This window comes from Diceros bicornis, chromosome 14 (genome assembly GCF_020826845.1).
Source record: "Diceros bicornis minor isolate mBicDic1 chromosome 14, mDicBic1.mat.cur, whole genome shotgun sequence".
NCBI classification, from domain to species: Eukaryota; Metazoa; Chordata; class Mammalia; order Perissodactyla; family Rhinocerotidae; genus Diceros; species Diceros bicornis.
The window spans coordinates 58,278,438-58,422,616 of record NC_080753.1 but is presented as its reverse complement, the minus strand read 5'-3'; the positions used below and the strand labels follow the sequence as shown (position 1 = coordinate 58,422,616).

General features: G+C 38.5%; 2 protein-coding genes across 6 annotated transcripts; both read right to left on the bottom strand.

The window, feature by feature from the left end:
• Window positions 1–24,279: 24,279 nt before the first annotated feature.
• BLOC1S5 (biogenesis of lysosomal organelles complex 1 subunit 5) lies at window positions 24,280–70,778 on the bottom strand. Of its 2 annotated transcripts, XM_058555298.1 has the most exons (5): window positions 70,645–70,778; window positions 63,078–63,160; window positions 49,067–49,196; window positions 41,382–41,440; window positions 24,280–26,941 (listed from the first exon to the last, which is right to left on the bottom strand). In XM_058555298.1, exons 1-5 carry the CDS (start codon window positions 70,757–70,759, stop codon window positions 26,762–26,764), a joined length of 567 nt encoding a protein of 188 aa, XP_058411281.1. In that variant the 5' UTR covers window positions 70,760–70,778; the 3' UTR covers window positions 24,280–26,761. The 2 variants fall into 2 exon arrangements, with proteins under 2 accessions (XP_058411281.1, XP_058411282.1); XM_058555299.1 differs by lacking the exon at window positions 49,067–49,196 and having other exon boundaries at window positions 26,843–26,941.
• Window positions 63,077–104,942, bottom strand: EEF1E1 (eukaryotic translation elongation factor 1 epsilon 1). 4 transcript variants are annotated; one of them, XR_009222137.1, is made up of 7 exons: window positions 104,834–104,942; window positions 100,677–100,877; window positions 93,773–93,868; window positions 83,008–83,095; window positions 79,208–79,240; window positions 72,207–72,328; window positions 63,077–63,160 (listed from the first exon to the last, which is right to left on the bottom strand). XR_009222137.1 is itself a non-coding variant. In XM_058555302.1 (5 exons), the coding sequence occupies exons 1-4, from the start codon at window positions 104,918–104,920 to the stop codon at window positions 83,015–83,017; spliced, it is 465 nt and encodes a 154-aa protein (XP_058411285.1). In that variant the 5' UTR covers window positions 104,921–104,942; the 3' UTR covers window positions 71,932–72,328; window positions 83,008–83,014. The 4 variants fall into 4 exon arrangements, 3 of the variants coding, with proteins under 3 accessions (XP_058411285.1, XP_058411284.1, XP_058411283.1); XM_058555302.1 differs by lacking the exons at window positions 63,077–63,160; window positions 79,208–79,240 and having other exon boundaries at window positions 71,932–72,328; XM_058555301.1 differs by lacking the exons at window positions 63,077–63,160; window positions 72,207–72,328; window positions 79,208–79,240 and adding an exon at window positions 80,053–82,784.
• Window positions 104,943–144,179: the final 39,237 nt, after the last annotated feature.

Below are 144,179 nucleotides of genomic sequence, written 5' to 3'. Positions count from 1 at the left end.
AAAATGGCTATGTCACTCTTGCATATTCGCTGGCATGGTAATGTCAAAATGGGCTGGGGATATAGGAATGTTAAAGATCAGATGGCATTGTTGTTTACAAGTTAATTAAAATCAAACCACATTAAAAATTCAGTTCCTCAGTCACACTAGCCACATCCTAAGGGCTCAATAGTCACATGTGGCTAATGGCTACCACACTGGACAGCACAGATAGAGAACACTTCCATCACCACAGAACGTTCTATTGGACAACACTGGAAATGTAATGGGTCTCCTAAAAAGTTGAAAGTGGGATTGCACATGGTGCCAATGGGTTTGGATAGCAAAAAAAGGAATTATAATTAAATCTAATGAGAGTTTTTTTAAAAAGTCCAGTTGGAACTTTTAGCATGTAATTAAGCTAAACAATAATGATGGAAACAAACTTTCTCCTGGCTTTGGGTGTTGGGATGACCGGTTGTTTTGAAACTCATCTGTAGGGACATGGAAGATGCCATGCCCCTGCGTCCAGCCACCAGATGGGCCTGGGATCACTAACTGTGTTGTCTCCATGTCGTCCAGCTGCTGGCTGACAGAGAAGGCCCTGCAAAGCAAAACACTGAAAAAGGGAAGCACATTCACCCTATACACTTAAATACCCCGTCTGCCTGCTACTGGATTCTATAAAATGGAGAAATCCCTTTTAACAATAGGATCCTCTTATTCATGTGATTGGGCACTTAGAGGTTCGCCCTTGCCTTGATCACGTGGGAGGGATAGAATGGAGTCATTCCGCAGTGGATTTTGTTAAGTGCAACCTATCTTGCTCACATTGACACAGTATGCTATTCTACACTCCATTTACTTGCTCAAATCCAAGTCAATTTGATACATTCTACTCTTGATCTTAAGACATAAGAACATAAGACAGAGGTACATGGGTGCAGTATTTCTTGAATCATGTGGATAAACAAAGCCAATAACAATGTCAAACCTGGTACTGGGCTAAATGAGATTGGGAAACGCTAGTTTATGTCTTCTGTCTACCCCCTGGTGGAAGGATTCATTACTAGCTGAAGCCAAAGAAGAAAAGAGAAAGAGAAGAAAGCACGAATTATTTCCTGAATATCTATTCAGTCCCTCCCTCAATAATCTCGGGCTTGTTGTTTATACAAGATTGCCAGCTCCACAGGAGAAGAACTGAAACCCATTATTCCCTTTGAACGTGTTCTTTCCTGAGAATGGCGGGAGCAGAGCAGCAGCGGGAGGGCTGCCCTGCCAAAATGCTTAACTCTGAACCGAAGGGGCCATCACTCTGGGGCAGAAAAAGACTTATGAGCTTCGCTGCCCGGCAGGTCTGGGCTCCTTCCCTTGGCAGTGGGTAATACCTAATGATTCAGAGGAAGTGCCGTCAACTCTTCAAAGCGGACCTAGCTAATTGTGTAATGTTATTCTGAGGCAGTGGAAGAAGCCAAAAAAGAAGCGGAGTTGGGGAGAAATGCCTTCCTTTGCAGTGATCAGCTTACATCCTGCACCATCAGATTTGATTACCCTTATCTTTTCTTGCATAACTACAAATGTTATGACTGCACATAAACGACCAGACGTCCCCCCCAAAAATCCAGCCACAATATTTGACTCTATGACTGCCTGTGGCGGTAAATTCCTTAGACTGGCCACATGCTGTGTGAAAAGCCCTTTCCTTTGATTTATTCATGTGCCAGTTCTTAACTCCATCAGGTGCCCCCTTGTTCTCACATTAGAGAATGAGGAAAAAGAAAAGTCTGTTCATTTTGCATCATCCCCTTTCATTTGTGCAGTTTAGTCTAAATACCCTCTAACCTCTTTTTCTCACATTGCATAGTAATTTCAAAAATTAATTCCTTTTTTTAAACTAGCTTTTTAAAAAATTGAATAAGTAACACAAGGACCTGATTACAATTATTTAGGCACTACAATAAATAGGAAAGGTAAGCCTCTCTCCCACTGCACACCCTTGTCTCCCTAGTCCCTATCTCCAAGGCAGTCATCATTACCAGCTGCTGGTGTATACTCCAGGACCATCCAAACCCACCTATGCATGAGTTTCCTCCTTTTAAAATGCATTTCCACCTAACAATATATCTTGGAGATCATTCTATTTTATCATGAATAGTGCTGCTTCATCCTTTTTTATGGTGGCATAGTATTCTAGTTTGAATATATCACAATTTATTTAACCAGTTCCATATTGATGGATATTTACATGTTTCCAGCACTTTGCTCGTATATGACAAGCTCCAACAAAGATCTTCGTATACATGTCTTAACATACAAGTATGTGCATTTAAAAGGTTGATAGATATTTTCAGATTGCCCTCCAAAGAGGTTACATCAATTTATACTCTTACCAACTATACGAGTCCTTGATCCCACTTCCTTGCCAACACAGTATATTCTAATAATATTTCACCATCTTCCATCAAACGACTGTTCTACTTGAAAAACCACGCAAGGTATAGCAACCTCCAAATAAACTTTGGGTCGTGACACTGAGCCTTCCACCAGCCTTTTGTAAAACCTACCTGACCCGTGTAAGCTCTTATACCTAACAGAACAAAACAAACAAGATGAAAAAACAAACAAAATGGGTTACATGGACAAACCAACTGGAGGCACCTAGGGGTTCCGGGGCTTCGGTACCACCAGTCGGACCTACTTAGTTTGTACCAGTAGCTGTTGGTGTGTGTGCTTTTCGGGGGTGGAGGTGGTGAGAGGAATCCATAGTTTTCATCAGATTCTAAAAATGGTCTGTGACTTCTGCCAAAAAAGCTAAGAATCAGTGACCTTGATAATAAAAAAGAGAGAGAGAAAATTAAAGTTGTATAAAAATCCAAGTGCCTGATTTTATGGCTTAATAACGCTGTAAACTTGAACCATTCATACATAAAATAATGAAATCACACTAGAGCAGTGATTCTCAAACTTTGGACTAGAAAACTTTCTAAAACAAAATTTGTGGCCCAATGAGGTTTTGCCAAGGCTCTATTACCTCAAGTAGAGATGTTAACAAAAAATAACTTACTACGTTCTGTCATCATTTTGGAAGAATAATTTAACACCAAAAAGTACAAAAGATATAACCTTAGAGTAAAAGGCAGTCCTTTAAGTTGAATAAATTTAACTCTATTTAAAACCCCCTACACTGACCCCCATTCTCTCATTTCACCATCTAGCCCGAGAATCTGAATGACAATGGAAAACTCTGTCATGTATTATCACTGTCTGGGACTGGCACTTGCAAACCACTGCCATCAGCGACTTGCTCTTAAACCCATGGAAGTCAGGGCTCCTTGCCACCGTCTTGTTTCTGATATTTGCCACTGAAAAATCTAGAGGAAAGAGCACCAGATTTTGAGTGCTGGATTTGCCACTAATCAACTTTAGTTAAGTTACTTCATGTCTCTGTGAACTTCAGTTCTTAACGTCAGATGAGAATAATAATACTGTCCCGGCCTACTTCACAGGACTGACAGATTCAACTAAAACAAATATGTGAGCAAATTTTTTTGTAAACTACTAATGTATGACACAACTTTAAGTACTCACTAACATTTCCTGAGCATTCTCAAAGTGCCAGATCCTGTTTTACATGAATAGGATCCCATTTAGCCCTCGTAGCAACCAAATGAGGAAGCTGAGGGTTGGAGAGGGTAGAGGAACCTGTTCGTTCAGCTGTGAGGAGCAAGGTCGGGATTCAGCCCCACAGCTGTCTGATTCCAATTCCACATTCTTAATCATCACGATTTACTCCTCCCTAACTTATGATGCAGTTATTACTATTACAATTCTTATATGTTTTAATTCCAGCTTCTGGTTGAACATACAATAATTATTAATAATTTGTCAGACTCAGGCTCCTTTGATATGTTAGCAATACCTTTAGATGGTAGCTTTTAGTTTAATAAACAAAGGATCTGCTCAGGAACCATTCAGCTAATACACGCCACTTGGTTTTTTCTGTCTTCAGATATTAACCTTTGTAGATAATTATAAGACCTATTAGGTATAACCACTGGTCTATATTACTAAGAAAGAAGATTGGGCATTATTGTATTCAAACTGGATATATGTTATCAGGAGACCTTAAAAATGGGGAAAAAGGGGGGATACAAAATTAGAAATGTCAAGTCTTTTGAGAAATGTAGTCAATTTACTAAATCCTTAGTAAATTATAGGTAGGCATTAAAACAGTATGTGAGTCTTGCTAAATTATATCTTAAGAGACTCTCTGGTATATTATATTTTTCTCATTCATTTTATTTTGTGATTTATCTAGAATAAAACATTATTGACTGTTTCTTTTAAACAAGACAATCATTTTTAGTTCAAGTTGACTGCAGCTTTGGTACTTGAAGGTCTACAGTGGAGACAGCAAGGCAGTGTGGCATCAGGAACGGGGCAGGGTCTACTAGCAGCGAGGGCAGTTGTGCTGTCAACTGTGCGAGGTGGTGCCACCAGGACCAGCATCCTCCCACGTGTCCCTTCTTTTGACTTTCTGTTCTTTCCCCCAGTGCAGAACCACATTACCTCACGGTTTACTTGGCAGCTTCCCAAGTAGACTTCCAGCACCCCCACCCTCACCCCATACACTGCTTAGAGCAACACTTCCCTCATTCCATTCCCCCGTCCACGGACTAGCTGGCTTTCCAGGTCCCTATGGCATGTGGTCTCAAGTTCTCTGCCTGGCTTCTAAGGCCTCATATAATTAGCTTCCATCTGATTTGTCCAATCACTTTTTCATTACTTCACCAACCCAGGCCTACTTCAGGCATGAAGAGGACTTCACTTTTCCTTAGCAGACAAAATGCTTGTTCTTATTCTCCTGTCTGGAATTTTCTACCTGCTCCTTCTGCAGGGTAATATGATACAAAGTGTATAGACTTTGGAGTCACATAAGATGTAGGTGTGAATCTCAATCAAATTCTCTCTATATAAATATTTTTTAAACATTTATTGAGTGGTTACACTACGTCAGAAACTATGCTAAGTTCTTATCTCATTACATAGGTTATTCATCACAATAAACCTACGAGGTAGCTGTTATCATCTCCCCCAGTTTACAGGTGAAAAAAAGGGAAGCATAAAGAAACTAAGCACAGCCAAGTCAGTAGAGGAGACGGGATTCAAATCCAAAACTGCCTGGAATTCAGAGTCAATAGTTTTAACTATTATTTATTAGCAACTCATTGGTTGTGTAAGCTTGAGTAAGCTACATAATCTCTCCAATCCTTCATAGTCTCGTGTATCAACAGGGATATAAGTGTCTACTCTGCAGGATTAATGAGATTTTGTATATGAAGCTACCATCAAAGAGTTTGGCTTTCAAAAAAGGCTCCATAAATGTTCCTCTTTTCTGTCCAATTACATTCCACTCATCTTTTACATCCTGCCTCTTCCATGAAGCCTCCATGGGAGATGGCATGAACTATTTCAGCCTACAGTGATTTCTTCCTCCTGTACAATCCAAGAGATCTAAAATTTAGTTTTAATTTTTTTTCCAACTATTTCATTTAAGTTAGCCTTTGCTTCCTCACCTAAAGTTTTTACAGGCAGTAGCCACATTGTTATACTTTGTTTACATTCCCTGTACTTTGCAAAGTACATCATGAGAACTAGATAAATGTTGACTGGATTAGCAATGCAGCCCCCTGGATACGGTCTAAGGTAGATCTTACTTTAGAAAAATTTCAGGGCCGGCCTCATGGCTTAGTGGTTAAGCGCACGCGCTCTGCTACTGGCGGCCTGGGTTCGGATCCCAGGAGCGCACCGACGCACCGCTTCTCCGGCCATGCTGAGGCCGCGTCCCACATACAGCAACTAGAAGGGTGTGCAACTATGACATACAACTATCTACTGGGGCTTTGGCGAGGGGGGGAAAGGAGGAGGATTGGCAATAGATGTTAGCTCAGAGCCGGTCTTCCTCAGCAAAAAGAGGAGGATTAGCATGGATGTTAGCTCAGGGCTGATCTTCCTCATAAAAAGAGAAAAAAAAAAAAGAAAAATTTCATTCTATATTTTAAAATGCTTATAAAAAGGTATTATGGTAAATACAGATTCATAATCTATCATTTTTCCAGCATGGGTAGCAATGAATTGAAAATGAGCAACAAACTCTAATTTAACTTTCCTACTTTACGTACCTGGTTTGTTCAGGTACCTAGTACCTGTGATGTACCCGGTTATTGAATAACAAACTCTTGGTATTTAAAAAGGTATAATATATCTAGCTGAACTGCTATATTACCAAGGAAATAATGCTGATACTAGAAAACATTAATAGATAACCCATCCTTAAATATATATGGCAGCCATTAAGATTTAAGTGCTTCATAGATGTGTTGATTATTCATAGATGGTGATTTCCCGCTGAGGTAGTTAGAAAGACTATTAAGGTAACTGGAATTTATAGAATTGGCTAACTATTGTGTTAAGCCAATCTTGGGAGTGAGCCAAGATAAGAAGCCAAAAATGATTCCACTGATACAAACTAGAGCCAAAACAACAAAGACAACTGATTTAAGGCTCCAGACACAGTTCATTCTCCCTAAATTCGTCAACTAGGCCTAAGAGCACTGAAACCTGGCTCCAGCACGCTCCACACAAGGAACAAAGTGCCAAGACCTTATGCCTGGTCCTCTTCCACCCAGAAAGACGACTCTAACCGCAACTCCCAGAACGGCACATGGTGTCCTTTCTCTCCATTACTGCCTAGTGGCTCAAGCCCTACTTTTGCCTTTTGCTTTTGTCATGGACCCTTCTCTAGACGTTCTTAATTTTACCTATTACTTTTTTAATGAAACAAATTGGCTCATTTCCATCTATAGTTTCTCAATTTGAATCTCTTGGCTTGAAAAGAGTCTGTGAGAGTCAAAGGAGACAATGTCGAGTGGCGAGGAATCCTCTAACATGGACATGTGGCCATTAGGAGCCAGAGGAAGGCTGCCAACCACACTGTTCAGCCATGGAAGGGCCCCGCTACATGGAAAGACATCTTAAAGGAGGAAAATCTCAATTTAGTAATTTCCATTATTTCCGAAGAACTGGTAAATTTCTGATACAATCAGAAACAAATAATTTTAAATAACAAATTTCACACTACACTTTTAAAAGTTATATATTTCATTAGAGAAAATGTCAGCAACTTGATTCTGATGTATCTGACTGAAAAGATACTACGCTTCCAGACAGAGAGGAGATTTATGAATACCCAAACAAGCCAGACTGAAAATAGTCTGCTTTTCTGTGAAAAACTTCCGGAGACAGCTTATACAAGCTCCCTAAGTAATGTTACAGTGTCTCAAGTTTCTCTTCATTCTGCTAAATGTCACTTCTTGTTTCACTTACACACAATATATTATACCTTTTATTTAGTAGGGAGAATATATCAATACAAAGTCAAATATTCAGAAAAAATTCGAAACAGGCAATCTTCTGGAAGCTTCCAAATAGCATTATAATTGGCATCAGATAGGCTCAACATCCAGATGACTGTGCCCAATTTTTTTCTCAGGACATGAAGAAGAAAACCTGCGTGTGCGTCTCTGATGAAATAATTTATTGTATAAGTGTCCCTTCAGATGAGAATTCCAGAAGACAATGTTTAAATATGAATCTTCTTAATTGTTAGTTTTTTCCATGAACATCATTAGGCCACCTTGATGAAGTCTAGATTGTTAAAGATCACAGAGAAGACAGCTCTTATCATGAATATCTACCAACTCACTCGCAAGATAAAGGAGCCACAGGGTTCAAAAAGATCTCACACTACTTTAAAACATGTTTTGAAGAAACAGATATTCATTCTTTCTAGAAAGTATACATTTCTTATCTGGAAAGTCTGAAACAGAAGTCCCAAATTCTCTTTAGAAGTAAAAGGAAAACAACTTTATAAACTAAGTATAGTTTCAGAAGCTGCAGGTAATCTCTGGGACGGTTCCCAAAAGTGGACCAAAAGGCATCCAGGCCATCAACTCACAAGAGGCTATAAGGCAGTACCATGTTCCCAAAGCAAAGACAACAACTCACCAAGCCAGAGCCCCTCTCAGTAACGCCGAGTGGGTAGTAATTCATTACTGCTGGTCATTGGATTCCAGCGAAGGAAACTGAAATGTCATACCTTCATTCACAACACCGTCTCATGGAATTATTTTTTCCGGATTCCTTGGGAAGTTAAAGTATTTGAGAAGAATCTCAGGAACTGTTGTTTCAGCCTGTTTTGTGAGTAGATAATTGCCTTCCAACTCCATTATTTCAGGAAATGATGTGTGTGGCATTGTTCCTAGATGGGGGTAGCTCTGTGTTTTAGCAAGACCCATACATGCTTATTAAACAAAACAAAACAAAAGCATGCAGTCTAAGTCACTTCGCTGAACTCAGACTTTTTGAATCTGGTCTCTAGATAAGAGACTGGCCCCAGACAACCTACCCACATACCAATAACATTCTTTTGAAAGGGCGTCAGTAAAACTTGTTTTGAGAAATGAGAAATTTCACCAAATTACTAAATGTGGTAATAAATAACTTCAGTAAATTAAGTGCTATCAAAACGGGTGCAGCCGAGACCTATTTGAAGGGCTAAATTTTTCTCTAATTTGGGTCTGAATCAAAGACCAGCCTGGGAACAAGAAGTAAAACACATTTTATCCTGAGAAGTACCTTTGATTCCATGGAATATATGAGCTGATCTTCCTGAAATGTGACGTCGTTTGTGGTACCAGCTGCATGGGTGTGCCATCTAAAGATTTACAAAACTAGTATTTCTTTGGGTTTAATATGTATTTTAAGATCATAGAAAGCAGTTTAATTTGGCTAAGTGCTCCAAGGAGAACTGCTATGGACCTCACTTTAAGAAGCTTAAACTACTTATGATCACGATCTATCAACCTTTTTATGGACAGATTACAAAGAGTAAATTCCCAAATGGACATAGAGAATCAATGATGATGATAATAATAAAGTTATTATAAAAGCAAACATTAAATATAGCACTTATACATCAGGCTGTTTTAAATATATGTTAACTCATTTAATCCTCAAAACAAAATTATGAGTTAAGTTTTGGTACTTTTTACTACCCCTATTTTACAGATGAGAAACTGAGGCACAGAGAAGTTAAGTAACTTGCCCAGGGTCACCTAGTTAATAAGTAGCAGAGATGGGATTTGAACTAATAGTGAACACTCTTATCCTCTCAGCTTTCCCTTCCCTCATGGTTCTCAGACACTTCTGTCTGATTCAGTTATGATGCAATGGCCGTGGCTCCTCTTAATAGAGGTTATTATTTGGATGGTTTGTTAATGAAGTGAGAAGTACTGAACATTTTCTAGTTAGAGTCTAAATATTTTTAATAGAAACACTATAGTTCTATTATGATTCAACATTAGCTTCCAATAGTTGCTGTAGAAATGTTTTATTTTTCCCTTAAACGGTTGCTGCATTGCTATTTAATATGACACTTCAATAAAGAGGAAACTATTTCTAGGGAATATCTATGCCTAGCATTGTCATCCAAAAGTTTAAGGATGTATTATCTTTAAATGCTTTTGAAAATCCATTACCAAATGCAGAATTAGGCTATTAAGAAACACCTCAGTTCTTTCATATTACACTTTTAAAAAAATCAAGTGTGAAGAAATCCAGGTGAAAAGAGTGCTAGACTACAGCATATCTACCCATCCATCCAATCAGTAAGTCCCATAAGCCCGGCACTGAGAATACAGAATGGTTAAGACAGACAAGCTTCCTGCCCTCATGGAACTTATGTGCTAGCCAGGGAGACATTAAACACAAATGTGAGGGCACTATTTTCCACTGTGGTCAGGGAAGCCTCTCTGAGGAGGGGACGTTTGAACAGAGAGCTAAAGAAAGTGAAGGAGGGAGTCTTGGTAGGATCTGGGGGAAGAGCACGTCAAGCAGAGGTTCCCGGGTGGAAATGAGCCAGGATATGTTTGAAGATCAGCAAAAAAAGCCAGGGCAGCTAGATGAAACTAAGCAGGGTGCACAGGGATAGGGGAAGAAATGTGACATAGACAGGACCTCCTCACAGGCCATGGCAAGGAGTTTGTATGTTATTGAATGAGAAAGGATGTCATTAGAGGGTTTTAAGTAGGTGAATAACATGATCTGGTTCATGCTTTCTAAATGATACGTGGCTGCTGTGTGGAAAATGGATTGGGGAGGAGCAAGAGTGAAAGCAAGGAGACTGGTTAAAAGGCAATAGTTGAGGTGAAAAACAATGCTGGCTTAGACTAGAATTGTAGCAGTGGAGTTGGTAAGAATTGGTGGTTAGATTTGGGATACATTATGAAGGCAGTGCCAACTCGGCTAACTGATGGATTGGACGTGGGGTGTGAGGGAAGAACCAAGCAGGATACCTAGATTTTGATCCAAGCAACTGAATAAATAATGGTGCTCTATACTGAGATGGGGAAGACTAGAGGAGCAGGTTTGGGAGGGAGGGGCATCAAGAGTTGTTTAGACATTAAAGTTTGAGATGCCTTTTAGATATCTAAGTGGAGATGCTAATCAGGCAGTTGAATATGTGAGGGGAAAAGTCAGGGCTGGAGATGGGCGAGTTGACAGTTAAAGTCATGGGACTGGCTGTAGGGAAGAGAACAGGTTGGAGGTCTAACTGTGAGGCATATCAATAACTAGAGGCTGGAAAGAAGAGGAATACCCAGAGAGGGAGAAGGCAAACCAGGAACATATGGCAATCAGAAGCCATGTGAAGAAAGTGTTTCTAGGGCCGCTCCGTGGCTTAGCAGGTAAGTGCGCGCGCTCCACTGCTGGCGGCCCAGGTTCGGATGCCGGACGTTCACCGACGCACCACTTGTCCGGCCATGCTGAGGCTGTGTCCCACATACAGCAACTAGAAGGATGTGCAACTACGACATACAACTATCTACTGGGGCTTTGGGGGAAAAAACGGAGGAGGATTGGCAACAGATGTGAGCTCAGAGCTGGTCTTCCTCAGCAAAAAGAGGAGGATTAGCATGGATGTTAGCTCAGGGCTGATCTTCCTCACAAAAAAAAGAAAAAAAAAAGAAAGTGTTTCTAGAAGGAAGGAGTTTTTCTCTTTTTTTGTGAGGAAGATCAGCCCTGAGCTGATATCCGTGCTAATCCTCCTCTTTTTGCTGAGGAAGACCAGCTCTGAGCTCACATCTGTTGCCAATCCTCCTCCTTTTTTTTTTTTTCCCCTTTTTCTCCCCAAAGCCCCAGTAGATAGTTGTATGTCATAGTTGCACATCCTTCTAGTTGCTGTATGTGGGACGTGGTCTCAGCATGGCCGGACAAGCGGTGCATCGGTGCGCGCCCGGGATCCGAACCCCAGCCACCGGTAGCGGAGCACGCCCACTTAAGCACTAAGCCACGGGGCCAGCCCAGAAGGAATCTTTCTAATTGTGTCAACTGCTGAGGTAGAATAATACGAACTCAGGGCCAATCACTGGATTCAACATGATGGAGGTGGCTGGTGACCTTGACAAGAGGGGTTTTGGTAGAGGAGTGGTATTGAAAGGTGGGCTGGAAAGGGCTCAAGGTAAGGTAAGTGGAGACAGCAGCAAACATCCACAACTCTTTCCAGGCATTTTGCTATAAAGCTGAGCAGATAATTGGAGCAGTAGCTATAGGGTAAAATGTGGAGCCTAGGGAGGGCGTTTAGGTGGCAGTTCTAAGACATTTGCAATATGTTAAATTAATGATTTTGCATAATCTCTAAATTTTTATCTTTTCATCTTCTGAAAAATGGAAATAAAATAAAATTAGTTTGATGATAACTAATGTTTGAAACATGCATTTTTCTTCTGAACACATTTAATCAAGGTTTTATTTTGTTTGATATGAGATGGCACACAAATGGGCATCTGGACTTGGTTCAGCTGTCAGTTGGCCACAGCAACTATGAATATTGCCTCTTACTTTTCAGTTGCTATAGCCTTGAGTTTTCCTTTCTCTAATGCTTAATGTGAACTTGCCCTTTTCTTTACTAAAATCAACTCTAGGTGTCCCTAGGTGGGCAATGGAGATGAAATCTCCACCTGGAGAGGGGTACCCAGACTTCACAGGTACAACACCCACATTCTCCTTGGAGATCTCTCCCTGCTATCACCACCAAACGTATTTGATGCTAAGGGACAGCTCCTTCCTTAAGTACCTCTACACAGCTGCGATCACGCAGGAACATTTAAATAAGGTTTCACTTAGGATTTGGGAGTTACAGAATGGAAAAAGCTAAAAATAAAATATAACTAGATAATATGGTTTATAAAGCATAACTCACTCATCTTTGGGTCAGGCATTCTTACAAAGATGACTCCCTGATTACCTCCACGTGGCAGAAGTTATCCGTAACCCCTACCCACTAGGAATGCTATCAAGTGTGCGTAAACTTCTGAAAGTCCAGTTGAGAAAGGGGAGGATGGGTGGGAAGAGGAGGGAGAGGGTCTCACATCCACCTGGTCCTAAGAATCACCACTTTCTCAGGTGATTAACAGTAGTGATGTTCACATGTTCCAGGGCTCGAGTATGGTCTTACTCTGTGTCCTTAATAAGACACCTACATGAGATTCTAAGACAATAAACCCAAGATCGATACAAGAGATACACATATATATATCAGATACAGAAGAAAGGAAGGTGTTTTGTTTTACTCTTTTGATTGTAGACACCACTGGGACCTGGGATGTCCAACACCACCCTAACTCACTTCATGGTAACCCAGGTCTGTGATTGCAGGACTAGTTTGGGCAAGAAAGAAGGAAAGAAATGAAAATAAATCCTTGGAGGCTGCTCTCCACCCCCACTTGTCATTACTCCAGCCCCAGTGTGAGCCCATAGGCAGCAACCTCACAGCTGACTTAGTCACCTCACAGAACATCCCACACTTAGAAAACCAAAGTCAAAGTGTTATGGAAGCTCATTGAATCTGCAAATGGAGAGACCTTTATCCAGTGGCGGGTTTAAAGAACTATCATTGTCACCTAAGTACATATAAAGATGTGTCGGTGTGCGCGCTGGTGGTGGTGGTGGTGGTGGGGTGCTTCTCTTGTCTTGTCTACTTCTTATTCTCAACAGGTCCTACTAAAAACTTCAAAAATCTCTTCAGCACCAGATAAGAGAGAAACTGTGAGGCTTCATCTGGAAATGAGATGGAGAACTTTCTGTTTTGAGACTGTAAGTGTAACAATAGAAAGGGAAGTAGACTGGTGTGAGACGGGAAGGATTTGGCCTAAACTGTAGAAGCCTCCCTTCAGGAACTAAGAGATTCTGCTTCCCCTGTTCCTACTTTCAGAGCTACAGCAAGAAGGGTACATTCCATGTCCCACAAGTTGAAACTCTGGATACATTTCTCAAAAAAAAAAAAATCCTCAAATACAGTGGCTGGTCACTAGCTTACAGCAGATGCTGCTGGCCCTGTAATATTCTGAGGGATGCTGGTCTCTGTGGGCCAGCTTAGAGCCAAATTCCTGCGTACACCATTGTTTCTATCTCAAGATTCATTCCAAGTTCTAAATAGACGACCTAAATTTTTAGAAAAAATATACATATTTGTTAATTGGGAGTAATTGTTCTTTTCAAAGACATAAGATTTCAAGTTTATATTTTCACAGTATATAGTTTACCTTAAAAGCTTTCTTGAGAGAAATGGCAAATATTTTAAATTAGGTAATGATAGACTAGAAGCCTGATGATGTAGACTAAAAATAATGGAACACATTCATCTGGTCTTTATCTTCATCTGCAATCACTGTAAAACACAAATGTAACGTAAATAGCAAGGATAATTCAAATCTTCCTTAATCAAACTCACAACTAGCCTTATAATGTGGTCAGAACTTTCCTTTTTTAATACATAATCAGCACATGTGCTAAGCATGGGATATAAAACACATTCTTTGTCCTTGAACAATTTAGTCTTCTAGGAAAGGAAATGGGAAATCCTTAAATAGGGGTAGCTGCTTAATAAAACCCCATGGTATTTTCTCAGTAATTATATAAAAGCAAAATATTTATCTGAAAGACAAAGATATCTTTTTGATATCTTAATATCTTTTTGATTTTCCTAATTTATAGTGATTGGTGTTCTCAAAAGCAAAAATTCAGTCACTTGGGCTAACAATTATGAATAGATACAAAAAGGCAATAGGGCCGATTATCTAAATCTGAAGCTGTGCTAGTAATTGTCATGAGTAATGTAAACAGTACATAGACTTATCTGTATATGGATGTTAAAACTTCCCACGATCGTAAATTCCAAACCAAGCTCTTCATCTCCATCCTGCCCTGTCTAGACTAGGAATTGCTATTTTCAGCTACATTCTCAAAAATCCACATGCAGGGTAGTAATTTCCTCTATCAGTCATATATCTGAGTCTATAGAGCAACCTTCCTGTAACACTTGCATGGTGCCACTTACCTGAATAATCTCTTTACCTGCAGGATAAGCACAAATTACTAAAGTTGGAAATGATGTGAAAATTGCCTAAGTGATGTATTTAAGTCCCTGTGTAAATTTAGTGACAGAAGCATGACTAAAACCTAGGTCTTCTGACTTTCAAACCAGTGCACTTTCCAATTTCCAGTCTTATCTACCACCATTTTCACATCACAGAAGTCTATTAATTATCATTTGAATTTGCCAGTATTTCCATCTGTGTTTTTGATAAACGAGGGCAGAAACCAAGCTTTATTCACTTTCTTATCCCTAGTATCTATCTAGGAATACAAAGTGGCTGGAATACAGGTGCTTCATATATGCCTACTGAACTGAAGTGAACCAGATATTTTGCCACCCTTTTCATTCTCTAAATCCTACTGAATTCAAGTTTTATCTTTATTACTAATGATTCTCATCACAATTCACAAACATAGCTCCTACTTGGAATTCACTTATTTTAATCATAAACTGCTTGCTTGGTATATCATAGCCTTTGATATGATACTATGTAATATTATGGTCTTGGTTTTCCTATTTTATTATTACATGTGCACAACTCAATTATAAATTCCATTAAGACGGAGTGCTATTATTGACAATATTTCTCTCAGAATAGAATCCAGACACAGCACAACACTCCAATGAATAAATATTTATTAGATTCTACTTTGGCTTCCATACTAGGTGGGAAAAAAACACCCTGACAAGTAGCTTTTTAATTCTTATTATTTTCCACCAATTACATATTTTTGTCTCTAAAAATTAATTTATAAATTGTTAACTCTACCTTAATTTGGAGGAAAGGACCAAGGGTTTTTCAAAATCCATTTAAAAACATTACTGGGAATGCTCTGTTTCTTGATTTGATTTGGTTATACAAGTTGCAACCTAATGAACTATATATTTTCTATACTTCAATATAAAGTCCAAAACATCACCAGGGGGTTTTTACTGTACTTTTGCTGTTAATAAAATTCTCACATCAATTACATAGTGAAAGAATCTGTATGTTTGAGACATGAAGAAAATTAGGAAAAAATACAATTCTCAAAAGTACTCCTAACTCTCCAGGGATACTGTACATGTTTTCCTACATTTTGGTACTTTTGTTCATTGATATAACTTAAATCCTTATCTCTTACACATCTTTGTTCATAGATGGTATGCACCCATCTACACAGAACTGCTTAGACAGAGGGGAAAAAAAAATCTGTTATCACAGTGACACCTGCTGGTTTTTAGCTATATATTTTAGATTTCAAATGAAGAACAGATTCTTTAGCATCAAAATTTCTTAGTAAAATTAAATATTGTTTTCCATTATAAGAAATTATTTATTTGATGTATAATTATTTTTAAAACAAATTTATTTAATATATAATTAACTACATAAGATTTTTCTTTTTTTGTGTGACAATGATCTCACTGTAATTTTATGAACTATTTTGTTTAAAAAGATATATTTACAACCCACGAGCTGGGAGAATATTTGCAAAACATATATCTGACAAGGGGTTAATCTCCATAATATATAAAGAACTCACACAACTGCACAACAAAAAAACAAACAACCCAATCAAAAAATGGGCAGAGGAAATGAACAGACACTTCTCCAAAGAAGATATACAGATGGCCAATAGGCACATGAAAAGATCACTAATCATCAAGGAAATGCAAATCAAAACAACACTAAGATATCACCTCACGCCTGTTAGAATGGCTATAATCACCAAGACAAAAAACAACAAATGTTGGAGAGGATGTGGAGAAACGGGAACCCTCATACACAGCTGGTGGGAATGCAAACTGGTACAGCCTCTATGGAAAATGGTATGGAGATTCCTCAAAGAATTAAAAATAGAAATACCCTACGATCCAGCTATCCCATTACTGGGAATCTATCCAACGAACCTGAAATCAACAATCCAAAGAGGCTTATGCACCCCTATGTTCACTGCAGCATTATTCACTATAGCCAAGAAGTGGAAGCAACCTAAATGTCCCTCGACTGATGACTGGATCAAGAAGATGTGGTATATATATACAATGGAATACTACTCAGCCATAAAAAAAGACAAAATCGTCCCATTTGCAACAACATGGATGGGCCTGGAGGGTATTATGTTAAGCAAAATAAGCCAGAAAGAGAAAGACAAACACTGTATGATCTCACTCATATGTGGAATATAAACCAACACACGGACAGAGAAAACTGTATTGTGGTTACCAGGGGCAATGGGGGTAGGGGTTGGGCACAAGGGGTGAAGGGAGACATATATATGGTGATGGACAAACAAAAATGTACAACCCAAAATTTCACAATGTTATAAACTATTAAAACATCAATAAAAAAAGATATATTTACAAAAAAGTTACTGAAGCATTTCTGAGTATATGAAGTTTTTAAAAAAATGATTTAACTTGTGGCTTTCTTTTCAAATTCTCTACAAATTTTATTTGTAGGGAACGCATTATATTCAAACTTAAAAACATTTACAGAATTATTTCTTTGCAGAACTGTAATTTTAGCAATACGGGCAATTTCATAAAAGTCAAGAATTAGATCTATGTAGTAACAGAGAAACTTTAAAACACAATCTAGCTGACTTTCTACACTTTTCCCCCAGTTTTATTGAGATAAAATTGACATATAACATTGTATTAGTTAAAGGTGTACAACATGGTGATTTGATATATGTATATACTGTGAAATGATTACCACAGTAAGTTCAGTTAATATCCAACACCTCACATAGTTACAAATTTTTTTCTTGTGATGAGAACTTTTAAGATGAATTGTCTTAGCAACTTTCAAATACACAATACAGTATTGTTAACTATAGTCACTATGCTGCACATTACCTTCCTGGAAGTCATTATATCTTTTAACTGGAGTTTGTACCTTTTGAACCACCTTCACTCATTTCATCCACCCTCCCCACCCCGCCACCTTTGGCAACCACCAATCTGTTCTCCGTTTCTATGAGTTTGGTTTTTTGTTGTTGTTGTTTCAGATTCTACATACAAGTGAGATCACACAGCATCCATCTTATTTCACTTAGTATAATGCCCTCAAGTTCCATCCATGTTGTCACGAATGGCAGGATTTCCTTCTTTTCTATGGCTGAATAATATTCCATTGCATATATATCTATACCACATTTTCTTTATCCATTCATCCATCCATAAGACACTTAGGTTGTTTCCATGTCTTGGCTATTGTAAATAATGCTGTAATAAACATGGGGGTGCAGATATCTCTTCCAGATAGTGATTTCGTTTCCTATGGATATATACTCAAAAGCGGAATTGCTGGATCATATGGTAGTCTCATTTTTAATTTTTTGAGGAATCTCCATACTGTTTTCCACAGTGGTTGCACAAATTTATATTCCCACCAACAGTGCACAAGGGTTCCCTTTTCTCGACATGCCGACACTTGTTATCTCTTGCCCTTTGATGACAGCCATTCTAACAGGTGTGAGGTGGTGTCTCACTGTGGTTTTGATTTGCAGTTCTCTGATGATTAGTGATGTTGAGCACCTTTTCATATACCCTTCAGCCATCTCTACGTCTTCTTTGGAAGAATGTCTATTCAGTTCCTTTGCCCATTTTTTAATCAGACTGGTTTTTTACGATTGAGTTATACAAGTTCTTTGAATGTTTTGAATATTAACACCTTATCAGATATATATGATTTGCAAACATTTTCTCCCATTCTGTAGGTTGGCTTTTCATTCTGTTGATGGTTTCCTTGGCTGTGCAGCAGCTTTTTAGTTGGATGTAGTCCCAACTTGTTTAGTTTTGCTTTGGTTGCTTTTACTTTTGGTGTCAGATCCAAAAAATCGTCGTCAAGGAGCTTACCCTCTATGTTTTCTTCTAGGAGTTTTATGGTTTCAGTGCTTACCTTCAAGTCTTTAATCCATTTTGAGTTGGTTTTTGTGCATGGTGTAAGATAGGGGTCCAGCATTCCCAACACCATTTATTGAAGAAACTGTCCTTTCCCCATTATATATTCTTGGCTCTTTTGTCATAAGTTAACAGACTATATATTTGTGGGTTTATTTCTTGGCTCTCTAACCTGTTCCATTGGTCTATGTGTCTGTTTTTATGCCAGTACCATACTGTTTTGATTTCTATAGCTATGTAATATAGTTTGAAATCAGGAAGTGTGATGCCTCCAGCTTTGTTCTTTCTCAAGATTGCTTTGGCTATTTGGGGTCTTTTGTGGTTCCATACAAATTTTAGAATTGTTTGTTCTATTTCTGTGAAAAATGCCATTGGGTATTATGGACATTTTAACATTAATTCTTCCAATCCATGGACACAGAATATCTTCCATTTATTTGTTTCGTCTTCAGTTTCTTTCAACAATGTCTTTGTAGTCTTCAGTGTATAAATCTTGCACCTCCTTGGTTAAATTTATTCCTGGCTATTTTATTCTTTTAGATGCAATTGAAATGAGATTGTGGGCCGGCCCCGTGGTTTAGCGGTTAAGTGCGCGCGCTCCGCTGCTGGCGGCCCGGGTTCGGATCCCTGGCGCGAACCGACACACCGCTTCTCCGGCCATGCTGAGGCCGTGTCCCACATACAGCAGCTAGAAGGATGTGCAACTATGACATACAACTATCTACTGGGACTTTGGGGGAAAAAATAAATAAATAAAACTTAAAAAAAAAAAATGAGATTGTTTTCTTAATTTCTTAATAGTTCACTGTTAGTGTACAGAAACCCAACAGATTCTTCTATGTTGATTTTGTATCCTGCAACTTTACTGAATTTATTACTTCTAACAGTTTTTTGGTGGAGTCTTTAGGGTTTTGTATATATATTAGAGAAGAAGTAAAACTGTCTCTATTTGAGGATGACAATTGACTTCTGTTACAGTCAAATTTTTCACTGATAAATGGTGATAATATTTCTATGGAGGCTAACTTTTCCATGCCCACCTGGTCTCAAACAAACTTGATTTTCCTTCTTAAGTTTAAGGGGGGGAAGACAATGACTCCAAAGGAATGGTGGAAACCATATATTCTGTATTCATTTCAATTTTTAAAAAGTATAGTACTGCCTGTGTTGGCTACGGAGTGGATCTACTGGCCATGGGGGCTGGACGCATTGCAAGGGGCTGGATCCTGTGCAATCTCTCTCTCCTCTTGCTTTAAGTAAACGCTGGACCACTTGAACCCAGTGCACGTTGACTGTTCTCAGCAATCTCGAACCATCCACTGGTCTCTTCCCTGGGTGGCACTCATGTTATATTTTATCCTGTGGCACAGCCTAACCACCCAATAAATCATGAAACAGTAGTATATACCTTTAATAATTCAGAACATTTTAGAAGACTGAAATTTCACACATTGACTTATTAATGTTTGTAGTACATGAAGCATTCTTTTTTAAAAAAAAACTATCTGATTGTCAAGAAAAACTTGGGGATACAACTGTACGATGGATTTTCATGATATCATTTGTGGAATTTTTTTTTTTAAACCATAAAAGTATTGGTTACTCTATCTGATGTGTTGGGGCTAGCTCAACATTAGGTGAGCAAAATGTGATATTCCCTGTATTTCTATTTACTCTTTCTCTAAAAGAACAGAGTGAGCACCTCTTGGTTACAAGGATGAAGTAAGATTAAATTACATTTAAGGCACTTAGAAGTACACTGTAAACTGTAAGCTGTGTTATACAAATATAAGTATTGTGTGAGTATTTACTTACCTTAAACGGATTTTGACTATTTCTTCAGAGATCATTTGAATCTTGAATTTTTGCGAGGATCAAATGTTAGTGTACTTATTAATGTATTGCTCTGTGGAGTGCATCACATTTGAAAATCTAAGTTTCTTATCTCTTGCTTATGAAACATAAATATGAAAACACTGCTTTGCTAACGTTGCCAAACACAAGTCACAAGAAAGCACTGTTTTTAGCAGTTAAAATTAAAAAATGGGAAGAACAAGGAAGAGCAGGCAGTAAGCAATACGACTGATTTCGATCCTCCATTCATTGTATGACCTTGAGTTGCACTAAGTCAATAAAATATTGATATTCACATTTTATTGGAGTTGAAAATTAACGAAGTAATTATAAAACCTTTCTGTAGGATTAAGAACAAACTACTAGAAAATATATTTCCTATAATGGTAGCTTCAAATATTTTGACTGAATAATGTTTAAAATATTTTTCTGGTATTTTCCATCCTGAGATATAGACTTATAGCCCCAAATGGCAAAAAAGAGCCCCTAGGGTAGAATTTCAGGAAAGGCAGTCATTATGCTAAATTCCAAAGCAATAAAACTCTCCATCTTTTAATTTGCAATGGCAACCAGAACCCAATATATTGAAACACATGTACATTAGGAAACAGTTCAGAAAGTAAATGGAAGTGTTCAGATAGACAGCCTATGTGTTACAGGAGCAAAGGAGAGAATTCACCATGTATCTTAGAGGCTTCTGTGACTCCTCCTGATTTTCATAGTATTTTGGGTTTAATACCACACATCTAGTACTTCTGTCTACATATCCATAATAGGGCCCTGGGACATCTTCACAAACCACAATAATGTTCTAAAAACAAAAAACAGGAATCTAAAATGAAGTCTTCAGATAAGAGTTACACAGGTTCAGAACAAGACTTCCGTACTTTTACCTGCTTTCATTAGCTCACAAATAGTAAAAAGAAAGAATCCAATAGAAGTAATAGAAACAAATTAGCTCACAGATAGTAATAAGAAACAATCGGATAGAAAATATTTGGCACAATAACTGAAAGAAAAGGCATCTTTTATACTAGAATATGGTCGTGTTCTTTTGGGGAGAAATTTTAATATAATAAAAACAGCATATCCTTGTCTAACATGCCATTTCTGTAGAGAGAAACCTCACTAGCTACTGAACACCAGAAATGCCATAAAAAAAATTTAACTACATTTTTCATTCATGGCTAAGTTCATGGCAAATTAACAAAAACAACTGAAGGTAGATCAGGAAAAAGTGCAATTCTATAGGGTAATTTAACTCTGGAACTGTTAATTGTGCTAAACGCATCTCCCCATCCCTACAGCCTAGAAGGACCCCAGTTTTAAGGGGCCATGCCTGCATGGGGGACAGGAATCATGGCCTGGGACTGGATTAGTGTGCTACGGCTGCCATTACAAAATACCACAGATGGGGTAGCTTAAACAACAAAAAAATTTATTTTCTCACAGTTCTGGAGGCAAGAAGTCTGAGGTCAACGTGCCAGAAAATTCCATCTCTGGTGAGGCCTCTCTCCCTGGTTTGCAGATGGCCATCTTTTTGCTGTGTCCTTGCATGACCTTTTCCCTGTGTGCGTGTGGGGAGAGTGTTCTGTCGTCTCTGCCTCTTCTTGTGAATAAGGACACCAGTGCTATCAGATTAGGGTCCCATCCTCATGACCTCATTTAACCTTAATTACCTTCGTAAAGGCCCTATCTCTAAATGCAGTCACATTGGGAGTCAGGGCTTCAACGTGTGAATGTGAGGGGGACACAATTCCGTTGATAACAAGGACTGATCTGGAGGAGCAGCAGGACTGGTGAACCCCCAAAGGGCACCACTCTTAGTGAGCAAACCAGGAAAACAGCTAAAATTTCTCTTCGTCTTTACTCGAGGTAGAGCTGTGAAGGAGGAAAAGGTCTCCTCTAGGAACGCTTTATCACAGCCCAACGTTCACATACGTTTGAGGATGAAATTCTCACCTACTTGTAAGTGTGTGTGAGCGTGCACACATGTGCACAGAAGAACAGGGGAGGGAGAGGCAGGAAACCCAAGATGAAAATTGACTTTGAAGTGGTCTAGGGTTAGTAGTGCCACAAGAAACAAACTGGTGGTGCTAGAAAAAAAAATTTTCTCTGTAGGTACATACTTTAAACAAAAAATTCCCCAAAATAAAGTTCAGAGGAATATGAACTCACAATCAAAAATCACTGACCATATTAGAAAACGAGTCACCATAAACTTGTTGTTTCAGACAAAACAAACTGTAGATTCAGATCCACAAAAAAGAGAAAAATATTGAAATTATCATATATAGAACATAAAATAAGTACATTTAATATGTTTAAAAAAAGAAAAAGAGGGGCTGGCCTGGTGGTGTAGTGGTTGGGTTCACGCACTCCGCTTTGGCGGCCGAGGGTACACCAGTTCAGATCCCAGGCATGGACCTATGCACTGCTCATCAAGCCATGCTGAGGCAGGCGTCCCACATATAAGGTGGAGGAAGATGGGCACAGATGTTAGCCCAGGGCCAATCTTCCTCAGCAAAAAGAGGAGGATCAGCAACAGATGTTAGATCAGGGCTAATCTTCCTCACCAAAAAAAAAAAAAAAAAGGAAAAGGAAAAGAAAAAGAGGGAATAATGGAACTATCCCAAATGACCAGGAAAGTTTGAGAAAGAACCAAACTATACTTCTGAAAATGAAGAAAATATAACCTTAATTAACAACTTGATAGCTTAAATAAGTTAGAGACAGTGAGAAGACAGAATTAGTGAACTGGACAAAAGACTTAAAGAACTTATCCAGAATTCAAGACAGAGATAGAAAATATGAAACAGAGATGAAGAGATATTAAGAACAGAGTACAATGTAAAACATAAGTCCTTTGGTTTCCTAAAGGAGAGAATAGAAAATGGGGGAGGTAAATATTCAAAAAAATAAAAGTTGAGAATTTTCCAGAATTTATGAAAGGCACTAATTCTCAGATTCAAGAAACTCAATGAATCTGAATAGGATAATGAAAAGAAATCCACAGCTAGACACACTGTATAACAATGACTGACTGTAGAACACCAAAGAGAGAGAGAAGACAGCAGCTACAAAGGAGTCCTGATCAGACTGACAACTGTCATTTCAGAAGCAACACTGGAAGCAAGAAAATAGTGGAATAATGTCATTAAATACTGAGAGAAAATAGCTGTCAATCTAGAGTTACATACCCAGCTAATTCTCAAAGATAATAAAATGGCAAACTTGTAGGTAAATCTAAACAAATATTGACTGCATAAAATAACTATTTTTGGAGTTAGACCAACATAAAACTAAAATTCTAGAAAGTTGAGGGGAGGAAATCAGACTTTGTTCAAAAATCTCTAATATTTAGGAAGAGAGTAAAGATATTAACTTTAGATTTTGTTAATTATGCAAATTAAATTTCTTGGTAAGCACTGAAAGATAAAAAATGAGTTTTTACCTTCTAAACCAGTAGAGGAAAAGTAAGTTAAAAAACACAACTAAATCAATCAATCTGAAAGAAGGCAAAAAAAACAAGGGCAGTGAGGAAACAGAAAAAAGTGGTACAAAAAGCACAATAAGATGGTATAAATAAATTCAATTATGTTTGTAATTTCAACAAATGTAAATGAATTAAACTCTCCAGTTAAAAGATAATCAGACAGAAAGGAAAAAAAATCTAGTTACAGTTTTTAAGAGGCATATCTAAAACACAACAGAAAGGTCCAACAGAAGGATAAAGAAATATATACCATACAAATACTAACCGGCTGGTACGGCCTATGTAAATATTTTTTTTAAAAACATAGATTTTAAAGCAACATAAAATGAAATAAACGCATTTTTAGAAATAGAAGCTATAACTATAAACATAAGATTCAATTCTAAACTTGCAAGATTAAACAATTCTAAATTTGTATGTACCTAATAACAAAGCTTCAAAATATATAAAACAAAAATTGTTAGAATTACAGAGAGAAATTAGAAAATCCACTAGAGCAGGAAATTTCAACACATCTCAGAATCTGAGAGATCAAGTAGAATAAAAAACAACAGTAAAACAGAGACAATTTGAACAAAATAATTAACAAGTTTGGTTTAATGGACACTCAACAACTGAAAATTATGCATACTTTCAAAGACTAATGAAACATTTACAAAAACTGACCATATTTTAGGTCATAAGACAAATCTCAACAAATTTCAGCAAATCAGTTTATATGGACTTATTCTCTGACCACAATCCAATTAAAGCAGAAATCAAAAATAAGAACAATAAGAATTTAAAAATCTACATGTAGGAAATGAAAAAAACCCCACATGTGAGTCAAAAAAGAAATCATAATGAAAAATAGAAAATACTTAGAACTTAAAAACAAATATTTATACAGCACTTTAAAATGACAAAATATTATTTTATTTCATCACAAATAATCCTCTGAGCTATAAAGAACCCATATTACGTCTGCTCAACAGCAGAGATACAACAGCAAAAATGGTGTAAATTATGTAATTACTATAGTTAATTTTTATATATAAGTAAAATACATATCAAAAGTGATTTGGAAACTGGGAAATATAAATGAAAGTGTTCACTACTAAAAATATTAAAAGGCAAACCAACTATCTCTTTTAGAAGTTATATTGAATAGCTAACAAAGTTACAAAGAAATAATTTATTATCTTAATGTTTAAAGCTCAAAAAGCCCATCAATTCATTTTGGTTTAAGAAGTCCCTTAGATCCTTATGCAATATATACAAGCTCATATGGTAAAGTATTTATTATTCATATGAGATGAACAAACATGATCAGAAATCTTGCTGCACAAGCTGAGTAACCATAGTTAAGAGACATTCCCGCTCACACACACAGTCCTGATTTCTTGGTTACAGCATCTGTTCAATGGTGCACTGGCAATTAACAGCATTCCAAAAACTGCCTCCAGTACAAAGGGAATTTTCATTTAAGGTTCCCCTCCCTTTTCATGTGTGGGATATTTTTGGAAGTATGTTTTTTTTTCCATCCACTAAAAGAGAATTAAGAAAATTCCAACATGCCTTAGTGTCAGCAAGTGCTCTTTTTAGTTCAGGTACCAGAGGATGATTGATGAACCTGTCAAGCCTACAGTAGCGGACAGAGAAAGTTGGCAGAAGTTCAGTGTTATTGAAAGAAATCTCAAATACTTATTTCATCTCCTCTATTAACTTTAATCACATTTTCAACATGCAGCCAAGAATGAAGCTTTGACAGTAAGCCATAAATTTATACAAGCAAGCATTGTCACTTTTCTGCACTGGCAACACTGAGATAACATGAGAGAGCTGGGTATTTTCTTTCTTGTGCCTTTCTTTACTGAAGAGCAGTAAAAAATACTTGAAAGATTTATCCATACCTCAAATTCAATTGCCATAAATCTCTTAAAATTATCGCATTTAATTTTCTTGGTTTACGGCAAATAAAAAATCAACTTAGTTCCTCAATTAGACTGTTAAACGCAGATTTTTAAAGATCACAGTGATGACAGAATTGGTACATGTTTCATCATAATACACCTGCTCATGAGAACAGACGTCAAACACTAAAAAGGATTTACATTTAACATGGATCATTTGCCATGTGGGCAAATACTTCTGGTTTATTCAGAGCCAGAATCTTTATATGGTTCCAGAGGGACTCCTTGGCAGATTTTGCTGATTACTCATTAAACACTTGAAACATATATAGACATTATTTATCTTACAAAGCTTACCCACAGCAAAACAGACACAAAAATGAGGTAAATACTATGGGCAAGATTATGGTTCTTGGAAAGGCTAAAAGTCAACTATATTTTTGGTAAGCTTTTCCTTCTAAGCATGTTTTAAAAGCTGAAAATATTAAGTGCTAGAAGGCCACAGAATTTACCAAGTGTGTCTTGTCATCCAGTGAAACACAGGGCATTATGGTGCACTGCAAAACCTGTAACCTTTCCCAATACACAGTTCAACGACCAACACGGCCATCTTTGCCATAGCAAAGACAAGGTTTTGACTCTCCCCTCTCTTAAACGTGATCTTTGTTCCCAGGACAGTTGTTTTTGTCTACATTACTCATGGAATAACACTTTATACATTCTTCCAATAGCTGAGGAGGCTATTACAGGCAGCTATTATATCTGCCTTCTAAGCCACAATAATAAACTAATATTAACCCTGTATAACATCAATTAAATTATTTTTCTCTTTAAGAAGTCTATACTTAACAGTTCTCTGAGATAATCAATGGAAAAGAAGACCAATTCTAATTAACACAGGAGTACATTTATCCCATTTTCCCTCCTACTCCTCCCCATTCAAAGAATCATATATAGGCACTTAAAACTGGAAAGATGTAGCACTCTTCTTTTATTAAACATTTAATTAAGACTCCAGTAGAAGTTTCTTTCTTCTAAGAGTGCCGTTGAATATATTGCTAAGCTTGAAGCAGAGGCTAAATGGTTTGATGGGGATAGTTTTTGGGGGATAGTAAATATTTTCTGATTAGTTTGTCATTGTTGGGGTTCAAGTTCTTAAAAGGTTGAAAATTTTGCTAGTTCCTTCTCCATCTCAGCATATTGTTCTTTAAGCCTCTCCATGGCTTTTCTGTGCTCTTCATCCACTTCAGACTGTCTGTTGTGTTGTTCTTTCATGAAATCCTCCCACTGGATTATATGCTGTTTTTCACTAGCTATTAAATGGTCATTATGAATCTGAGAAAAGAAAATTTGAAAGTCACATGACATTTTCCAGACAATTACTTTTCTGTGCAGAAGAGACACATAACTTTACCTCTTGATGTTTCGTTACTATAGCAATCAGCTTGCAAGTCATAATGAGAAAATTGCATTATAGTTTTAACGTCCAACAAGAACATGACATATTAGAAACGTCTAAGGTGAAGGCTTCTCTTACTATGATTGAACGTGAATATTCACATTTCTGAAATTTTAAAAATGTCTAGTATCTTTAAATGACAATATCAAATGCAAAGTAATTTTCATCTATTTCTCCTCAAATTCCATTTAACTACATATAATTCTTAAATCAAGTTTACAGAATATATGCCAAAAGAATCATCACTATAAGAAATTAAAACACATGCCTTACATAATTTTACATTATTAAATATTATGCCTTACATAATATTTTTTAGATGCATTAAAAAGAATCATAGATTATTAATCACTGGCAAAGAACTCAAGAAATCTCTTCTGGTTCAGTTCCATTCCTTAAAGCAAATAAACACCAAAAGCATCTATGTCAAATATCTGAGTTCTTCTTGACATGCTCCTTAATATTTCTATTTAAGGATGAAAAAATTTGAGTACAACAACAATAAAGATGAAACAATATATAAGCAAAAAGGCATAAATTTAGTATAATTTCAATTATCATTGAATATGTACAACAAAGAGCTAAATAGAAAAAGAGAGTATGAAAAATAACTATATCCCTGCCTCAAAGATTCTACATACATGTCTTTAGAAGTTAAGTTTTAATACAAACTAAGTCCTATTAAACAAACAAGCAAAAACCATCACGGATACAAACCATAAAAACCTGAAAAGCACCTAAAGTCATTACTAATTCCAGTGCTCTAATGTAAACAGGACACCTGGTGTACTCAGATACTGGTAACTCAGATGCTGGCCACCAGAAAGACAGCTAATAGGAAAAAGGTGGAAACCAGGCTTTTATGCCGCCCATAATGTCCTTGCTGCTCTATTTTCTCTCTCATCTGAGTCATGATGAGAAGCAGGATGAAGCGCTGGATAAGCCACCATGCTCTAAGTCTCTATGAAATGCATATTTCTGCTAGTTGTTTTGCATATCTCATCTACTTCTAAAAATCCTTCTTATAAGATTACATTCTTCTCATTTTACAGATGAAGAAATGAAGGCTTAAGGACAAAATTTACTTCTCCACGGTCACTCAGCTATTAAGTTGTAGATCCAAACAGGTCTTTCTGACACCCAAACCTATGCCTTTTCTATCACAAAGTACAAACCAGATCTTTCCAGAGGAAGTTTTACATAGGTAGCTAAAAGTCGCTTTCACAAGACAAAAAAAAGGCTATTCTAAGAGCTTTTTCTGCCAATCTGATCTGAAGTTTCTAAGAATGGAGGTTATTCAAGTGAAAAGAGATTGAAGTAAGTCTGAAGTTTGAGTTAAAGTCAAACATTCCCCTAAGATATGTCCCGCAGACCTCTGGGATCTGAACAGGCATTACAGTGGTGGGGAAAGAGGGTTGGGGGGGCCATGGTTTGCTGATTCAATAAATTTGTGAAGCAGGTTAAACAAAACTCAAAACAAATACTTTCTAACTTTGCAGCCTCACGGATTGTAATTCTCCAAAAGATGAACAGAACATGAAGAGTTTATGAAACTCTTTTTCATGGAACTTTTGCAAAAACTATTATATTCTAAAGGAAAAGCCATAGTCAGACTTAAAAAAAAGAAAAATGCAAATAAAGTTCCTCAAAATGGTATCTTGCTTTAGCTGTATATTAATTTCTAATAAATACAGAGAATACTAAAATGCATACTCAGATGTTATTTAATAGATTATTCTTTTCTTCTTAATTGAAACAGCATAATCGGCTCAGCTGACCCTGTGATTCGTACCACAAGGCAACAGCCTCATTCCATTTCCCACCAGGCAGCACTTTACCCAGTGCAGCTCAGTGCAGAAAAATGAAGATTTGGGAGGCATATAAACCTTGCTTCAAATTGTGGCTCACTTGTTACCAGTTGCACAACTCCGAGCAAGTTAAAGTTTCTTTGACTTTAAAATGAGGAAAATAATACTTTATATTCATAAATAATATTTAAGAAGACCAAAGGTAACACATGTCAAGTTCCTAGCTCAGTGCCTATGGTGCTTAATAACAGGTAAACAGTATTACACAAATCGTAAACAAAGCATCTAGAAGGCAGATCAAACCACTTTTTATCCTCCTCAATATGTTTTTTGTTCTTTAACTTTAATAATATCATTTTAGCAACAGAATCTTATAATAATTCAAACAATAAAGGCAACTCAAAAGTAGTAGCTTCCCTCTCCTAGTCCCCTATTCAATTCAGTCCTCCTTAATGATGCTACTATTTACCACCTGGCTATAAGAAAAGACTTGAATTAAGATGTTGCCAAATACCAGTATCTCTATTTTGTAGTTTTAGAATATTATGACTAAAGATATAAACATCCAAGTAGTTTTTCATATTAGGCATGTCACTTCCTGGCCTCACAGTCCAGGTGATAAGAAGTTGAATGCTGACTACTCCCTATCCCAACTGAAAACCTAGTCTTGCTTTCTTATCAAGAAGTTCTTGAAGTCACTTTATCTATCTTGTCTTAGGCTCCCACCTTTAATAACAATAACTGCGATGCAATCTTGCATTCTTGCCAACAATTAGTAAAGAAAAAAAGGAAGAGAAGCTTACACATTCATTTATTGACAATACTATAGTCTTCACATATAAATAAAACTCATCTACCTGGAAATAACATCCATCTGAAAGCTAGTTGAGAACTATATGGTCTTAACCTTTAAGTCATCAAAAAATTAATGCCACAAAGTCCATTTACAAATATTGAAGTATTCATGAAAAGCTCTTCTGATTCTGAATCTACTTTACATACAACTCTAACCAGGTTAGTTAACTGGTTTCCAAAACTAGACCACATTAAAAGTCACAAATTAGAAAAAGAAATGCTGATAAATGAGAGGGGAAGAAATGATAGGCATCAGCCTTAGAGTAAAGGAGAAGACAAATACGAAACCTTAAAACACACATTTGAAATAGAGAAACACTCTCTTTCTTTCTAATTCTCTGAGGATATCACTATATTCACTGTAATGTAAAATTGTATATTTTTCATAATTCCTAATTCATAAAGAAAATTAATCTGTAACATTCAATAATTTTTTTGTAAAAACCAGAATAGTAAGAAATACATTTTTAAAGATTTCCATCCAAAAGGGTTCAAGTTATAAAAGTACAGACGGTCCCCTACTTACGATGGTTGGACTTAGGATTTTTCCACTTTACGATGGTGCAAAAATGATACACATTCAGTAGAAACCATATTTCGAATTTTGAATTTTGCTCTTTTCCCAGAATAGAATATGCAGTACGAGCCTCTCTCGTGATGCTGGGCAGCACAGCGAGCCGCAGCCCCCAGTCAGCCCCGCGATCACTAGGGCAAACAACCGATACACTTACTACCATTCTGCACCCAGACAACCATTCCATTTTTCACTTTTAGTACAATATTCAATAAACTACATGAGATATTCAACACTTTATTATAAAATAGGGTTTGTGTTAGACGATTTTGCCCATCTGCAGGCTAATGTAGGTGTTCTGAGAACATTTAAGGTAGGTTAGGCTAAGCTATGATGTCCCATAGGTTAGGTGTATTAAATGCATTTTTGACTTAGGATATTTTTAATTTATGATGGATTTAATGGGACGTAACCCCCATCGTAACTCAAGGAAGATCTGTGTTGTGCTTAAAGAAGATAAAAATCTCAGCTTTGTGGTAAACCTGGCTATATAGAACAATTCATTTTCTAAGATTTCTAGACACATGAGGTTTGATTGTATAAAATAGCAGAAAAATCCCAAGTTAGCTATATTTTACATATCACCTAGGAGAAAGTTAAAAAGTATTCTAAGCCAACAGGAACGAAGGTTATCTTAGGGTGTATCTACCCAAAATGTGAGGAAATGTAGTCTGGCCAACCATAACTTTACTAGAATAGAATGACAAGCAGCTGGACTGTTGCTTACTCTGAAGCAGCAAAGGTCCCACCTCTTATAGGAGTGCCACAATACTTCCTCAATTCCACTGAAACAATACTAACATTAGATACATCCCAGTTCATACATGAGAAAGTTATAAAATCCAAAGACTTAGCCTAACACGCCAATGAATTTGTTTACAACTAAAAAGAACTCTCAGAAATAAGGAAAAATCTTTTATAAATACTGAGCTAACTGTAGATCATAATCACCTGCACACATCACCACTTGAAACACAGTAATTTCACTTTTATGTTCAATAAATGAGGTTCTTCATAAGGTTTAGTTTGAAATAAGGATTCCTCTAATGAAAACACATTTGAAAAACAATGATCATATCTCATCGTAGTTATATTCACACAGATTCATACAAGTCTAATAGAAAGAGATAGTTCCCCCCCACATACACACCAAATCCTTTCCCTAGTATCCTTTCTCCTGGTATCATTAATAGTTTGATGGGTACCCTAACAAATTTTTTTCCTATGTTTATATAAACATATTTCTTTAATTACAACAAAATGAAGTCATATTACATATGATGGTCTGCAGCTTTCTTTTATCAAAATGATAACAATACGTACCAGTGGCATAGCAACAGCAGGAGGGTGGGAGAGCTCTGCCCTGGGTGCAAGCAATAAGGACGTGCATTGTCTGTACAGAATTTAAATCAACGACACAAACAACTGAAAGCTGCTTTTTATTATCACCAGGCGCTGGCAATAGCGAACAATGTCAGTGATAAAACAGTGTGATTTTTATGAATCTCTTCCAGACTTACTCTTATGTTTAAAACTTTTCCAAACTACATATCTGTTGTTTCATGTAAAAGAAATTTTTCAAAATTATAATTAATAAAAATTATTTTTAATCAACTATGAGTCAAGATAAGTTGATAAATCTGTCTATACTATTTATTTAATTTGAATATGCAAAGATCAAATTTGATGAAGTCCTTAACAAATCTGCATAAGTTAAGAATTGAAAGCAAACTATATTACTATTCATTACTGTGACAGACCACTACGTAGATAAAAGTTTTTTCTTCCTTTTTTCAAAAAATATATTAATGTACTTAAAATTATTAATCTCTTACTTTGTTCCTTTGGTGCTATAATACTTTTTAATTTTTTAGTTTTTTTTACGGGTATGATTATGTGCATAAAATTTAAAAAACCACTATTTTTTTCTCACCATTATTCTTTAAAATTAGGATTACTACTAAAAATAATTTTGTCCTATGGGGGTTGTTAAGAAGGGATCTATTCCAGGGGCCGGCCCCGTGGCGTAGCAGTTAAGTGCACACACTCCGCTGCTGGCAGCCGGGGTTTGGATCCTGGGCGCGCACCAACACACCACTTGTCAAACCATGCTGTGGTGGCGTCCCATATAAAGTGGAGGAAGATGGGTACGAATGTTAGCCCATGGCCAGTCTTCCTCAGCAAAAAAAGGAGGATTGACATGGATGTTAGCTCAGGGCTGATCTTCCTCACACACATGCGCGCGCGCGCACACACACACACACACACACACACATACACACACACACAATAAATAAATAAATAAATATTAAAAAAAAAAGAAGTGATCTATTCTAAATGTCACATATGGTAGGTACACCATCCCTATGGACATCTTTCCAAGTCACGCAGTGAGAAAGGGGTTGAATCAAGAGTAAAAATCCAGTTGTCTAATCTTTTTGGCTATATAATGTTGTTTAAACTAAGTATATTAAATTATTAGTCTCTCAGGATTGGCAATGTTTTTAAAAATGACAAAAATTAACCAGTATTTCACATTCTAATTTCAAAAGTAATTAAGAGCTTAAAAAAAACCTGACTGAATTTGCTTGAATAGGCAGGAAGAAAATCTAGCATTAGAAGCACACATTGTGAACCACTTAGGGATTTATATGTGGGGCTCATGTTAATTTTAAAAACAAAAGTGTAACTGACTTTGAGCTAGTTTTTCTTTGTTTCTTCTGACAAGAGATCATATAAAAGCATGTGGTATTAAAAATCAAGTAACACCAGGACCAGATGCCTTTACTGGTGAATTCTACTAAACATTTAAAAAAGAATTAACACTAATCCTTCCCAAACTCTTCCAAAAACTGAAGAGATGGGAGACTTTCCAACTTATCCTATGAGACCAGCACCGTCCTGATACAAGAGCCAGACAGACACTATCAGAAAAGAGAACTGCAGACCAATATTCTTGATGAATACTGATACAAAAATCCTCAAAAAAATAAAAGAAAATTGAATTCAACAGGATATTAAAAGGATCATACACCATAATCAAGTGGAATTTATTCCTAGAGTGCAAGGATGGTTCAATCTATGAAAATCAATCAACGAAATATACCATATCAACAGAATGAAGGAAAAAAAACACATAATCATCTCAATTGATGCAGAAAACACATTTGACAAAATTCAACACCTGTACATGATTAAAACATTTCACAAACTAGTAATGGACGGAAACTATCTCAACATAACAAATGCCATGTGTGAAAAACTCATAGCTAACATCATATCTGGTGGTGAAAAACTGAAAGCTTTCTCTCTAATATCAGGAACAAGATAAAGATTCTGCTTTTGCCACTTCTGTTCCACATAATATTGGAAGTCCTAGCCAGGGCAATTAGGCAAGAAAATAAAAGGCATCCAAACTGCAAAGAAAGAAGTAAAATTATCTGTGTTCACAGACAACACGATCTTATATGTAGAAAACTGTAAGATTCCACAAGAAACCCTGCTAGAACTAATAAACAAATTCAGCAAATTTGTAGGATATAAAATCAAAACTCAAAAATCAGTTGCCTTTAGGGCCGGTCCTGTGGCCAGTTAAGTGCGCGCGCTCTGCTGCTGGCGGCCCGGGTTCGGATCCCGGGCGCACACCGACACACCGCTTCTCCGGCCGTGCTGAGGCCGCGTCCCACATACAGCAACTAGAAGGATGTGCAGCTATGACATACAACTATCTACTGGGCAAAAGATAGTTGGGGGAAAAAATAAATAAATAAAATTATAAAAAAAAAATCAGTTGCCTTTCTATACACTAACAATGAACAATCTGAAAAGGAAATTCAGAAAACAATTCCATTTACAATAGCATTGAAAAGAATAAAATACTTAGGAATAAATTTAACCAAGGAGGCAAAAGACTTATACACTAAAAACTATAAAACATTGCTGAAAGAAATTAGACACAAATCAATGAAAAGACATCATTGGAAGATTTAACACTGTTAAGATGTCAATCACCCAAAGTGATGCACAGATTCAATGGAATCTCTATTAAAATCTCAATGATGTTTTTTGCAGAAATAGAAGACTCCATCCTAAAATTCACATGAAACCTCAAACAATGCCAAATAGCCAAAACAACCTTGAAAAAGAACAAAGTTGGAGGTCTCACACTGTATTAACCATGTGCACCTAATGCTTTGACATCTGGGGTCTTGCTGATTTGAAGAGACTGTCCCTCCCAGAGCTAGCCTATTCCTAGAGATAGTAAGTGACTCCCCTGAGAATGTGCCTTTTATATGCAGGCCAAGCAATTCAGAACCCACACTCCAAACACCTTCTTTACTGGGCTCTCATACTGTGGGCCACCATCCATCTACCTTAATCACCAGGGCCAGGTACCAGACAACTAGGGACAGCCCTTATGTCCCCGAGCCTGCTGAAATTATTCAAACTAGACAATCCTAAGCCTGCTTATCCAGCCTCACGTGTCCTTCCTGAGGAAACAATAATAAAAGCTCTTGCCCATGTTTTCCCTTCTCTCACTCTATCTCCTGATCAACCTGGTGCTTCCCCATGTGGCCCTGTGTGGCATGGCAGGACCCATCCTTTTGGGAACTGTGACTAACAAACTGTCTTCCTGATCTGTTGGCCTCACCATATCTGAATAATAATAAAACCTACATTTACATTTCCTGATTTCAAAACTTACCATAAAGCTACTATAATCAAAATAGGGTGGTATTGGTATAAAGACAGACATATAGACCAATGGAATAGAACAGAGAGTTCAGAAATAGACCCTCACATATACGCTCAGATGATTTCGATAAGGGTGCAAGACCATTCAGCTGGGAAAGGACAATCTTTTCAACAAATGGTACTGGGTATCCACATGCAAAAAAATGAAATTGGACCCTTACCTTGCAACATATAGAAGAATTAACTCAAAATGGATAAAACATCTAAACGTAAGACCTAAAACTATAAAATCCTTAGAAGAAAACATAGACGGAAAGCTTCATGATATTGGATTTGGCAATGATTTCTTGGGTATGACACCAAAAACACAGACAACAAAAGTAAAAATAGATAACTTGGACTTCATCAAAATTAAAAACTTTTGTGCATCAAAGGATACTATCAACAGAGTGAAAAGCAATTCACAGAATGGAAGAAAATATTTCCAAATCATATATCTGATAAGGGGTTCATATCCAAAATATATAAAAACACTCCTACAACTCAACAACAACAAAAAAACCTGGTTAAAAAATGGGCACAGGCCGGCCCAGTGGCATAGTGGTTAAGTTCACGTGCTCTGCTTCAGCAGCCTGGGGTTTGCAGGTTCAGATCCCAGGTACAGACCTACACACTGCTCACCAAGCCGTGCTGTGGCAGTGTCCCACATACAAAATAGAGGAAGACTGGCATAGATGTTAGCTCAGGGTGAATCTTCCTCAAGCAAAAAGAGGAAGATTGGCAACAGATGTCAGCTCAGGGTCAATCTTCCTCACAAAAAAATCAATGGGCAAAAAGCCTGAATGGACATTTCTCCAAAGAAGATATACAGATGGCCAATAAGCACAGGAAAAGATGCTCAACATCACTAATCATTAAGGAAATGCAAATCAAAACCACAATGAGATACCATCTCACATCCATTAGGATGGCTACTATTAAAGAAAAAGAAAAGAACAAGTGTGGGCCGGCCCCGTGGCTTAGCGGTTAAGTGCGTGCGCTCCGCTGCTGGCGGCCCGGGTTCGGATCCCGGGCGCGCACCGACGCACTGCTTCTCTGGCTGTGCTGAGGCCACGTCCCACATACAGCAACTAGAAGGATGTGCAACTACGACATACAACTATCTACTGGGGCTTTGGGGGAAAAACGAATAAATAAATAAATAAATAAAAAAGAAAATAACAAGTGTTAGTGAGAATGTGGAAAAAATGGAACCCTTGTGCACTGCTGGTAAGAATACAAAATGGTGCAACTGTGGTGAAAAACAGTATGGTAGTTCTTCAAAAAATTAAAAACAGAATTACTATATGATCCAGGAATACCACTTTGGGGTATATAACCAAAAGAACTGAAAGCAAGAATCTGAACAAATATTTGTACGCCCAAGTTAATAGCAGCGTATTCACAATAGCCTAAAGGTGGAAGCAACCCAAGTATCCATCAACAGATAAATGGATACACAAAATGTAGAATATACATACAATGGAATATTATTCAACCTTAAAAAAGAATAAAACTCCGACACACGCTACAATGTTGATGAATCTTAAAGACACTGTATTAAAGAAATAAGCCAGTCACAGAAAGATAAATATTATATGATTTCACTTGGAAGAGGTACCTAGAGTAGTCTAATTATAAAAACAGAAAGTTTAATGGTGGTTGCCAGGAGTGAGGGGAGGAGGGTATGGGGAGTTAGCGTTTAATGGGTACAGAGTCTCAACTGGGAAAAAAGTTCTAGGGATGGATGGTGGGGATGGCTGCAGAACAATGTGAATGTACTTAATGCCACAGACCTAGACACTTGAATATGAAGAACATGAAGAGAAAGTTCATTAATAAGCTGTAACTGTGGGCCAAAAGTAATTAGTTGTAATGGTTTTGTCTCTTTCTACAACAGAGAGAAAAATAGTAACAATACACTGACTTATATATATCCCATTAGAGATAAATTTAAAGAGAAGCCAGTCCTGAAGTCAAACCATGTCTAGGACCACGTCTATAAATGAACTCTGGGATACACAATAAAAAACATTTTCACATGTATTAGTTTAAGTCAGTGATTCTCAACAAGGGGGTGATTTGGACGCTCCTGTCCCCCAGATTTTTGTTTATCACAACACAGGTTAGGGGAAGGTGCTACTAGCATCTGGGTAAGAGGCCAAGGATGCTGCTCAACATCCTACAAAGTACAGCACAGCCTCCCCAACAAAGAATTATCTGATCCAAAACATCAACAGTGCAGAGGTTGAGAAACCCTGGTCCAAGGGAAAACACTGAATAAGCCAACTAAGGTCTTAAAGGCCCTTTGGAACATCTGTCAGTAATACACATGCCATTAATTTTACATATGCCTAACACAGACAAATGAAAAAGTATTTACTTTGGTAAGAAGTGTCAGAATAACAACCATCAATAATGATTTTACATAGAAGAGTATGTACTGATCTATTACTCTGCATTTTCAAACTCTATGAAGAACAATGTATAAGCCAGGCTATCTCACTGCTCTCAAGAAAAACATATCACACAAATCTAATAAATATTTACAGACAAGATGAATCAAAGGATTCATGTTTACTTTATTATTATCTTTAGACTGGTTGAATGGGGCTTCACAAGTTGACCTTGTGCATAAACCTAAGTTTAAACTACTGACAGATATTAACCAGCTCATCTTCCTTGATGGCATATTTTTAAGAACCAGTGAATTTTATAAGCTAGTTGTGTTTTCATTTCACTACTCTTATTGCTAGTGCCCAAAATGCAACTTTGTATTAACAGGTAGTTTTCAAGACATATATCAAATAACTGGGGAATGTGCATTTATTGTTCTTCTGAATGTACTTGTAGATATCAACTGTGGGAAATGTGATTTGAATGAATGATGTTTATCATAATTTACTTCCCACAGAATTCCACAAATTGTTTTGACATAAAAGAATTAATGATTAATAGCAATAGTCTATTTTATTCTATTACTACTCCCATCTTTCTTTGTTCTGAGAGTGATTCAAATACATAAAATGTAGCCAACAGTATAACCAGGGGCAACGATTAACATTAGATTGTAAAATGCAGCTAGAGGTCAATTTTGCTTTGTATATATTTGCTAGATGAGAAATTAAACTTTATCTCTATGTCTTTTATGTATATGTAGTCTGAAAACTCATCAACGTTTCGGAAAAAAGCCAGATAGGGCAATAAAAAAAAAAAAGTCCTTAAAGATACATATTTCAAATGTTCTGCTACCTAGAGAAGCACTAAAAAAGAAATAAAGATTAAAGGTTATTGTCCTGGAAGAATATAAAGAATTTTTACTTTTCTCTGAGCTCTGTCTGGAAAACACATCTTTGTATAACTTTCACTTGGTTCATTTTATTAAATTATCTTGAGAAAAGAAAATAACCAGGGTGCTGCTTATGCATGTAGGTTTCACAGACTCCATACAACATTTCAGTATATTCTAAAATACTAATTTTTAATGTGTATTTCATAAAAAAATACTTTAGTAATGTTTTCTGACATAATACCTATAAGAAAAATATTTAAGGGACCGGCCCCGTGGCGCAAGTGGTTAAGTGCGCGTGCTCCGCTGTGGCTGCCTGGGGTTCGCTGGTTTGGATCCTGGGCGCGCACTGACGCAACGCTTGGCAAGCCATGCTGTGGCGGCATCCCATATAAAAAGTGGAGGAAGATGGGCACGGATGTTAGCCCAGGGCCAGTCTTCCTCAGCAAAAAAAGAGGAGATGGCAGATGTTAGCACAGGGCTTATCTTCCTCACAAAAAAAAAAAAAGAAAAATATTTAAGATTAAAATATTCTAAGGGCTTTATTATTTCTTGAGGCCATTTTCTTTTAAAACCATGGAACAGTATCATTTAATTTAAAAAACCATGAATGGGCAGGATTCTCAGGTGCTTCCCCAACTCTAATAGACCACAGCAGGGCTCTTAGCCACAGGGTGATTACCTGTGTCTTAAACAAAAGTCCAAGCTGGCAGGGAAAAATGCTGCCTTATATTTGGAGAGCGCTATACAATTACAAAGCCATTTCACATACATTAGATAATACTATTTATCAGACAAGCAGAACATCAATCTATCAGGTAAGCAGAACAGGTACTGATTTTGCAGATGAGGAGCTAGAAGCTCAAGGACTTGTCCAAGGGCACACAGCCAGCTAATAAAGGGACCCACCAGCAATAGAAAACACTAGGTATTTTTTGACCTAATCTGGTCCTTTTCCTACTTAGATACGGTTAACACACCAAATGTGAAAAAAGTTCCAAGTGACAAGAGGAAGTATTCCAACTATAACTTAACTTTAGGTTAGTTCTGCTCAAGAATGACAAGAATTGCCATTTATCAGAATCATAACTGCTCTGACAATGTCCTTAGAAAGACCAACCAATAATGTGAGTGTATATTGACGTGAATCAGCTTAAATCACACAGCAATGTGTTAGAGAGGCAACATGCTGCATGGAACATCTCTTTTTAATTTTAATTTTGAAAGCCAAGAGAATTGCGTATGTTACACCCAGTGTTCTATGAAATAGTCTTTCCGCTGCTCAAAAACAGAAACACTCCTGGTGCCCTCAACAACAAATTGTTTCGGGCCAGCCCCGTGGCTTAGCGGTTAAGTGCACACGCTCCGCTGCTGGCGGCCCAGGTTCGGATCCCGGGCGCGCACCGACACACCACTTCTCCGGCCATGCTGAGGCCGCGTCCCACATAACAGCAACCAGAAGGATGTGCAGCTATGATGTACAACTATTTACTGGGGCTTTGGGGGGGGAAATAAATAAATAAAATTATAAAAAAAAAACAACAACAAATTGTTTCATGCAGCATTCAAGATTCTTCAGGATCCTCTCGACTTACCCATTCAGACATGCTACACAGCAGCTCCATCAGACTATTCTCACATCTTTTGCCCTTGCTTACACTGTATCCTTCACCCTACAATATCTTTCTTCCCATTTTCTATTAATTGAATTTCTGCTCACAGATCAAGGTTGGGCTTGAATGCCACCATCTCCCTAATACGTGACTCCTTTTGCCACACTCCTACAAAGTTCTTTGTATCTTGACCACAGCTCTTACTTTACCTACGTTATGTTAGTGCTAGTGGCTTGGGACTCCTCTTCTAGACTTTTAGTTTCTGAGTGTACAAATTGCCTTAAACTTAACAAACTAAAATCTTTCATCCCAGTGGCACCTAGCAAAGTAGAGAACTAAAACAGTACCTGCTGTGCAGCCTGGTATGGCTCACTTAAGCCCCCGCGCCTGCCTTCACAGTGCTCTCTGGACACTGTGCAAGCACTACACCCTGACACAGATTCTCCTGCCCCTGGCTGTGCCTTGCCATTTTATCAATGTGCTCAGCAATGGCCCTGCTTCCTGATCCGGCCTGCTGGGATCCTGCTCCTCTTGGGCAGCCTTCTCATCTGGCTTAAATGTCAAGTCCTTTCAGCAGGCTTGATTCACCAAACTGCTGAATTTTTAAACTTTATATCAACATTTAGAGTTGAGCAGAGGGTACAGAAACTTTAACTCTAGCAAGGTTGATTCCATTATATTTTTATACAGTGCAGATCTGAATTATTATTGTGGATTAACCACAACACATTCCAGAGAAATGGAGATAGTAATATTTGTTGATATACACACATGCAAAAAGGCATTATTTTAAGAGTGACTTAGTATTTTCAATATTTCTAAATAAGTGTATCTTTATTAATTTAGAGCAATGAATAAGCTATAAAAATACTTCACGAAAATTTTAAGTGAATACACCAAATTATCACTGGAACGTAAATTCTTGCGCTGTTTTTCCACATCTGAATTTAGTTAAGATATAATTCAAATAAGCAAAGCACTACCCAGCAAGTGATTCACATACTCTTATGATTATTCATTAAATAATCCATCCACAGGCATGAATGCTTCCTTTTCTAGAAGAAATATACATAATATACTCAACGCTTCAGGTTCAAAGGAAAGGTTTATATCTCCAATCTGGTGGGTATTTTTTGTTCCATGTAAAAGTCCTATTCTCTCTCCTCCATGAGACAAACACCACTTTCAGGGAAAAGATGGAAATGTTGAAAAAGAAAAAAAGAGGCCTGCAATTTGAATTATAAAAATATGGATGGTGTAATCATGTGCTCATACCTCCTCAACACATCTTCAATGAATTAGCCATTTTTAAATCTTTTTAAATCACTGTTACCATAGAAAACAAATTCAGAGAATTTTTTGATCACAAGCAACTGCTAATAACATGATGACAATAAAAGCCCTGGAGTTATAGGCCCCATTATCCAAATGATCCACTTTTACCTTTTTTCGTTCCTGCTCCCTCTGTTGGAGTCTACAGACTGAGTCAGTAGCTGCTTGCACTGAAATAAAACAGACAATGGGTTTCAATCAGCAGCCCTTGTTCAAGGAGAGACTTACCTGGGGAAAAAAAAATACTTGAATTGTTTGAGATTTCAAAAAACTATACAAAAAAACCTGATATTATTTTGGTCATGGTGGTTGGCTAGAAGGGAAAAAAAGAAGTTTTGCCAATATATTCAGGATGTCACAGTTAGAACCATTAGAATTCTTGAGCTTTGAGCTGCAAGCCAAGGGCATTTAAGTACTAATTCCAATAAGTTGTCAAAAATGACCTCAGAATTCTCTAAAAAGATATAAAACACCCGATAAATTTATCACTACATTCTGACTGGCCATGCCCTTACAGTGTCTCTCTGACTCACTAGCCCCTACCCCTTTTTTCCTCATTCCTACTACGACTCTCTTGCAGGCAGAACTTGATATCTAGATGCTTCAACAACTTTCCACTCTTCTCACCTCTGCTCTCTCGTCTTCCAATTCCTCCTGGCTGCCTACAGATTCAAATTTCTCTGGACTGTTTTCACTGAGCCATTTCCCTTCCTAATGAATCAAAACTGCTAGTAATAATTACTATAGTTATTTATTGAGTATTCTATGTGCCAGGACCTGTGCTAAGTACTTTCCACGTCTTACTCCTCTTACTCCCACTCTCCTACTTAGGAGAGGATCACTATCCCACTTAGATTTTTGGCATCTGTAAAAAACTGAGGCATAAAGAGGCGACGTGTTACTCAAGGAGGTAATATGACTAATAAGTACAGAAAGCAGGATTTAAAATCAGATCTCTGACTCTAAAGACTTGTCTCTTACCCTCAACACACTACTCTCTTATGATTTCATCAATGAAACTGGTTTTAATCCATCAGTTATTCAAACTTCTTCCTTTACTGGATCCATTTTATTTCTGTACACAAACGTTTTCACTTACTTCACTGTCTAGCATGCAGAGTCAGCCCTAGTCAGTCCCATCTAGAGCTGAGCATTGAGGAGTTGCGTAAGTGATCCTGGGCGTGTTTGCTTGCTCACTCACTCACTCATTCATTCGTCATATATTTACTGAGCATTTGCTACGTGCCAGGGGCTGTTACTGTTGCTGCTCTGAATCTCTCAGCACCTTAGTGTAAGAAGACTTCAGAATTGACACAGAATTAGATGAGATGACACAATAGATACTATGCTTAAAAATAATCTAAATATTAATAATAAAAGCCACTTAGAGCAGTTCTTCACACATAGTAAGCAGTCAAGAAATGTTACTGTTACTATTATTCTGTTTACTGCACTATCCCTACTGAAAGTGCTTTTCTTATCCCTTTCCTCTAAAGAAGATGTTTTACTGGTTTTAAAAGCCAAGTTCAAAGTTTACTGCCTTCATAAAGCCTCCCCAGACGAATCCTTTCCCTGTAAGGATCCTCGTTTCCCAAGCCCTTCATCAGGAATGTGCATATCCCACTACACACTCCTGTACCTGCTGGAGCAGAGGTCCCCCAGCTGTTGTACAGTGATGCCCCCTCTCCTGCCCAACCCGGCCCCAGCTAGGCCAGAAGTTCCACAACAGGGCAGGGACTGTGATTCACTTTCAGAAAAATGTTAGGCCCCTCCCTGTGAGAATATGGTAAAGGGGAGGTTTCTGCTTGTAAAAAGTCATGTTTTTATCAGTACCATTCATTTTAGTTATATCAAAGATAATATTTTAGTACTAAAAAATAGGTTCCCAATCATTGTTTGTTCTAACATAAAAGATGAAAACAAAACAAAATAGGATTTGATTAGATCTGCCTTCTTTATGTGGCACATTAATATTACATCATCTTTCCTGAGCATTGGTTCTATCATTTCCTGTTTTTTTTTTTTATTTTCTGGCTCTGAACATAACTTAAAAAAAAAAACCCATTTTGTGGTCTTTGGGTGCTTCATCATTTTCAGATCCTTCTGGGATCATTTCAGATCCTAATCTAAAAGAAGAGTTATAGGACTATGACATTTATTTTGTCATTTGTTATATCCTTTAAAAATTTAATTAGAACACATCTGACAAAGGCACACTTTTGTTCCTTATCAGGATTGTCTCTGTGCTTTGACAGAATATCCGTTTTTAGAAATTTCAGTCCCTTTGAAGTAATTTACTTTTTAATTCTTTAGCCACACAATAAAAAAGGTTTACTTTCCAAATTTAATGAAATCTGCTTTTCTAAAGCCTAAGAAAATCACTTGACTATACCAAACATTCCTTTTCTTCACAATGAGAGCCTTCAAGAGGAAAGGACCCATTTATCCCGACCATCCTCTCACTTTCACATCACTCACTGGTTACACCTAATTCAGTAGGAAGCAGTTTTCCCTGTTGTCTCAGTGTTTTAGGAGACCATGCTGACTTTAAACAGCTAAAAATTTATCAAATTATTTTCTCTCAACCAAAAGATTATTTGAGGAGATTAGTACCACATACAGTAATTGTGTCACATACAACAGTTAACAATGTCCCCACTGTCCTCACATAAAAGAGAAACAAATCCATTCTGTCATGGTATGTAAATATAAATTTCACATACATAAGAAAATAATTTTGGTTTGGTATTAGAAGCAAATGTTGGCTGAATTCTCATTCATTCATTTCAATGAATAAATAATTACTTAGTGGTTACGATGTGCCAGGCACTGTTGTAGGTGTCGAGGTACTGCAGAGAACAACCAGAGTCCCTGAGCTCAAGGAACTTATATTTTAGTTGGGGAGACAAACAACACAGAGATAAATATTTAGCATGTCTAGGTGGTGATGGATGCTATGGAGAAAAACAAAGCAAGGCAGGGAGACCAGAGAATGCCAAAATGAGGCAAGAAGAATGTTACAGTGTGGCCAAGGAAGGTCTCACTGTTGACATTTGAGCAGAGACCTACAGGAAAGGAGAATGTGCAGAAATCTGAGAAAAGAGTATTCCAGAGGGAGCAGCAAGTGCAAAGGCCCTGAGGTGGGAATGTACTTAGCACACAGGAGGAAGAATAAGGAAGCCAGTGTAGCTGGAACTAAGTGAAGGAAAAGGAAAATTGTAGGAAATAAAAATCAGAGTGGGGGCCATCACGTAGAAACGTCCAGGCCACTCTAAGGATTTTGGCTTCTACTCTAAGCAATATGAGGAGATTCTGATATAGTAATGACAAAGGCCAAGGTACATCTTACGAGGATCATTCAGGTTCCAACGTGAAGAACACACTACAGGAAGGAAAGAGAGAAGTTTAAAGATACATTATGGTGCTACAGAACAATCCAGGTGAGAGATGACAGTGGCTCAGACCAGGGTGGGAGCAGTTAGTGAAGTGTGAAAAGTGATCAGATTCTGGTTACATTCTCAAAGTTGAGTCCAAAGGATTTCCTAATACAATACATGTGAGTGGAGGAAGAGGGAGAGAATGAGAAAGGGAAGGGAAGGAAGGGAAGAGAGGGGGAGAGAGAGGGAAGCGTAAAAGAGGGAAGGAAGGAGGTGGAGGAGATGGAGAGAGAGCATTCCAGAGAAAGACAGATGTTGGGGGAGAGAGAGATAGGAAATCAGATTTTTCAGCCTGAGCAGCTAGGTGAATGGTGATGCCATTACTGAAATGGGACAGAACGAGATAAAAGCAGAACTGAAGGAAGAATTCAAGCTTGGTTCTGGACATGTTACACTGAGATGCTTATTAGACATCTAAGTGGACTAGGCAGTTGGATGTAAAAGTCTGGAATTCCCGGGAGAGGTCCAGGGTGAAAATATAAATGTGGAACTAATGACTGGCATACAGATGATGTTTAAAGCTGTGATTCTCTACGAGATCACCAAGAAGTGAGCATCGACAGAAAAGATATCCCAGAACCAAGCCTTAGGGCACCCCAATGTTAAAAGCCAAGGAGAGAAGTGGAAACTAACAAAGTAGACTGAGAAGGAGGAGCCGACGTTGTGGGAGAAAATCCAAGAGAAACTGACATCCCAGAAGAAAAGGTGACCTTTTCAAAGATGCACAGAAACAACATCCTGAAGCTGAAAGAACTTGAGCTTTGGAGTCTGAAAACTGGGTTTGCATGATAGTTCCTGCAATTATTATTGGAGAACCATGGATGCCAAACCACTATAAATTTCAGTTTCCTCAACTATAAAACAGGGAGGATAGTAAATATTTATTTTGTAATTATGACAGTCAATGAAGAAAATACAGGTAAAAATTCTAACTACTGAAGTGCTATAAAACATTAGTATTTTAAATCATAAAGAGTTCTTAAAGATCTCTAGGTAAAGAGATAGAATGAAGCAAAATCAGACAAACTTAATCCCCTAAATGTCTCACAAAATATATAAAAAGGTAAAACAATTCCATCATTTACTGAACAAGTAAGAATTATAATTGTAAACTATAAACTTTGAAAAGTTCCTAAGAATAGGAACACAGATTCTAGTAAAGAACTGAGACTCCTAACCCCACCATAACTACTCCATCTCCAAAAGTCAGAAAAAGAAAATGAGCTGACAAAATTCTTAGAACTCTAATATGCTTTAATTTGTAGAGAAACAGATTTGGTGGGGTGGGGAGAAAGGAACATAATATGTGAGAGACAGGTAAGACAGACAAAGCATCCATAATAAAATTCTCCATAGATATTTTATAATACAAAATAACAATGTGAATTTATGAAAAGAGATCAAACAAACAGCATACAATGAAAAATGAGATTGCAGAACTAAGGAAACAAACTGAGAACTATAACATCATTACAGATCCAATAAATAAATCAGAAACAGAAAGGAATTGAATAGCCTCAGACTAAATTAACAACTGGCAGCATTATATCTGAAGAACAGATATAAACCCTGACAAAGTGAAAATTCAAAAGTGAGGGGTTGGGGAAGAGATGCAAGAAGGAAGGTATAACAGGTCCATCTCTCATGGCATTAATCAATGCAGAAACAACAACAACGTGACTCTGACTTCAGGGTGTTTTTTTAATAATTATTTTTCTTTGAATGATGTTTTAGTAACTACTATCTTTTATATAAGAAACACAAGGTATTTCTTTCAGCTTTACTTAAGTCTTGTTTTGTTAAATTCAAATAAAATTTAAAATTAATGTCTCAACTTAAAAATTGTATGATCTTCTTGTCAAATGTTCTTTCTCTCCCTCCCACCTTCCCATCTACCATTCAGCTATCATCCCTCCATCCATCCTTCTGTTCGGATATACACAAGATCTCTGAAATGATGTTCACCAAAGTGAAAAAGCAATGGTTCTCTTTAGGTGGTTACTAAAGTGATTTACCCCTTTCTTTTTCTTTCTTTCTTATTTCCTTCATTTCTTTTTTCTTATTATTTAAACGTACGTCCTTTGTTTAAATAACAAAAAAATAAAGTCACTGCTCTTAAAAAGAGAGGGAGGCAGGAAGGAAGAGAAAATTCTTTATTGTGGCCGTTCTGAAGGAGAAATAACTTAGAGGCTTTCTGTCCTTACTCTCTAAAATCACCAATTGGGTCCTCGATACTAAGGCAAGATCTCCAGACAACAAACTTGATGAAATCTACAAGTCTATTAAATAGTTAATAAGTAGAACATAGACACTACTAGTATCTTCAGGATGAGAAAAAAGTAAAGGCTCTGTCTTGATGGGTTCCTTTTAGGTGCCTTCCTAAAGCTCTCATTTACTTTTTATGGTTTTTAAGGAATCGCAGGTAAGTTTTAGTTCTAAAGCCTCTGCTCCCCCAATCCAAAGACACTTTCAAGGTGGGTGGCTACACAGCCAAAAGCAGAAACAGTTTGGAGCTGAGGATTCTGTAACAAGTCCCCATTTGAATAACTCGAGATGTCCCCACCTCCTGTTCCACAGTTACTTAGTTTTGTGCTCCATGTTAGACCAATAGCTTAAGATCCACACCTGCAGAGCTCTGAAGGTGCACAGCTGACTGCGCCACCAGCACAGCTCTCAAACACGCACACAAGAGAGAACTGCGGCAGTTCTATAACAGGCACAAAACAAAACTCACCTAGTCACTAGTCTTGTAAAGTATTACTTAGATCAGAATATATTCTACATATAAACTTGCTTGCATGCTTTTGCACAACTCCCTGATCAACTAGTAGTGGAAATAAACAAGCCAGCACTATGACTTAAAATGTCAAGTTTTTAAACATGAAATTCCCCAGGAACAACAGCCAGGCCCAGGCGAATTCTGAAAACTACACGGGCTTTACAAAAGCAGATAATTATCTCCATTATACCTGTGACACTCCTGATAAGAATTAAAAAACAATACTTATGTTGGAGCCTACTGAGGAAGTCTTTCTTGCTTCAAGCAGGAAAACACCTCGAAAAGCCATTGCTTGGTTTGTAAAGCTAACAATAAGACTCAGAGTAGCCCACAGGTGGTAAAACCTTAATCAACTTCAAATTTTATGTGTTTTAATTCTTTCTTTCAGGAGAATACATTTACAGTCTGGATTCCATATTACCAGGAATACTTTTCTATTTCATTGTGAAGTCTCTACGTTTAAGAGGCTAGTCCTCGCATCAGAAATAACATTAGCTCAAGAACGAAATAAGTCAAAATAACCATTCATAGATTTTTACCAAGTTTTACCCAATTTATTTTTATATACTCCAAGTGTAGAAAAGGAAATTTATAGGCATATCTCAAATGCATACATAAGTATTCTTATTAATAATAATTTGATTTTACTTTTAGCATAATATCTAGAATGTTTGTCAAGGGTAAGGAATTGGCAGCATGAACAGGGCAGGTTTGTAGTAAAATGCAAAAGCCTCAAGTCAATTTTAGACTTTTTGCTATGCCACCCAAAGAAACCAAATGTGATCCTGGGGGATTTATCCTCTCCAACTGCCTTTTAGCATTAGCCTACAAAACACTAACTTGGACTTATACACAAAGACTTATTTAACTCAATCATTCATCAAAGTCTCTCTGCTGCTTTCCTTCACAGGCCATATATTACTTGCCAGTTTTGTTTTATTTTTTTTCCCCCAGAAAGAAATTTTTTTATTCTGCACTTCAGTAATCCATCATTATTTACCAGCATTATCCTTGGACAAGCTGAATAGTGTCAATATAGATCCAAGGAGAAGCCATGAATTTCTGATATACTTCTAGTTTTAAAATCAGTTACTAATAAAACTTTTATTTTATGTTGTGATTTGATATCTTTCATAACTATTCTTTTCGACCAACTATCTCTTCACATTAAAATATTTTGCTTCATGAAAAAAATGATAAGATACAAACATTTATAACAGGATTATTTCTTGAAAAAAGTTAAAAAACTAGTATCCTGTTTGAAACAGAAGGTCATCAAACTTTTCTTTATAGATAATTTTTTTTTTTAAAGGCAAAAACTGTTTCGATTTTCTCACATTCTAAAAGGATTACCTCGCACACCCCAGAAGCACACATCTCACTTTGGAAATTAATGCTCTTAACATCAATGGCAACACTCATTAACCACTACATAACCACCTTCTCTGTGACAGGGCTTCCCTCTTACATGTTCTGGTTAAGAATTCCCTTCTCCACATCCCACCAAAACACTTAAGGAAACACATTTTGGCACAGCATTCATTTGAAATAAAGCAGTATAAAAATAATCAATGGCTTACATCTCTTGAGAACTTGGTTTAAGTTTTCTTGCATTGTTTCTCTACATTTGGGAAGTGTATGTTCATTTGTTTCATGGATCATATTCTTCAAATTTTCAAGAACTCGCATTTCTCGAAGACCACGTTTTTCCTATTAAAAGAAAATAAGTGACTAGTACATATTGTGTCTTAAATCTTAGTAATTACTTTCTGGGATTTCCACCCAGGTTTGGTTGTTATGTTATTACTTATTACTGAAATATACACAGCCTTCTTCTAATTATTTGGCAATAAATGAGGTCACAACCCGGAGGCATTTTTTTTATTATGAAATGCTTCAAAAGTTGCAATGAGTAATATTTTTATAGCAATGTTTAAAAATGGGCATGAGAAACACTAAAAGAACAATAAAAGAGGCCTAGATTGCTAAATATTTTATTCAGTAAGGGCAAAGAAAGGAATCAGATACCCTTGATTTGATTTTAAATTTCATTATTTTCATTCTTACCATACAGCCTCTATTATTATGCTCTATATTTTTAATCTGATTCCATTTTTCTCAAATAAAAATGTGAGCTAAAGGTAATAATATGTAGACACCTCCCTGTGCAGAAAAGAGTCAACATCAAAGGCCTGAGACTACTATCCTTAGGAAAGCCTGCTTGCAAGGCTGGCCTTTGCCTGTGGGCTGGGAACTTGACAGCAAACGGTTCCTCACCCTGGTATAGTCATGCATCGCTTAACAACGGGGACACATTCTGAGAAATGCATCCTTAGGCGATTTGGTCACTGTGTGAACATCACAGAGTACATACACAAACCTAGATGGTACAGCCTACTACACACCTAGACTATATGGGACTAATCTTATGGGACCACTATCAAATATGCGGTCCATTGTCGACCAAAATGTGGTTATGCAGTGCATGACTGTACAAAACTTCCTGTAAATGATCAGACACCTCTTTCCTTCTGGGACTCTGGAATTTTGATACATGCTAAGCAGAGACGGCCTACTTGACCAATCCCCAATAAAAAGCCTGCTCCCAAGCTCAGGCGAACTTCCCTAGTAGACGACATTTCACACGTTGTCACAACTCACTGCTGGGGAATGAAGTGCATCCTGTGAGACTCCACTGGAAGAGGACTCTTGGAAGCTTCTGCCTGGTTTCCTCCAGACTTCTCCCCATGCACCTGTTCCCTTTGATGATTCTGTTTTGTATCCTTTTGCCATAATAAAATTTAGCCACCAGTACAACCATATGCTGAGTCCTTGAGTTTTTCTAGTGAATCACTGAACTTGAAGGTAGTCTTAACACTTCACCCCCCCACCCCCCGAGGGTGAGCTAAACTTAGTGACTTGCTTCCAAAGAACAGAGGAGGGAAAGGGAAAAATATTAACCTCACAGTGGAGACAATGAAGGTTGACATATCAGTGATGTCATGGTGATAGCACCCCCTGATGTAATGTGACAACAGTAGCTCTGTGGTACTCTTCCCAAAAACTCATAACCCCAGTCTAATCTTAAGAAAAACATCAGACAAATTCAGATTGGGGGACATTCTACAGGATACTGGCCAGTACTCAAGACTGTCAAGATCACGAAAAATAAGGAAAGACTGAGAAACTGTCACAGACCAAAGAGAGACATAACAATTAGCTGCAATGTGGTACCCTGGATTAGATCCCAGAACAGAAAGAGGACTGTAATGGAAAAACTGGTGAAATCCAAATAAAGTCTGGTGTTTCATTAATAATAATGTACCAATGTGGGTTGCTTAGTTTTTACCAATGTAGTATGGTAATATAAGACATTAATAATGGGAGAAATTGGGTGAGGGGTATACGAGAACTCTCTGTACTATCCTAACAACTGCACTGTAAATCTAAAATTAATACACAACAAAAAGTTTATATAAAAAACATGGGTGGTAAACTTGATTGTAAGAAAATAATATTAGTTGTTACCGGGGTTTTTGTTTTGTTTTGAGACATTCTAACGGAGCAGCTGTGGCTGGATTTTTATTCTTTCTAATTTTTCCATAATAAAATATTAAAAACTCATACAAATAAGTTGAGAGAGAATACAATAATGAACCCCCATGTATTCATCACCAAGCTTCAACAATTCTCAACTCATGGCTGGTTTTGTTACCTCTAGAACACTCCATACATCCCCCTGCCCATAATCCTAGATTCTTTTGAAGCAAATCCCAGGCAGTGTATCATTTCTACTATAAATATGTCAACGTCTATCTTTAAAAGACAAAGACTCCTTTCAAAAAAGAAAGATACAATACGACCACCTCTCTTCTCTCTTCTCTCTCTCACACACAGACTCAACAATAATTCTTTAATATCATTAAATATCAAGGTAGTATTTGCATTCCCTCAAATGTTCCATAAATGTTTTTTATCCCCCAGTTTAAAACAAAATCTAAATAAGATTCATACATTGCAATTGGTTAATAAGTTTCTTAAATCTTTTTTAATCTATAGATTTCCCCTCCATCACTTTTTTTCCCCTTGCTTAACATATTCCTTTGTCTCCTCTTTCCTATAAATTAGTAGTTAGAATTGGAGGCGTGATCAGATTCAAGGTTTGTTTGGTTTTTTTGTTTGTAAGAATATTTCAGAGGTGGGTTGTATACTTTCAAAAGGATGTTGGATTAGCAGGAATCCCTACTTTTATGAAGAGAAATTTCCCCTCATCAACTATTTGGTTACTCTGAGGAATGCTCATATATGAAAGTCACAATAAAATGATTATTTACCAGTTTTAAAAACAATGATTTGATTCCCCAGTATTCTCTAAAGGTTTTTGTTTATTTTTACATATTCCTATGACTCATAGATTCAAAAATATTTGAAGTTTTTCAATCCATTACAGTATTTCTCCTTACTGGTGCTTAAATTGTCCTATCTTTGTCCAGTGGGAGCCTATTCAGGTTGGCTCTGGAATGCTTTAGACAAAACTCTAGCGTTCCTTAGGAGCTTCTTTACTTTCTGATATGGCCTGATGCTCAAGGCTAATCTCATACATTTCCTGACCCAGACTTGGAATCGGCAGGTCCCTAAATACCAGTGGTTATCTAGAAATGGTACTTAGAGACTGAGCACTAGGGGTGCTCACTGCTACTGGGCTGGTCATTAATTCTAGGCCTTTCAGTGGACAAGGATAGGAAAGAGGTATTTTTTTTTAAAAGAAAACATACATTTTAAGTTCATACTCATAGTCAAACAAATTCAGTACTATAGGGTTTTTTTTTTTTAATTTTATTAATTCATTTATTTTTTCCCCCAAAGTCCCAGTAGATAGTTGTATGTCATAGCTGCACATCCTTCTAGTTGCTGTATGTGGGACGCGGCCTCAGCATGGCTGGAGAAGCGGTGCGTCGGTGCACGCCTGGGGTTCTGAACTCGGGCCGCCAGCAGCGGAGCGTGCGCACTTAACCGCTAAGCCACCGGGCCGGCCCTACTATAGGGTTTTTAATTACCCTCCTCTGTCTTACCTGTTTCTTTCCAGTTCTCAAAGCACCAACATAATCATTCAGTTGCTTTATCACTAATTCAGTCAAGTAACAATACTAATACTAGCATCAACAAAATGATTACTGAAAACACTGGAAGGTTTTCTGTTTTTTTTAAACTCTTTGTTCTGAAGGGATATTCCACTAGCAATGTACAAATTACTGTGTTTTAAAGTTACCTGGAACAATTTCTCTCTGCATTGGCAATGGCACCATCTGGAAAGATACATTTGCTTTTTTATATTTTACTTGATTTTTAGGGATTGTTTCTTAAAATTTAATTTTTTTTTTAAATTATGTAAAATATTTACATGGCTCCAAAACTACATCTCTAAAAAATATATATATTCTAAAAAGACTAGCTTCTATCCCCATCCTTTGTATCCTATTCCCTCTATCACTTCCTCTTTAGGTAATTATTTAAAAATTTTTATCCTGCCATTATTTTAAGTATGAGGATATACATCCACATACCTCCATATATATTCATCTATGTATACACACATGCATATATAACATGTATATATACATATGTATGTCTAAATGTGTATATATATATATTCCTTCTTAAACAGAAACACAATATATGGACTTTTCAAATTTCTCTAAGTCAAATTCATAAGCACACACACACTACGTATGTAATCCTTCTCTCTGTGGTCATGTGGTGTATTTGTTCTCTTTTTGGTGTGTCTCTCAGAATTTAGAAAAGTGGGTGTTTTTGCTCTCATGGTTATGTTTATACTAATACTTTACATAATATCCTTGTTCTCCACTTTTTGGCTATTGCCTATTTGTTCCCTATAATAAGTAATATTAATATTAGCTTAATTAATTAATAAAGCTTTCTCTAGCTTTTCCCTCTCCCTCAGGTAGCAATCTGAATTTACTCCCAGTTAATATTTAGAAGGCAACAAGTGAGCATATTCTACTTTTCATATACCCTCCCCTCTCCTTCCATTTTCTGATAGACTGGATTTACACTGTCAGAACACAGAGCCACAGCATGTTATACTGTCTCCCTTATAACCACCGTTTAGTCTTACTTCTGTAAGTAAATGTATATTTAATGCTTACCAACTGTCGTTAGGTATAAGTCTCGCCCATCATTTTGGCTGTCTGAAACTCATTCTGTTGATTATATAATAGATTCCTCAGGAAAGGCTCATGTGAACAATATTCCCCAAGTCTGTGCATGACCCTAACAGTGTATCTGTGGCCCCTACACCTGGGAGTCAGTTTGGCTAGATATAAAATCCCTGACTGTTACTCCATTGTCTTCTGGCATAAGACAGATAAATCTATTAACAATCAGATTTTCTTCCCTTAATAAAGGACTTAGCCATTTTGTTGGGATGCCCAAAGAATTTTTTTTTTCTATAAAGTCCAACAGATTTATTAAAAAATGTCTCAGTGTTGGCCGTTCTGGGTTAATTTTCCCTGAATGCAGTGTGACCTTCAATAAAATTTCAGTAGTATTTTTATTTCAGGAAAGTGTTCTTGAATTCTAGTTTTTACATTTGTTCTATTACATTGCTTTGACTTTCTTCTCCAGAAGCTCATTATCATGCATATATTGGATCTTCTGTATTTATCTTCAATAACTACTCCTTTCTTTTGAATTCTTTTTATTTCTTTAGCCATGCCTTTTAAATTTTAAACTTTTCTATTTTCAGTTTCACTGGACTATCCATTGTGTTTATTCACTTTTGTGTTCCTTTTAGCTTAGTTTTCATTTCTGAAATAATTTTTAAAATTTCTTTTTCCTGAATTTTTTCACCTTACCTTTTATTTTTTCTATTTCTATTTTATTCAGTCATTTCTGAGTTTTTCTAATTCTGACTTAGACCATTCTTTCCTCACTTGTATAATTTTCTTAGGCTCCCTAAGCTCATTTAAAAATATTAGGCTATAGTTTTTATCTTTTTTGTGGTCATATCTTTCTTACTTTCATTGCCTTAAAGAAACTTATTCTGCACTTCATCCGCTAATAAATTTGTCCGGGATTTGACTCCTGCTTAGTTTTAACTGAAATTACTTTTCCTCTATTTTTAGAAAGGAGTGGCGGTCAGGATAGCCTTTCTAACTTCAAAGTTCTAGTACTCCCTTGTTTGCTGTTTCACAAAGTATTCAATTTCCTATAGTTTCTCCACAGTGCAGGGCCTTGTTCTGGAAGGGCGTTTTGGTCTGTGAGTTTCACAAACTGCTCCAGCTCCATTAGTCTTTCCAATTCATAAATTGGGGCCTGTGAAGTCGCCTCCCAATTTCTGCTGCTGCTCTCAGAACGGCCCATCAAGCTTTCCAAGACACTGATGGTAATTTTGAGGTTTTTCTAGCACTCGAGGCTTCACAGCACCCTCTGCCTTCCCTCCTCTTCATCCTGCAGTTTCTGACACCACAAAGCCTTTTACCTGTTGGTGATTTGGTCATTTGGTACTTTGGGGATATCTTGTCCCCCAATTTTATTAAATGGATGTTGCTTGGTTTTACTATCCTAGTTGCTCTGTTTTTATAGACAGATTCAAAGAGAAAAAAAAACCTATGCCACAGATGCTGCCATCTTCTCCAGATGGCATTGGAATTTGGAAGAATCAAGAATGGGGAGATTATTTCATTCCTTCTGGTAATTTCTTTATTAGGATGCAAAGAATGGTCTCTCAATTCAAATACAAAGACAACAAAGAAGAGAGAGGGGAGTTCTGCAGCTCCATTCAGAGTACAGGTCTTACTCTGAGGTCCATGGATGGGCTCTGGAGTTCCAGAATCCTCTTGAAATTGTACTCAAAATGAATATATATGTCCTCTATGCATTTTTCTTGGGGGAAAAAATTCTCCAAGGAGTCCATGACCTACTAAAGTTAAAAACCACTTATTTAAAGTTTGTAGCAGGCAAACTGGTAGTCACACATTGTAGTAAGTGAATTTGTAGCCTCACCCCTCTAACAGCCCATTAATGACAATAATGGCCGATAATAACAAATAGGCCCAATGACAGTGTTACACAAGAGAGGATGTTAGAAACAGTCACTGCCCTTAAACTTACCATCTGGTATGTGCTTGTTTTTATGTTGATATTTTTGACTCAGGTGTACTGTTACCCCCATTACAAAAGGAACACAATAAACTAACATCTGTTTATTTGTGTACGCATATTATTTCTGAGGTGAAAATTCTCAGAACAAAGCTCAGCGCTAATGAAAAATTATTTAAAATTTTCTTTCACACACAACTGGTCAGTCCCACAGGATTTAAAACCATACTGCATATACATACATTTATTACATTATATGGAACAGACTTTACCCTAATATTTAATAATCTGACAGTTCCTCTAATAATCTAACTAAAAATGAGAGATCAGGATGTCAAGTGAAATTCTAGTTTGTCCTGCCTTTTAAAGGATTTTTCTATTGATCAATTCAACTCACATTCAAACTCATCAACACAATCCCTCTCAACTCCTCTAATTACTGTACTTATTTGAACAGGTTTTTTTTTGCCTCTAATTTTAATAATCATTTCCTCCATTTTTTTCCTACCTTGCTAACATCTATTTTTCTTTCTCAGCTCAAACATCATTCCCTTTATGAAAATGTCCCTCCCAGCTCTGGTGGGAGTTGCTTCCTCCTCTGAGATCTCAAGTACTTTGTGCTTATTTTATCATAATAATTCCACCATTAAAATTCTTTGTTTATATGTCTTTCTTCTCCCTAGACTGTAAGCTTCCTGAAGATAGAGACTGTTTCTTATTTATTTTTACATATCTAGTATGACAGATAGTTCTGGACCCATTCTCCTTGTCTTTCTTCCTATCAACACCCAAATATTATTTGGAGTGGTCAATGTGCCTGTAACGGAGACTGCTAGCTGTTTCCCACTTGCCTTCCATTGTGCTACATGAAATGCAGATGTCACGGTTGGAGCTCCCAAAGCCACCTTGTGACAAGGATGAGAGCAACACCCCAGGGTGGGAGAAGGAAGAGTTGGAAGAAAAAGCTGACATCACAGAGCTACCATACTATCCTAGGCTCTGGGTATTGTGAGAGAAACATACACTTGTTAAAGCCGCTATTTTTCAGGTATCTGTTACTAGTAACTAACCACATTCTGTACTGATATACCTAGGTACTCAATAACTATTCAATAAAGCATTCAAAGAGTGAATGAAATAAGGAACTTGCTAAAAATGAAATAAGGAACTTGTATGGACTGTACATCCCACAAGCACTTCATAAATGCTGACTAGTGTGGGTCTCTCCTCTGTTGCACACGAGAGAGGCCATGGCATCTCCTCTAAGGAGAGAAAGACAACGGCGCAGAAGACAAGGCCTCTACCTGCTGACACTACCAGATTGACGCTCACTGAAAGGGCCCACTGGATCTCTGTTCATAATGTTCACTGAAATCAAGGGAATAAAAGATTTGTATAAAGTCGGGAGAAAGACAGTCACCGTCTAGAAATACTAAGAAACACAAAAAGAGAGCTTAAAATATTATAACAAAACTTCGATAATTTAAGTAATGCTGCCACCATGTGGCACTTATTCACTTCTTTTAGAAATAAAATTTTATAAAGAAAAAGATTATTGCTGCCATGTGCATTAACTTTTTAAAATATATAAACAACTTTAGTTTTAAATACTAGCCAGTTTTTCTTAAAGTGAACTATATTTAAATGGTATAGAGGAGATAAAACTTGTAGGAAATACTGATTGCGTTGCCTCACCATTCTTTTCTGTCCAACCATGCAATTTAGGAATGAAGACCACTTTTATTAATTGGAGAATGTTATTATTTGGACCAAGATAGAAAAGAATTGTAAATAATGCAGATATCTACCTATTTAGATTCAAATCTAAAGTCTCTAATACGCTTTCAGCTTTTCTCTTCTAATTTGAGGGGAAATGTTAGACGATAATACACAGAAAAGGAAGTTGAGCCTGATGTACAGGAACGTTTCCATGCTACACTAAACCCTCAGGAACACCAACTGGGGAGGCCATTGTGTCAAAAGACAGGATCAAGTACTTTTCAAGAAAAGGAGTTATATAACATTTAGTTGAAGATAATTCAAACTTAGCTGACAAAATATTTTCGAGCCCTTCAGAGACTGTTCTTCAACCACAATATGAGAATGCCTTGCTTCACGAAGGGCAGGTCTGTGTCTGTCTTAGTCACCAATATAGCATTGGTTCCTGACATTATATAATAAGCTCGAGCTCTTGTCCTGCTCAAGACATTTATATAAGCTTGTATCTATCATACTCGGTGTGAAAATTTTATTCTTTAAATTAAGAATACCATCCCATTTACAATTGCAACAAAAAGAATAAAATATCTAGGAATAAACTTAACCAAAGAGGTGAAAGATCTGTACACCGAAAACTATAAAACATTTCTGAAAGAAATTGAAGAAGACACAAAGAAATGGAAAGATATTCCGTGCTCTTGGACTGGAAGAATTAACATAGTTAAGATGTCCATACTTCCTAAAGCCATCTATAGATTCAATGCAATCCCTATCAAAGTTCCAACAACATTTTTCACAGAAATAGAACAAAGAATCCTAAAATTTATATGGAACAACAAAAGACCCCGAATAGCTAAAGGAATCCTGAGAAAAAAGAACAAAGCTGGAGGTATCACACTCCCTGATTTCAAAATATACTACAAAGCTATAGTAACCAAAACAGCATGGTACTGGCAAAAAACAGACACACAGATCAATGGAATAGAATCGAAAGCCCAGAAATAAACCCACACATCTATGGACAGCTAATCTTTGACAAAGGAGCCAAGAACATACAATGGGGAAAAGAAAGTCTCTTCAACAAATGGTGTTGGGAAAACTGGATAGCCACATGCAAAAAAATGAAAGTAGACCCTTACCTTACACCATACACAAAAATTAGCTGCAAATGGATTAAAGACTTGAATGTAAGAACTGAAACTGTGAAACTTCTAGAAGAAAACATAGGCAGTACACTCTTCGACACTGGTCTTAGCAACATCTTTTCAAACACCATGTCTGACCGGGCAAGAGAAACAATAGAAAAAATAAACAAATGGGACTAATCAAACTAAAAAGTTTCTGCACAGCAAAGGAAACCATCAACAAAACGAAAAGACAACCTAACAACTGGGAGAGGATATTTGCAAACCATACATCTGATAAGGGCTTAATCTCCAAAATATATAAAGAACTCATGCATCTCAACAACAACAAAACTAACAACCCAATTAAAAAATGGGCAAAAGACCTGAACAGACATTTCTCCAAAGAAGATATACAGATGGCCAACAGACACATGAAAAGATGTTCAAAATCATTAACTATCAGGGAAATGCAAATCAAAACTACAATGAGATATCACCTCACGCCCGTCAGAATGGCTATAATTAACAAGACAGGAAACAGCATGTGTTGGAGAGGATGTGGAGAGAAGGGAACTCTCATACACTGCTGGTGGGAGTGCAAACTGGTGTAGCCACTATGGAAAACAGTATGGAGATTCCTCAAAAAATCAAGGATAGAACTACCATATGATCCAGTTATTCCACTGTTGGGTATTTATCCAAAGAACTTGAAAACACCAATTTGTAAAGGTACATGCATGCCTGTGTTCATTGCAGCGTTATTCACAATAGCCAAGACTTGGAAGCAACCTAAGTGCCCATCAAGGGACGAATGGATAAAGAAGATGTGGTATATATACACAATGGAATACTACTCAGCCATAAGAAACGATGAAATCCAGCCATTTGTGACAACATGGATGGACATTGAGGGTATAATGCAAAGTGAACTAAGTCAGAGGGAGAAGGTCAAATATCGTATGATTTCCTTCATTAAGCAGTAGATAATAACAACAATAAACAAACACATAGGGACAGAGATTGGATTGGTGGTTACCAGAGGGGAAGGGGGAGGGAGGAGGGTGAAAGGGATAATTCGGTACATGTGTGTGGTGATGGGTTGTAATTAGTATTTTGGTGGTGAACATGATGTAATCTATGCAGAAATAGAAGTATAATGATGTACACCTGAAATTTTTCCAATGTTATAAACCAATGTTACTGCAATAAACAAAAAATTAAAAAAAAAAATTTTATTCTTTAGTAAACATTTTCCTAAGATAATGCCATTTGCTTAGAAAATCCTTATCTTCCCTAAAAATATTAAAAATTGAACCCAGATTCAAATTATTGCAAATTCTCAATTAATACATTTTATTTGATTGTACTTGCTACCATCTCTCTCTTAATAATAAGTTACCGACACTTGTCTAACACCTATACACCAAGGATTTTTTAAAATGATATATCATTTAATACTCACAAAAACTCTACAGCATATATTATTGTTCCCATTTTTAAAATGAGGAAACTAAGCCTTAGTAAAGCAAGTAATCATAGCTAGTAAGAGGGGTGCCAGGATTTGAACCCAGATATGTCAAGATCCAAGGCCCACGTTCTATCTACTCTCCAATACAGCCTCCTCTCCACAAAGATCTTGGAGGGTTTAACAATGCGGACTGCAGGTAATTCCTCTCCTCTCAGACAAATGCCCACCTTCTCTTGGCAACTATCTTCTATCCCAGTTAAAAGAGGTGTAGGCTTCAAGAGAAAGAGAGCCAACATTTATGTAACACTTCTTTCATCTTCCATTCAAGACTCAGTTTCACTTGTATAGTCCTTTCACAGAAACCATTCACGTTATTTAAAGATATACCGATATACATAAAAGGACACTTGTATTCCAGGGATAACTCAGCCACTAATTAGCTGTATGATTTTTCACACATTGCGTTCCATCTCTGGGCTCAGTTTCTATGAAGTGAGGGGGTTGGATTAGAGAATCCATCTTAATTCTAAAATTCTATGCTTCTTTTAATATAAAGTAGATCTTTAAAAGTATATTTACAATTTTTTTTAATAAAAACTATTCAGTATTTCAAATTAACCAGACCAGCAAAAAAAGGACGACTTAGGAAAAAGATGACTTATGACATCACTGGAGGTCACAAAACCTAAGTTTTAGTTGAAGCTCTGCTACTCGTTCTTTTGAATCATATTAAGCACCTACAATGCATCAGACATTGGTTTAGGCATTTTGAAGACAACAGAGAATAAGAAAGATAAGTCCCTACTCTCACGGTGCCTATATTCTAACAAAGGAATTCAGGTCATAAACAAATGATAAGAAAAATATCAGGTAGTTACAAGAGTTTATGTTAGGTAGAATTCTAATGTGGCCTCCGAGATCTCCACCCCTAGTGTACACACACCTTTCCTCAGTTATTCAATCAAACTCTAATTTAGGTGCTGCTGTTTAGATATTCTGCAGATACATTAAGGTCCCAAATCAACTGACTTTAAGAAAGGGAGATTATCCTTAGTGGGCCTGACTTAATCAAGTGAGTCCTTAACAGGACTGGGCTCTTCTTGGCAAGCATGAGAGGAATTCTACATGAAGGAGACTCGGTTTATGATTTTGAAGATGGAAGGGGCCAGGTGGCAAGGAATGCGAGTAGCCTCTAGGAGTTGAGAGGGGCCCTGGCTGATAGCAAACAAAGAAATGGGAACGTCGTTCTACTGCGGCAAGGAACTGAGTCCTGCCACCATCATGTGAATGAGGAAGAGGACTCCAAGCCCCAAGTAAGAACAAAGTCTGGCCAACACCTTGAGGTGTTAGGCTTGAGAGACGGAGCAGAGAACACAGTCATGCCACGTCCAGACTTCATTCTCACTAAGGGATTGGTAATAATCTTTATATAGCATGATAAAGGAATGGTCTCTGGATGATTTTCTGTGTGTTCCACTACTCTTATCCCACAACAACAGTAATCATGATGAAGACAGCTAACAGTTAGTTATTCCTAGGAATGAGCTCCTACTCTAAGATACACACAGAGAGACACACGTGCGGGTGTACATGCACACACACACCTTTATTTTTTTATTTTTGGTGAGGAAGATTGGCCCTGAGCTAACATCTGTTGCCAATCTTCCTCTTTTTGATTGAGCAAGATTGTCACTGAGCTAACATCTGTGCCAGTCTTCCTCTATTTTGTATGTGGGACGCCACCACAGCATGGCTTGATGAGCAGTGTGTAGGTCTGCGCCCAGGATCCGAACCCCAGACTGCCGAAGCGGAGTGTGTGAACTTAACCACTACACCACCCAGCCAGCTCCCCCAACACCTTTAATCTTCACAACAACACTATGAGGTAGGTATTATGCAGATTTTGAGTAACAGCATCTGTTGAACCCAGAAATAGTATCTAATGTTGCAGCTCTGTCCCTCTATCTTGAGCACTCTGTATGTACCAGGCTTTCTGTAGTTTTAAAGTGTTTATGAAAACAATTTGACACATTTAGACTTTCTGCTTGGTTGGAGTCTCATTTGAAAATAGAACCCCAGGGCCGGCCCGGTGGCGCAAGCAGTTAAGTGCACGCACTCCGCTGCGGCGGCCCGGGGTTCGCCGGTTCGGATCCTGGGTGCGTACAGACGCACTGCTTGGCAAGCCATGCTGTGGCGGCGTCCCATATAAAGTGGAGGAAGATGGGCATGGATGTTAGCCCAGGGCCAGTCTTCCTCAGCAAAAAAAAAAAAAAAAAAAAAAGAGGAGGATTGGCAGATGTTAGCACAGGGCTGATTTCCTCACACACACAAAAAAGAAAATAGAACCCCAACTTCCACAGAATCACAAAATTGTTTGTGTAACACCATTTACCATTTATCCCACAGTAGCTTGGGATGTTACTGTTTAATGCACAATGAGCCAATACATGTGCAAAACAACAGTAATATGAAACAGGATGGCAGGCTGGTGCATCAGAACTGCTGGAACATAGCATGCAAGGTGGGGTGGCAGATGGTAAAGCCAGAAAGCTAGGGGCCAGGTCACAGACAGATGCTTGGACTTGATCCTGTAGATAGCAAATATTATCAAAGGGTTTCAAAAAATGTAATAATGTCAGAGCATTCTGGCAGCAGGGTAAAGACTAGATTTGACTGAGTTGATAAAGCAGGCACACAAGTCAGAAGGGATAGAGATTTATGAGGTAACATCTAGAAGAATCGGTCACTGAATGTGGGCCCTAATTGCCAAAGATGATTCTCATGTTTTAACTTGAGTGCTGTAGGTGAGTGCTGATGCTCCCACTGAGAAAAAAACATAGAAAATGGATCTGGAAAATCTAGACCCACTAATCTTTAAAAGCTTTTTCACTATATCTGATTTTATAAATAAAAAAACTGAAGTCGACAGACACTAAATACACCCGAGTAGGCACCAGAACTTGAGCCCAAGTCTCTTGCTGCCTAGTCTTATGCTCCTTCCATTAATGGTAATGCCTTTTAATAAGTTTTACTTTGTATATTTTATGAACACATGAATGGACATCAGAGATTTTAAAACTAGAGAATTTCTCTTCCACATATTAACATGCTAACAATTAGGGCAGTATTTTTACAAAACAAGTTTTAAATACTCACTTCAAATTCTTTCACAAAATAACGAGTTTCACCTTGAATAACTGGTCTGTGATCTAAAAGCCTTGAATGAATTTCTCCAAGATCTGTAAAGACAAAATGAAATTCAACATTAATCCAGGCTAAATGACACAATCTCTAGCTTGTTTTATTCTTCCCATTTCCCATGAATATTTGAAGGTTAAAATCTAGTTTATGGGCCGGCTCGGTGGCGTAGTGGTTAAGTTTGCTTGCTCTGCTTCAGCAGCCCAGAGTTCACACGTTCAGATGTCTGGCACGGACCTACTCACCGTTTACAAGCCATGCTGTGGCAGGCGTCCCACATATAAAGTAGAGGAAGATGGGCACGGATGTTAGCCCAGGGCCAATTTTCCTCAGCAAAAAGAGGAGGATTGGCAACAGATGTTAGCTCAGAGCTAATCTTCCTCACACACACACAAAAAACCTAGTTTAGACTATGGATAAAGACAAAAATCTCACCCATCAGCAGTAAATTAATCCAAGTACTTTTGAGAGCAATTGGGCAATATCTAATAAAGTTAAAGACATATATACCTAGCAATTTCAAACCTAGGTAGGTACCCTAGAAAAACTCTCATGCAAATGAAAGAGACATTTATAATTGTTTACTACAGCATGAGAGTAATGTCAACAAGAAACAACATAGGGCCGGCCCCGTGGCTTAGCGGTTAAGTGTGCACGCTCCGCTGCTGGTGGCCCGGGGTTCGGATCCCAGGCGCGCACCGATGCACCACTTCTCCAGCCATGCTGAGGCCGTGTCCCACATACAGCAACTACAAGGATGTGCAGCTATGACCTACAACTATCTACTGGGGCTTTGGGGGAAAAATAAATAAACAAATAAAAAAATTAAAAAAAAAAAAAAAAAAAGAAACAACCTAAACAAACTCATACGATGGAATACCATAAATCAGAAAGTAAAAATGAACACACTAGAGTTAGATTTATTAACATGGATAAATTCCATAAATATAATGTTGAACAAAAAAGCAAGTTTCAGAAGGATAAAGCCATTTATATAAACTTTAAAAATATGCAAAATGGGGCTGGCATAGTGGTTAAGTTCAGCGTGCTCCGCTTCAGCAGCCCAGGTTCGCAGGTTCAGATCCTAGGCACAGACCTACACCACTCATTAAGCCATGCTGTGGTGGCGACCCACATACAAAATAGAGGAAGACTGGCACAAATGTTAGCTCAGGGCCAATCTTCTCCAAGCAAAAGGAGGAAGATTGGCAACAGATGTTAGCTCAGGGCGAATCTTACTCAGCAAAAAAGTACAAAATGACACTTCCTTTGAGGCACATACAGAAGCAAGAAAACTATAAAGAAATGCATGAGAACAATAAACACCAAATTCAAGACAGTAGTTACCTGTAGAGAGGAGGGAGAGCAATGCAATTAGAGCAAAGTACACAGTGGGCTTTTAATGTTCATTCTAAGTTTCTATGCTTTTTTTTTTTTTTTTTTGTGAGGAAGATCAGCCCTGAGCTAACATCCATGCCAATCCTCCTCTTCTTGCTGAGGAAGATCGGCCCTGGGCTAACATCTGTGCCCATCTTCCTCCACTTTATATGGGATGCGATCATAACATGGCCTGACAAGTGGTACATTGGTGCGCACCTGGGATCCGAACCTGGGCTGCCAGCAGCAGAGCGCGTGCACTTAACCGCTATGCCACGGGGCCGGCCCCTATGCTTTTTGATAAGTCTGAAAAAGTCATAATTAAGGGAAAAAAGTTCTGAATTTTAACTGTTTTTTGTGAGTCACTCTCTTCATTCTACTTAGTAATAACTATATAGTTGAAGAAGTTAATCTCAAAATTCCTGGAGAAATTAAATCTCCAAATAAGAACATGTACCATTCATGTTCATTCATTGGTATAATCTGTTCCTCAAATTTTTTATTTTTGCAGACATGCAATGGGGCACATTTCAATTCTCTATTTTCATGAGTTTTATTAGGCTACACCTTGGGAAGTATGCCAAGTAAAAAAAATAGAAGTATTACTTTTGCTTAAATCCTTCAATGGTTCATTACCCAGAACATTTCTATAAGAAGATAATAGGAGTTTATTTAAAAAGAAAAAAAACAGCTATGCTTAGCTAAGTTTGGCAAATGGATAAAATCTGGTTAGACAGACAGGTTCCTTTACCTCAGATCTTCTGGGAGCCTATAGTATATTAACACAAACTATGAATGCCCAAGTGAGGGCTACAATATGCAGAAATTTATAGACCTTATTTGACAAGAGAACTTACTTTGCAAAGAATATCTATTCACATCTCAAGGAATACCAGTGTCTTTGAAATGTAACTGGCTAACAGGCTAAAGTCTGAGCCTTCTAGAAGCCACATAAGGTCCTCCATAGTCTGGCTTCAGCCTCATCTCCCCACATGGCAGCAATTCTGAACTACTTGCAGTTTTCCAAACACACCAGGCTGCCTCATGCATCCTGACCGCAGTTCCTGCTATGGTCACCAGCTGGAACCCTTCCCCAACTACCTACCCTGCTCTTCCTTCAAAACTGCTCAGACACCAAACTTCCCCGAAATTTTCATTTATTTTATCTAGCTTCCTCCTAGGTCTTAAGAAGTGCCCCTACTTTATGCTCCCAAAGCACCTCAGGCATATACTTCTGTCAAACCACTGTCCTGAAATTATATCTCTCCTCCAATGAGTATCCCAGAGACCAAATTATTTATATTATCCACAGAGGATATACGAGTTAAGATGTATTTTTCTATATGACTGAGAAGCCATTAAGCTTTGTTGATTTGGGGAGATCTGCTTCTGTGGCATGATATAATGGAAATTTACTTAGCCTTTGGAGAGATAATTCAATTCTGTTTAGAAGCAGATAACGATCACTTCTAAACCCCCGACTGTGCTCCAAAATTTAAGTGTAAAGATTTAAGGAAAAAAAGATTCTGAAATAGATATTACCATAGAAATTAAGCCACTAACTAGTTTTTTATAACATCACAACAAAACAAGCACATTAAAATAATTCAGAGTTTGTAGGAGTCCCAAGGATTACAAATAAATTTCTAAGTTTATTTTTTGATTTGATTTTATTTTTTTTGTGTGAGGAAGATCAGCCCTGAGCTAACATCCATGCCAATCCTCCTCTTTTTGCTGAGGAAGACCAGCCCTGAGCTAACATCTATTGCCAATCCTCCTCCTTTTTTTTTTTTTTTTCCCCTTTTTCTCCCCAAAGCCCCGGTAGATAGTTGTACGTCATAGCTGCACATCCTGCTAGTTGCTGTATGTGGGATGCCGCCTCAGCATGGCCGGACAAGCAGTGCGTCGGGGTGTGCCCGGGATCCGAACCCAGCCGCCAGTAGCGGAGCGTGCACACTTAACTGCTAAGCCATGGGGCAGGCCCCTCTAAGTTTAATAATGTAAACGTAAGCTACAGATTTTCACATAAGTCCCACTCTAGCTCTGCTACATGCAAAGCCTTCTTTTGTTGTCTGATATACGAGATAAAAGATGCCAAATTTTGTTCTCCAAAAATTCATTCTCTAATGTGGGAGTTGGACAAATGTCCCCTCACACAAAAAATAGAGATAAGCACTTTAATAGAAGGTCAATATGCTATGGGACTATGGAACAAGGAGAAACACAGTAAATTGCAGATCTCTCAAGCTCTAAGAAAAGGAAAATTTTTTTCCCTGGCCTTGAATTTGGAGGATGTAACATGTGATCTTTGCATATCATAGGGAACAACTTACTGAATCAGCAATTTTTCCTGGTAACACCCATAGCATCACCATATAGATGTTATTTTTCCTCACTACTTCTCAGATCCATCCCCTTTTCCATCCTGGCTTGTCTCATGTGAACTATTCCAACAGAGCTAGTCACACCTCTCTATAACCCACTCCATATGGAGTCAGTTCTCGTTATTTGCAGTAGTTATGTTTATAAAGTTGCCTCCAACATTGAACTGGCAAATACTGAACTGTTGCTCCTAGAGGAAATAGAGGGTTAGGTTCCTGCAAGCCTCTGGTCACATTTTTGTTAATCAAAACACCCTTTGTGTCACAAAGGTTTCTTTACCAACATCCTGGTAAAAAAATGCCAGTCTAAGTGTTGGAAATCTGCTCTTCCAATAACACTGTTTCCTGTAGAACACTTAGTAGGTATTTTTAAAGCTCTTCCACAGCCTCCTGATCTGCAGAACCTGCTTTACATGCAAGTTTAACATTTTTCACACTGTACTACCTTCGAAAGTGCCAGCCAGCACTAGCCCAGAGGGTTTAACATTTTCCTGACCCTTGGTAACTGATCATAAACTTCTTTGGCTTTCAGCTTCACAACAATGCTGTCCACTATACTTTCTTTACTGGTCATCATCTCATGAATCCACAAATTTAACTGCTTTTCCATTGCTTCATCACACACTATAAATGTCACTTTGATACTTTCCGGAGTGGCCTCACATACAGATCAATTAATTTCCTTCCTTTTTCTGGATTGTTGATTAACATTGAACATGAACTATGAAGCAGACAGCACTGTAACTCATGCCTGAAAGAAACTTCTAATACAGGTATTTTCTCCGTAAGGCATAACACAGCCTTCCTGCGCTTAGGAACACTTCAGCACTACACTTGGGGATCATTTTAAACAGTGAAATCACCAATAAAAAGCACAAAAATGCAAAATATGTGGCACCAAATAGAAAGCAAAAACGACACTTGTTTCCAGTATGAGAGCTAAAACAAAAAGCAGAATATTGCCTTGTTCAATCTCAGCTAGGAATGTGTGCACAGGGAGACTCAAATCTCTGTGCATGTCAGAATGACCTTGAAATCACCACCAATGTTGATTGTGGAATTACAAATTCATTTGAGCAAGTAGGCAAATTCACAAATACACAATCCACAAGATGAGGATCGACTATTAACTGCCTGAATGCTCCATTTAAAATACAAATCTAACCACATGACTCTCGTACTTATAATTGTTGGATATTTTCCTGCCATTCAAGAGAAAGTCCAATCTCCTTAAAAAGGCAAGAAGCCTTCTATGGTCTGATTTCCACCAAACTCTACCTCTCTCAGAGTCACACTGTGGCAATACGTGTAGTTTCCCAAAAATACCATGCTGTTTCAGGTCTCCACGCCTAGGCTCATGCTGGTCCAAACTAAGTCCAAAGTACTCTTGCCCTCTTTTCTTAACTGCTAACACTTGATTCTTCAAGACCCAGATCAGACACTCCATCCTCCAGGAAGTACCTCCTGTCTCCCAGTCCCTACCTCCTAACACCCACCCATGGGTCAGAAACCCTCAAAGACCCAGGGCATAAGTATTGAAATCATTTACTTGTATGTTTCCCTTTCACTAGACTCTGGCAATAAAATTCAACAAATATCTGTTTACAACTGATGGTCTTCAAAGAAGACGAACTAAAAATGGATTTTCAGAATGATGAGTTAATGGTTCCATAAAAAAAGCCAAGGAAGTTCTAGACATATTTTCAATTACAACTCAATTTTGGATTAACTTGAAAAACTTCCCATGAATTATCTTTTTTAAAGAAAGTACTACATCAAAATCAAAAACTTCTGTGCATCAAAGGAAAAAATCAACAGAGTGAAAAGGCAACCTACGGAATGGGTGAAAACATAAGCAAATCATGCATGTGAAAAGGGGTTAATATCAAGAACATATAAAGAACTCCTACAACTCAACAACATCAAAAAACAAACTACCTGATTAAAAAATTGGCAAAGGACTTGAATATACATTTCTCCAAAGATGATATACAAATGGCCAATAAGTACATAAAAAGATGCTCCACATCACTCATCACTAGAGAAATGAAAATCAAAACTACAAAATACTACCTTATACCCATTAGGAGGGCCACTACCAAAGAAACAGAAAATAGCAAGTGTTGGTGAGGATGTGGAGAAATTGGAACCCTTGTGCACTGTTAGTGAGAATGTAAAATAGCACAGCCACTATGGAAAACAGTATGGCGATTGCTCAAAAAATTAAAAATAGAACTACCATTTGATCCAGCAATTCTAGTTCTGGGTATATACTCAAAAGAATTGAAAGCAGGAACTCAAAGCAGATATTTGCATATCCACGCTCATAGCAGCATTATCCACAATAACCAAAAGGTGGAAGCAACTCAAGTGTTCATCCACAGATGAATGGATACACAAAATGTGGTATATACACACAACAGAACATCATTTAGCTTTAAAAAGGAAATTCTGACACATGCTACAACATGGATGCACCTTGAGGACATTATGCTAAGTGAAATAAGCCAATCATAAAAGGACAAATACTGTGTAATTTTATTTATATGAAGTACCTAGAGTAGCCACATTCAGAGAGAAGTAGAAAGGTGGTTGCTAGAGGCTGGAGGAGAAGGAGAGGATGGGGAGTTAGTATTTAATTGGTAAAAGTTTCAGTTTGGGAAGATGAGAAAATTATGGAGATGGATGGTGCTAATGGTTGCACAACAATGTGAATGTACTAATACCAATGAACTGTACATTTAAAAATGGTTAAGATAAATTTTGTTACATGTATTTTACCACAATTAAAAAAAAATTTTGGTAGTTAGTTCACTAAGATTGCACACATAAACAACTATAATTTAGCCCTAGCACCCATGCACCACTCCCAAACTCCTAATTAGATTCAAGAGTCAACCTGAAGTCTAGAAATAGCCACAGCCAGCTGTGCTGGTGCTGCCTACAATCCTGACCGGAAAGGTTAAAATGCAACAGGCAGCAACTGAAAGATGCCATTCCCTGGGTGGTGCTGAAGGACTCTGGAATCCTAAAAGGGCTCCAATAATGCACGATGGCGGTACTGACAGGATAAGCATGGGGTTCAGAGATGATGATGAGACAGTGCAGTATCTAACGCAAAGATCTTGCTGCAGGAAACAGGGCTGTTGTGAGTTTTGGGAATGAAATCTCACTCAGGTTCTGCGAGAATCCAGGTTTTAACTAGGTTGTAAACTTCTCCCAGCTCAAAGCAGACAGGACAAATGGACATCTGTACATGTATATGGCGCTTTAGTATTTTCAAGACGCTTTCATCTGTTATCCCATTTACAACCCTTGAACGACCCAGGAGCAGACAGGGTCAGAGAGCGGGTAAAGCGAGCGACTCAAAGCCACACAACTCCTACGCGACCTGCCTGGGGGCGCAGGCCCTCCCCGACTCCCACTCTCGGTGCTCTTTGCGTTACAGGTCGGTCGTGAGGCCGCGTCCAGAGCTGCTCTGCGCCCTGGGGTCCCGGGCTAGGGGAGGGAGAGAGGAGGCGGCCCGACGGCTCCCGTCCGCGGCTCTTTTGAGGAAGTAAGAGGGACTGAGTTGATCTGTTGTTACTGGGAGGCATCTGGCTTGGGGAACTAGGTGGGCACCAGCCACGACTCCCCCACCCGCCACAAACGCGAGGCCGCCCGGGAGCTGGGGGGCGACCTGGGGCGCGGCCCCCGGTCAGAGGGCGCCGCCTGGGAGGCGGGGCTGCGCTGGGATCCACCAGGGCGATAGCCCTATCACTCCGTACCCTTGATAATGAGGTGCGCTGGCGAGCCTGCAGTCCCTAAGGAGTCCCTCTTCTTGTCGCCGCCACCTGGGGAGGCTTCACAACCCAGAGGGGTCTCCGTCCCTCCGCCACTCATTCCGACCAGCTCCGCCCACCCGCGGGCGTATTGCGCCTGCGCAAACCTGCGCCGCCCGTTCTCCAGGCGAGGACTTTTGACGTCGTCAAAGGGCGCCGGGGCAGCTGAGACTACCCCGCGGGTGGTGCGGTAAGGCTTTTGTAGTGTAGCCGGGGATGTGAACTCGAAGAGGCCGATACCGCCATGCTGGATTAGGGTAGATGCTGCCGGAACGGGAAGGTGCCGGAAAGTTAGAGCCGAACTCTGTTATTCCTCCCTAAACCTGCTGGACTTGTGTTTTAGAGAGGTTGCGGGGGAAGGGATACTGTCGCGGAATAATATTAATAATAGTATAAATATATTATCTATATTATTACCTGCCACCAATATTTTATAATGCATTTTGACGTGCCTTGCCACATTTCATCATCATAGCAACTCGGGGGAATAGTTTTATCATTTCTTTTCAACAAGTGAAGAAAAAGGGTTAGAAATTAAGTAATTTGCTCAAATTGCTTATCAGACTCAATCGTGCCCATGTGGAGAAAAAAACAATTGGTTCTTGGCATTTGTATATACAAAATTTCAACCAGTTGTTATATGGGCTAAGATTAAAATATATGCAATTATGCTGGGGACCGGTTTGCTAGGCTGCTTTGAATTGTAGTCATGAAGAGACAACTACGAGGCTGCCATATATCTAACTGCTGATTTGTGGTAGTCTCCATCAAGTTCATCTTGTTTTCTCAAGGAGTCTTCATGCCTGTTCAGACAATGTGCAACTTTGCAGTGGCCCCTTCACCTCCTATGTTTATCCAGTGGTTCTTTCTAAGAATCATCTCTTAGTCTCTCCTTTTTCCCTCCTCTCTTCCTGCACAGTCCTTACCCTCAAGGGTCTCACAGTCTAGTGCTGAAGAAGGAACATAAACCAACATTTACAATATAGGGCCTATAAATGATAGGATGGATTGGAAGGTGCAGCACATGTGTGGGACCCCTGGGTGTGGGAGGTGACCAGGACAGATTTCTCGGAAGAGGCACATATTTGTCCTCAGACCTGAAATGAAGAGACGTTGGGGGTTGGGGGTGGGGGGAGTGAAGATGGAACTTGGGGTTTTTTAGCAGAGGAAATAAGTGTAATTGAATCCAATGGGTTTGTCTCTTGGTGAGTGCAGAGCGGAAAAGCACAACCAAGGCTGAAGTAGATGAAGAAAAGGTTTATTGCTTGCACAAGCAATGGAGAACCCTTGGGATATTTTCTTAAAGCAGTCTCTCCCCAAGCTCAGTGCGGTGGAGACTTTATACACAAGAGTGCAGAGGATAACAGTGTTATTTGTTACAACTGTGTGTAATCAGGGGGCATACGTAGCAGGTAAGCAGACCATTACATAATGAGTTCAAGGTAACATGCCATTACATAATGAGTTCCAGGTAACATGCCATCACATGATTAGTTCAAGGAACATACCATTACATAACGAGTTCAAGGTATCTTTTGGAGCTTGGGGCTGGAGCCTTTTGCAGGGGTTTTGCTGCAAGTGCAAGTTTCTCTGCAAGATGGCAACATCTGCAAAACTGGGACATCAGCTTCTGAAAAACAGAACTTTTAGTTTCTCCTTGTCTGGAAAACATTTGACAGACCATGTTAGTTATTGATCAGATTCTCAGTAACCCTTTCCTTGCCTGGTTCCCTGGTCACACATGCCCAAAGGCAATGAGGCATAAAATAGATGAATTAATAAATAACATATAAACTTGGTTAATTGCAAGTTGTTGGGTCTGGCTTCTAACCTTTCTAGTCTTACTTTCATTTCCCTAGCTTAGCATCAAGCTCTAGAAAACATAATTATTTTTAAATATTATTTTAATTTTTCATTATTCTCCCCACTTATAGGCACTTTTCGTATTCAAGTTTTCTTCTGCATCTGCAAGACTAAATTTCCTCTAAGCTTGTCTTCTGAGTGTCTTTAAACTACTGAAATGAAAAACCTGAGAAGGCTCACTATAGTACAATGAAGTTGAATGCTTCTCCCACATTAATGTGGCTGTTAAAAATGCAGATTCTGGGTTCTGCCTCCCAAAATGCTGTTTCAGGAGTTCTAGGCTAGCTGCTATCTCTCCTTACCCAATTGCCAATTGATTATGATTTAAGTGATAAAAAGAACTCTGTGTGCAGTAGTTAAGACTTTGGAACCAGTCAAAATTGGGTTCAAATTCTGGCTGTACCACATGCTTGCAGTTTTTTTTTTCTGTAAAATGGCACGAAAATATCGATTTTCTAAGGTTGTTGTGATGATTAAAGAAGATAATACCTGTAATTAGTACAGTGCCTGGCACATAGCAAATGCTCAATAACTGTTAATATTATGACAATAACATCATAAATCTTTTAAAGCCTTGTATAATCTGCTCATTCTCCAATCTTTATCTCCAGACTTTATCACCCACCACTATGATATCTTGTACTTGTTTTGCACTTTACAATTTATAAAATGCTTTCACACGTCACATACCATATGTCTTAATCCTCTCATTAATCTAGTTGAGGTAGATATTAAAATACCCATTTTCAGATAAGTAAATGAAGAGTCAGAGAATGTGGTAGAGTTTCCAAAGATGGCTGCAATGATTCCTCCTTTCCTTGTATGCACAGGCAACATGCTGCCTCTCCCATCAAGGGATGGAGTTTGTTTCCCCTCCCTTTGAATCTGGACTAGCCTTGTGACTTGCTTCGATTAATAGAACATGGTGGAAAAAATGCTGTGCCAGTTCTGGGCCTTAAGACACCTGGCACTTTCTGCTTTCGCTCTCTTGTCAAGAAGTCTAGGCTATCCTGCTGGAGAAAGGCCAGCGTGTGGAGAAGCACGGGAAGATGAGATGTCACATGTAGAGAGAGGCTGTGTGGGTGAAAACTGAGGCACCCTGGCAGCCAGCACCAAGGCCCCAGACGTGTGATGGGGGCTTTCTTGGATCTTTCAACCCAGCCATCAGCCAGCTGAATGCAGTCACAGGAACTGCAGTGGAGCTGATAGCACCACATGGAGCCAGAAAACTGTTACTGACCAGGCTCACAGTATGCCACAGTAGGCCCACCACACAGTATGCCAATCACTCAGACGAGTTTTGCAGCAGAGAAAGGGTTTATTCATAAGGCAGCCAAGTGAGGAGACAGAAGAACAAATCTCAAATCTGCCTCCCCAAAAATGGGGATTAGGGATATTTATGGGATAGAGGGGCAGGGTGGTCTGAAGTATGGGGAGAGATGATTAGAGGGAAGGAAAAGTGAGGTAATTGATGATTTGCACAAGCGTAGTCAAGCTTCATGGCTCTTCACAAAATGGCAGCATTATCATGATCTGAGGGTGGAGTTTTCAGCCTCCCTGACGTCAAAGGGTCACCTATCGGACATTCTCGCAGGCCCAGTTGATGGGTCAGTGGTTTCAACCAGCCTGAACTGGACAAGGAATGGACTCTCAGTTTCTGAAAAACAACTTAAGCACCTGTTACCAGGGTGACCCAAGCATCAGAGATGTTATCTGTAAGGTACCTAGTGGGAGTCTCATAATATATTGCTTATCTACATGACTTTTAAGAATAATCATTAATGGCTATCTGGCCACCAGTTTCCAGACTGCCTAATCAAGTATTGTGAGAAATAATAAATTTTTGTTGTTTTAATCCACTAAGTTGTGTGTGCGTGTGTTTAAATTATACCCATCTCTCATAGAAAGGATTTAAGATGACTTGCAATGATCTATGTAGTCCCACAAGACAGCACTGTAGTTATCAAATAGCAGAACGATGGTCAGAGCACTGGTCTGTGGACTTCAAGGCTGGTGCATTCCCATATAGCAAAGCCCAGTCAGCTAGGGAGGTCTTTCTACTGTGCCAGACGTTATTTCTGCCTCTTTCTTTTTTGACATCCCCTTCCTGGAATGCTTTCCTTGCCCCCTCTGTCTATTCAACTGAGTAAACTTTATTTATATTGAATAATAAAGAACTTGGCTGATCTTTGTCCCTGGTTCCTGGGAGATAACCTCTAAATCCTTGGAATTTCCCCACTGATAGGAGTGTCTTTGTTATTCATGGTGGGCCTGAGTTTATGCTAACTAGGTCACTCATGTAGGCCCCTAGATGGTTTCAGGGTTGGGGCTGGCCAGGCCTGAAAGACCAATGCGTGATTAAAGGGTTGGGGCTTTGAGCCACATAGTATCAGCCTTACCTCTGGAGAGGACAGAGGGGCTGGAGATTGAGTTCAGTCACATGGCCTGTGGTTCAATCAATCATGTAATTGCATGTAATGAAACCCCAATAAAAACCTTCTGGACACTGAAACTCAGGTGAGCTTCCTGGTTGGTAGTCATATATTGATGTGCCAAGAGGGTGTAGAAGCATACTGAGGACACAGAAGCTTTGAGTTTGGGACCCTCCCAGACCTCACCCTATGCATCTATTCATTTGGCTGGTCTTGATTTGTATCCTTTACAATGAAACTGTAATCGTAAGTACAGCACTTTCCTGAGTTGTATAAGTTGTTCTAGTGAATTATTGGACCTGAGAGGGTAAAGTGGGAACTTCCGAAATCTGTAGACAGCTGGACAGAAGCACGGGTGGCTTGGGAACCCCTGAGCTTGTGGCTGGTGTCTGAAGTGAGGACAATCTTGTGGAGGATGGTGCCCTTCACCTGTGACATCTGGGCTAACTCCAGTAGTGAGTCAGGATTGTGTTTTAATTGAACAAACACATGGTACTTACAACATGCCAGATAACGTTGTAAACGCTCTACATATATTAACACATTTAATCCTCATGGCAGTCCTTTGAAGCAAGTATTATTATTATCCTCATTTTACAGATGAGGAGGCTGAGGCATAGAGAGGTTAAATGACTCCCCAACTTGCATGGTTGCATGGGGCAGAAACAACCTTGGTTCCTATGTATGTATTTAAGTTGGTGGTGGGTGAAGAGAGAGAGGGGAAGGGAGATTTGAAGGGAAGCCATACTGACTCTAATAGGCCATAAGGGCTTTTCATTTTCTCACTCAAACACATTTAACAAAGAAATATTGAGCACTTTCTACAGGCCAAGTGCAGTGCTAGGAGCTGGGATACAGTGGTGAGCAAGACTGACCCCACCTTTTCCTTCCCTCATGAGGGTACAGTCTACCAGAGGGGACAATATTAAATCACTATACAATTACTTTTCTTTACCGCCTGTAGATACATGTTCTACCTGTTTGATTATATTGCACTGCACACTATTGAGTTGTGTTGTTCTCTGGGATGCTCAGGTCCAGTGTATGCCTCTGTTTCTTTCTCCTCTTTTGCAGAAATCTTGAAACTGCAGCTCAGACAGTGAGGAGAGAGTAAGAGAAGAGCCATACTGGCAGTGCTGTTCTGCCCTACACCTTCGGCTGGGGCTGGGGCTGCTATGTGTGTGTCTTTGGTCTTTGACCCATAGAATCTCAGAGTTTGAGGCTAAAAATGACTCATATCATTTCCTTGAAGGCCTTGTGATATCTCTCGTTGTATCTGGATTGATGAGATTTTTGTGTATTTTTTTAATTTATTGAGATAATTGTAGATTCTCACCCAGTTGTAAAACGTAATACAGAGAGATTCCTTCTACACTTTGCCTAGTTTCCCTCCAATGGTGACATTTTGCAAATGTTAATATCACAACTGGGATATTGACGTTGATACCACCCACCAATTCTACTCAGATTTCCCCAGTTTTACTTGCACTCATTGTGTGTGTGTGTGTATTTAATTCAATATAATTTTATCACATGTGTAGGTTTACGTATCCATCATTGCAGTCACGATATTGAACGGTTCCAAAGCCATAAGGATCCCCCACAGTGCCTTTCTGTAACCATACCTACCTTTCTTGCTGTCCATGTCCCAACCCCTGGCAACCTATAATGTATCCTCCATTTCTAAAACTTTGTCATTTCAAAAATATTACACCCATGGAATCATACATTAAATATTTCTCCTGTGATTTTAATAATAGCTGTTCTCACCTTCATAGCACTCTATACAAGATCATTTTTCAGAGACTGAATGTCAAACACTTTTAAACCTGTGACTGGTATTTTTGCTGTAAACATCTTTGCCATAGACATATTTTGCTGCAAACATTTTCGCTGCATAACTTATTGGCGGTAAGGCAATTTTGCCACAAAAGATAAAATAACTGGTTGACAGGTTTGTTTGTTTGTCATTTCGCTTCTCCATTGATGAAGTTCTCACAGTTATCCCAATTTTATATGATAAATCTTAGCTAACCCTCATAATGGTCTGTACAATGATGAGTAGACACGGTGCTGGTGGTCTTAAAATAGTTAGCATTTCTTCCAGCTAACAATGTTTTATTGATGGCTTTATCAGGCTGACAGATGATGACGATGATCTGCCCCAAGAGTTGGTTTCTTATTTTGAAACACACTACATTGGAGGAGAAAGAGGGCTGAGGGCTTCTTCTTTGAGGGTGCAGAGTTGAACCCACATTTCCCATAGAACAAACACAAGTGCTTAGTTAGGTACACTCCACAAAAAAGAAAATAAAATCAGTTCTTTGTGTAGTATGCCATGAATCTACAAACACACATTTTACATATATTCAAATATTTTGTATTTTGCAATAAGGTCTTTTTAACTTTGTTATTCCTTTTTTCATGGTTCATTATGTCCTTTTAAATTAATGTCCCTCTTTTATTCTTTGTGATTTTATCTTTAACAGCAAAATTGCCTTAAGGCCAATTAGTTATGTGGTGAAAATGCTTTATGCAAAGATGTCTACAGCAAAGATGCTTATGGTGAAGTACCTAGAACCTTTTAAACCATTGAATTGTAAAGGCATTTTTCCAATATTGTACTTTGTGAGAATTAAGATATATAAATCATGGAAATAATGTTCATTTAATGGAAGTAAAGTTCTAACTTCAGGGTAAATTATTTGCTAACTTCATATTGAATCTAATGAAAATTAGAAAATAAAAATAAAATGGGCACTTAATTATGTGCATATTGAGAACAAAACTGAAATTCATTCGTTAGTATAAGCCCAAGGATAAGCATAATTGGAGGAATTATGAATTTATACTCCTGAATCTATTTTGCTTTCTATCAAATCCACTTCATGAGATTTCCTCTGGCACATTTTCTGTTGGCATTATTGTTTATCCACTTTTGTCTAACCTATTTTTGAAGCAGGTTAAAAAAATAAAAACTGGAAGAAACTGATAAAAACAAAAGAGGGGAAAAAATTAGAGGGTCTTTTAGGGTAAGATACTAAATCTTACTGTGTATTAATTTCATTAAGTTTTGGAAATGCATCTGGCCCACTGGGCCTGAGAGGCCGTCAGGTGTAAAGTAGCACACTGTGTACTGGCACGAGCGGGCTTCTAGGAGGCAGCGACTTTATGTCCTGTACTGAAGCTTCCTGTACTGAATCCTACTTGTTCCCCCTAGAGATGCTTCAGGTGTAACTATATCACCTGGAGAACATGTGATGCTTTACTCTAAGAGCTACTATGGAGAGAAACCGTGATCATGTGACAGGGCCAACCAATCGGAACACAGGGTGCTCCATCACCACACTGGTCACACATTCAGAAAATTTGACTCAGCTTTGCACAAAGACAAAAGCATGAGTTTTTGGATGAATGCAGCTGCTTTGTGTCTGACTGTCACCTAAGCTTCAGACAGGTTGTAGTGTAGTGGTTCTCACGGTGTGGCCACTGCACCAGACCTCTTTGAGTCAGAAACTCAAATTAGGGCCCAGCAGTCTGGGTTTTGAGAAGCCTCAGGTGATTAGCATGCGCACTAAAGTCTGAGAACCACTGTTTTAGTGCAATGTCTATTACCCATGCCTCAACCTTCTGACAACAGTAGTCAACTCTCGAGTTCTTTTATCCAAGTGACAGAGCTTAAGTCAATGCTGAAAACAGTCAGGAAGCTTACAACTGGTGAGGCCAACCAGAGGGTTAAAAATCTCTAAGGGCCTTTAAGACAAGGGGGGCAGGTGGTGTATGCATACACACACTGCAGAAGGTCAGGAAAAGTGGGGCAGTGGAAGAAGGATAACCTACCTTGCGTGAACAGACTAGTTCATGGACTGCACCAAACAAACTTTGGAATTTGTAATCAGATGGCTGGAAGTTTGTGGTCTTGGTCAAAGTAAGCCTGTGGCATTATTGTTTAGAGCTATGCCTTGTCAAATTAGTTGTGTGGCTACCGTACTTCAAGCTTAACTTGGACAGACAGGCCTGCCAGGCACAAATTTCTCAAGCAGATGATGTTAGGAAGGACAAAAATTATCCACTGCAAGACTTCGAGGACAGATGACACTCAGCAGGAATGGCAAGCCAAATCTGCAGGATCCATAATACAATTGGCCAGCCCTAGGGACCCAGCCTCTTTGAAGTGGAAGAGACAGCACGAATGAGCCATCAAATTAACTCACCAGGCTGGAAAAGATGCAAAGCTTTCATTCTCCCTACAAAGAAACGGAAGTTTAAAAGGTGAAAATATTCCTAAAGGAATCACGATAATAGAAGCAGAAATCCATGAGACGTAATAGCAAAAATGGCCAACATCTCAAATTCTCCTGACTTCCTGTCTACCTTCTTTTGGCCTCTCTTGTAAGTGAAAGATGAGTTTTGTTAGATTAGGTAGCAGTTGGAATTAGTTTTATTCACCAGCAGTATGGGGAATAAAGGCAGAGCCTGCAGGAATGTGGGCTCCAGCAACAAGTAATCATTATTGCAAAATCAAATTCCCCATCTCATCTCTGATATGCCCATATGTAACCCTGGAGCTGGGCTTCACACTGTTATAAATCCAACATACAAGTCACGGAGCAGTGGGATATAGAGCCCCTTGTGTATCTAAAAGCTCTGCCCAGAAAGAGAGAGAGATATGATGGTAACTTTCTCCCCATTGCTTTTGCAATAAAATTTACCCAGAGCTCCAGGAAGAGTTGGGAATGTAATTCAGCTTCAATAAATCAAGACTAAAAATTAAGATGGCCAGATATGTAGCAGCCTGCTCAGGTGTATGGAGAATTTGAAATTTAGTGCCCTGGTAATGGGTAGGAGCAGATTATCTAATTATGGAGAGAAAGAAGAAATATTGCTCTCTGGGGTAAAAAGCTAAATGCTGTAATCCATTAAACCACCACATCTCTGCCAAATCTAGATTAATATTAAAGTTTGTGTAACATCTGAATTTTTTTTAAAGGAATGAAGTCAAATGTTAGAAAAAATATATAAATGAAAAAGCTATGCTTCACAATAATTCTAATTTGACTACATGTCAAATAGTTGTGTATTTAATCTTTTGATGTGATGTACATGTATCTGATTATAATAGAGTTCTATTCTTTCCTAACAATATATCTGCTTAAATTTTTATCAACACATCTTAAAGCTATTCTGGAAGGATTTTCAGCAGGGCTCTAAAGCCAGTGGGTGAGTTTTGCTACCTAATCTAGCAAAACTCAGCACTGCCAGTGGGTGATGTTCCCATTCATTCCACTCATCCTTCCTGCCTTCATCCCTGCAGGAAACCTAATGTGCCTATTACTGACTGTGGTTAACTATGGCTTCAGGTTTAATTGGGTGGAGCCAGTGGAGGACCTACCTTTAACAGGGAGTAAAAATGAGAATGCCCACGTATCTGTTATAAACCTCAGTGCAATAATCTATTGCTGAATCTGGATGGGGATGGGGTACAATTTAACTGGGAAGTCAGGTCACAGATGGATAATTTTGTGTTTCTTGAAGTTATGTCACTTTTTCTACCATATTGTGACAGTAACTACTTGAAGGAGATTTACTACCACAGAACTTCACCAAAATACTTCATGACGTCTTGGATGCTTTGGGTATAACTGTGTAGAAAGACAAATGGCCTTTTGATATTGCCTCCGGTTCTATTATTTCTATTTGTTTTAAAATCAGTATTTATTTTAATTAATTAAAAATTCATAGATCCTTGACTGAAGAATGATCCTTCCCTATTTGGAATTTTTTATCTGTTCTTGAAAAGTTGCACGTGGATAGAGACTGTGCCATGGATCTAGTCAGGGCAGCCAAATCAACCCCAGTGCCTAGTATGGTGACAGATTACATCCTCTAACTCTGAAATTGTACAATTCTCACGGACTCCAGCTATGGTCTAATTGAGATGTTGGTCAGCGTGTGGGTTAGTCTCTGCCTCCACTTTAGCTCCTAGGTTAAAATGAGATGATGAGAATGTTATCAAGTGCCTGGTACAGAGCCCAGAACATAGTAGACACTCAGTAAGTGGTATCTGATTATTTTTATTTACTTTCAAAGAATGCTGAGTGGCTGGTGGTTTTCCAAAGAATTTTGCGGTTTCAGGGATTTGTTCACAGACCATTGGATTGCAAACTGTATGAGGGCAATGATGTAATTGTGCTATCCCCAGAGCCCAGCAGAGTGCCTGATACATAGTCAGTGCTAAGTAAATATTTGAGGGATTATTGAATGATCAGTGCTGCAGGCTTCTGGGAATTACAGAAAAACAATGGTTGGAAAGGGGCATTCACTTTTCAGAAGGAATAGCATGCACAAAGATGGCCCCACTTTCTTTTAGAGGAGTTTCATTGTCTTTAGAGAAAAAAAATAGTATGGTCCCTTTTTCCAACAGCTTGAGAGATGTGAGGACCAGAGATTTTTAAACTGGAAAGTCATACAATGAATTCGTGTTTTACCAAAATCACCAGATGCTCTGCCAACTTATCTCAGATGGGCTCATGTTGAACAGATGCCTCAGGGACAGAAGGGGGGGAAAGACGTGAGAATTTGACTTTATAAAACTCTAGGTTTTGATTTTACAGTCTTCCATGGCAGTTTGTCCTTTTCTGATCACTTTCTGTGTGCTAGGCACTGTTGCTAGGTAATTTTTATACAGTCTCACTGCAAGTTCAACAGTGAGATCAGTGATCTTACCTCTACTTCATAAGGAGAATTTCATGTGCAGTGACTTATCCAAGGTCTAACAATTAATCTATGGTGAGGCTGATGTATTTGATTTCACTCCTTTTTTTAAAAAACTGCTTTAGTGGGCTATAATTCACATATCACAAAATCACCCATTTAAAGTGTACAAGTCAGGGGGTTTTAGTTATACTCAGAATTGTGTAACCATCTCATTTATTCTTGAAGTTATGTACACATTTGCTTTATCCAATGCCCAGGACAGCTTTTTCTAAGGTTGGTAATAACTAATTTCACAAGTTGATTAAGTAGAACTTTACTGGCACACCAGTAAAATGGCTTAGAGGTTAAGTTTGAGCCAGATGGTAGTCTGAATCCCAGCCCCCTGGTACTGGTTGTGTGACCCTGGGCAAGTTCCTTAATCAATCTGTGCCTCAGTTTCACGATCTGCAAAAAGGGGATAATAAGGAGTGAATTCACTTAAAGCTCTTGGAATGGTGCCTGATACGTAACTGCTCAATAAATGTTAGCTATTATTGTTGTTGTTAGTAAAAGTGCATTAACAGATCCACATAACTCTAAATACTGCAGGATCTTGAAATAGCTTCTGAATCATGAAAATTGTGGCCAGTGAAAAGTATTTATTTTATTGTATTCTAATTCTTTCCAAATTGATGACCCATGGAATGTCAACAATTTACTAATGAAAATTCTTTTACAACTTGATTATTTGGCATTCAGAAGGTATTTTCCCATTTAAATACTACCTATTTTGACAGAGGCTGCTAGCTGCCTACCTAGTATCCCTTTTTTCCTTCTTTCTCATTGACAGAGCACAGGTTTTATTCAGGATGGCATGTGTGGTCTAAAGGAACTATATTTCTGCCCTCACTCCCAGTTGGGATGGCCAAAGATATGTAAATAGATACTGCTGAACAGGGCTTCCAGGAAAGGTCCTTCAAGTGGACTGGCTTTGGTGGGGGAGGAGTCTTTCTGCCTTCCTCTTCTCTTTCTTGGGGTCTTGATCATGGACTTGATGTCTGGAGCTCCAATAGCTGTCTTGGACCATAAGTTGAACTGGAGAAAGGAAACTACTTATTCAGTATGGAGAAGTAGAAAGATAGGAGCTGGATGCCTAATACCAACCATAGACTATCTAGCTCCTTTTACATGAGAGAAAAACAACCCACTTTAATGTTATTTGGCTTTTCTGCTATTTACAGCAATTCACACTTACACTTTTCTTAGTCAGCTCAAAATGGACTTTAAAGAATACTATATTCTTTCAACAAACACTTACTGAGCATCTACTGTTGTGTGCCAGTCATCGTTTTGAGGGCTGGATATGCAAGGGAAAAGATAGTCTCTGCTCTCAAGGAATTAACAATCTGGTGGAAGAGACAGAAAATCAAAAATAGTACAATAACATTAGTGCCAGAATTGGGCATGGGCGGGGGTGGGTTGGTCAGGATAGACTTGACTTTCAAGAGGACATGACAAAGTTGAATATTGAAGAGGTTATTAAGGGAGAAGGAAAGGGCATTTCAAGCAGAAAAGTACCTGACAGAAACAACCCGTGATGCACAGTGGCATTTCTATGAGGAGATGAATTGTTTCAATTGAGATACTGAGAACATTATCTAACCTTTGCCTACAGGAACCATCTCCTCATCCTCTAAGATCTAAGTTAGTGGTGGGAAGTCCTGGCACACAGTAGTTCCAGGTAACGTCTGTTGTTCCAGGTAATGTCTGTTGAAGCAATGTTGTGCACTTCAATAAAGAATTGACTAGTAAGGATTCAGAGGGTTAAGACTCACATGGTAGAAGTGTGAAGAGGGGACATTCAGCAAAGAGGTAGAGAGGTGTCCTCCTACCCTTTCCTCACAGCTGACCTAAACTGAAGGAAAAGAATCAAATGGTTGGGATGGAAAGGCTGTAGCCCATCTCTTGTCTGTCCTGCTTAACTCCTCCTGGAGTCCAGGGGGAGAAGAGAGAAGTGGTTAGGGGAAGGAGTAATTTGCAACAGTGAAAGAAAATGTGGAATGCTTATAGCAGACCCAGCTGGGGCAGTGATTTGCATGAAAAGCCAGAGACTGGGCCTACCTCTGTGGCACACATACTAACTCCCAAGATTAACTTGAGTCTTCTAGTCTCTGAATATGCAAATACAAGTTTACAGTTTCTAATTTAAAGGCCATTTTATAAAATTAAAAATGCTCCCAAGGGCAATGAACTGTGAAATCCAATCCTGTAAAAACTGTTTTGCTCTATTACAATATACTCACACACTTGGCCTATGAAATCTCTTGACTCAGTAACGTGAAGGACAAAAATGGGGGGCTCTTACAAAAAGAAGGAAAAACCTGTACTGAGAGCCACAGGCTAGATGTTATCCTTTAATCCTCATAACTGAGAGTTATCTTTAATTTTACATTTTATTTTTATTTTTACAGATTAGGAAAATATGGTTAACTGATTTTTTAGGGTCAGACAGCTAGTAAGTGATAAAAGCAGGACTCAACCAAAGGGCTGTATATTTCCCAAGTTTCTGCTCTTTCCACTTGAACTTTGAATTGTATACCTACTTAGATCCAGCATCAGCACCAACATATTAAATAGCATTAAACAGTACAGTGCTCAGACTATTTTTCTTATTATTTGTAAGTATAAGCTTATAAATAATAAAGTATCTCTTTGTCTTTACACAGTACTCCAACAGCAGCCTTTCTATGAGAGTTGGCTTTTGGTTTAGAAAAATCTAGTAGTTATCAAGTGCAAAATTAGTGGGATAGTGGGAATTTCCCATCTCTTTTTAGCTACTAAACCCAACAACAAAAAAACCATTAACACAAGGGACTGTATCTTATTCCAGTTCCCTCTAGGGCAGTTCAGCAGTTAGTTTCACCTCAATGAATACTGACTACAGGAAAGAAAGAAGCAAACAAAAAAGGCTTTTTCAACCACATTTACTGGCTCACATAAATATTTAAAACAAATCCATCTGTTTTCCCTTCCTGTATCCTTGGCACAGTTTATTAAAGTTCTTAATAAACAAACTACTGTAAATATCCATAAGGGGAAAATGAATTTTAAAATATGAAAAGAGAGGTCAATAAATAGCCAAATATGTCAACCATTGAAAGGACTATTTTTTTTAAGATTAAGCACTGATTTGCAACTTTTACTAAAATAAATTTCATCTATAAAAACAAGGTAATTTATTACTTGATCTCAACTCAAGTTTGACAGCAGTTGAATTTTTACAGAAAAAATTGCAAAATTTCAACTAAACAAATGAAACATTTGGACACAAGTTTATACTTTAAAAATTCTATCAACCTCAACAAATAAAGAATGACTGCACATCAATTTACGTTACTCCTCTGGTCCCGAATACATTTTCCATTTAAATATTTTAATCACTCTTCTGTACAGCATGGAGAGCCTCTAGTGGGAATTAGTATATAGTCTGTTCTTGATGAAGACAACACTAGACAGATGTTGCCTGATGCCTGGATAATGCTGAATGTGACAAAACCAGCGAGACACATTAAGATATTTCTCCTTTTCTTGAACTGTCAGGTCAACCTAAGTAGAGATTAAAAACACACACGACACAGACATTACATAAGCACAACTATTAATATCATTTGAGTAGGAGATAGAAATTGGAAAAAAAAAAAAAAAACAGTTCTCGAAGCCAACATAATTCAGATAGGAGTAAAAATTTCTGCCACTTGGAAGAGCTATCCATTTGTTTAATGCTTTTACGTTCAGTTCAAAACCAGATGTGCTTTCCAGGGAAATCTCAAGTTTTCAACAAATGAAAAATTTACATTAAACCAGGATTTGGAAGCCCAAAGAGTTTTTTACTTTACTGAAAAGGAAAACAGGAGAAAAGAAGAAAATAGCTTCCAAAAGACTAAGATATGGTCCTTTCTCCAATATTTTTAGCAAACCCCAAAAAAGAAAAGTTTATTGGCATCTAAGATACTTAACAAAAGAATACTATGTAAACACAAATATTATATATTTATAGATGGCTGATATATATATATATATGTAGACCACTGTTTCCTTTCTACTAAACTCTGGGGAACAACTTTACTCAAGAAGACAATGACCCACTTAATTTTAAGTGATTATTGCTTAATACAAGAAGGAAGGGCTATTTCCAGTGGTATATGCCTCAGATGAACATGAGGCCCTCATAACTGTTTGCAACAAAGCTGAACTCTATCTTTAGTGGATGTAGCAGTTCACAGAATTTACCATCAAGCTTCAAGAATGCCAGGGATTTGCTTAGAGAAAGATGCAATAAAAACACTTGGTGCCTATCATTTCACTGGGCTCGGACTCCAAAGTAGGTGACTCAGATTTTTCTCTAAGACAAATCTTGGATTGGAACCACAAAGAGTTGTCAGGTAAAGAGAAATCCAGTAGGGCAGTAATTCAGCCATGACCGTGTAAGAGTAGTATAGATCCTTATCCTGTTGTTAATTCAACATTTATTTAACAGATATTGCAAGTTTCCATAAAACTGACAGGAATGTTCACACAGAAAAAAACCTCAGTCACCCTCATGTGGTTCAAACCCATGAACAGTGTGCTTGTTGGAAGGCACTTAGTGAGACAGATGTCCTGTGGCTGTTCAGAATTTAGCATATACTTGTGCCTACAGGCAAATATTCTGCTAAATTACCGGGTCAACAAAACTAAGGACAAATCACTCTAGTATGCAATAATTATTACAGAATATAAAATAGTATTAACGATACAATTAAAAGGTAGACACACAGTACTTTCTCAATAAATGTTTAATTTAACTCATATTTCCATTTTATACTTACTATAAGGAAATTTAAAAAGAAAAATTGACATAAGTCATCCTGCCTTCCTTTTTGCCTTTATGACATTAGGATACTATTGTATTGATATCTGACCTTTTGGTGGTCTCAGTGTTAATCTCTGTTGGCCTAATTTACCTAAATTATTAGCAGTCAGAGTCTCACTGCATCTGTTACATACAAATTTAAGTTTCAGGTTTAAGTCCTACGTACAAGCTGCTACAGCAAATTATAAAAATATACTCATCTTGTTTAAGGGGGTGTAAGGTTGCAGCTAGTTATCAGAAATATGGTACTATAACTGTTTCACCTACAATATAATTCGTCCATGGCATGGAGATAAATAATTAACACATTTGTCAAGAAAATTGGTCAGGAATGTCTTCTTTTATGCACAAATTACTTTTTATTAAAAGAGAATTCTTGGTTTCATAGATACTTAGGTTACCCCTAACTGTCTGGTGCGCTGTATATAGAAGGCACTGACACACCATTGTGGAATAAACTGAATATCACTTTATATTTCAAAAGGTAAAACACATTTTGTAAAAGAGCTACCTTTGTTCTTTTTCTAAATCTTTACTGCATGTGAACTTCGTCACTGATTTCAAAAGAAAAGATAAGATTTTTAAAAAGCTCAACCACTAGTACACATAGCTGCAACCCTAACAGGCAATGGGGGTGAGTCTTCACAAATAAACAAACAAACAAATAAATAAACAAAATTCAAAATCAACTTCAGCGAACCTCTTTACTGATAGTTAAAGCAAACAGAAGTAACAAGCTTTACTCCAACTTGATTTCATGTCAGCTGCTGAAATATATGATGATTCAAATCTGACTTTTTTTTTTTTTTTTTTACAATTTAGTTGTTTCAGAACTCTTTCATTTTAAAAAGTCTCCACTTAGCCCTTCTGTGAGATGCTGTTTTTCAGAATGAATTAAAATACACTGAGAGGAAAGCATCTGCAAACAATAAAGTGCTAATGCCTGTTTGATCTATACTCAAGCTGTTCACGCAGGGTAAAGGCGGCATGTTTACTCTTCACATTTCCGGACAGCATTTGCTATCACACAGGACTAGCAGATGCTGCTACCAGGCCTGTTACTTCAACAACAACAACCAAATACACCACAGCAAAAATCAATATTCTCCAACTTAAAAATTTCACATTTAGAGTCTTTAGTGTAAGGATTATGAACAGACCCATAGTACAAATTAATTTTTATTCCAAGAGCTTCTAAAGATTCTTCTAACATTTCCTAATTTATTCCAATATTTTTTAACTAGATGATCTATTTTAGAGAATGTTCCTTTCCCCTCAGAAAATTTAGTCAAAATATACAGAGCTTTTCCAAAAGGATCAGGTTACTACTTAACTTTCTGTTAGTTTAAACTTTGAAGCTTGTCCTTTGAGTCTGAGAAAATGATGACTGACTTCGATTTGTTAGCTTGGTTACTTTTTTGGTAGACATTCTAGTTCTGAACTTACCGTAAACAAACAAACAAAAACCAGATTCCCTACCACCACCAAACTTAGAATTTTTTTTAGAACTTTGTGGATGAGATCCCATCGACTATTTCACTTATAAAAATGGTTTTCTATCATCCCTTTCTAGTCGACTAGGTTTTTTTTCCCTTTTTCACCACAGGAAACACAACACAACTGTTCTAGTTACCATTTCCTGCTGCTTATTGGTCTACACGCCAGTGTGTCTCCAGTGATGCGTGGCTCTCTCTACTTCACCATTTCACTTATTTATACTGGCACTCGATAACTAGTTTGAACTTTAAAGCCAAACAGATAATATTCTTAGTCACTCATTTTCCATGAAGACATGCGAGAAGCACTTCAAGGGACCCATTCCAGATCAGGGTGAAATGCTGGGTTGCTACCTTTCCAGCTGGCACCACGCTGCCTTGGGACATTCTTTATGGTCAGGGTTCCTGGACTGCTCTGCAGCCATTTCTTTTACTTTTCCTTTCTTTCTAAGAGAACGGCATACCTCCAACGGCTCCAAGCTTCAAAACAAATGTCTTTCAGTTGATAACAATCTTATAGTCAAGCAGCACATAACGTCACAAAGGATTTCAATAATCTTGAGTAACAGTCTGTTCATAGGGACTGCTATCTCCTAGTGAAATCACTTTAAGAAAGCAGTGAGTCACTGGTGTGATAATAAACAGCCACACTAACAGGCAGTTTTACAAAGGAAGAACAACGTAATAGTCCTCAAAGGGAATTAAGATAGACTAGATCTTATAAATAGAGTAACAGCCACAACTAACACTGGGCTCACACTGAAACAAAATACAGTGGGGTTAGTAGATGACTTGAGGGTTCCCTGACTGCTGTTTTGTACACTGCGCTGATTACAGATTAAGTACTTAATAACATGAACAAATAAACGAAGGAATGCATGAGGGCAAAAATAAACATACTGCTAAAGCAAACAAAGCACGAGAAACTGTCTGATGACTATGAGCACGTAGCCAATCCGACTTCACATCTACTCTGCCTGAATTTGATACCTAGTAATCATTTTTTTCTCACCTGGGTATATTTACACCTAACTCAACAGGGATGTTATTTAACACCACAGTGCAGTTCTGTCCCAGTACAGGTTTTAGTCTGTGAGACCTGTTCATTGAGAAGGTGTTACTTCTCCGATGTACTGTCTGCACTTGGATGGCAGGGAGAGATGCTTTGGTTATGGACTAATTTTATGAACACAAAGGGATGGTTAACAGAGTGATTTACATATTATTCCACTCAATTTTTTTTTTTGAAAAATATAAGCATAATATTCTTAATCATAATATCTTGGTCACTACATATAAAAAGGATATACATTCCAAAATAGGAAATCTAAATTGGTGCAGGTCATTAAATATTGTTAATGTAACCCTAGTTTTAACGTGCAGCATTGAACGAAACACTTCTAACCTGCTTGAAAACCAAACGCCCTCAAGGGCACCTAGACTCATAATTAAATAACTTTGCAGCTGGTGCCATGAATATTTTGCATTATGAAATTATGACCATTTTCACTCTCCTGGCAAAAAAAACCTCCATATAAGCTCCCTCCTTCTCAGAGTATTCCTTTCCCTACTGCAGGACCTGCATAAGCCAGAAGAGAGAAAAATGTAAATAGATACTTGCTTTGTAAGAGTTACACTTCATTATTGTCTTTTTTTTCTTTTAATTAGATGGGAGAAATGCTCTCCTTCTTAATGACAGCTTGATGCTACATGAAGCCAGACCTTGTACTGGTCCTGACAGGCCTTCACTAGTCTGCCAAGAGACATCACACAAAGGATTAGAGATGACATTTCTCTTCATGTGACGTTTTAAAATTAAGTAAGGCCATATTTAAATACGTTTTAAAAATGTCAACAAGTGTGTTGTTGTTTTTAGACATAAATTGTTCTTGTTCCCCTCTAAAAGGTAGCTATGCTCTTAGCAGCACAGTCTCACTCAAATCAAGTTATGGGCTCCTCCAGGTTGTAAGACTGTCTGTATGTGGGTTTACCACCAAGAGAAGGATCCTCGGCTACCTTAACAACAAACCCTCTGTACTGTGGAGGCTTTCTGCATTTTGAAATAAGGTAAGTTGTGCCACGTCACCATTTGACATTCAAAAAGCTACTAAAATATATTGAATCTAAAATGGAATAAAAAGAAGCTGGTATGAGCAAAGTATTGCAGCTCTACTTAAACTGTCTTCACATTTAAATAAGATTAGTTTAGATTTAATTATGTTGAAGTATAAAACTAAAGATTACACTTTCACTATAAAGATATGCAACTTAAAATAGGAAATATAAAGAGGTAGAGATCGCTAAATATTGCTAATCTCAACAAGCATTTAGTTGCACAAGGCATTGTACCAAGACCTGGGAGGGGTACAAAGAGAAGTATGACATGATCCTCCTCACTCTCGTTATTTTGCTTAAAATTGAGTCATATTCCTTCTAAGTATGGGGAACATTCACTCCACTTTATTTCTGTTGTGAAAGAAAGCCCTTCTTTCACTGTCAAAGTGTTGTTTTGGATGAGAAATCATATGGTCATCCTACTTATGAGCAATATTTATAGTCAAACTATCATAAGCTTTCTACAACAATGACAATTCCCATGGACAGCCAAAGCCAACCAAATTCTGCAGATATTTTTCTGACAATTCATGATTCTACATCCTACTTTTCTCTATCTGCCTCTTTAACTGATCACATAATATTCTTGTTTTTTTATAATTTTATTTATTTATTTTTCCCCCAAAGCCCCAGTAGATAGTTGTATTCATAGCTGCACATCCTTCTAGTTGCTGTATGTGGCACGTGGCCTCAGCATGGTCGGAGAAGCGGTACGTCGGTGCGCGCCCGGGATCTGAACCCGGGCCACCAGAAGCGGAGCGTGCGCACTTAACCGCTAAGCCACGGGGCCAGCCCAGATCACATAATATTCTGATCAGAAATCAGCACTGGATTCCATTTTCTCTTACTCACCAATTGTTCCCATATAAAACAGTCTTATCTCTTCAATGAGATCAATAGTTGCTTGAAAATAGAGTTTTATACTTCTTTTATGCCCCTCAAGTATAGTATAACAGGCACATATGATAAGCTCTCAATAAGTAAACTTGTAATAATAGAGAATATTATGCCAAATTAAGCATCATACTAGGCCATTACTATAATAACGTTTTAGAACTTAACACAATCACTTAGGGATCTTAGAGAAATAATGCTTAATAAGTCAAATAAATCCAAATTGAGGAATTATAGCTTGAGTGGGGGACGAAGAATAACTATCATATGTTATTACGGTATTTTCGTTCTCGAAGAGCTTCCTCACACATCATGACACTTGAGCCAAAAGACCTAGTTTGTCTTGGCCCTTCCAAAACCTGAGCTCTGTGTCTTTGCATGAAGCCCTCGATGTTCCTAAGCATTAGTTTCCTTCTCTGTAGCAAGAGGACACCACTAGTCCTATCTTTTTCATAGTTATGAGGTACAATGAGAAAATATATATTAAACTCTTGAAAGATATAAAGAAATATGTTAAATATGTTCTTCAATGTTTATGGAGGGGAGGGCAGACTACACCCATGTGCCAGGAATTATGTCCAACAGCGGTGTTACAAAAATGAATTGCTACAATCTCTGACTCAAGCAGTTTATCATTTAAAAGAGAGAGAAATTTCCCAAGAAGAATTGCAGTACAAAGCAAATTGAGCCAGAGCTGAGGTAGTCTGTGAGGTACAAAAAGAAAGAGAGGAAAGAGCACTTCAATATGCTTTAGGAGCCTGAAGAGGCCTTCCTTCACCAGGGAATCAGTGCTGGAACTGAGTGACACCTGAAGAAATACAAATGAATTGGGGAGGAAGACAAGGGCTGGGACCAAGGAACAAAAGAGAAGAGCAGTGCAAGGACACTGAGCAGAGAGCACAGGCTGAGGAGACTCCAGGGAGTAGGTCGTGGCTGCGAGAGAGGTGTGTGGGGAGACTGATGGTGATGAGGGAGGCAGGGTCACGTGAAAAAGGGTCTCCTATCCTAGGGAGTGAGGAGCTACTTAATTATTTTGAGAAAGAAAAGGACACATTCATGAGAAGAATCACTCCAGTGGGAATAAAGACGGACTGTAAGAGATGAGACTGGTGCCAGAAGGCCATTTCAACAGCCCAGACAAGATAATGAATTTCGGAACTAGGGCAATGTCATGCAGTATCACAGGAACAGACACATGTGAGAGGCATCCAGGAGGTGGAAACAACACGACCTGATTGACTGGATGCATGAGGTGCAGCATACAGAAAAATGTATGGGCTCTTTTTCCACAGGGAGAATATGGAGGTTGGGTGATGAGGGGCTGAGGGAAGGTTTTAGATGAACAGATAGATGTTAAGAAAACACAGACTCTGGAGCCAAACTGCCTGGTTTCCAGACCTGGTTTTGCCACTTACTTGGGTGACCTCAAAGAAGGCATCTGACCTCTCTAGGCCTCAGTTACTTCATCTGTAAAAAGGGGATGATAATAATAGCACCCACCTCATAGGGCTGTTATCAAGATTAAATAAGTATCATTTATAAAGCATCAAGAACAGTGCCTAGAACACAGTGAGTGCTATATAATTGTTTGCAAATAAATTTAAGATGGGAAACAATTGAAAATAAAGAGATTGAGCAGACAGAGGGAAAAATTGAAGATACAAGAAAGAAAAAATATTAAATTTGGGAGAAGATCCAGAAAGGGGGCAGGAGGAGGAGGGGGAGTTGAGGTTAAGAGGCTAGATGACTAGATGACTGGATTAGTCTAGGAAAAAAGCAAGAGCCTTTCTGAGGCCAGAAAAAGGGGACAAGATGTATGAGGAAGTACACGTAGGTGGGCTGGAAGATGAGGGGATTCAAACCATAGCCTCCATTTTCTAGCTGAATGAGGGAGGAAGGCTCTGTAAAAACGATTAAGATAAAGGGGAAGGATGAGGGGTGGGACTCGAGGAAAGTGGTAAAAGTCTGGAAGTACGCCTGAGAGGAAGGAAAGAGCTGATCAGTAAGAGAGCCCAGCTGAAAATGGATAGTATAAATTTATAGTGGCACCGATCGGTAGCTTTGTGATTTCTCCAACAGAGCTCAGCCTGGATACGGGATTGAAGGCATTTATTTGGACTGAACAAGAGTTGGAGATTTACAGGGAAATGGTGGTAAATATACAGCACAGCAGAGAAACTAAAGATGCTAACAAGGGAATGTAGTTGAAGTTACACAAGAGATCTAAGTTGGATGGGGAAGAAAGTGTCTAGATTTGGAAAAAGGGAAGGAATCGAGTTACTTCAGATAATGATGGGATTAGGGAGCTGGCGATTAAAAGACAGAATAAGAAGTTGCACAGAAGATGGGGTACTGGAATTAAGATGTAGAGGTGGGGCAGAGTGACAACAATGGGGTCCAGGTAATGATGACAATCGAGTCCAAAGGGTGCCAAGAGAAGTTGTCTTGAAGAAGAGCAGAGGAACAGGAACCAAGCATCAAGAACAGGAAGCTACCATGTTCGATGCACACATGGAAGGAATATTTACATAAGGTACCTTGTATAAAAATAATTGCTTTCATTTTCATTGGATAAGTTGAAAATGCAAATTTGATTTAAATTCAAGACAAATAAAAATCATTCTGAACATTACAGAAAAAAAGCCAATAACTATTCAAATACTCACTATAAAGCGATGAAGTCCATAGTATAATAGGATATCTGCTAAGGTAAAGTTATATCCTGTAAGGTAGACTTTATCTTCAAGATATGAATTAAGATCCTAGAAAAAACAAATAATAAAATATTAATATAAAAAAGATAATAATGAAGTTAACTATCACATCATTTGACAAAACTTTAGAAGGCTGTTAGAAAACAAAATACACTTAATTTAACAAATTTAATCTTTGACATTAAGATTCAGATTCATTCAAAATCACAAATCATATACCAAATCACTTCATTTTTAAAAAATAGAGTAAACATTATTAGTCTTATTTTATTTTAAAGAAATAAGAAAATATTAGAAAATGATATTCAAAATGTCATCTATGATTATCTTGAAGACTCCAATTTTTATTTTTTTGGAGGGAAACATTTTGTAAATCATGCTCACATTAGATTTATTTTTCCCATTAAAATATAAAAAGCTCCTCAATAACTTCTCTTAAGAGAATTATAATTTATTGGTTTGTTGCATTTTTTGTATATGTATATTTTAAAATTTTTAATTGCAACAGAATACATGTAATATAAAAATTTACCATCTTAACCATTTTTAAGTGTGTAATTCAGTGAGTGTTAAGCATATTCACATTGTTGTGTAACCAATCTTCAGAATTTTTTCATCTTGCAAAACTAAAACTCTATACTTATTAAACAATTTCTCCATTTCCCCCTCCCCTCAGGCCCTGGCAACAATCATTCTGCTTTGTTTACTATGAATTTGACTACTTTAGATACTGCATATAAGTGGAATCATAGAGTATTTATCTTTTTGTGACTCGCTCATTTCACTTAGCATATTGTCAAGGTTCATCCATGCTGTAGCATGCATCAGAATTTCTTTCCTTTTTAAGGATGAATAATATTCCATTCCATTCTAATAATACTCCAAATATACATTTGGTTTATCCATTCATCCATCAATGGACATTATAGACATTTAGGTTGTTTCCACCTTTCAGCTATTGTGAATACTTTTGCTATGAACATGAGTGTACAAATATCTCTTTGAGACCCAGTTTGAATTCTTTTGAGTATATATCCTCAAGTGGAATTCTTGGATCATATGGTAATTCTATTTTTAATCTTTTGAGGAATCGCCATACTGTTTTTCACAGCAGTTGCACCATTTTACATTCCCACCAACAGTGCATAAGGTTTCCAATTTCTGCACATCCCCGCCAACATTTGTTATATTCTGTTTTTTTGGTAGTAGCCAACCTAATGGACTTGACGTGATATCTCATTGGGGTTTTGATTTACATTTCCCTAATGATTAGTGATGGTGAGCATCTTTTCATATGCTTGTTAGCTTTGTCTATCTTCTATGGAGAAATGTCTACTCAAGTCTTTGTTCATTTTTTAACTGGGTTCTTAGTTTTTTTGTTGTTGAGTTGTAGGAGTTCTTTATATACTTTGGATATTAACCCCTTATCAGATACATGATTTGCAAATATGTTTTCCCATTCCATTGGTTGCCTTTTCACTCAGTTGATTGTCTCTGTTGATGCACAAAGTTTTAAATTTTGATGTAGTCCAATTTATCTCTTTTTACTTTTGTTGCTGTCTTGACATGAGAACGGCCATGTTTGGCCATTCCATGGACCTACAGCTAGCAGCACACAAAGGAATATAAAGCGGCCTTCTATGTGGTGGGAACCGGCCCTTCTCCCACAGAGATAGTTGCAATTTGTAAGATTACAAGACGCTTTGGGCATCGTAGCTCGGGACACGCTGGCCATCTGTGCCAGGCTGGGACGATAGCCAGGGGGCTCAACGCACGTACACACCTGCCGGGCTGGGATGATAGCCAGAGGGCTCAATGCATGTACACCACTGATAACCATTTGTGCACGACAACACCAAATGCTTACTTTGCAAAACCTCACTCTGAAACTTTCCCATACTATATAAGCTGCTAGAAACTGGGGCCTGATGAGAGTCTCGCCTGTGGGGGGTACGCCTTGCCCAGGACCTCTTTCGACCTGCACTCCCGCCTAGCCACGTCAAGTACAGGGACTCTCCCCAGTGTTAGGGCATGGATGTTGTAAGTATCCAATCTGATGTTTCTCTCTCGATCAATCTGATGTTTCTCTTTTCGAATGATCTGATGTTGTTTCCCTTCGGTCGATCTGATGTTTCTTCTTTTCGGTTGATCTGATGTTGTTTCCTCTTTTTATTGACCTATTCGGATCTATTTGCTAGCTCTCACCTTTACCCCTTCCTATATAATAAAGAGTACATTCAGTCCATTTGTTTGTGGTGGAAAGTTTCTTTTACGTCTCTGATCGAATCCATCGAACCTCTTACAACAGTTGCCTGTGCTTTTGGTATCATATCCAAGAAATCATTGCCAAACCAAATGATGTGAAGCTTTTTCCCTATGTTTTCTTCTAAGAGTTTTATAGTTTTAGGTCTTATGTTCAGGATTTTGATCCATTTTGAGTTACTTTTTATATACTGTATAAGGTAAGGGTCCAACTTCATTCTTTTGCAACTGGATATCTAGTTTTTCTAATACCTTAAAGACTCCAGTTTTAAATACAGTACCATTTACAGCTACAGAGAGCTCTCTGTCATTTGTTCTCCAGACAATGATGATCAATTTTTAAAAGGTTATGTTAATTTAGGTATATACAAAAAAGAATTCATTTAAAATCATTACCAAAAAAATACCAATAAGCACTGAGCTCCCTAACTATCCAAAAGGCACTCCTGAAGGAAAAAAAATTTTAAAGTACATGTTAAAAAATTAAATAAAAATCTTAGAAGATCTTAATCTAAATTAGAAGTATTGTTTGAGGTCGGCCCCAGTGGCCTAGTGGTTAATTTCGGCACGTTCCACTTCAGCGGCCCAGGTTCCGTTCCCAGGGGTGGACCTACACCACTGGTCTGTCAGTGCCCATGCTGTGGTGGTGGCTCATGCACAAAAAAAAAAAAAGGGGAGGATTGGCAGCTGATGTTAGCTCTGGGTGAACCTTCCAAAAAGAAAAAGAAGTATTGTCTGACAGACCAGCATGAATAAGTCAATGAGTTTCCTGAGAAAAGAAAAAAAAAATCTAGATAAAAAGTATTATATGAATACTTTTGGTCGCTCTCAAAATTAACATGTAATTTAACAGCACAGGAATTGATGTTAAATTATATTCAAATTAAATGAGACAAAAGATTCACATAACCTTCAGTAAAAGGTTTATAAATAGGTTACATGAAGTAATATCAGATATTCTCACAGGCTGCTCTAAATACTAGTTATTAAACACTGTCCAGCATTTATTCTGGAAAAATTCAAGCTGTAGAGAGAGCATTTTGTTTTAATTCTCAAATCACATCTCAAATGCCTGGTACATAGTGGTTCAGTACTTAGTAAATACTTGCTGAATTGAATTTAATCTCTTTGAGTTTGCCCATGTCTCTATTTAAAGACAGTCATTTTCAAAACGGTATATGAATATGAAATTGCTGGGGTGGTACAATGAGGACATAAAGGGATGCGGACAGAAATGAGGAGAAAAAGGCAGAAGAATCAAAATAAAATTTGGGTAGGGAGGGTAAAATATGTTGGTATATTAGGGGCTACCACTTAAATTCTATAGTAATCCATTGAATTGGAGATAGTTTCTCTTCAAATGAAACAACTTTGATAAAGTATAAAAATAAAATAAATACATCTTCATTTAATTTTAAGAAGCATTTTAAAAGGTCTGAAATAATAATTTAACACTGCTTTGTAAAGCATATCTATTCTTAAAATAGAATCCATATCTATGTTCTAGTCATGAAGACCTTTGTGTTGTATTCTTTAGTTATAAACTCTAAAAAAATGGAGTTTAAAAAGATTATGATTAGGTAATATTTTTCTGATTAGTGACACAAATCAAATTTTTCCTACCAAACCACAGAATTTCACACATTCAAAATATTCACAGAACAGAACTAATGTCTGATGTTCCTTTCCTTTTTTGTTTTACAAGTCTTTCTGATGCCATTACCAAACTTTTAAAAATATTTTCCCCTATAGAATTCCACCTGATTTTTCTTTTTCCTCCTACCTATTATTAAGCATTCTAATAATATTGAAAAAGCAGTATAATAAACAATTATATATACTTGATCTAGATTCAACAAATGTTAGTGTTTCATAATGTCTGCTTTTTGAAATTCCATATTACCTTAACTATGAGCCATTTAAACTTAGAATCGTGGTTTTTACCACTGAAATGGAACTTTAGAGATAAGAATTAAATCCTTTCATAATATCCTAATAGCAAGAATTTTAAAAATAACCAATAGAGAGAGCCCAGTATAAAAATGGGCAAAGAATACATATAAGCAAATTTTTAAAAACAATGATCATAAGCATTATGAAAAAATGTCACAGCATTAATAATTTTAAGGGAAAAATACAAAGTGAACAAAGAAATCACTTTTTGGTTTGTTTTGGTAATGAAATTTGGGTAGGGAAGGAGAAAAAGGGTAATATACATATCAGCAAGGGTTTTGTGGAAGAGGCCACTCTCAAATACCACCACACTATAATATACTTTTCTGGAAGGCAAATGAGCAAAATAAGCCTTAAAAATGTATATAGCTTTGGCCCAGCAATTTCTCCTGTAGGAATTTAGCCCAAGGAAACAAATGGGAATGTGTGAAAATATTTAGCAACAATCTAGTCACTACACAGGGATAAACTATTTAAATTCTGTTATAACTAAATGATGGAATACTAACAGGTTATCAAAAAGATAGTGTAAGTAAATATCTATGGACATGGAAAGATGTTCACAACAAATTGTCAGTGAACAAAAAAAACAAGTTACAGTGTCCAATAGTTACTCAATTGTAAAATAAAACACAAACACACGTGCATATGAAAAGAAAAAGCATGGAAATACAAAAGGGGTTCAATAAATATTTGATGACTGAACATAAGTGTTACTAACAGTTCTCTCTTGACAGTGGGACTACAAATGTTTGAAATTCTTTTACTTCTTTTATATTTCCTACATTTCTATAATAAATATTTACTGCCTTTAAAATAAAAATACTATCATGAAATAGCAAAAAGCAAAGCAAAACAGAAAATAACCCTTTCTCATGTGTGCTTATGTAGCCAAAAATCACACTGCAGTCCATTACCCATATATTTGTTTCCCCCACTGGTCCGAGTTCTGTAAGGGCAGGGACTGTGCCTGATGGGCACTGATTCACTAGCCCCTGGAACTACATGTATCTGGCACATCGTTGTAGGTACAGATGAGCAAACTGTGGCAGAACAAGGACCACAATCCAAGTCACCCAGTGCCTTGTACGTTTCAAAAATGGCAATATCTCCAGTCAGATTCTCCTGCTTGAAATTTCAGATAATAATATTTACATACCCCAGATACAACATTTTGGTGGAATTCCTTCTATGCTCCTAATACCATACCTATGAACACAACTTTTGGACTTATAAACCCAATTCAATGAAATCCTGTTCATATGTTTCAGAATTAAGTATTTGATTACTATCCTTTCTTTTGGAAAATGAAAAGAGATAGTTCTATTTACTTCTCATTTGCCTGAAGTCTCACGTTCCATGAGAAGGAAGACACGCTTGCTCCCTCTGGCAATGCTGCCAAGCACGGCAGGCGGCAGAGGGAAGGGTCAGCATGGACATTAAGGATGAACAGTTGATCACGACAGACCTATAAAGGAACAAGGCCTGAAATTCATTTTCCACCAGTTCTCTTGATGGTATCATCAAGAATATAGTTTAAACCATTTTCCCTAGAGTGACAAATGAAAACCTTTCAATACTATAAGATGTTCTTGAACAACTTATATTACCAATTTATATGTTAATGGGAATAAAATTAGGTAACAGAGGGGATTCCTGCAATGATATGTGGTTGTCTGGATGATCTCTAAGGTTTCCTCAAATTTTAAGCTTAAAAAAAAAAACAGCAGGGGGCAGCCTGGTGGCGTAGTGGTTAAGTTCACGTGCCCTGCTTCAGTGGCCCAGGGTTCACAGGCTTGGATCCTGGGCGCGGACCTACACACCTCTCATCAAGCCATGCTGTGGCAGCATCCCACATACAAAAATAGAGGAGGATGGGCACAGATATTAGCTCAGCGACAATCTCCCTCAGCAAAAAAGAGGAAGATGGGCAACAGACATTAGCTCAGGGCCAATATTCCTCACCAAAATGAAAAACAAAAACAAAAATAACTGCTTCATTTTTATTAAAATAATTAAAAAAAAATCTCATTTGGAATGTTTTTCATTCCTGGTGACTCTGGAGCTATATGCAGTTTGTATTTTATATCAATAGATTCTTTTATTCTAATCTGACTTCTTTGGAAAGAAAATATAAATCCTAAAGCAATAAGTCAGATCAATCAGACAATTTTTTTCCAACTACAACCTTCAAAGATTCTGATGCCCCCTTGCCTTTGAGACAGTACTTTATTGCTTCAGGAATCAGGGCTGCTGAGTGGGGGCAAAAATATTAAGCCATCACATAAAAAAAAGCATTTTTGACATTTTTGACAAACCATAATTATTGACAATGATGAGTGTTATGAAGGAAAAGCATAGGGTGCTGTGTTATGAAGGAAAAGCATATAGAACAAGGAACAGCACCTGTCTAAGCGAGAGGTAGTCAAGGACGTTTCTGAGGAAGGGGTATCTAAGCTGAGATCTGAAGGGAGAAGGCTGGCAGACTATGCTCCAGGCAAAGGTAGTAACAGGTACAAACTGCCCTGAGGCAGACGGAAACAAGTAAAGAAGGCCAACAGCTTCAGCTATTGACTCTCAGGGGAGAGAGACTCCTGCTGTTAATAGTCATGCATTTCAGCCTGTAAAGAAGTCTAGATACCTTCAACAGAGTGCGGATGTCATCTTTGCTGGAGTGTCCGTCTACCCGAGTTACCCTGTACTCTAACCACTGTTGAACTATTGCTTTTTCTTCTGCTGTGCTCCCAAGCAAATGTTCTTTGTTGGCTTGCTTGACTAGATGAGCAGCTATAGTAGTCAATCCTGTTAGACTTGGGCCATTGTTTGTTTGAAGAACTGGAATCTTAAAAAGAAAAAAAAAATTCTTCACATAAATTTAAAAAACATTTACCATCACGACTGTAAGTTTTAAGTAATTGCGAAATCCCTCAAGTGTTTTTTCAAATACTCTAAGATACTAAATTATGTACAAATGAAAGTCAGAAAACTAGCAGTTAGATAATTTACACTTGATAACAGATGCTTGATGATGAAACTGGTAATAACACTGCAAAAATCATAATGTTTCTACATAATTTGTAACTGTGTATGTACAAAAAGAGAAGGTAGAAATCCTAATAATACTGCATTAATTTCGATCAAGTTTATCCATACCCTGTTTTAGCAAGGTGAACATACTTAAATAAACCTGACTTCTGTAATAACAAAAATAAGAAAAAATTATAGTAACACTGAGTTCATGTTGATTTGTTAGAACCACCAAATGGGATCTAGGCTGGCTTTATTGATATGTGATCTAATATAATTAGCTATCTCATTAACTAGGTATGGACTGTGATGGTGACTTGGTTGCCATGGATTGCATATTCATCAATTTTGGAGTCATTTAAAGTGAGGTCACTTTAAATGGCGGCCAATATTTCATGTTTTAAAAAAGTTCCAAAATATAATTGAGACTAATGTAATAAAGTCTAGGCTCCAGGTAATCTTCTGAAAAATAATCCTACTTTTTTTGTTTCCCCTATTATAACAGCAATACAAAGGGTCAGATTATAAGAAATTGCTAATTAATTTAAATGTTCTTGATGTAAAGCTAAGTGAAGCATTGTGAGAATTTAAAAGAAAATGGAAAGTATCATCTAGTGGGGAGACCTACCAACTATAAATGACAAGTGTACCATCTAACCAACCTAAGCAAACCAAAAGAGAATATTTTCTTGGGAAGACTGCTGCTCTTTTCAGCCATGAAATAGTATCTCATATAATGATTTACACTTCCGAGGACACTTTCATACTCATATCTAGTCCTAGGTCAACAGGATGTACATGGAGAGATTAACATTTTACGGATACAGATTGAAAGGTTACCTCCAGAAATTAAAGGAAGTAACTACAGGTACTCCCCACTTTCCACTTCACCTACTACTTCCTATTCACTACTTAGCTCCTTGAATTCTCACTTTTGCCTTCACACTCAAATGAAACCACTACCTGTAAGATCACCAATAATTTTCTTTAAAAAATGCATTAGTGGGGCTGGCCCTGTGGCTTAGCCGTTAAGTGCGCACACTCCGCTACTGGTGGCCCGGGTTCGGATCCCGGGTGCGCACCGACGCACTGCTTCTCCAGCCATGCTGAGGCTGCGTCCCACGTACAGCAACTAGAAGGACGTGCAGCTATGACATACAACTATCTACTGGGGCTTTGGGGAAAAAAAAGGAGGGTTGGCAATAGATGTTAGCTCAGAGCCGGTCTTCCTCAGCAAAAAGAGGAGGATTAGCATGGATATTAGCTTAGGGCTGATCTTGCTCACAAAAAAAAAAAAAAAAAAGCATTAGGGCCGGCCCCCTGGCTTAGTGGTTAAGTGCGCGCGCTCCTCTACTGGCGGCCCGGGTTCGGATCCCAGGCGCACTGACGCACCGCTTCTCCAGCCATCCTGAGGCCGCGGCCCACATACAGCAACTAGAAGGATGTGCAACTATGACATACAACTATCTACGGGGGCTTTGGGGAAAAAAAGGAGGAGGATTGGTAATAGATGTTAGCTCAGAGCCGGTCTTCCTCAGCAAAAAGAGGAAGATTAGCATGGATGTTAGCTCAGGACTGATCTTCCTCACAAAAAAAAACAAAAAATGCATTAAAAGAAAACAATATGGAACCCTCTAGGGGTGCTGGTAATGTTCTAGCTTTGACTGTGTAGTTACCTGGGTGTGTTCACTTTGTGGTAACTCATCGAGACTTGTGTGCTTTTCTGAATGTATCTTATACTAAAAAAGAAAGAAAGAAACTTGCAATTGTTGAGTGTGGGGGGAAAATGACAATTCTAAAGAGAATTATTTATAAAAATAAATTATGCACAACCCCATCACAGTTACTCAAAAAATTCCCAATTACTTCCTCATCTAATCATTACATCTTTTAAGACAGGTAAGTAACCTCATCCTCTTTTTATAGGTAAAGAACCAAGCTCACCAAGTTTGTAATGGCACAGTCAGGGTGTGACAAAAGCGTAATTGGCTCCAAAATCCACTCTCTTTCCTTTACACAATCTAAAGTATACAAATCTTATGCAGTTGCAATCATGGGACACATACTATTTTCACATTCATCTTAAGGTTCCATGGTCTTCAAAGTAATCACTTTCAATGGCTATATAAGCAATATTCCAATGTGCTGATGTACCATAATTGAATGAACCATTCTCCTAGAGCTGGATCTCTGGATTGTTTTCAATTTTTAATTATTACTGGTAACGTTCGAGAATGTCTTACTGCTGTCAGTTGTCTTCCCCAAAAATGACTGAATCTTATCACATATTCTCAACCTTTTCTCCAAACACATAAACAGAAACTTTCAATAGCTGTCATCCACTAAAAAAAAAAAAATTAATTAAAATAAAATAAGAAATGACACTCTGAACTCCCAAGCCTTCAAAATTGGGCCTCAAACCATAGTTTTGGGTTTACACTGCATTACATCACTCATCATATTGCTCTACCTGTTGCCCCAAATTTCCCAATCTTTCATAATTTATTGGTCTTACACACTTTAAACACCAGCTTTTAACTGAAATGTACAAACCTATTCTTATGGTCCGAATTAACTTTCTCCTCCACAATGTTTCTCTCCATTTTGTAAATATTCTGTTCTGCTTTAAATTAGTTGCTGAAGGCTGTTTCTCATACTAGATGATAAGCTCCCTGAAGGCAAGACTCACCTTTTGGCAATGCTCCTTAAAAAACAGAAACCAAACTAGGGAGCAGTGGCTGAAGGGAAGGAATCCGCATGAGGCCAGAAGAAAAAGCAAAAGCAGGAAGCTCTGGCTCCAATGCCTATTCTGCCACCAATGAGAGGGCTGATCTTAGGCAAGTCATATATCCTTTCTAGATTTCAGTCTAACTTACTGTAAAAAACTACAACACGACAGTTTTCGAGACATGAGTTTAACATGGACCAAAATGAAAAACAGAAAAAGTACGAACCAAAATTAAAACGTCATCGGGGAAAAATCTCAAAGGGATAAAAAAGTGTATACATTCAAAGTTGTCTTCCTACAATCATTCTCCTCTAACACATTCCCTCCACCGCAAACACCGATCTTTATAAAACACAAATGTCCTTCAATGCCCTGAGAAATCCGGGTCCTTACACCTCATCAGTCAATCTCATGCCGTGTAACTTTCCCTCTTATTCTCTGCACGTTGCACAATGAACTTGATATCACAAGGCCTCAGAAAAGCCTTCCCCGAATCTCCCAGACTGGGCCAACACCCAAGATGGGCTCTCTCAAACGTCTACGATTCAACGTAGCACTTTTCAGTACTGTAATTAGAATAGCTGCAATGTTTGTCCACCCAGCTGTAAAGCAAGCTTTCTGAGGGGAGGGAGCGTCTGCCTTAACCACCGCTGTATGCCCTAGGTCTCGCACAGTTCTCCTTGGCACCCTGTCAGCTCTCTGCAGTAGTTGCGTAAAGCTGAATGAAACGTACTGTTCCAGTAAATGCTGTCGTCACTGAACGCGAACGCGGGGCCTCCAGGTTGGTCTATCTAAAGGCTCTCTGAGGACCCTCCTCGCTTTCCCAGAATGGGATGATGACAATTTCCAAGAGGAAAAGTTCAGGCCAGGCCCACCAGAGCAGGTTCCCTTCCTCTCTCCAGCCCAGGCACGGCGCGGACACGTGGGGAGCCCAGGAGCCGCATCCTCGCTCCGCCCGCCTTTGCCGGCCGGCCCAGCCCTACCCGGGCTCAGCAGGCCCCGCTCCTATCCACCTCCACCTCCGCGCCGCCTCCGTTTCTCACCTGGCGTTCGCCCTGGGCGCTGTATTTGTTCCCTTTACTCAGCCCCAGAGACTTCTCCAGCAGTGTCAGCTCTGCGGCCGCCGCCATCTTCCGGCCGAGCTCCTGGCAGAGGCGGGACCGGGACAGCAAGGATCTCCGGCATTGGCGGGGAGGGAAGTCCTGCTGCCACGAACGTCAGCGGCTATTGGCTAAACGGAAGGGGGCGTGGAAGGCGCGGCTGTGCGTAGGAGGCGGGGCTAAGGGAAGGGGCGGGGCCGACTAATCGGTGTGAGACAGGTGGAGCGCGAGGGCAAAGCTTAATGCTCTGAGCTTTTGGAGCCCTGAAAGACTTGCTCTCAGAGCTGGGCGGGTACCTGCCAACCTCTAAACCGCCGGCTCTTGGCCTGGCTGCTAGAGTTAACTGGTTAACTCATTTGGCATGCTAAGAGACTTTTTATCCATAATTGGAACCGAAATTTACCTTAGTTTGACTCAGGAATCTGTGAATTTGAACAATCGAATTGAATAGCAAAGAGTTCACAATTTATTAGGCATTTCTAACATTTAGCGTTGTTCATGGGAATTTTAATTGTATTGTAATGGTGAATTGGAAAAACTAATTTTTCTTCTGCCAATCTGCAGCTCAATAGTAGCAGGAGAATTATAAATTTAAAGATTATTCATAGAGCACTGGGTATCTTAGATAGTATCAAGTAATTCCTATAGCCTAAGAAAATCAGCCACTGATAGTTTAAATGATCTTTTATTTGCAATACCAGAAAGATAAAGTAGTGATATAATTTATGTAGCTTTTGGTATGTAAACAAACAATGCACATAGCGTTTTCCCCCTAAGTTGCTGTATTCTTATATCTTCAAAGTAGAAAATGGATAGTGTATGTTGAAGCCTTGAATATTCCCAAAAGATTTCTGAAAATAAAAAAAAATTTCCACATTGAAGAATGAATAACCAAAATGTGTATTAGTCTGAGAGAAATGGAAATGAAATACTAGAAGGTAGTTAATCACTAAATCAGAAATATAGAAGTTTAGTGGGGAATGCTGTCACTGTTGATGCCTTCTTTACCTCAAAATGCTTAATGAGTTAACACTGGCAGCAGAAGTAAACGTAAGGAAAAGAGAATTTGGCCAAATCAACATAAACAAAATACAAAGGAAGTTCCAGTATAAGTGGATTGCTGTGCATTAATTATCTGTTTGTTTTCCATATAGGGAATTGAAACACTGTTTCACTACTTCCAAAAAGGCCAGTCCTCTGAGAGAATTTACATATCTATTTTCAGTGATGAGGTACACTTTTTGCTTATAATAATTATTTTTTAAAAAATTTCACAGTTATCTAATTCCAGTGAGTGGTATATTTAAAATAGGCTTGACCTAAATGACCTAACCTGAGATATGAGCTCCAGTATAAAGTATCTGAATGGATATTCACCCAAATGATAAAAGTGATAACTTCGGGGAAGTAAGATTGGATAAATGGGTGAAATATTACTTTTTAATCTATGAACTTTGATTTGAATTATTGCAGATAGATTTTGTAATTAAAAAGAAAGTTTGTCTGTTTTAATGTAGTTATAAGCTTCTTTCTTCCGTTCAAGTCCTGAAGGTTTTTAACCTTGAATTTCCTTTTCTTTTCTGGTATTCTTACTTTTGTTGTGGATGTTTATGACTAGGGAAGAAAATTGGTTGACCACGGCAGCACTTCTGAGATGAAAAGGAAGGGAGGTGATGCCACATAAGAAGAAGCAGATTTAAACTGGATTTCAGGAGCCAGAGGTTCTAGTCTCTGTTCAGCACTAACTAGTTGTGTCACTCTAGGCAGGCAGTTAACCCCATTGGGACTCAGTTTCCCCAAGTATAACCCAATGGGCTTGGATTAGATAATCTCTCTGGTTCCTTTTGGTGTTGACATGCTTTCTTTCAATATTTAAAGTCAACCTGTGTTTCACTTTTTGCCTTAAGGTGAACATGTATTTTTGTATACTTTTGCATTAAAGTGAACATGTATTTTTGTACTACTAATGTAATTTTGTAATTGTACGTTTGTAGTGGAGACCACACTACTAGTGCAATTTTGGTGGCTGGAAGAGCCTTTTGCTGTGGCCAACTGTGGCGTATAAATATAGTGGCTTGCTTGTTTTGAACAGAATTTAGGGGTGGCCATAGAGAGAGGGGTCTCGATTTCCCTGTCCTACTCTCTACTGTTAATACCAAGCCTCCTGACTTTTACACCCGGTCCTGCACATAAAGCTTATTACCTTCGCTTTCTGAGTTTAACAGACTAAAAAGATCCCAAGAAGCGTTTGAGTTTTGACATTCAGTGCCCAGACAAAGGGAACTGAATATATCTTTAATGAATGCAATCTATTTCAGAAACTTCAAGATGATCTAGTGTGGCTGCCTCTGTATCCATTATTTGCCTCCTCTGGGAACCCAGAAGGAAACAAATACTTGCTAAGCACTATTGTGTGTTAGGTGCTTTAGCGTAAGTTATATCATTCAGTCTTCACAACAATAATGGGAGTTGTGTGGCCTCCAGCTAGCAGTCTGGTCTTTTGGATGCAAACAACAGTGTCTACTCTGATTAATTTAAGCAGAGGAGGGACATGTTAAAGGATTTTAGGAAGTTCACAATAATGTCAAGAAGGCTGAAGAAACAATCTCAAAGCTAGGGTTCCAAAACCAAGCTGGAGAACTGGCCACTGATGTCATGGCTACAAAAGACAAACACCAGAAATTAGATTTTACTGCAGCTACTACTGCTACCAGCACGAATGCCACTTCCACATCAGGAACATGACCTTAAAATCACTAGGAAACTGCTCTTCCCTCACCGTTGCTTTTGAAAGTTGGATGCCCCAGGTTATCAGCTTTTCCAGTACAAATGGCAGCTCCCTACACAGCGTGCTTCCTGACAGTACTCACTTCTGAATCAAAATCTGTGATTGGCAGAATTTAGTCACTTGCTTGTGTCCTGGCTGTAAGGTAATCCAGGAAATTGAGTTTGACTTCTATATTCGAAGGGCATTGATTATATATTTATCTCTAGTACTGTGACTAAATGATCAAAATAAAGGAGATGTTCATTATGCAATGCTTATCTACTCTGCATTGTAGAAACAATATAACTACCAAAAATATGTAACTATCAAAAACTATAACTATTTGTATAACTACCCAAAAATGAGAAGATGAAGAGCATATGGAAATGAGAACAGCTTGCTGATTGCCTTCTTGATATTAATTAGAAGAAGAAAGCTATTATTTCAAATTAGATGCTGAAGGAGTAGGAGGGAAGGAGAAAGAAAAGATTACTAGCTAATTCCAATATTGTTCATAGTAGGTAACTGATAGGCAGTATCCAAAAGAAGAGGGGATTGAGGTTCTCATATAAAGGTATTATTCTAAAGGTAACCTTAGAACAAAAATACCAACTTTCCTAAATGCTGAAAGAAAAAGAGAAGGCAAGCAAATAAAACAGACCACATAAGTGGATGACTGTATGTCTGTCTGTATGAGTGTATATAATTTATATAGCATAGATAAATATTACAGAACCGAGGCCAAGTATATAGATTATATTACTAAATATATATAGGTTTAACTCACCTGGAAAAAGAAAAGGATTTTCGAATTGGCTAACAAAGCAAAATTCACATTATGTTGTTTACAAGAACACACATAAAACAATATGAAGGGCACTTTATACTGTTAAGGCTACAGTACGGAATAAAGATAAAATAGTGATTAATGTTATGTAGCTAATAACGTGACAAAATTTTCGCTAAAGCAGATACAACAGGAGATGTTAGGAGAAATAGAAACCCAGTACTAATAGGAGGCTTTAATATATCTCTCTCAATCTGAGACAGAGCAAGTAGACAAAAAATCAGGAAGAATACAGAAAATCTAGACAAGATAATCAATAATATAGAATATATACCATATACAAATCTCTGAAACCTGATAAATAAACTCCTTCTGTATTAGTTTCCTATGGCTGCTGTGACACATTTCTATAATCTTGGTGGCTTAAAACAACAGACATTTATTCTCTCACATTCTGGAGGCTACAAGCCTACAATCAGTTTCATTGGGCTGAAATCAAGGTGTTTGCAGGGCTGCATCCTTCTGATAGTCAAGGCCAGCATCTTCAAATCTATTTCTGTTCCATCTTTGCACAGCCTTCTCCTTTGTGTGTGTCACATGTCCCTCTGCCTCTCTCTTGTAAAGACACTTGTGGTTGCATTTAGGGCCCAATCAGATAATCCAGGATAATCTACCCATCTACAAATCCTTAACTCCATCATATCTTTGAAGACCCTTTTTCCTTATAAAGCAATATTTCCAGGTTCTAAGGATTAGGACCTGATATATTCGGGGGGTGACTGTCAGTGAACCATACCTTCTTTTCAAGTGCACATGAACATTTATGAAAATTGATTGTACTTAGGTCACAAAGAAAACACATTTAAAGAGTAAATGCATTCTAAAGAATAAAAATAACAAAAACATGATTCTTTGACCACAATACAATAAAATCAGAAACTAATAATAAAATAAAAAATTTAAAAGGCTTTTTTTAGAAGCATAAAAACAGTCTAATAAACAACTCTTAGGTGAAAGGGGAAACAAGGTGAAATTGCAGAATATCTTGAATCTATGAGATAACAGTTACAGGATGAAAATTTATACTAGGAAATATTTATATTAATAAAAATAAAATAAAATTTAAATCTAGATAAAGAATTTAAAAATAAGCCAAAAGAGAGCAGAAGGAAAGAAGTAGTAAAGATAAAAGAAATGTGTAAGAAAACAACAATAACAAAAAAAGAGTAGAACTTATAAAGTCAAATTACAAAAGTTGAAATATTAACAAACCACTAGCTACTATAGTGAATAAAAAAGGGAGAAAGCATAAATACACAAAATTAGAAGTGACAAGAGGAAAATAACTATCATAACAGAGAAAATTTTAAAAATCTTAAGAGATTTATTTTGTACAAGTCTATAAAAATAAATGTGTAAACAGATGACATTTTCTAGAAAAAATTTTCAGGATAATTTTCTAGAAAAATGCAACATAAAATTGACACCAGTGGGACAGAAATTCTAAGTAGACTAATAATTACTATGGAAGAAATAGAAGAAATAGTAAAAGAGCTTCCCCACAAAAAAATACCAAGTCAAAATGTGTTCACAGGAGGAGTCTATCAAACTTAAAGATCAAATCATCTCAATGCTGGTAAAACTATTCTAGAGCATAGAAGAAGAAGAAAAACTTGGAAATTTGTTTTACGAAGAGAGTAAGAAGAGAGTAAAACATTGGTCCCCAAACCTGTCAAAGATTTTCCCAAACAAGAAAACTACAGAACAATCTCAGTTATAAATATAAATGTAAAAATCATCAATAAAATATTAGCAAATAGAATCCAATAGCATGTTAAAAAATAATACGTCATGGATAAGTAGAATTTATTCCAAGAATGCTAGAGTGGTCCAACATTAGGAAATCAATGAATATAATCCATCATATTAATACAGATAAGGAGAAAAATCATATAATCATCTCTACAGGCTCAGAGAAGTTTGATATTATTTAATACTCATTCACATTAAGAACATTCAATAAAATAGCAATTAATATATACGTGGGTGTGTGTGTCCTGAGGTCCCAAAGGTAGCAGTTTATTTTTTATTTAATGGAAAAACATTGGAGGCTTTACTGTAAAGTCAGGAAAAAGACAAGAATGCTCACTACCTCCACTATTTTGTAACATTGTGTTAGAGGGTTTTAGCCAATGCACCGAGATAAGAGAAAGTAACTATAGGCATATGAATGGAAATGAGAGATCAACTATCTCTGTTTGTAGATAATATGATTTTATATCTTGAAAACTCAAGAGAATCAATGGAAAAACTACAAACAATAAGAAAATTTATCAAAATAGCAGATTATAATAGCAACATTCAAAAATCAATAGTTAGAAGTTACAATTAAAAAGATCTCATTTATATTAAATATTAAAAAATCTAGATGTAAACATAATAAGAAGTGTTAGTTGTATGAATAACCGTATAAAACACAAGGCTGCAAAAGTATATTTGAACAAATGAACAGACATGCCATATGGATGTCAATCTTCTCTAAGTTAATTTATGAATTAGTAAATTCCAATAAAAAGCAACAGGTAGTTGTTTTTCTTGTTGTTGTTTTAATCTGGAGCTGGATATAGTAAAAAGTTCATTTGGGAGAACAGACAAGCAAGAAATACCATAAAAACTCTGTGGATTAAAAAAGAGCAATGGAGGGTGGGGGCTGGGAAGGGCCCTTTAAGATATTAAAACATCATTATAAATCTTCTGTAATCAAAACACGGTGTATTGACATATGAATAGACAGATCAATGAAACAGAATAGAAAATCCAGATATAAACCCAGTTACATTTGTTAATATACAATAAAGGCAGCATCTCAAATCAATGGGGCAAAAGATGGACTTTTTAATAAATGGTGTTCAATAGCCTCCACCAGACACACAGATAAATTCCGAATGTATTAGAGATTTAAATGTAAAAAATAAAAGCTTACAAGTACCAGGAGAATGAGTACAAGTACAGGAGTACAAGTACCATAGGTAAATTCCTCTATACCCTGGGAATGGAGGAAACTTTCCTAATCATTACTCCAAATCCAAATGCAATAAGGGAGATGATCCATACATTTGACTACGTAAGGATAAGAAAACTTTTGAATGGCAAAAAAACAGTCATACACAAAGTAAAAATAACATATGAAAAACTGGGAAACATTTGCAACTTATATCATTGTAAATGTTTAACATCTTTAATGTAATAAAAGAACTCATAAAGAGAGAGAAAAAACAGACCAAACTAACTATATGGAAAAATAGGTAGAAATATGGACAGACATTTCACAAAAAAATTATACAAATGTCCCTTAAAGCTATAAAAAGATGCTCAAATGTACTCATAATAAGAGGAATGCAAATTATAGCCACATTGACACCATTTCCCATCTATCAGATTGGCAACTTGCCAAAGGTGGGACAATACACTCCATGGTAGGCTGCTGTGAAGAAACAGGTACTCGCATACATTTCAGGTGAGAGAAAAATGATACAATCCCTATGAGGGGAATTGGATGATGTTTAGCAAAATTACATACAAGTTTACCCTTTGGCCCAGAAATTCTACTTCCAAGAATCTGTTCCATGGAATACAGGCAAAAAAAAAAAAAAATGTATGTATGATGCTATCGAATGCTATCCTGTTTATGATAGCAAAAACCGTAAACACCCAAATGTCTTTAAAGGCATCTGGTTGAAGAAATCTTGGTACATCCACAAAGTACTATGGAGTACTATGCAGCTCTGAAAAGGAATGAGGACCATCTCTACATAATGGTATAAAGTGATCTCCAGGATATATCATTCAGGGAAAAAAGCAAGGAGGAGGAGGTGTTTGTGGCATGTTACCATTCATCTAATAAAGTTGGGAGTGGTGCAAATATACACACATTTTTGCTTTTATTTAAAGAATGGAATTATAAACCAGAAACTTTAAAAAAAGATTACCTATGAGGGAGGAGATGGTATGGAAAGGACAGAAATAGAAATTAGACTTTTGTAACTAAACTTTTTCTTATAGATTTGACTTTGGAACCAGATGCATATTTTGATGTAATTATAAAAAATTAAATTAAAAAAGAAATCCCTAAAAAACTGAAATTAAGATAAAACAAACTGTACATCAAGTTGGTGACATGATCACATAGTGTGGAACTCTTTTAAGTGACTTTATAACAATAATTTAATTGTACATTCTCAGTGAGATTTATTCTAAGGATGAAAATACATGAAAAAATGTATTTTTTTTTTGGTTCAGTTAGCATATTGGCAGTGTTAGTGTTGGTATTGTTATTCTAAGGCATGTGTACTTTGTACTATGTACTAAGGCAGGCATACTGTGGGACAAAACAAAGGAGTAATTATGTGGTGTTGCTGGAAACTGGGGGTTTGGGTATAGCAGAAAAGAAAAGCGGAGGTAAGAGAGAGGAGGTTAAATCAAAACTCCTCAGTTCTGAATTTGAATTGAAATATTAATATGAACCCATGATGATTTTATCTTAAAGAAAATAAAAAGTATTTCCTATCTAGCTCTGTTCACTTAAACAGCTTAGAAACAAGGACAACTTCATCACACTGAGAGCCTCTAGTACCCAGATGCTGGTTTCAAAAACTATTTGCCACAAAAAGGAATGAGGGTTCCTTGGACAACTGCCTGATTCCAGATCTGGGACAGGACGTGTATAAGATGAGCCTGGATCATCTTGTCACAGCAGAAAGCAAAGAAGTTATCAAAGAGTAGTGATGAATGTGAAAGAATAGGCTAGGATCATTTGAGTGTCAATAAGAATAATTGCAATGGATTAAAACACTTTAAATATGTTTGAATCTATGAGTTTATGATGATACTAAAAAACGAAAGAACAAAATCAAAACAACCCTCACTGGGAGGATTCTAGAGAACCAATTCATTATTTTGAACAGTGATAAATAAAGGGAACAAATCATTTTGAGCCAACCTGATGTCCTAGTGGTTCAAGTTTGGCGCGCTCTGCTTCGGCTGCCCCTGGGCCCAGTTCCTGGGCATGGAACCACATCACCCGTCTGTCAGTAGCCATGCTGTGGTGGCAGCTCACATAGAAGAATGAGAAGGACTTACAACTAAAATATACAACTGTGTGCTGAGGCTTTGGAGAGGAAAAAAGAGAGGAAGATTGGCAACAGATATTAGCTCGGAGTGAATCTTTCCCAGCAAAATAAATAAATAAAGGTACATTTTTTTCTTGATTATGCTATAGATACTGTATCTTAGGGAAATCAAATACTAATGAGGGGAAGTGCTCCAGCTAATAAATGAAGATAAAACATAGAATATCGTTGTTTTGCATCCCCCAATGTAGTAATGGACCTCGAAAATGATTATCAATAACTGTTTAGATCACACAGAGACAAACAGACATAATGCGCTTCTGAGAGAGGTACACATCATCATGTATGAAGTAGAATTGCCAGTTGAATCTGATCAAGGCTTTTGATCTAACAACCAATTTACAGGAAATAAAGCGGGAAAGAGGAACACGTTAAGTGACGCCATGGAGAGGCAACCAGCAAATTCTAGACCACAGAAAGCTCCATGGGGAAAAAGATCTGATTGTCTCAAGAAGTAGCTTGCCGAGAAAAAAGAAAAGACAGAGGAAGGTAGAACCTATAACTTTAAAGAATTATAAGGACACATCAATCAATTGCAATGTACAGATCTTTTTTCAAGCCTAATTCTAGCAACAACAAAAAGTGTTAAATAAGAAAAAAGCTGATGTTCAGCCATGACAGTGGAAGATGTCTACTACAGCCCATTTTATATACCAGGGATATTAAATTACTTGCCCAAATTCACATAGCTAGTGGATTTATGCATGAATCACCTGCAGGTTTTTAAAAATGCTATGTCATACCATACTCCTAGAGATTCTCATTTATTTTGTCTGGAGTGGGACCAGGCATTGGTATTAAAAAAATACCCACAGATGATTCTAATGTGCAGCCAGGGTTGAGACCCCCTTTAGTAGACGGAAGACCTGGAATTTCAACTCAGCTTTCTGGTTCTCAAGCCCACACAGTTCTAACTTCCTCCTGTCTCCTTTCTCTGTTTTTATGGTGAGTTGAGGCACACTCTCCTTCACTCAAGACAAGGCATATAAAAGAGGAGAAAAGTATTTTATTTAAAATAATCCATAAATGTATTTTTTTGTGTGTGTGTGAGGAAGATCAGCCCTGAGCTAATATCCGTGCCAATCCTCTTCTTTTTGCTGAGGAAGACTGGCCCTGGGCTAACATCCATGCCCATCTTCCTCCACTTTATGTGGGACGCCGCCACAGCATGGCCGGAGAAGCGGTGCATCAGTGCGTGCCCGGGATCCAAACCCGGGCTGCCAGCAGCAGAGTGCGCACACTTAACTGCTACGCCACGAGGCCAGCCCCCCATATTTAATTTGGAGATAGCCATATCAAGACAGCCTTACTCACAATAAAAATAACTTGATGATTTGATTTTGTCAAATGGAACATGTCTCTAATCTGCTGCTATCATAGTCAAGCTTTAAGTCCACACTACCTTAGGATACAAATTAAACGTCAAATGAGATTAATTTGGCAAGTGGAACACGAACTGGCTGACTTTCCTTTCTGGAGCAGGCCTGACAGCTTTCTGTACGTCACGTTGGCGTCTGTTGAAATGAGCCGCATATGCCAGAACCTGTTAACTGTATCCAATTGCTCTTAGCAGTGCCTATCTGAAAATTTCCAGTTTTAGGAGAGCATAGCTTTCTATTTCAGAATATGTTGGGGTTTTAAACCCATATCTGAGTGACATCAACCCCATGGTACTAAGGTGACGCAGGTGCTACAGGTGCTCTTCTTTGTCACAGATTCCTCTCACATCTATGTGTGTCATGCATTTATCCCATGTCTCTGTTAAGCCATCACTGTGCTCCTAGGGGCATAGGGACACATTGATGATCAACCACATTGATACAAGCTTAGGGTGTCTTGAGGGAAGAGACTTGAAAACAGAAATTAGAATCGTGTGACAGGCAATGATCAGGAAGTAGACCAAGAACACACGGAGGGGCGCTGAATCTGGAAGTGGAGGAGGTGAGGAAAGGTTTCCAGGGGGCCATGGTGTCCAGGTTGAGACTTGCAGGATGAAAGGCGTTGGTGGGTGAGAGGTGAGATGAAGTGGTGTTGGAGAGTTCCAAGTGGTGGGAATTGCATGTGCAGAGGCTGTAAAGCGAAGAGAACATGATTCTTTGCAGGAACTGCTCAGGGTGAACAGGTGAGCAGTGAGGCTGGACAGGTAAGCACATGCTGATCAGAGAGGGCCTTAAGCTGCATTAAGAAGACTTCGCTCTAAAGTCTCTTGGGCACCTCAAACTCTGCCTGTCTGAACTGGACTCACTATGCCTCTTCTCCAGATCTGCCGCCTCTCTCCTAGTCCCCGTCTCACTGAATGACATTCAGACATTTGTCCAAGTGACAAGTCTAGGTGCCATCCTTGACGCTTCCCTCTCCTTCATGTCCCACATGCAGACAGCAGAGAGTGGATTCAAGCCCCACGGCAAAACAATCTTCCTTCTCCTGCCACCCCAGCATGGGAGGACTGGCTAAAAGTCTTTACACTGGATTGTATTTGGGCCCAGACTGCCTTCTGGTCACTGTTGACCCCTTGAAAGCTGCCCTTCTTGTCCAGTCCTCCCTGTCCTCATTGCTCATGCCTTAGCACAAGCACCATCATTGGCTATCTGAAATTCCTCAGCCGTCACCTTCCCGGGTCCCCATATCTGCTTTTCCCGCTACCCATCTTTCCTTCACACTGCAACTCTAGAGATCTCTTTAAACTGCCAATCTATTTTGTCACTCCACTGCTGAAAACATACCCATGGTTTCTCATAGGACGTAGAATTTGGTCCAGACTCCTTAGCCTGGTAACTAAGGTCCTTTATAACCTGATCTGACTTCTTCAAACTCACCTTCTAACACTTCCTGCCTGGTGTTCTATGCCCCAGCCCTGCCTGTCTCCTCACAGCTCCCAGGGAGTCCCATGTGCTCTCTTACCTTCGGACATTTGCATCTGTGGTTCTCCACACCAGGAATGCCCCCACTCTCCCACCCCAGCCCTCTCTTAGGGCTGAGACTCTGAGCTCTCGTGGCAGCCTTGGGAATGCTCCCTGCACAAGCAGTACCCCACTGTATTGAAACTGCCTTCTTGTGTTTCTGTCCCCCACTGGCAAGCTCGCTGAGGACACAGACTGTGTCCTGTTTATTAATGAGACATCAGCACCTGCATGAGGCTTGGAACAGGATGGGCACTCAATCAATTCACTTATTGAATGAATAAATGAACATGCAAAGATACAGAATGATGTTGAAAGTTAGACCAATGGGTCAAAACAACTAACATGCACATTGCGAGGATATTGTAGAATTCTACATTGAAGTAAATGTTAAAACCCCAAATCAGAAAACCCATATCTGGTGGGTAAGCCAGTGCAAATGAAAATGACTCAGAAAACCACAAATCAGGAGTTGACAGCCAGTTGACTAAAAGAAAAGTCATTTCCTTTCACCAGTCCCCTAATCACTCATTCATTGATCTCCTGTACCACCTTCTTCGGGCTCAAGAAGTGACTGTTTATCATCTCATCACCATCATCATCTTCATCCTCATCCTCATCAATAGACTATCAAACATTTATCTGTCATTGCTCTGCTAGACTCTGTTCTAAGCTCTTTACTTGTATCACCCCATGGATCCTCCCAACTTTTGAAGCAAATACTATTACTATCCCCATTTTAAAGATGGGGAAATTGAGGCTCAAAGAAGGGTAAGGAACTGAATTTTCAGAGCATTTCAGATTTTGTGAAGTACCTTAGAAGAATGAAATAATCCAATTTCCCCCAGGTTGGACCCAGTCCTACCTGACATGTTCTCGGCAGCCTTATAACTCTCACATTCAGCAGCAATTCAGTTGGAAGCTCCAGGCTCTTCTTGGGGACACCAGTTCATCAGAGCCTGAGTAGAGCTTGGCCTGAGAGCCATCCAGGGGTCACAGCTGCACAGTGGTGACTCACCCGCCAGCAGCTGCTGCTGGTACCAAGATTGCTGCTGAGCTGAGGATGTGTTAGGGAAATGCTGTTGGCGCAGCTTTAACCACAGCCCTGAGGGTGATGAATGGCAGATAATCACAGGATTTTAGCAGCAGCATATCTTCCCAACCTCTCCGGAGGAAGGCCCAAAGGTGAAGCATGTCCTCTGTGCTACCCTTAATGTGAAAAGTTAGCCTGTGGCCAGCACACACTCACAGATCCAACCCTCGGGACAGGTGAATTCTTTCTGTTGGAGAGGAGAACAGGCTGTTGGAGGGACACATGCGCATATACTACAACCTTTCAGACTCTGCTCAGGGTCACCTTCTCTCTGAAAACTTTTCTGATCCATTCTTACCGCTGCCTCCAACCCAGGCAGTGCTGGCCACTCCCCCTTTTCAGTCCCGCTGAGCCCCATACATACTTCCAACAGAGCACCTGCCACACTTCATTGCACTTATTTCTTCACGTTTGGGGTTCTTCCAAGTAGACTCTAAGTCACTTAAGAGGCGACTGGCACAGAGTAGCCATTTGAGAAATGTTTCTAGAAGGAGTGAATGAAGATTAAGGAATAGTAATTGTAGGAGTGAAATATTAGGGACACAGAATATTAGGGACACAGCATTGAAGAAAGAGGATGGGCTTTATAGCGAGCGGTCCAAGCTATATGCACGCACAAGGATGAGCAAACTACACACCGGGGTTGAAGGGCCCCACCTGTCCCGTCAGGCAGATACTGTTAAGTTGCTACCCACAATCTATCATCCTCCCCTTTCTTCCATACAATAGAGCACACCTTCCATAGTACTGCCAGAGTGTACAGTGGCAAAGCTTGTGAAGCAAAGCTTTGATAACTTTGGTCCCAAGTAGGTAACCTATTATTTCATGGTCTTTCTCTGCTAATAATTTTTTAATGGCATTTACAAAATTATTCTTAGAATCTTTTGTAAACTTCAGCTCATTTTAGACTTTTTCTTTCCCAACAATATTCATGTGTGTATTGGGTACAGTTGTGTACACAACAAGTAATTCTACAGTCTCAGAAGCTTAGCACATCAAAACTGATTTCTTACTCATGTCACAGTTCATTGTGGGTCTCTGATAGAAACAGTTATTTAGGAACCCAGGCTCATATTGTCTAGTGGCTCCATCATCCCATGAGGCCACAAAGTCTTCCTCTGGACACTTTTAATCCGAACTGTAGATGTAAGGAGAGGGCGAACATTGAGAGCTATGCCAAATGTTTTGGGCTAGGTCTGAAAATGTGGCACATCAATTCCATCCATGTGCTGTTTGTTAGAACTCAGTCATGAAGCCACCTGACCGAAGGGAGGCTGGGTAATGTAACTCTGTCTGTCTGCTGGTTATTCTGCACTTGCCCCTGGACCCATTCTCTTTGGCCCTGCTCTGGGCCCTAAGACACTGACATCACCCTATGGGTGACATCACCCAGAATATCTTACCCTCTGGTTTCCAGATATGTTCAGTGTGGGATGCATAGTCAGGAGATTGAAGGGCTAGAGTTTGGAGTTTTTATACCCTGCTCCCTTCCTGCATTGGCTGTGTAGTAGAATCTGATTCTGTTTTTGATGTTTGATGATTGACAGCATTTAGGCTTCCACCATCCCCCTCCCCACCACCACATATCTGATGCTTTACATAAGGAAACCCAATATAGCTCTTGAGTTCTTGACCCCACTGGGAAGTTTGAACCTTGCAGTTCTAGCCTGGGTCTGGGAACCCTTCTCCAGCCTGACCCCCCAGGCATGATGAAGGCCAAACCCACTCTGTGCCCTTTGCTGTTGTCATTCCAGACGAGCTTGCACCTACCCTTCTCGCTCCCAAATTCCCTTGTGTGTGAGTGATAGACTTTTCTTTAAACTCTCTTGGTCCAGGAAGAAGTGTCATCAGTGGAGATATCCAACCTATTAATGGAGAGGGAGTCCATCTCGCATATGTGGGATGACAAGACAGGCTGTGTTATCTGAGAGCAGTTGGTAACTGAAGGGTAGTAATAGCTTTCTCTTCTTGCTAGTGCCTGGGTGCTTCAACATCTTTTATTGATTTTCTTAATCACGCTTCTGTAAATAATTCTGTAAATAGTTCTTTCATTAAAGCTTTTTGAATCATCAGAATTGGATTCTGTTTCCTACAAGAATCCTGACTGATACTGGGAGAGGAGGAAGCAGGTTTGGTGAGCATTTAGTCAGTTGCTGTCACAATATGGTCAGTGCCAACCGTTAGATTTTATCCTTGGCTTTCACCAGATATGGATCTATATGCATACCAGCTTAAGTAGACAGGATTTGACTAGGAAATTTAGTAGAGGATGGTCTTTTTCATGTAGTTGACACTAAAGTGTTATTTTGCTTTAAAACATTTTTGAGAGTAGGATGGCATTTGGACATGTATTGGAATGAAGACCACTCACCTGAGACTGGACTTTGGCTAGTACGGGACAAGCATGTCTTACATAATGCTTCAGGGGAATGTCATATGTGATTCTCAGTGAGGGAGACTACTGTAAAAATCCGTGTGCAAACTAGACACATTTTTTCCTCCGACTCATCTTGCTTAGCTACAGATGTCCTGTCTTAGAATCAGCTGACGCTGGGAACAGGCCCATGTAATTAAGGGAGGAGATGCTAAAGAAAATCAGGGAGAGAGCTATGTGTTCCCATGGTGCTGCTTGGAATTCTGTAGATGACCTGCTGCTCATATCTTATTCTCTGTTTCTGCATTTTAACTGGGCAACTGAAACTTGTGTTTTTATACTTTATTTGATTTCATGACAAGCATCCTCTACATTGAGGGGCATTTTTCAAATTTCCTTAGATTTTGTGAACAAGAATCTCCAAGGAGGTTTTAGCGTCTTTGCTTCTGATTTGTGTGCTCTCGCTCGCTTGCAGCTCTTTCCAGCCTCTCCGGTGTTAAATTAATAACAAATGATGTGGAGCTGACAGGTAGGTGAAGACAGAGAGTGCCACGATATTAAAAAAAACCTCGATCTATTATGTAGCACGATGTGCAACACTGTGTCAGGTTTTGCCTGTAGGTATCTTAATTTTACTTAAATATTTTGCTCACGTCTTTTTAACTCAGAGGATGGAAACAGAGCCCTTAGCATCTCTCTAGCAGACTTTGTAGCATGTATTAGTGTGATACAGAATACCAAACTTTTCCAGTTATTTGGGATTATTTGAAAATGCACTGAATAAAATAAAGAGGATAAATATACTTTCTTGGTGGAGGAATTGTCTGATTCTCATTTGAGGTTATAAGGGGTCATATTTTGGGTAAATATCAACATTATTTTCTCACAAGCAGAGCCATCCAACTCTGACTGCCTCAAAATTATGTGCTCCTTGTCATTATAGTTATTTAAGCAATGGCAGATCATCTGCCAATACTTCCTTGGAAATGATTCTAAGTAAGTATGCAGTATATTGGAAGAATAATTCAGCAGCATTTAAAATGCATGCATTCAATCTGTTTTGTATATTAAATTTCAATGCAATATTTCTTTAAAAGTATTTATTACGGAAATTTTCAAACATACACAAAAGTGGAGAGAATAATATAATGAATCTCTGTTACCAATCACCCAGTTTCAACTATTATAGAATTTCTTTTGAAGAGAGGTGCTACTGCTAAAAACGAACTTAGAAACTACGGGATTGGATGACATCTGCAGCCCCCGATTCCATTTTGCAGGCAACATAAGCTTTCCTCTCTTGAAGGGCCGTTCTCTCGTATGAATTGAAAGCGATTTTGATTTGTGCCCCTCGAGCTGTCCTCTTGGCCACGGTCCTCTTCATCTCTGCTCCCAGCTTTGCTGTGGACAATTACTCATTTCTCTGCTGGATACAATTCCTTGATAAATATTGCTCCCTCTTGCTGTGCCTGTGGAGGGGTGAAAATGGGCAGGCCCCACATCTGTTTCCACTCTTGTCCTTCATTTTCTCACACACCACCTGTTTTACTGAAGGATCAAAGCAACTACAGAGAATTACAACGAAAGGAAGAAGCCTAAAATTATGTTCCAAATTTGCCTGTCCCTTTAGTTCAAGAGCTGGTCCCTATACAGAAGCTACTGTATACTCTTCTCGCGGAGGATACCCAGGGTACCCTCATGGATATTCCCAGATCATAATATCATTTCTTCTGTCCACAGATTTATACATTTTCACAAAGGTGCCCCTTTTTTCTAACTTTCGTGATGTGGCTGTCCATTGATCTTCCAGAAAATCCTATCCTATATTCACTGAGATTGGTCCCTCTCTTCCAACCAGCGCATTACCCCACATCTGAGCTCCTTAGTCTAGAACTGCATTCCAGGGGGAAGGGCTCCAGCAGGACCGTATATATGGGCCTTGCATTGCTAATTCCACGGAGTAGTTCAAGGAAGATATGAACGTTCCAAATCCAATACACACCTGTGGGGCCACTATACCTCTTTATTCTCCATTTCATTCAATGAGTCACTATTAAGGCAAATATACCTATCCATTTCTTAGGGTAAAACTTTAATTCCTAGTTTAAGCTGTCTACTTGAAACTAAAGGGTCACAAACTTGCAGCCAGCACGTATGCCTCAGTCTACAGTTGTGTTTTGTTTATTCAGCATGAAGTTGATCTATACAATTTAAAAAATTTGAATTAGTTGCCAACAATTAAAATCAGGAGATTTTACACAAAAACCCAGATTTTGGGCTTTCCCCGAGGAATAGAAAAATCTGGCAGCACTCAGCATTCTTTCTGGCTTTGGGATGAGTGTCTAGAGTTGAGAAGCGCCTGCTCCCTTTGAAGGAAGGTCATGCTCTCTCTGGTTCCACATGGACCTCATCCTCTCTCAATATCCCCTAAAACTAAGGCAGTGAAGTAGTTACTATTTATCATCTTGTTCCCAGCCCATTTCTCTTTCTTACCTGGCCCTTGGAGGCAATTGAATTTGTGACCCCTGATTTAAACCCAGAAAGAAGATCAATATTTTCCTGACTGCCCTGTTAACACTCCAATGTAGTTCTGTTTATTAGGCAGAGAAGTGTTGGTCCATTTTTTATACCCCTCCCCCTGCATCCAAATTGTGTCTCCCCCAGTCCTGCAGGAATTTTTTCAAAAGGTTCACTACTGAACAAATATCTCTTTATGACCCACTTCTGTAAATCCCCAAACAAATGACAAGCTTTGAAATGACTTGCGTTTCTCAGCTAAAGTATATTCTCCACCCTACAATCTGGGGAGGAAGGAGTAGTAAAAAAGGAGTGATTTCATTCTTCAGCAACATATAACTCAATACCTTGATTACAATTATATTACTTTATCCATGAATTGGGTCTCTGAAATCGAGCCAACTAATGTTTTCGTTTAATTTCACTCTTGAAAGGTGAGTTGGTCCATGTGGAGCATCCTCTGGATAGAGGCAAAAATAAGCAAACAATAAATAATTTAAATGATTTCAATAGTGATAAGTGCTGTTAAGAAAATAAAATAGAGATTTATCTCAGGAAGTGGGCTCAGGAAAGGCCTCTCTGAGGAGGTGACATCGAAATGAGACCTGATGGTATGAAAGAGCCAGCTGAGAAGGTTTCTAGGCACAGCAAGTGCAACATCCTGAAGTGCAATAGATCTTGATTGAATAGAGGTTGAACTGAATTTAGATAGGAGAGAGATAGGAGATGAGGTCAGAGTGGTATGTAAGGACCAGTGGGGTAGAGGCCATGACAGGGCCTTTGGGTTTTATTTATTTATTTTTTTGGTGAGGAAGACTATCCCTGACCTAACATCTGTGCCAATCTTCCTCTATTTTTTTATGTGCTTCGCCACCACAGCATGGCTTGACGAGTGGTGTAGGTCTGTGCCCGGGATCCAAACTCGTGAACCCTGGGCCACTGAAATGGAGCACGTGAACTTAACCACTAGGCCACTGGGGCAGCCCCTGATCTACACTTTTAAAGATCACGCCGGCAGCCATGTGAAGAAAGGATAGTAGGGCAGAAAGAGTGGCAGTGGGGAAATAAATTTGAAAACTACCTTCGTGGTTCAGGTGTGGATTACGGCAGCTTGGTCTATTGTTTAGAATTGTGTTGGGTGGTTACGTTAGAAATCTGATCACACTGGCTTCAGCAAAGGGGTTTCAGTTTCTCACATAAGTATCTGTTGGTGGGCAGTCCATGGAAGTCCATGCACACTCTACCATGTCTTCAAAAGCCCAGCCTCTTTCTGTTTTCCTGCTCTGTCATTCCAACATATTCCTCTTGTCTCCATAGTTGAAAGATGGCTGCCGTATCTCCATTGCATTTGCAGTCCGGGTAGGAAGAAGGGCAAAAAGGAAAAAAGCATATGCCAGCTGAGTCTCTCCCTTTTATCAGGAGACTATTATACTGGTCAGGATTATTTGTCAAAAGCAGAATTCACTTTGGCAATTCCACTGCATGCCTCTTGGCTTTTATGATGCTCAGGGTCAGAGGCTGAAGCTCTATCACCTCTGCTCCTGGAAGATCCAGAACCTCTACTGCTGAACTTGCCAGAAGACTCAGCGCCGAGCACAGCTGCCTCCTCATGTTGCTTGCTTCTGAGCCCGTCTTATGTAGCTGATAAGTGGAATATGGGTCATATAGATCCAAGGGAGTCTAGGGTTGAGAGTTTCCAGCTTCTACCTGGAGAAGGTAGACCTCATAAGGAGGGAAATTACCCAAATGTAGGGAGGGCATTCGGAGATGCTAGTCAGCCACATGTGGTGAATATCTGCTACAGCTGGACTACCTCTAGTCTTTGTCTTTCACTTTGAGAGCCATCATCTCATTGACGTCAGAGTTACTTTCCAGAAACAACGCTGTAATCATGTCATTTATCTGCTTAAACATCTCCACATGACTCCTTAATGTTTAGAGAATCATTCTAAAATTCCCTCCCTGGACCAGGGGCTGCTCAGCATCTAGTGGTCCCCACCTATCTTCCAGATTCCTTTTTCGCTTTCTCACCACTTAATGCTCTCTATGTTCTTAAGATGTGATTTTCTCCCAGCTCCTTCCATGGGACACATGCTTTAATTCCTCCACAACTGTGGTAGAGACCCTTATTGTCTTCCAATGTTTGTTCTCCACTTCTTCCTTAGTAATAGGACTCATAGTCATGGACTCATGACTGTCCAGAATAAAGACTACATTTCCCAGTCTCTCCTGCATGTAGGTGAGGCCGAGTTCTGTTAGTAGGATTTAAGCTAAAGCGTCATATGAAGGAGCTCTCCCTTCTCTGAACTTCTTCCTTCTGCTACCTGGAATGCTATGATATGATCGCTTGTTTTGGGACAACCATCTTGAACTATACGAGGAAGCCACACGTGGATGAGGCAGATAAACAAGATAGAAGAAGCCTGACTCACTGATGATTATAGAGTTGCCATACCAGCTCCAGACACCTCTGTGTGATAGAGAAATAAAATTTTGTTTTGATAAACCAGTTATTTTTGTTCATGTGTGTGTTTTTCTGTCATACACATAGTGAAACCTAGACCTAATTATTTCAGGGCCTTTATTTGAATGACTTTTGCCTACTTGGAAAATTCCTATTCATCCTTCAACACTTAATTCAAATATAATGTCTCTGAAACTTTTTTTTTTGTCTTCTCCAAAAAAAGTATTATTTCCTGTATTATTATTATTATTAAAAAAGTATTATTTGCTATTTCGTATCTAAAGCATTGTGTGCAGCCATCTTTTATAGCTCTTCTTACATTGTGTTATATTATTGGCTTGTATTCTATCCCCTCTGTCAGAGAACTACATGAGACTAGAGATTGCTTCTTATTTTTCTGTGCACATGCAGTCATATGACAGTGCCAGATAAATGGTGGATATAGATTTCTCAATTGCACTTTGGTTCTTTATTTTTGTCTTTTTCACATTTTAAGTGACAGTCATGAGTTATTATGGTTGTTTTAATTTTTTCTCTTTTCTGGTGGGGTCTGGTGAGGAATCTTAAAGCTTTATGCATGAGAAGAGAGTTTCAGCTTTCATACAGATCAATGACATTTTGAAAAATTTACTTCTAAAATTACCAAGCCTCGGAAGTCTCATAGTATCACTTCCATCACATTCTATTGATCAAGGCTGTCCTGATTCAAGGGAAGAAGAAATAGATTCTACCTCCTGAAGAGTAGCAAGGTTCTGCAAGAGCATGTGGGACTTAAGCTATTGTTGCAGCTATTTCTGGAAAACGCAGTCTGCTAGAGTTTTCCTTTTGGCCACAATAATGCAAGTCCCTCCTACAGGGAAACTATATTGCCCCAAAGCCTCATCCCGTTATGACCCCAGGGTGCAACCCAACGTCCAGTATGTCATCATTTAAACCTGGTCCAGGGGAGGATGAAGCTTTTTGAACATTATTCCTTTGGAACAACTCCTTGAGAACTGTTCCTTTTGACTGAAAGACCTGTGAACTAAAGTGGTGAGTTATCTGGACCTCACTTACCCAACATACAATGATGGGATAGGCATGGAATAACCATTACAGACATTCCTGTTCAAAAAAGGTGAAAGTACACAGCAATTACAGGCTCATGACAGTTCTGAAATCCAACGGGGCATGTGTTGCCAGTGCCATGATTAGGGTCAGTCCTGATGCCTGGGAATGATTCACTGTGGCTCTTGGCTCCACCCTCTGATATAGCCTTCCTTTTCCGTAAAGTGTGGCCCTTGTTTGAAGCTGAGTAATTTCTCAGTCTACTTCCTAAACCATAGAAATTTTAGCATTCAAAGGCATTGTTTTATTTTTTACTGTCTATCCCTCTCAATTCAAGCTAGTATAATTCTCTTAAAAAATTCATCTAATCCATTCTGTTAGACAAAAGCAACACCGTAATCTCTCTTTTTTTTTTGTGAGGGAGATCAGCCCTGAGCTAACATCCATGATAATCCTCCTCTTTTTTTGCTGAGGAAGACCGGCTCTGAGCTAATATCTATTGCCAATCCTCCTCCTTTTTTTTCCCCCCCGAAGCTCCAGTAGATAGTTGTATGTCATAGTTGCACATCCTTCTAGCTGCTGTATGTGGGACGTGGCCTCAGCATGGCCGGAGAAGCGGTGCGTCGGTGCGCGCCCGGGATCCGAACCCGGGCCGCCAGTAGCAGAGCGCGAGCACTTAACCGTTAAGCCACCAGGCCGGCCCCGTACTCTCTTGAAGAAATCCTTCTGTGGCTTAGATTTCCTGTAAGGCAGCTGAGGGACAATGACTGTAAGACCCTTAGAGAGATTTTTTTTCTGTTTGAAAGGGGTACTGTCTTCTGAGATCTTAACAAAAGGTTTTCTAGTCACACCCGCGGCTTCATCTTTAGATCGTGTTTTCCTCATCATGCCTTGGATTTGATCTTTGTCCAGAAGGTATTTCTTAGTCTTAGCATTGTTTCCTATCCGAAAAGGCTGGGAATGGGAAATAGTTTTATTTTCGAACCTAGCAAGTCCTGGTTCCTTTATAGTTAGCAGTTCTTTAGTTTTTTTAGCTATTATAAGCAGCAAACAGAGGCAGGTGACACCTTCAATACTCTGTTTGGAAATCTCCTTGGCTGGATTATCCCTTTCAGAAGTACATTTTCTATTTCCACGTTCCCACAGCAACAGTTACTAAATTTTCTTCTGCAACATCACGAGGGTCCTTTCCTCTAGCTTCCTGTAGCGTTTTCTTCATTTCCCTCTGAGCTCTCACCAAAAGCCGTTTTGGGGCCATCATCGAGATTCTGCTAACAGTCTCTTGAAGGCTCTTGGGACTTCTACTAGCCACTCTGTCCTGAAAACTGGCGTATCTTCTAGGATTTTGTTAGGGCAGCACCCCACTTCCAGGTACCAAAATCTAGTTTTTATTGGTCTGTGTAGTCCATAGCACAGTGCCTGGTAAGTAGTGGATATTTGATGTGAAATTGGATTTTCAGTTCTTTATTTTTGTCTTTTTCATATTTTAAATGGTAATCATAAGTGGTTATGGTTATTTTCATTTTTCTATTATTAGATGGAGCGTAGTGGGGAATCTTAAAGTTTGAGGCATGAGAAGAGAGTGGTAGTTTTTGCAATAGATCAATGGCATTTTGAAAAGTTTACTTTTAAAATTACTTTAGCACACAATTTGAAACACTGTAATTTGTTTTTACTCCATAGGAGCATTTCATGGAGACTAGGTAAAGAAAATAAACACAAAGATCAAAGTCATTTGAAATTCACACTGATTTTCTATCTTTTTTTGGGGATGTGAGTTATTGAAAATAATAAGCCTTCAATTCATTTTTATTTAAGACAATTCTTGCCAGCAAGGGAAATTTAATCCACTTCAAACATCAAACCACTGACTGTACATTATATTTATTCATTAAAGTAATCAATCAGTGGGAATAAGGTTTTCTTTTTTTAATATATTAAATGGTGAAAATGATGAGTTCATAAAAATGTCTGGGGATTTCCATTTCTTATCCTAGCTCAGCTGTCGGCAATAGCATTATCCTTTCTGTGGGGGTATGACATAGCTTGCTTGCTTTTTGAATTGTTTTCTGTGCATGTGCCCCATTTGTGTGTATATGTGGCTCCCTCTGTGCCCATGCATAAGAAGAGAGTGCAGGTAACAGTAATTCAAGTACAGGACACAAAAGAGGCAGAAGCGTCAGCATTTGCACATTTTTGGGGACAGATGCTGGCGCCACGGTCAGCATGTTGATACATCCCTCCTCTAGTGCCTGTGGCCACTCACTCCCCATGTCTGCAGCCTGCTAGTCTCTGTGCTGTGTCCTTAGTCGTGGCGACCTGCAGGAAAAATCCACTCACAGCCCTCGAATTTCAAAAGTAGATGATAATTGACTGCAATCATATAACTATTATTTTTCTGTTATAAATAAATTATTTATAAGGATGGCTTTATTTGATATTTTTAAGATGGTTGATATTTGTTTTTAAAAATAGCAGCATAACTTGCCTACAGAAAAGTGCACCAATTATAAACATCCGGCTCAAGGGAATTTCACCAATAGAACACACCTATGTAACTGTGGCTTGCATCCAGATCAAGAAGCAACATCTCCTGCATCCCTCTGTAATCCTTCCAGTCATGACATGTCCCAAGAGTAACTACCATAGATTAGTTTTGCCTGTTGTTGAAAGTCATATAAGCATAATCATATGGTCAGTACTCTTTTAAGAGCATTTTAAAAGCTTTATTTGAGGCACAACTGACACACAATAAATGGCATATATTTGGAGTGTACAATTTGATGGATTTTGACATGTGAATACACCCATGAAACCATCACCGCAATCAAGATAATGAACATATCCATCATGCCTAAAGTTTCCTTGTCTACCCTCTCTCCCACTTTTACCTCTCCTCTCCCCAGGCCACCACTTTCTGTCACCATAGATTAGTTTGCATTTTCTAGAATTTTATATAAATGGAATTATGCAGAATGTACTCTTTTCTTTAATCTTCCACCCCCCATAATTATTTTGAGACTCATTCATTTTGTTGCGGGTATCAATACGTCATTCATTTTAACTGCTGAGTAGTATTCCATTGTATGAATGCACCACAATTTCTTTATCTGTTCACCTGTTAATAAGTACTTTTTGCCATCTGGCTTCTTTTGCTCAACATTATGTTTGAGAGATCATTCCTAGTAGGACATTTGTTGTAGAAAAGGGGAAGTTACTATGCAACACACCAAGGGATAAAACTCTGCACCAGAAAAGATGAATTGATCTACCTTTAGCATGAGGTCATAGTCAACATTAAGTTGTTCACATACTAATTCACAGCATTTATTGAGCATCTGCTTTGTACAAGATATTGGGCGTTTAGTGGAATGGTACATTGAATTGTTGTTCCTAATTATTTTCTGCCCTCTCTATAAGAGCATTGTACATCCCTGTCTGTAACCATGTAGCTTGCAGTGTCTCCCTGTGTGAGGATTATACTTCCCTGCCCCACTGATGTCGGGGGTGGACGTTTGACTTATTTTGGTTGTTGAAATGTGAGCAGAAGCTTGAAGAGCCATTGAGTGGCTTGACCTTAGGTCTTTTCTCTGCCACAAGCTTACTGTGCCCCAGACGAGGGGCACTTCTTCAGCCTAAATCTGAGTGAAGACGGCACATAGAACAGAACAACTGCTGACCTGTGGCTGATATGGATAGCGTGCAAGAAATCTCTGTTATTATAGGCAGTAGTTACAAATAAGAGCTTAGTTACTCTACACATGAGAAAATCAACTCAAATTATTGAATAATTGTTTGTGTTTTTATAATATAATATTCCAATGTCTAAATTTTTCAGACTTTTTCAGTTTTAATGAATCTCCTTATTTTTTCCTTACCAATATAGTTTCTTTACGTTTAAAATGAGTTTAACTTGAATTAAATAAATCATTTTCTGAATGCTTAGGTTATCTCATTTAATACCTGGTCATCTGATTTCCTCCCTTCAGAAGACTATTAGGTTTCAGATAGTTGTTTTCAAACTGCGCTCTGTGGATCCCAAGAATATTTCTTAATCTCCCCTCTGCTCCACACTGTGAATTATAGGTCTTAGATTTTTCTTCCATCCTCCTCTCAACCCTCTACTCCTGCATTCTTGTTCTGCTTCAACCACATAATCTCCTGTACTGTTAAAAAAAAGTACAAACCACAGGGTTAAGAAACTATCAGCACCGTGCCAAAATTCCCTCCAAAAGGGCTTCATCTGGTAACCCCATAAAAGAGGTCTAAGACAGACTCCACTATATTTTCCTATCACCACATCCCTGCATGGTCATTTTTTTTGTATTTCACATTGGGCCTGGGCTAATTGGCATAGCTGTGTAACTCTCCGAAAGTTGTCTGAGAATCCACCTCACATTGTGGTCGGCATCCACTGTCTATTTTAAAATTAAAATCCATTCATGATCTATAAAATTCATGTACTTTATTTGGGCTTATTATCATACTTGTTGCCACTGGAAGGTTTTAAATTCCCATTTGTAAAAGCTTACTTCTAAATTTGTACTTACCACCACTATGAATATTACACATTTGGAAGAATCATTATAAAAGATACTTGGAAAATCTAGCTTACGTGCAGGTGTTGAAAAAATGCATTTACCCAGTGATTCTTGGCTATAGTTGACTTTTAAACGTTTTCCCAAGCTGTTTCCTACCTAGCTAGGCTGTTGTTTGGGAACTGACCAGCTGATGTCACTATGGGACCATGAATGCAGGCATAGTTCAAGGCCCTCGGTTCAGAGAAATTTTGGATTGGCGTCCTAGCAGCCTGGGAACGATAACCTCATAACCTCCCTCCCACCCAGCGCCAGCCTCTGCCCGCCCTCCTCTCTCCCCTGCCTGCATAGTTTATGAAATTGAGAACCAGTAATGGATTTAATTTTGATGGAGAATTACCTGTAGGCAAGAGGACAATCAAACCCATACTGTTAAGAAAAAGGGGGCTGAGGTAATGAATCTATTATCTACATTTAGCAAATGGAGAGTGTCAGGCTAATAACCCACCAGGTTCTTTTTCCTCCCCTGTAAGCTTTCATTTCCATGCTGTTAGGTACAACTAGCTTAGAACTATCTATAATGGGGCTGATCAACCTGGTGATGTATTTTCTAGACTTCTTATTTCCTATATTTGTTCTGTTCCTACCTTTGATCTATTTGATCTATTTAATCGCAGAGTCCCAGCTGCACTTGGGATTTCAAATCAGTCTCTCGGTCACAAAGTTTTAGCAAATCGTGGAGGTTTGGTATGGGTGAAGGTTGAGAGCAGAGCTAATAAGAGTTTTGGAATTATCTATAGGTAGAAGGCATTTATGCCCTCACTTCCTATCCTCACCATAAATCATGTACAGGCTCTCTGAGGCCACAGAGGATCAGATAAACATTTCTTAGTTTAAAGTTGTGTTAAAGGAAGAGTTATGCTGACTCAGAGTCAGTAACTGCATTAGGAAAACCTGCATTAGTCTGCTAGGGCTGCTGTAACAAAATATTACAGACTGGGGGGCTTAAGCAACAGAAAAGTTTATTTTCTCACAGTTCTGGAGGCTGGAAGTCTAAGATCAAGAAGTAGGCAACATTGGTTCCTTGTGAGGCTTTTCTCTTCTGCTTGTAGATGGCTGCCTTCTCCCTGTGTCCTCACACGGCCATCCCTCTGTGCCAGTGTGCATCCCTCGTGTCTCTCTCGTTATGTCCAAATTTCCTCTTCTTATAAGGACACTAGTCAGATTGGATTAGGACCCAGCCTAAGGGCCTCATTTTCATTTAATCACCCTTTAAAGGCCCTATCTCCAAATGCAGTCACATTCTGAGGTACTGGGGCTAAGGGCTTCAACATATGAATGTGGAGGAGACAATTCAGTTGATAACACCCCTTTCACCCCCCTCACTGATCTAGACTGAAGTTGACCAGTCTGGGATGCTGATTTTTTGACTGATATATGTTCCCCAATTTCCTCAGCTTCTTTATGCCCTTTTGAGGAGCATGGTATAGACTCACCAATAGACTGCAATTCTCCTCTTCAGACCAGGAGATCATAGAGAACTTCTGGATGTCCGGGAGCCTCCCTGAAGACCACAGACCCTGGAAGAACAGAGGAATCTGCTCAAGCCCAACGGAGCCAGGGCCCACGCCGGGGCTTCATAAAGAGATTTTGATTGATTCCAAAGTACCTTATCTTGGTCTCCTTCCATTTATCCTCATTTATCCTGAGGAGACTGTAGATATGCATTTTTAAGAAACTCTATACCAAGATGCTCTAAAAGTTAAATTATTGAAAATAGAGTTAATGCAAAAATAATTGAATTGAGATTGTGCTTTCACTATGTAGTATAGATGTCTTTAGCCTTTTACTACATAAAAATAAAGCAACATGGATTAAAATAACATGCAGATATTATGCTTTTATTATAAAATTAATAACATAACAATGTCATGTTGGAAATTTTGGATAGTATAGATAAATAAAGGGAAGAAAATAAAAAGTTAGGTATAACTCAACAATGGGTTATTTATCTTTTCTTTATTTCTCTCTGAAAACATAATACTATAAATACTGCTTTTCAACAAAAAGAACAAATTTTAACTGAAAAGAATAAACCTCTCTTAAATTGGTAACTTAATGGAATTTATGAATGAATTAATTCAATCACGTCTTCAGTAAACGTTTATTGAGCACCGAGCATGCAAGGACTATTCTAGGGCTGGAGACATAGCTGTAAACAAACAGGCAAAATCTCTGATCTCACATTATAGTGGAGCAAATAGCAAATCCATAAAACTGCATTTCATTAATTCCAAATACATATAGTTTTTTGTAACATCTCTGATATTGAGATGTTCTTGGGGTCACTGTTGGTCTGTAGTGGTCGCTGTCTGAAATGTGTGACATCAAAGACTTCACAATGGGTGTCAAAAGCTTGGAAGAAAATTCTAGAGACAATGTGTATTGCTCTTTTAACCTCTATTCACAAATAGTCAGGGGTGGGAGGGGGAGCGGTGACAAATCAGAGGAGTGTAGCAGCCTCCCGGAAGATGGAGTCTGGAAAGGCGCACGCCGCACGACGCAAGGCTGAGCAGGAGCTCAGCTCTCTTGCGTCTAAGGTCTCTTATGGATTTATTTTAAGAAATGCTGCGTGACCAATGATCTCAAGGCACCAAAGATGATGTTGTGTGGCGAAACATAAACATGGGATGGCTCTGGGTCAAAAAATGATTCAAAAGAGTTGGACTCTGTGAAAAAGTTTTAGGAATATCTTAACTGATTTATTTCACTTTTAAAAAATTCTGTGCAAGGGGGATACATGACAAAATGCATGCCCAATTAGGTCTAGAATAGCTGTCTTAACGAGCATAAAATCGTTTTCTATGTAATAGGGAAGTATTGTGTCCTAGTGGAATTGGAGGTAGTTTTTCTCTTGTGGTACATGTAAAATACTGGTGCATGTCCCAGTAGATAGTATGCTAGATTCTAAGAAATATGGTGCTTTATCAGGTAGTGATAAACGACTCAAACAAATTCAAGGTAAACTTGGAGGCAGTATTGGTCAGCTCAGGCTGCTATAACAAGATACCACAGACTGGGTGGCTTGAACAACAGACATTTCTGTTCAGTTCAGACATTCCAGACAGTTCTGGAGGCTGGGAATTCTAGATCAAGATGCCTGCAGATTTGATTCCAGGTTAGGAGGGCCCTCTTCCTGGCTTGCAAAAGGCTGCCTCCTTGCTGTCTCCTCACAAGGCAGAGAGAGAGAGAGAGAGAGTTCTGGTCATTAATTCCATCTATCCTGGGAGCTCCACTCTCATGACCTCATCTAAACCTAATTATCTCCTAAAGGCCTCACCTCCAAATACCATCACACTGGGGGTTTGAGCTTCAACATATGAATTTTGGGAGGATACAAACATTCGGTCTGTTGAGAGAGGCACCCAGTTGGATGGAACTGGTTTGTAGGTGAAACCAGAAGCACCTGTATTTTTGTCCTGTGTGACTTCGGGGAAATGTGTCAACTTCTCTCAGCTTCAGTTTCCTCATTGGCCAAATGATACCTTCCCTGCATATGTCATAGGAACTTAATGATGGTCATATGATATTTATTCATAAGGTCAGTCATTTAACAATGGTCACCAAAGACCATGCCCTCAGATCTGTGCGTGGTGCTGGGAGTACAGTATCGAAGAAGAGATGGCACTCTCCTTCAGAGGGTGACATTTGATGGAATACTGATCTAGTTTCTCCCTACCTATCCAGGGGGACCTTTCTCGGTTCCTTCTTCTTCCTTTGCCCAACTAGTGAAAAATAATATACAGTGTGTCAGACAGGATGTGACTATTTTTCATCCTTTGTTTAAGCCATAAACATGTTTAAAAGAAATAAATGGGGGCTGGCCCCATGGCTTAGCGGTTAAGTGCGCGTGCTCCGCTACTGGCGGCCCGGGTTCGGATCCCGGGCGCGCACCGACGCACCGCTTCTCCAGCCATGGTGAGGCCGCATCCCACATACAGCAACTAGAAGGATGTGCAGCTATGACATACAACTATCTACTGGGGCTTTGGGGGAAAAATAAATAAATAAAAATTAAAAAAAAAAAGAAAGAAAGAAATGGACATTATTAAATGGATTTTAGATGCTTCTCACTAAAGTTACTTGGGAATTATTTAGTTCTGTCAACATCTGGATTGGGCCTTGGCAAAAAAGTGAAACAAGAGAAGGTGGCCTTCAGGAGGTCAGACATCATTTTGGGTAAATTTCCTTTTTCATTAGTGTTCTAGACCTCAGCCTTCTAAGGACCTAGTGCCTCTGAGTTCCCACTCCGTCTTTCTACCTGTGTTATTTTCCCTACAGATTTGTGCTTTCAAAACCTGCTTTTAGGAGATTATACTAAGTGGTAAATGACTGATAAAAGTTTAAAGTATAACCCTTCCTAAATGCTTTGATTTTAAGTGGGATCAGCGCTTGGAGGCAAATAAATGATTTTTTTACAATGGATTTCAGGTCATAATCATTAAATAAAAAACTTGGTCTCCACCACTCCCACCCTCCTCGTCTCTCAGATGCCACGTAGGAAAACTTCAATTTATCACAGTTACAATCACTTACTTGGCTTTTCAGGAAGGTTGGTTCTACTTATGAGGAAATTTTCTTGTTGTTGTTATTCTATTTATTTTCTTTTGTAAATAAATACATTATTTATCAAACATCTCTCAAACTCAAATACATTTTCAGGGAAAATCTGCTCCTTAGTTCTTTTTTTCTTTTTTAATAATTTTATTTATTTATTTATTTTTCCCCCCAAAGCCCCAGTAGATAGTTGTATGTCATAGCCGCACATCCTTCTAGTTACTGTATGTGGGACGCGGCCTCAGCATGGCCGGAGAAGCGGTGCGTCTGTGCATGCCAGGGATCCGAACCTGGGCCGCCAGCAGCGGAGCGCGCGCACTTAACCGCTAAGCCACGGGGCCGGCCCTGCTCCTTAGTTCTTAACAACAAAGGCTGTGATTCTAACTCCAGAGAGTTATAAAATTTTATACTTAATTTCTTTGAACTGCTTCTAATTTTTAGTTTAAAACATGTATTAGATGGCATGGTGATATCTCTGTGTTGGACCACCACTTGCATTAAAAAAAAAAGAAACCCTGAAAACAATAGAAGTAAAATAACATTTCACTTATATTCCTTCTTATTCTCATGTCTGAGGATTCATTTCATTTAGAGAAAAGAATTGTGATTTCTTGATTTAAACATAAGAGCAACTTTTCTTTTTAAATTTAAAAGAATCTCTCTCTCTTTCTTTGCTATTAACATCAGCAGACAGCATTCTAGCCAACAGGCAGTGCCTGCCATCCTGAAGAACAGTGACATATATTTCTTGCAGCCCAGGCTTGGTTAATAACATCTGGGCAACCAGGGTTTTGTCACCAGGTCAGCCTAATTTGGGAAAATATGTTCTCAACAGACAACAAGGATCAAATAAAGTCACTTGACTGTTAACTGAGGTTTAATCAATCAAGATGTCAGTATTAAATTTACTTCACTCTCCTGTGTTGTCATGTGGTTGTTCTCTTTCTGGTCCTGCATTCTGTTACTGTGAACAGCAGCAGGTTTTGCTCTGGAAGACTTAAAGGCACCTAGACAAGAGCTTCTTTAGTAGTTCTAATTCTAGGGACATGCAGCCAAGTCCTTCCCTTACTCTATGGGCTTAAGCGACGACCAGTGGTGGGGAGAAATAGCCCATCTTTGTTGATTCTGCAGCTGAAGAGAGATTAGAGAGGGGAGAAGGGAATCAAGAACCTCCCTTCCTGTGGAAACACCAACCATTTTCTACAACCTCAGGAATGCAGTGCAATGGGATGGAAGAAGCCTTTAACAGATTATGATCCACCTCCATTCTCTTCAAAGAAATTTCTCTTTCCTCTAGACTCCTATCGGGAAAGGAAGAGTTAAATGGCAGATGCATTTAGTGTTTCTTGTATCTCAAGCACTTCCTCTGATGTCAGTATCATTCCTCTCATCTTACCACCAAGGGAACAAGGGCTCAAAATGGTTAAACCTCTTGTCCAAGGTGTCACGTAGATATCAATAGAAGAGCTAAGCTTTTGATTCTTGAAGTCATAACTTTAATTTTTTTTAGAAAACCACGCTGTTTATTTATATAGATGATACTCTATATTTATAGAAATTTAAATCTTGTATTAAAAGTTATAATTTTTTTTTTTACTCCATGCCTTAAAGACAGAAACTCCTGCTACAAAGTTTTGGAAAAAAGTGGATCATGCTTGGCTTTGTAGTTGAACATAACTGGGCTTAACGTCCAGGTGTTATTGTGTGACCTTGTGTGATGTACTTATCCCTCTCCCCATCTAAGTTCTACATTTATAACATGAAAGTGCTTGTTCTGAGAAATAGTAGGCATTAGGCAAATGTTATCCTTTGTATAATTCTAAATGTATCACATGAATTGATCACAATGAAGGAATTATCTGTTAAGGATGATGAGTATTTCTTAAAAGTGTTGTTTAATGAATATTCACACATCGATAATGTCCATGGATAATAATTTGCTCAGAGGTGTTGTCAATAACTTGCCATTGATGAAGCAGGGTCAGATTTAACATGCTATAACGTAATCTGTGAAAACAGTTAGAGTTTTCCTTATTGTCTTTAACTTGAACATGTGTTGCTCTTGAGCCCCCATTCTCATTGATGCCAACATAAAAGAATATTATACCAAACATGGGATTTAAAAATATCTCAATTTCCTATGGAAACAGAAAATCTGAAAACAATAATTAATTTGGTTTTGCTGGCACCTGTGATTTCTGGGTGAAAATTGATGCTTCTCAGGTTTTTATGTATGCTGTGATAAGAAAACTGAGGATGAGGAGGAAGCCAGGGAGTTAGAGGAGAGATGACTTTCTCCAGACCAAGATCGGGCCCAGGGAACTTCCCTCTCAGATGTCTTCCTATTTTTGGCCCCTGTCAGTCCATCCATCTCCCTTCTCCAGCTCCCTGTCTCAATCCTCATTAAGCTCAGTGTGAGATATGTTGGGCGAATTCTCCATACAGATGCATTAGCTTGCTGCTTTACAATAAAATGGGTTGACATGAATTTAGCACCTGGGCAGTTTGCTTTAAGATGCTTATCGGCTTGAGCTGATCGGCTTACAAGCTCTGTGCAATATGCAGGCGGGATATCTGAATCCGGTTTATGGTTACTCAAATGACAACCATTGTGAATGGAAATTTCAGTGAAAGTCTGCAAAACTCAAACAAACGAAATGTATCCTTTTTGTTTGGATAGTAATGTGTCAATATCTTGTCCTATCGAAGGAGGTGGAACATTTAAATTCTCGTATCTAATTGTATCAGTGTGCTTTGGAGGCCTATTTGCTGTAATCTCTGCATGCTATTCTATACTATCTTATGTGAGTTCGTTCTCAGTAGTGATTATAACTTGCTTCGTCCTTATTTTGTGCTCTTTCATTCCTTCCCATGTATCCCTGTGCTGTGAATGGATATCTCAGGAAAGCTAATGGACTAGTGATTGAAGGAAGCAGCAGCTAAAGAGATGGGCTCTGATCCTGCAGTGTGCGTCTAGGTCCTGCAACAGCAGCAGTTTGTAAGCTCATAAAGCAAGGTCTGCACACTGGCACTTTGATCAGAAAAACAGTAAAGGCGGCATAAAAAAAGCCAAAACATTTGTTGCTGAAAGAATCAGAAAAGAGGATTTAGGGTCTCTTTTGGGATGAGTCTTTAAGCTGAGGAGGAAGCTTAGTGGTCTTTTTAGCAAATGTCACTAGTCACTGTAAGTAAAATAGGAAATTAGAGGAATGAGGTTTACTGCCTCATGTCACATACAATTACGTAGATTTATAAGGGAGATTGGATGCTCTCCTTAAGTTCTTTAGAGGGATATCTACAGTTAAGTTTATGAAATGGAAACACGGCCCGGAAGGAATCATCTTTCCCAGATCACAGAGAAGTGTTTTGTCCTAGAGATCTTGCTTTCTTTCCATTTTCCAAATTTTTAGATTATTTGTTTATTTATCTACTTATTTATCATCCCCCAACTATTTGAGGCAGTTCATGAATATTTGACTTATAGAGTAAAAAAAACACCTACGTGGTCACGGCGTAAGAATTGTTTAAGTGAGGGTCCTAACTTTCCAGATTCTTGTGTAACTTGCTCTGCTTTAGCCACTCAATGTGTGTACAGAAGATACATTAATATCTTTTTAATATTAATGGAATTTGTCTAGGGTTCTCATCCACAGATCAATAAAGCCAACTGCTACCTTCAAAAGGCAGGTGTCTTGCAATCAATTCATCAGAATCCCGGTTGGAGGGACTTACGACTTTGTGGCTTCTCTTTGTGATGTAGCGTCAGTCAGAGAGCTGGGCCCTGACTGGAGTAAAATCCCCACGAAGAGGTTTTGCTCTATGTATAAGCACAAAGATGTGTGACATTTGTGTCTCCTGGCTGTGGGGGCCTTCAGGCATTCTTTCTTTGCTGAACAGAAAATGCAGTTACTTCACTCAAGCTCATGATTGTTAATGTCTTTTTCTTGAGATAACTGTCAGATTAAAACACTCCAATGGGATTTGAGGCCTGGCTGCAATCACGTGGGGAAGCAATCTTGTCACACTGGCCTCAGTGTGCACATAGTCCCTGTGTGAGCTGACGTGGTATCAGAGGCCTTCCGATTCTCCCTCTCAAGTTCTGATTGTTCCATCATGTTTCCTTTTGAAAATGACTTGTTTTTCTTCATTAATGAAACAGTATCCACTTTTCTACTGAGTGTTACACTCGTCAAAGCAGCTTTAACAAAATTTTAGGGTTATGCTCTAATATAAGTCATTTCTACAATTAAAAGTGCTATGTTAACTAATTTGCAGATGGACTGCACCCTTTCCTTCATCATCTTTCTCTTCTTCCCTCTATAAAAGCAAATAGAATCTTTATATGTTTCCTGGAAAGAAGGGCAGAGGCGCTGTGTGGCTATGTGTATATTTTTCAGAACGTTCTTTTACATAACAGTCTCTGTGAGCTTCCATGTTTATATAGGCCATAAGGCTTCAGGCAGATGTGTCGAGCTTTGGTTGATCCAAAATTTAGTTTCTTTAGAAGAGAGGTACGGAAAATTTGGCTGGTTCTATTACTTGAATAATAAAAGAATCCACTGGGACTTTGAGCCCTTTTTAGAACACATCTACATTACTCCAGTTAGCAACTATTCTATTTTTCTTCCTTGCAGTTTGGTACAGGTAAAAGCTTATGCAATTTGGAGTTAGAATAGAAAAGGGCAAATTACCTACTTTTTTGAGCCCCAGTTCCTCAATGGAGATAATATTGGCTGCCTCTCAGTATTTTTGTGAGGGTTTAATGAGATGATGAGTGAAAAAAATTAGCATCCCATCAAACATACAGTAGCCACTCATTAAATACCCATTGTCTTTCACTTTTTTCTCTGACATGCTCTTTCCTTAAGGAAAATCTTACGTTAGCTTCATAGCGAATGAGATAGAATGAAGGATGGAAAAAGGCAGGGAGAAAGAAACCAGAGATAAAAAGAGAAGAAAAAAGAGTAAAGGAATGGAAAAATTAGTTCAGAAGCACAACTTTAATTAAAATGACCATTTGGTTTTGTACTAACCAAAGTAATTAAGTCAGGCTTTAAAAAAAAATTGGTTGTGCAACATTTATTCAGCACCTACTAATTGCCAGGTCCTAGGATAGGCACTTGGGATTAAAAGGTGAGCAGACTGGTTCCAGCCTTCTGGGAGCTCAATTTCATGTGGGGAAGCAGACACAAAAATAATTCTCTCTAATAATATATGCTAAGTTCAGTAACAAAGAAAAGTCTGCACGTTAGTGAATGGATGGGTAATGTTTTACACTGAAAGGATTACTTAGATTAACCTCCATGAGCTCCAATAATCTCTAGCACATTCCAGAGATTCTTATGCAATGCTTTTCTCCCATGAAAATTTCTTGCCATTGGATGGATAGTTAGGGTAATTTGTTGCTCAGACTCAGAATAAGTTATTTTGGCTTCTGTAAAAATTATCTGAGTAGTAAGGGAAAAATGCTTGAGTATTAGGAAGAGCCATAGACACTCAATTTCCTCAAGGGTTAATGAGTTTTATCATTTACTTTTTATTTTGTAGCAAAACAAACAAATGCACAAGAGACCAAGACTCAAGTGAAGCATCTCACCCTTTAACCCTCTAAAGTAAGTTGGCATCTCTAATGAGAAGGTACAGGCTGGAAAGAAGTCACTGCTGCTCATAGCGTTAAGCAGATCTGACAGTTTCTTATTTAGAGAGAGTGTGTTCCTTAGTTGACATGAAAAGTTTTGATGACACACTACCCTAATTATCCCCTACTCTCCGGAAGGGCTGAATCTACAACCCAATTCTGGGTGACATATTTTTGCCTTTCTTGCTATTATCAGTCTCCACTGACCGGTCATCACATCAAGTCAACCTGCAAATACAAACTCCTGAGCCATTTAATGAGGCCCTTATCTACGGCCAACTTTGAGGTCTCTATTGAACTCTCTCCCGTCCCTTCCCGATGATCAACATCAAATAATGCTTCCATTACAATAAATGCATCTTTGTTAGAGATGTCAGGTTTAGGGTTGTCTGGCCTGGGTGAGGCATCACTTCTTTGATAGGACAAAGTAGAGGGCTCACTGGAGTGATCAGAGCAATTATTCAGAGCTGCCTGTCGTGGCTCATCAGCTCTGGCCTGCCTGATGGGGGGGGTGGCCTAGCCCTCTCTCCTCAGACCAAGTACTGTTATTGGACGGCATCGTTGCCTCCAGCATCTCCTTAGATACACTCAGGCTTCAAAGATTTATTGGCAAAACTTAACTTTCTTGCATTTATTTTTCTGATCTATTTTAATAGTCCTCCTGCTCTGAGGAGGTCATCTGAAGCTTGTTATAATTTATTTTTCTCCTGCGATTTCTTGTTTATCCCACTTGACATGTTTTATTGCTGAGTTCCCTGTGATAAAGCAAAAGTTCTTCTTAGTTATGGAAAACTTCTCATTTTCTTTCATCCCATCAAATCATCCTGAAGATCAGGTAAAAGCCTTTTAGTGAAACCTGGTGTCACTGAGGAGGAAAGAAATTTGAAAGCCATAGAGAAATGGCTTATATCTGATACAGAAATTATTGAAGAGGAAGAATGTATCACTAATCACTGTGAGCCTTGTCGTCATCATTGTCGTCGTCATCATCATCATCATCTTCATCAACATCATCTTTACCAGCATCAACTTTACCAGCATTATTCTTCTTTTCACTACCATTAGGTACTTGTGTGTATGTGAAGTAGCACTAGGAATGCCATAAAAATGGAATTAAATGTATACAGTGCTGCCTCTCTCAGCCTGCAATTTAAGGAAACTAAGATTCCAACACGTGCTAACAATAAATATTAAATTTTGGGTAAAAAATAAACAAGAGCTTGGGTTTCAAAAATAATTGAAACATTGCCTTTACATGTAACGATTTTTTTTAAAGTGTAAGAAGTGAAGGAAAACTGCGAATGCTGTGTACTTCATCCAGAGCACAGGAGAGTGTTTTCACTCCCTCCTCTAATTTGTCAGAGCGAGAATTAGAGAAGAGTTGGGACGTTATTTTAGGAATTACTTTAGAAAAGAGAAACAGATGTGTTGCTTGATAGGGTATTTCAGCTGTACTAACACTTTTATTAAAATTATCTTAGTAATTTTTATGACAGTAGGATTAGTTTCCTTGGCTGATCCTGGACAACAGTAATGGCAGGATTGGGATAGTCATTTCCTTGGTGAACAAAAGTAGCCTTTGATATGTGACAAGGTATTTGACTTGATCTGGGTCAGTGAAAATTTTTTCTCCTCCTGATTTCTATTTATCATAAGTACCATTTCACTATAGAACTCAGTGGGCATTTCTCTTACTTATGGTCCAGAAACAGCACTTAGTAGTTACTTCTTGTCTTTCTGAAATCAGCATGTTTCTCAGTAGAACTGAAAGCAAGATCCTCCACCAAGTGTAGGTCTAGGAAAATGTTCATTACTTACTAGACCTTTGCTGCTGCTGCTTTCCTTGCAACAAATGCTTTTTTGGATCACCATCATTTACTAAAACCTGCTTTCCCTTTCTGGTCTGGCCCAAGTTGCCCCTCCATAGAAAGGTATTTTTGCCACATAAAGTCCCAAATGTTATTTTTGGGGGTTGGGAGTGTGGGGTGGTTCTTCTGAATTCCTGTAGTATTTACTGCTTACAAAACCGATGTTACGTTTTATTATTATTTTTCTTTTTTGCGTGAATTCTGCCTATTTAACTACATATTAAGTCTCTTCAGAGAGACACGACCTGGTGGAAGTAATTTAATCTCACTGAGCCTTAGTGTCCACATCTGTAATATGGGGGAATAGTAATAATATCTTCCCCATCCACCCCACAGGCTGTTCTGAAGCTGAGATAATATATGTTGAATGAATGAATGAAAATATGTTGACGAGTATAAAATACTGTGCAAATTTAAGTCCACAGGTACATAGAATGACAGCTCGCTTAGACATCGCCTAGGCCAGGGCTACTGTTTAGAGGTGAGGAAACTGAAGCTCTTGAAGGGAAAGTCACAGAGCCGGTTCACGTGGCTGAGCCTGTGCTCAGGTGTGTGGACTCTGAGCCAGGTGCGCTTTGCTCTCCACCCCGCTGCTTCTCTCATTAGGGGAGTCCATGCACTTACTGGGCACCGAATAATTGGTCATTAGAGGCGACACAACTGAGTTCTGGGGTGTGAAGAACAGATAGTACATCCTTTCTTGAAAATGGAAGCTGATAGAAACTTGAAGGCTCAGCAGAAAGGCAATGACAACCTGGTGCCTGCAAGAGGGTTGGGGAGAGGCAGGGCTTCGGGGGACGAACAGGAACATAGAGGGGAGGCTGCACCGATGGAGATGAACTTTGCCAACGTTGTCCATTTTCCAGGTTGGTATGGCTAGCTTAAATGGGTGGGGCAACCTTATGTGGATTTATGCTTGGATGGGAAGCTTATTTTCCTCCTTCCGATAGTCCACTGCCTTCCACTGTGTGACGACTCACGCCTACTGTCCAAAGGGTGACTCATTTCTAAAAGGAGCTACCTGCGAGTGTAGTACTCAGGTGAGGGAGTAGATTCCAAACACTGAGGTCTCTATCAGTCTTAGTTCATGAGTGGGGGAGAGGAGATCAGAATTCAAAGGGCTGGGAGGGGGGCATTTTGAACACCAAGCTCGGGCAGAGGGATGAGCACCAGAGGGGCTGTTGGCAAATGAGAGGAGATCTGTACCAGTCAAGATATGGAGTGGGATGCAACTGAGTAAATGTGGCAGTTCTGGACCAAATTGTGCACAGGCTGGGAAACTGCAGGCATTCCTTTCACACGAGCCTTCTTCATTGCTGAATGGGGCTGGTGAAGGGGTCAAGCTAGACATCCCATATAAAGCTTTACTCAGCACTCAAAATTCCTAGGAGGAGAGCATGGAAATGCAGTTAAGATAAGTCTACCAGTACTCCTCCTTGGGGCATCGCTGTAGGAGGCTAAAGCTGTGTCTCATTTCAGGCGAGTGTATC

Excerpts from the sequence above, each read along its gene's own strand:
- BLOC1S5 (XM_058555298.1), bottom strand. The coding sequence starts at position 70,759 with ATGAGTGGCGGAGGGACGGAGACCCCTCTGGGTTGTGAAGCCTCCCCA. Across the intron at positions 41,441-49,066 it reads AAACCAAGTTCTCAAGAGAT|TGCAAGCAGCTACTGACTCA; the intron begins GTAAGCCATTGA and ends GTTTTATTTCAG. Across the intron at positions 26,942-41,381 it reads GGGAGCAGGAACGAAAAAAG|ATTCATAATGACCATTTAAT; the intron begins GTAAAAGTGGAT and ends TTCTTTTCTCAG.
- EEF1E1 (XM_058555300.1), bottom strand. The coding sequence starts at position 104,920 with ATGGCGGCGGCCGCAGAGCTGACACTGCTGGAGAAGTCTCTGGGGCTG. Across the intron at positions 100,878-104,833 it reads GCGCCCAGGGCGAACGCCAG|ATTCCAGTTCTTCAAACAAA; the intron begins GTGAGAAACGGA and ends TTTCTTTTTAAG. Across the intron at positions 85,296-93,772 it reads ATGGACTTCATCGCTTTATA|GTTGACCTGACAGTTCAAGA; the intron begins GTGAGTATTTGA and ends ATCTCTACTTAG.